Source organism: Oncorhynchus mykiss, chromosome 5, assembly GCF_057628025.1.
Source record: "Oncorhynchus mykiss isolate SJ-2025 chromosome 5, ASM5762802v1, whole genome shotgun sequence".
Lineage (NCBI taxonomy): Eukaryota > Metazoa > Chordata > Actinopteri > Salmoniformes > Salmonidae > Oncorhynchus > Oncorhynchus mykiss.
In genome coordinates, this window is record NC_143026.1 from 37,162,121 (window position 1) to 37,300,340 (window position 138,220).

Here is a 138,220-nt window from a genome sequence, read left to right on the forward strand (position 1 = left end):
TTCACAAAAAAATACAGTTTTCTATCTTTATGTTTGAAGCCTGAAATGTGGCAAAAGGTCGCAAAGTTCAAGGGGGCCGAATACTTTCGCAAGGCACTGTATATATATATAGATCTAACTTCATTGGAATATTTATATCTAAAACTTTCTCAAATTGCATTTTTTTAATCAACTTAACACAAAATAATGTTGTTGAAATATCTCAAAAAGTTGTGATGACACAAAGCACATTTTTTGTTCAGCAAGAACAGTGACAGTCAGGGAAAGTTTTGGGTTGACAGTGATTGGTCAGTGGCAGAACACTGACCAATCACTGTGCAAGTATTTTGGTCAGTTATTGATTATTGGCAACCTAAGTGGGACTGCATCTCTTGGACAAATACATAAGGCCTATTCATGTCAAACGGAAATATACTGAACAAAAATATGAACACAACATATAAAGTGTTGGTCCAGTGCTTCATGAGCTGAAAAAAAAAATCCCAGACATTTTCCATATGCACAAAAAGCTTATTTCTCTCAAATTTTGTGCACACATTTGTGCACATCCCATTTAGTGAGCATTTCTCCTTTGTCAAGATATTCCATCCACCTGACAGGTGTGGCATATCAAAAAGTTGATTAAACAGCATGATCATTACACAGGTGCACCTTGTACGGGGGACAATAAAAGACCACTCTAAAATGTGCAGTTTTATCACACAACACAGTTTTGAGGGGGGTGCAGTTGGCATGCCGACTGCAGGAATGTCCACCAGAGCTGTTGCTAGAGAATGTAATGTTCATTCCTCTACCATAAGCTGCCTTCAATGTCGTTTTAGAGAATTTGGCAGCACATCCAACTGGGGTCACAACCGCAGACCCCGTGTAACCAGTATTTCTGTCTGTAATAAAGCTCTTTCGTGGAGAAAAACTAATTCTGATTGTCTGGGCCTGGCTCCCTAGTGGGTGGCCTGGCTTCCAAGTGGGTGGGCGTATACCCTCCCAGGCCCACCCATGGCTGCACCCCTGTCCAGTCATATGAAATCCATAGATTAAGGCCTAATTTATAAAAACAAAAATTGAATGATTTCCTTATGTGAACTGTAACTCAGTAAAATCTTTGAAATTGTTGCATATTGCGTTTATATTTTGGTTTGTATACATTAATATCATCACATTTCATAATGAGTCATACTGCAGGGAAGGAATTGTCTCTTCTCTCCTCTACATCTTTTGTCTAGTATCTTTCCGAGGACCATTGGGAATAGGCCATTGTAGCCTACCACAGTAGAAAGTTGACAGCCTGCATGGAATTCCGAGCCAAACTCCCCCTCCCCAGTCCTATCTAATGTCCCAGCTTTCCATACATCTTGTATAACCTAGCCTACATTAAACATTTTCAAATGATCGAGCTGATGAAACCCTAGAGGCTCAATGGCCTCAAAAGAAATCTCTATATATTAATTTTCATCCACAATGTCTAAATAGGATATTACCACTCCTGTTGGCAGATTGCTCTTTTTCCAGTGACCTCAGTCATTCTCTGGCCTCTCCCCCTGTGTGAGCCCCCTTTCTCTCTAGGGTAAACAGATGCTCTCAAGCTGAAAGTCTTATGTAACATTGTACATTCACCTTTCAACCCAATTACCACACTGTAAAAACATATTTGTTGACTCAATTTACAAAAGTTTGTTACAAGTCCAATCAGGATTTCATGTTGAGTTAGCTTAATCTAAAGTTACTTCAACCTAGTAGAGTAAGTGGAACTGACACATTTGGATTTAATAGCTTGTTGAGTGACCATGATACTTGTAGTCAAATCAATGTGCTTCAACTGTTTGTTATAGTTGTGCTAACAAATTTATTTAAAACCTCTCTGGGATTATGTGGGGCGGTAGCGTCCCACCTCGCCAACAGCCAGTGAAAGTGCAGGGCGCCAAATTCAAAATAACAAACATCTCATAATTAAAATTCCTCAAACATACAATTATTTTACACCATTTTAAAGATACAATTCTCGTTAATCCAGCCACAGTGTCTGATTTCAAAAATGCTTTACAGCGAAAGCACCACAAACGATTATGTTAGGTCACCACTAACTCACAGAAAAATGCAGCCATTTTTCCAGCCAGAGAAAGGAGTCACAAAAAGCATAAATAGAGGTAAAATTAATCACTAACCTTTGATGATCTTCATCAGATGACATTCATAGGACTTCATGTTACACAATACATGTATGTTTTGTTCGATAAAGTGCATATTTATATAAAAATCTCATTTTACATTGGCGCGTTACATTCAGTAGTTCTAAAACATTTGGTGATTGTGCAGAGAGCCACATCTATTTACAGAAATACTCATTATAAATGTTGATGAAAATACAACTGTTATACATGTGTAACGGATGTGAAACGGCTAGCTTAGTTAGCAGTGGTGCGCGCTAAATATCGGTGACGTCAATCGGTGACGTCACTTGCTCTGAGACCTTGAAGTAGTAGTTCCCCTTGCTCTGCAAGGGCCGCGGCTTTTGTGGAGCGATGGGTAACGATGCTTTGTGGGTGACTGTTGTTGATGTGTGCAGGGGGTTCCTGGTTCGTGCCCGGGTATGGGCGAGGGTACGGTCTAAAGTTATAATGTTACACATGGAATTAGAGATATACTTCTCCTTAATGCAACCACTGTGTCAAATTTCAAAAACACTTTACGGATAAAGCAAACCATGCAATAATCTGAGTCTAGCGTTCAGACAACAAAGCAGCCAAAAAGATATCCGCCATATTGGGTGGTCGACATTAGTCAGAAATAGCATTATACATTTTCACTTACCTTTGATGATCTTCATCAGAATGCACTTCCAGGAATTGCAGTTCCACAATAAATGTTTGTTTTGTTCAATAATGTCCATCATTTATGTCCAAATACCTTCTTTTGTTAGGGCGTTTGAAAAACAAATCCAAAAGCGCGTTCAGGTCCAGCCGAACGTCGGAAGAAAAGTTCAAAAAGTTCCGTTACAGTCCTTAGAAACTTGTCAAACTAAGTATAGAATCAATCTTTTGGATGTTTTTATCATAGATCTTCAATATTGTTCCAACCGGAGAATTCCTATGTCTGTAGAAAAGCAATGGAACGAGAGCTAACTCTCTTGTGAACGCACCTCAGAGCCTGTGGCAATCTGCCAGACACCTGACTCATTCCTCTCTCATTCGGTCCCACTTCACAGTAGAATCCTCAAACAAAGTTCTAAAAACTGTTGACATCTAGTGGAAGACACAACATAACCAATATCCCACTGTATCTACAATAGGGGCTGAGTTAAAAAACTACAAGCCTCAGATTTCCCACTTCCTGGTTGGATTTTTCTCAGGTTTTCACCTGCCATATGAGTTATGTTATACTCACAGACATCATTCAAACAGTTTTAGAAACTTCAGAGTGTTTTCTATCCATTACTACTAATAATATGCATATATCAGCATGTGGGACAGAGTAGCAGGCCGTTTACTCAGGGCACCTCATTCATCCAACCTACTCAATACTGCCCCCCTGTCACCAAGAAGTTAAGTTGTTTTGGCAAATTACTTGGTGGAAAGGACAAGTATTTGCTAGTCAGAAAAACAAAACTATTAGTTGTTTCAACATACCAAAGTTTGTCACAATTATGCCTTACAATTTTAAGTTGTGTCAACTTCCAATTAAATTACACATTTCTGAACTGGGCTGAAATCTTTAAAATAATATAATAATGATTTCAGAAGGGAACATTATGCTCCCATCTGTCTCTTGCTCATGTGTGAGCATTTTCACCAGTTTCAAAACTGGCAGTGCACTCAGTAATGTCGACTAACCAACACCACTTTAACTACAACAAGCTAAGTAACCGTTACAGAAATGTTTTACTCGCTTGAATGTTGACATTGCTCTGGATTAAAGTGCCTGCTAAATTACCAAAATGTACATTTTGGTCATCTGAATTTAAAATTTGTTATGTTGCTTCAGTTGATTTGACTTCTTACTTTTCAATTTATATGTTGCGTAAACATATCGTTTTTTGCTAACTCAACTTGAGTTCATAAGTTAAGACTATTTGATGTGTTGTAGTTATCTTAAAACTTGACATTTTTTGTCAGCACAACTGTTATGTTTCTTCAGTTGATTTGACTTCATGGTTATGAATTTCTAAGTGGAATAAACACACAGTTCACTTTGCTATCTCAACTTGATTGAATATCTTTTGACATTTTGAGTGAGTTGAAGTCAACTCAATTTTTGAAAAAAAGGTAAACTCAACTAATTTAGTTGACTTGGCTAGTTTAAACGAGTCATTTTGACTGAATCCTTATATCCTTTTTTACAGTGCATACATTTTTTTAATGGTAAAATAAAATGTGACATGACTAAGACAAACCCTTCATAAAAGATGAAGTGCTATCAGTGGTTGAAATTGTGTGATCATTTGTGCTTGCTGAAAATAATGGTGTTATATGTAGCTGTTATAATTCAATCAATACAATATAAACTAACTGTCTTTGCAACTTTTGCAAAGCCTTTATAAAGATACAACAGGTGAGGGACAGTAGATCTGAAGCTCTTTATCAATAGCAGTTCTTCAGATAAGAAACTTATAACCTATTTCTGTTCATGATTGCATCATTACATAATGAAAGAAAAACTATGTTGTGTAGCCAGATAGTTGCAGTAAAACCTGACAGTCTTGCAAACCCATCTGCATGCCCATGGTCTTGAATCAGAGCAGATGCCCAGGGATTCAGGGCAGAAGTCCATATGTGAAGAAGTCCAATTAGACATACAACCTCTCCCTCCCAACTGTGTTTGAGTGTGCAGTCCTAATCCAGGCTCTAGTCATCTCCTTTCTAGACTACTGCAACTCTATGTTAGCTTGTGCCATCAAACCCTTGTAACTTATCCAGAATGCTGCAGCTCGCCTGGTGTTCAAACTTCCCAAGTTCTCCCATGTCACCCGCGCCTCCGCACACTCCACTGGCTTCCAGTCGAAGCTTGCATCTACGACAAGCCCATGGTTCTTGCCAATGGAGCAGCAAGGGGAACTGCCCCTCCCTACCTAGGCTATGTTCAAACCCTAAACCCGAGCACTCCGTTTTGCCACCTCTGGTCTCTCGGCTGTCCATCCCCTACGGATCAGTTCCAGTCCAGTCAAAGCTCTTCTCTGTCCTGGCACCCTAATGGTGGAACCAGCTTCCCCCTGAAGCTAGCACAGCAGAGTACCTGCCCATGTTTGGAAAATCCCCCCCCCACACACACACACACAAAAATATATATATTTTCCTACTGGCACTGACTTTGCTGACTATTTTGTTGACTGGAAATGTACTTGCTATGACTGTAGTATGTGGTTGTCTCACCTAGCTATTTTAAGAGGAATAAAATCTGGATAAGAGTATCTGCTAAATGACTAAAATGTAAATGTAAACTGTAAGTGGACTCTGTCTCCCCCATCTTCCCTCCCTCTGCCCCCTGTCTCTCTGACATCTGTTTCTCTGTCTCCCCTGCTCCAGGGATAGGCAGCAGAATATCTCGCTTATCTTTTCGTCTCTTTCCCATTCCCTGTTTTCCTCGCCTTCTTTTCTTGTTCTTGTTCATGCTATTTCTAGTTCTGTCATCCTCTCACCCTCCCTGTCTTTCCTGTTTCTATGTGTCCTTCTTTCTTTGTAGAAAGTCTACAACCCCCTTGGAGTTCTTCATACTTTATTGTGTTGCAAAGTGGGATTAAAATTGATTTAATTGTCTTTTTTTTCAATGATCTACATAAAATGCTCTGTAATGTCAAAGTGCCAGAAGAATTCTAACATTTTGTAAAAAAAAATATGAAATACAAAACACTAATATAACTTGATTAGATAAGTATTCACCCCCATGAGTCAATATGTTAGAAACACCTTTGGCAGTGATTACAGATGTGTCTTCTTGGGTAAGTTTCATATATTGTGCAATATTTTCCCAAGTTCTGTAAAGGTGTTGAGGATCATGGCTAGACAGCAATTTTCAAGTCTTGCCATAGATTTTCAAGCAGCTTTAAGTGAAAACTGTAACTTTACCACTCAGGAACATTCACTGTCTTCTTGGTAAGCATCTCCAGTGTAGATTTGGCTTTGTTTTGATTCCAGGCTGTATCACAACCAGCCGTGATTGGCAGTCCCATAGGGCGGCGCACAATTCGCCCAGCATCGTCTGGGTTAGGTTTTGGCCAGTGTAGGCCGTCATTGTAAATAAGAATTTGTTCTTACAGTTTTTCTCAATTGCTAAAACACTAAAACCCATTGGCTGAACAAAGTTCTCAGTTGCCTGGACTCATTTAGCTAATTATGTAGTCTGTTGTCAATACCTTAAACCATTTCACATGGTAAAACACAATTTGCAGATCTCACTTAGACTTTTCAGCAAAACTCTAAACACATTCTCTTTCTCAAAACACATTCTGCACTCTAATGCACATGTCGTCCATACTGGTAAACACAAGTGGCCACAATCAAATACAAATAGAGAACATATGTCATTGATTGAACACAACCAATAAAAATTGATTTAACCTGTTTCAAATGATGAAACACAACCAATATAAGCCAGTTCAGAGAGCAAACAGGTTGTTGAAGGTGGGAAGGAGAAAGTCTGAGAATGGATACTGTAGTACAGTGCATTGTAGGCTGTATACTGTACAATGGATGAATTGTATGGCCCTGAACATTGTGCTTTCCATTTATTACAGTTTTTTCCAACTGCTTACACACAAAATCTTTTCATGTCACACGATTTTTGAAACCTCTCACTCAAAGTGCAAAACTACACACCAAATATCCAAAACCATAAGCTATTTCTCAGCCTTTGACTCAGTTGTCAATTGCATAAAACACTTTTTTCAAAACACTACACACAATTCTCTACCTAAAACACAAAAATCTAACAGGAAGTGACTTGCTTTCCTTTTCCAAACACAACCAATCAAAATGCTACACTTATTCACCAGGTCACACACACACTCCTCACATGTGCAAACACTAATAGCTTAACTGATCACTAACCAATCACTGCTTTACTGTAGTATATGCCTATAAATAGGTCAAAGGTCAGATTACCTGTTTTGAACAATGGTTGCCAACAATGGACAGAGAGCAAGAGGAGTAGGAGGGAGAGGAAGAGGACGAGGGCAAAGAAGAGAAGGAAGGAGAGGCATCTCTAATGAGATTAGGGCAAAATTTGTTGATCATGTGATCATCCACGGTTTGACCATGAGAGAGGCTGGACTGAGAGTCCAGCCCAATTTGAGTCGATTTACAGTGGCGTCCATAATTCGAACCTTCAGAAATGAGAACAGGTATGCAACTATCTAATGACTATTTTAGCATTACAGTAATGTACTGTAAAATACGTATGACTTCATAGTATTGCATAAACATTTGTAACTCTAAGCCATCCATTTACTGCACTGCATTGAATGAATAAGGTTGGTTATCATGCTGTACTACATTTTTTTGTACATTGTTTACAGTTCCTATGCTGAACACATACTGTGTTTGAATTCTGTACAGAGTGGAAAGGCAAAGACATCATGGAGGACGAGGACGCTTGTTTACAGATGTACAAGAGACTGCAATTACAAATATGGTCTATGTGGGGACATAGAAGTTGCCTCTGTCCAAGGTTGGATACGCCATGCTAGGAGATTCTTCCCTCGATGTTTGGCAAGAGAAAACCTATCTTGTGATGTGGACAAAGTATCGTGGCCAGACTCAGGCCGGAGAAGAGATGAAGCGTAGCTTAGCACTGGTGACTGCCCCCCCTACCAATTCCTGTACTGCCCCCTTGGGACGCCACACACACAATTGTGTTCTTTACTGTATTCTAAAGAATATACTTTTGGTTTACATATGTTTATGGTTTTGTTGTATGCTACTGTATACAACAGTAATGTTTGGCCTAATAAATATTTTCTGTTTCTACATTGCATTGGTGTTTACAGTGTACTTGTTACCCATCTCAGCAGATTACTTTCACTGTAGAACATTGCATTGGTGTTTACAGTGTACTTGTTACCCATCTCAGCAGATTACTTTCACTGTAGAACATTGTATTGAAATATAGATATAAGCCTATGAAAGACCATTGAGCTTTAGATTTAGAACAACTGTGTTTATATGGTATATCCAAAAATTTACTATTATGAAAGCAGTGTTTGCCATTTGATGCAAATGCTTCATTCTGACATGTGTTTATGGCATTTTGAATGCAGTGTTACATTTTGAAGGAGATGTGAGGCCTTTTGCATTTTGTGTGTGCAGTTTTGGGAATTGTGTGTAGAGTTTTGAAAAAAAGGAGATAGTTTTGAAAACTTGTGTAAGCAGTTGGAAAAAACTGTAACAGTACTGACTGCTCAATAGACTGCTGTCTGTCTCTTATCTCTGACCACATTTTGCACCCCCATTAACCCAGTCCCCTGGCACAGTTTGGTACCCCTGAAACATTTATCCGTTGTTTTATTAATTAACCACACACAAGCTTATGGCACATACAATGAGGACAGAATGTGAATGAACGCTCTTATCTGATACTTTGCTTCTCAGGTAGAAGCAAATCTCTATGGGTTGAAAAGACACTGTCACTGAAAGTGGCGTTATTACTAAGTGCCTGCATGTGCTCACAAATAATGATTACTGCAATATAATTTACTGATTAGTTTAGAGGGTTTTAGTTTATATTGTACTATATCATGATTTATAATTGAATGAACCATTCACTTTTACTTCTACTTAAAATCATTTTTTAGTTCAGTCCTCCAATAGCTTGTTATTTCTTTCACACTGTTTTGTGTATTCTGTTTCTCCACTGCCACAGGTTCTAATCTTTCCATCTCTCTCTCTCTCTCTCTCTCTCTCTCTCTCTCTCTCTCTCTCCAGGAGTGACTCAATTGGACAAATATTATTTCGGAACTATATTTCCGCCTCAATGGACGGAAAGCTGATTTTTGCTCACTCATCTGTTTGGCTGTTTATCTGTTTCCAAGTACACTCTAAAGTAATGCTTGTTGGCATCTCATTAAAAAATATCCCAAATTCCCAGAAAAACAAAAGAGCAAACAACATTTTTAAGTGTTGAAGAGAGGAGAACGTGGTATATTATTTACGATTAACGGAAGAAGTGAAAGGGGATTGAAAACTGTCAACTAAAGGAGAGGTGGGTAAGAAAGGGGGGTTGGTGGAGATTTAGAATGACGCAAAGAGAGCAGAATAATAACTAGTGCTATTTATAGAATCACAGAGACCTTTGTCTCTCTGCTAAAACACATACTCCTACCCCGTCTCTGGGTGTTCTTTTGAATGGTAATTAATGCATGGGGCTTGCAGATACCCTCGTTTTAATGATACTAGGTTAACACAGGGGCAATTAACTTTGTAATTATACTATTATAGGGGCTTAATTACAATATTTACTTCAATTGAAAGATTTTTGTTGAGCTAAATCCTACAATCACTCTGTAAAAATGTCAGCCTTAAATTGTAAGGTGCAGATCACCATCTTGTGCATGTTCCCAATTAAAAAGCTACACACCATCTCCCCCTGGTGTCAAGATCCCATTTAAGAGTAGTCCAACAGAAAAATACAGTACAGGTAACTGACAAAATAATGGAAACACTTGCAGAAATGAGGGCTACGAAGTATACTGAATGCAGGTGCTTCGACACATGTGTGATTCCTGAGGTAATTAAGCAATTAACATCCCATCATGCTTAGGGTCATGTATAAAAATGCTGGGCAGGCCAATACTTTGGCTACCATGGCTGTGCCCCCATAGGATGACAACGAACCCATCCACAGGGCACGAGTGGGCACTGAATGGTTTGATGAGCACGAAAATATCATATCCCAAGGCCGACTCAGTCAGCAGTTCTCAATCCGATTGAACCCTTGTGGGAAGTTCTGGAGCTGCGCCAGACATATCGTTTTCTACCACCATCAACAAAACACCAAATGATAGAATTTCTCATGGAAGAATGGTGTCGCATCCCTCCAATAGAGTTCCAGACAATTGTAGAATCTATGCCAAGGTGCACTGAAGTTGTTTCCGCGCTTATAAACCCAGGGTCGTTACACTACTCCCTCCTTCCAAAGAGCGCGTCCTCGCGCTAGCTTGCGACTTTACGTCTTACAGGAACGCGCTCGCCGGCCAAACACACGCACTGTCGTGGATGCAAGGTCCGATCACTTCTGACACTTCTGTCTCGAATCCTCGACCTTCTAGCCCGAGGTCCGGCGCGCTATCGACTGTGCCGCAAAAGCATGCTCGTGCGGCAGAGTCGATTTCCGCGCTTATAAACCCAGGGTCGTTACACTAATATATGTATTTATTTCTTTTTTCGTGGACCCCCTGCAGTGCTTCCGTCTGCGGACCCCCGGTTGAACACCCTGGTTTAAAACATGAATGAAGATAAGCCTATGAAATGTATAATATGCCACATAGGATGTCATCTAATATCTGACGTCTCAAGAGAATACCATATTTACTAACTTCTTGAGGACTGATTTCTTTTCTTTTTTTTTTACGCGTGGGGGAGGGGGATTTGGTGCATAAATTGGAGGGCTCATTGGCTACTGTACCACGCGCTCCTGTGACGGGACTATACAATACCATTCTCCGCTGGGCAGAAAGTGCTCTTGGAAAAGTTTTACTCCTGAAAGTATGGCCAGATATAAGCCCTGGCAGTTTGGTTGCTGTCTCTGTATTGGTTTATTGGGTGCTATAATATCCATTTGTCTCTGCATAGCCTTCGATGTATTTATCCACCGAGGATGCTCGGAGGACACCTTCAAGAACGCGGCGGTTTCTGCGGACTCTCAACTTTGCTCAGAGATTGGCAGGTAAAGTAGAGTACGGTTGCTTTGCATAGTTAGATACACTCTTAGAAAAAAAGGGTTCCAAAACGGTTCTTCAGCTGTCCCCATTGGAGAATCATTTTTGGTTTCAAGTAGAACCCATTTTGGTTCCAGGTAAAACTCTTTTGGGTTCCATGTAGAACCCTTTCCACAGAGTACTACATGGAACCGAAAAGGGTTCTTCCTGGAACCAAAAATAGTCATTCAAAAGGTTATCCTATGGGGACAGCTGAAAGCACCTTTTTTTTCTAAGAAGTTACAGCTTGTGAGGTACATCTTATTTGAAGTTTTCACTGTTATCAATAGGTGTTTGGTCTGAACAGGTGTTTGATGGTTCTGTAAAATGGCTCAACTGGTCTCTTTAGGCTACAGGTTCAAGCCATGTGCCTTATCCTGTACTGTACAACATACATTGAAATGTCAATATTGCAGGGATACTCAATCTTTACTGCAGGCATTAGAATCTTTGTAGACTATTTATTTTCAACCGAGCCAAGGTGCAGTGAGATATAAGATGTAGACTAGTGAACTGTAAACGGATTAAGAGATTTGATAGTCTGTCATGGAGATTATGGGCTGAAGAACATTTCATTGAATTGCATTGAACCCAAGTGACTTGATTCAACTGTGACTGATCAGATCTATAGCTTTACTTGTATTACAAAAAAACAAATCAAGTGTGCCAGTCAACGACAATGTCTGTAAATTCAGAAAATGTCCTACAATAAACATTTGTTATGTTTTTTTTATCTGTGACTTTTCCCATGTATTTTAAGCACACAGACATGTTTTGTGTATTCAATGGCTTGAGCTTTACATTCCTTCGATATAATCCCTAACTTGGCATTACCATTTTGTTAATGTGAGGGCTACCATGACCTTAAATAAGTAGCATCAAATCAAGCTTGAAGTCAGCTCCCCAAGCAACAGAAAATATTCAGCTTTGTTAGCTGAACAGGTAGTGGTAGAGCACACACCATGCTTTTCTGTGTTGAAGGTCATAATATGTCCCCTATTGGCAAGATGCATCCAGCGAGCAAATAATTACAGGAAAGAAAATTAGGAAAGGAAAAATTAAGTGAGGAAAGTGCGCTAGGAAAGGTGGAAAGGAGCTAGGACAGGAAAGTAGATAAGGAAAGGGAGGAAAAGGAAGCTTGAAAAGAAAGGAGATAAGGAAAGAGAGTTGGGGAACGAGGAGAGGAAAGGGAGGCTGGGAAGTTGAAAAAGTTAGATTCCATGCTTTAAAACGCTCTGGATAAATTATGTAAATGAGTTCTCATGTATGTGATAGGGATTAACCACAGCCAGTAAATGGCGATATTATAGGTTATAGTGACAGGCTAGTTTTAGTGACAGGTTGCTGCGGGGCTGCAGCTAGATACTATTACGATCAGCTGCAAAAGTTGTCGCTCTTCAGCAATCCATTTCCTTCTTCAGTTGTGTGAAACTATCTTTATCCTTCGCAAACAATGAGACATGAAGACACTCTAGGGGTACAGATTACCCAACATGCACCACCTGACTGGAGGAGAGAGGATGTAAGGACTGTTATAGTTGGACATACTTCTGTTTGGTGGGACATTTGCACTGAATGTACATGTATAAACCAAACAAGCTGTGTGATGACACCATGGCCTCAGATCCTCATTACTGTCCCCTTTATTGTTGTTTAACAAAGAGAGGAAATGAGAAAGGACACAAGGCTTTTAATACCTGAGTCATAATATTTTTATGACCCTATTTTAATGACCCGGAAAAGTCCCGCCAGACATCAATAAGGGGTCCTGGCTTTCATCTGGATTCACTTGGTCAGTCTTTATCATGGAAAGAACCAGTGTTCTTATTGTTCTGTATGTTCACTGTAGATGTAGGATCTTTTTCACCAGTGAGCCCATGCCAAAAATGATGTTCCATTAACAGGAAATGGCGAGACAACAGTAGAAACAGATAGAATTGCAGTGAATGCTTCACTTGACCCTGTGTTCTTAGACTGAGGAGAAAAGTCTTCAAAAGTTTTGAATTCTACTACCATAGAGAGAGGTTATATAGGCATATTCAATTATTTTACTGGGTCCTCTTTGCTTTCTATCTGAAATATATTTTTTTTCTTCATTCAATGACCCCCAGGCAAATTCATCAGTTGGCAAATGTTTGTCATCCTCGGTGATTATGACCATCTTTAATGTAACCCTGATCAAACCTCTGATTTAAAATATCCATATGTAAAAATAAAAAAAACTCCTCAAACGACCAAAGTGAAAACAAGGACCCATATAAAAGTAACGTGTTAGATATGATGAGTGGTATTCAGAAATAGTCGGTTTCCTCTGTTAGCTGTGCTCTGGGGGTTGAGACATGGTGCATGGCCCAAACTTGCCTCTTGGCATGGGATTTGTCATTCTGACTTTCTCTTGAACATAACATAACTTAAGTTTCAGTGAAATTACTCAACTACAGGAAGCTGTGAAGTGCGTGTGTGTGCGTGTAGCCTATGTTCACACAGTCAGTGTTACCCTGTCAAGTATTGTTTATAGTGGAGCATTGAAGTTATACTGTAATGCAGGGTATCCCAAACTCTGTCCTCTTGACCCCAAGCGGTGCATGTTTTGGTTTTTGCCCTAACACTACACAGCTAATCAACTAATCATCAAGCTTTGATCATTTAAATCAACTGTGCAGTGCATCGTGGAAATTCTAACCAATAAGGAGAGACTTTGTTATTTCTTCAAACAATCATACTTACAACATTGATTAATTATAGCAATAATGGAGCTGGTCAACGAACCACCCCGTAGGTGATTAGTTGAGAGCCCGATGATACAGGAAATGCTGATGTGTTATATACTAGACCTAAAAATGCTAAGTCATGGCTCGTTCCACCCCTCCCCAGCAGACCAGGGCATCGTAAGCTACCTTGTTTTCTTCTTGTGGCTGTGTGTATCGGGTGTGTGAGGTCATAGCGCACAAACAAGTGATAACGTTAGTTCTGTTGCTCCTCTCTGTTCAAGCCAGCATCTGTTCACCTCATCTCTCCACACAGAGTCAAAGTGGAAAAATGCCTGCTCCTTCTTACAAGACAGTGGACATTTACAGCGCATGTGCATAACAAAGTTAACCATTAAGAAATATTAAATTCATTACATTGTCTCTGCTAAACAAGCTTAAAGAGGTTATACAGGATTTTTCCCCTTACAAGTGTTAGGGCAAAAACCAAAACATGCACCCCTTGGGGTCCTGAGGACCGAGTTTGGGAAAAGCTGCTGTAATATGTGCTGTGTTTCCAGAGACATACTGCTAGAAGGAGGGTCGGCAGTAGATGGGGCCATTGCAGCTCTGTTGTGCACCTCACTGGTCAACCCTCAGAGCATGGGCCTGGGAGGAGGCTCTATATTTACTGTTAGGGATACATTTGGTGAGTCTGTTCTTTACTGTTCTTTGCTTCTGTGTTACTGTACCGTGTAGGGTTTAGACAATAATGTTTGTGGTGGAATTGTGTGACCTCTACATCTCTTTATCAATCTATTCTCAGGTAAGGTGAAAACCTTCAGTTCGAGAGAGACTGTCCCACAGTTATTCAAAGCTGACCTGCTGAAGGGCTGTCCCACATCTGTCACATTTATCACAGGTAGGTAGACTTGCCAATCGGTGGAGGAATGAATGAATGGCTTGATGGAAGGATCAGTATTCAGAATGAATATGTAAACATTGCATGACAACAACTGATTCAAATTACTCCAAGACCACTAAAGTAGAAATGTCTTTTAGTCTTTCTTACATCAAATGTGAACAAACCACAAGCCCATTTCTGTAACCCTTTAATATTGCTCTCTGTCCTGGAGTGTGGCATCACATGTCTCTTCTCGCTTGTGCTTTACGCCTCTTCTGACTTTGTGGCCCCTGGTAGGTAGTCAATGGATTGGCGTTCCTGGAGAGTTGCGTGGGTATGAGGTGGTTCACAGACAGTATGGGAAGCTGCCCTGGGCCAGGCTGTTTGAGCCCACCATTAGACTGGCCAGAGAGGGATTCCCTCTGCCGCCCTTCCTGGGACGCCTCCTTAACTTCCCAATCATAGAAAACCTGGTGAAAGCAACATCACTCTGGTAGTACAACATATCACACTGACACACAGGAACTCAAATGTGTTCCATTTGTTTTCATTCTAACTGTACTCCTTCCTAAAACAGGCATTCTCCCAAATTAAAAGTCAACCAAGTTGTTTCAAAGTGCATGTATCTCAGTCAGAGAAGTCCAGATATCCTGCCAGATATCCTGTCCTATTACCCTAGCAATGAAGCTAATAATAAACTTGCTCTGCTGTAGTCTTTATCTGTTGGCTCAGACCAAGTTCTCATCCGTATGGTTGTGCGGTACTATACACAGACAGACTGCAGAGGCTTTCCTAAAGCCCAGCCCTGGGATTAACATCAAAGGGGGTTGTATCCCCTCAGCTCCCCGCTCTCCTCCCCTCTCTCCTCCTCTTACAGAACAGAAGTCTAAGCAGTAGCACAAGATCTGCATAGAGAAAGTGCCCTTGGCACCCCAGCAGACGGACAGGGGGATTCACATATACTCAGGGATAATTTGAGATGCTAATGAGTTTCCACAAGCTGCTTAGGAAGGGAGATATTTATGAAATTAGGTGGTAAACAGAGATGTAATGTTTGTTGGCGGTAGCTACTTCTCTGTTCTATCTCTGTAATCCAGTGAAGTCGCTTAACATCCAAGTAATAGGCTATGGCATTGGCTACATGTGCATGTTTATGTTTGTTATATTGTCTTTTCCCAGTTTATGGTTGCTATGGTATAATGAATGCATTCCCCTCTCCCAGTGAGGTGTTCTGCAACAAGAACAAAACGGTGCTGGGCATGGGGGACATATTGAAGTTCCCTAAGCTGGCGGAAACCATGGAAACCATTGCAGAACAAGGAGCAGATGCCTTTTATACTGGCCAAATTGGACTTGACTTGATCCAAGATGTAAAAGCAGCAGGTGGGTGAGGTTTGTATGTGTAAATGAGAGAGAGCGAGAGGGAGAAAGAAGGAAGGAACAAATTATATCCCCCAAAAATGTATATGAAAACTCCAGCTTGTTATGTTTTCTTGTCTGGATTGCTCACATGGATAGACATACTTTGTTCCCCATTATATTTTAGGTGGGACCCTAACCATGGAGGATCTGAAGTCATTCCAAGTCAGAGTGGAAGATGCCTGGACTGTTCCTCTGGGAGATTACCAGATGCACATCCCTCCACCTCCAGCAGGGGGAGCCATGCTTGCCTTTATTCTCAACATCATTAAAGGTGCATGATCAAATACTTTCTCAAGTCTTTCAACTCAAATCATCGTGGTAGCTCATCATTGAACAGTTCCAAAATGTCCCTTCATCGAGTAGTAGAGATTTGAATGGCTGTTTGTGACCTTTCCCAGGGTTTCATTTCACCCCCAGGTCCATGGAGGGGGACCAGAAGGTCCTAACCTATCACTGCTACATTGAGGCAGCTAAATTTGCTAACGGACAGAGGAGACGCGTCCGCGATCCTGTCTTCAACCCTAAAAAAGTAAGGATCTGAGAAGAACGGCCTCTCTTTAAGTGTATTCTGTACTTTTCACCCACTAATTTGTGAAATCTTTTTTTTTAATGTAGGATGCATCGTATATGGTGGACTCAGATTTTGCTGATCGGATCAGGTTATTGATCAGTAAAAACCGTACCTATAACAACTCCTACTACAACATCACACCTTCCCCTGACCGCTTTGGGACCACACACGTGTCAGTCCTGGCTGAAGATGGATCTGCAGTCTCTGTCACAAGCACCATCAACCAAATGTGAACCTCTACCCTCGCTGAGATAGAGAACATTACAGAACAGTAGCTACATCCCTCTAAATAGAACACTGTCTACTGTATTAGAACACAATCTCCTTCTAAATATGAATAGGAGGACAGTCCTGACGGCAAACCAACCAGCTAACACTGCAGCTTTTGGAGTTGTGTACTCTTCACTTGGCTAACAAAACAGTCTTTCTTTCTCTCCTCGCAGTTTTGGTGCAGCGATTTACTCTCCTAGAACAGGCATCATCCTTAACAATGAGCTGGCGGACTTCTGTTTTAGAGCAGAGAGAGTCAGTGCAGGTAGATTAAATGTTTTTAAATGAATGTATCACGTAGGCCTACCTGTCTAACCTCTAACTGGTATTCATGGGGTGATATCTTATTATATAAGTCTATGGGTGATATCTGTGCATATGATTATATCTAATTTCTCACAGGTGAACAACCTCCCTCTTCAATGGCTCCAGCTATACTGAGCTCCAGCTCTGGAAAGAATACCCTTGTAATTGGGGGATCTGGGGGCAGCATGATCACCACCGCCATGGCCCTGGTGAGTCTAGATTACATTTCTACCAGTTTTACAAGTCTGACTGTTCCTTCTCCACCCATTGCCTTCTGAAAAACTGAGAAAGGGATCCATAGGGCCTCATCAAATCCATCCATCTCGCTCTCTCTCACGCTCTCTCTCGCTCTCTTTCTTTTTTCTCTCCTTTCAGTCAATCATGAACCACCTTTGGTTGGGGATGAGTTTGAAAGAGGCCATTGCTGCTCCTGTAGTGTTTGTTGACGGCAACAACAACGTGAACTTTGAGCCTGCCTTTGATAAGGTAATTCCCATGTTCGTATCCTCTCAGTAAACCAATGAAAATGACAGCCAAGGTCACTGCAATTGATTGCCTGAGAGCAGTGACCATTTGAGAAAAGTAAGGAACTTGTATGTCAGCCCTGCATTAAAGAACATAAATGGTTAAAGAAAAGTTTGATAAATAAAAACAGATACCAAGTTCAAGAAACATTCTCTCCGCAATATTAAGCTGATCCACCTCTAAAAAATGTATATTTTTATTTTTTAAATGTACACTGTGTAAGTGTTGCTTCATTGCAATCAAACCATAACGTGGAATAGGTAAGGATTGCGAGTGGTGCTTGTTTTACCCTAACTAACTGTCTGTCTGTGCTTTCAGTCTGTGATAGAGGCCCTAAAGTTAATTGGACACAGAGTGACAGACTACCCATACTTCTTCAACGTGGTCAATGCTGTGGCCAAGGAGGACAAATGCATCACAGCTGTGTCAGACGGCAGAAAGCAGGGCAAAGCTGCTGGCTACTGACCAATAGAAAACCAGGACATTAAGAGGTTCCCGGGACCAGGTGTTCCCTTACTCAGGTCTACAGCCAAATAGTGGGCCTCAGGACACTGCAGTAGATCCAAGGGGATCATCATTTTAGTGAGATGTATTTTTATAGTTCATTTATCTTTATATATTTAACCAACAGTCCAAGAGCCTTATTCTAAACCAACAGTCCAAGAGCCTTAAGAAGAATCAAATGTGCCTCTTGACAAAATAGTTTGGGCTTTTTTGGGGGGCCTCTCACTTTGGCACTCAAATGGATGGAGTTTCACATTTTACAAAGTACATACAGTACATATTTGTTCTTGAGGACTTACTGCACAGTACACATAGAGTATAGTGAGGTCCTGAAGGAACTGACATGGGAACAGAAGGTCAGTACTGCCTGTCAGCCTGTGGTATCATGGGGCTCTTGCTGTGACCACAAGGACCTGTCAGATTCAGGCAGAACATGTAACAACACAATCCTCCAAGTGAATTTATTAGTCCTTCTCTGGAGTGTAGTAGCAATACTCTGAGACTCACACTTTCATTAAGATAAAACAGGCTTTCTGCAGCCCCCTTTCACAGTACATTGTAATAGAATCAACATCTGAAATAGCAAGTAAATCGGTTAGAGGGGCTGAATGAATTCTGGTGCGATAGTGATAGTGTGCAATCTTGCAAAAGCTTTAATGGCACGTATTACCAAAATGTGAAAAGTAATGAGCACTGATGTTGATACTGTGAGAGTACTGTGCTAGCTTTTTATGTATTTAATTGACCTCACCAAGGCCTGTTGTCACAAATGTACAGATTTATATAGGTCCCCTCCAGGTCTATTAAAACTTCAACTAGTGTTAACTTTCAGCATGTTGTGTCTGAGTTGAATACTAATTAGTTATATTTTTTCTGTTTGCCCTAAAAGAGGTGAGAACAGCCCCCCCCCCCCCCCCCCCCCCGACAGAGACAAAGGCAATAGTAATGAGATGTGTTTCAATAGTGGAGCTCATGAATGAGTAATGATCTCCAAAGTGGATCCTCCCAGGCGCTAGATGTGAATTATGAAAACATGCAAATCTGCTACCCAGTGTTAGGTGCTGGTGTCTGGTGTTCATGTGGGATAATTTGGAGTAAAGGAGCTCAGTCTTTGGTATGTGGCAGAGTGTTTCATCAGGTTTAGCTGAATGACAGTAAGGCTCTCGTGAATCAGACCATCTCGAACACTCGTGGAAATGCTTGACTAAAGCCTTAATCAACTCTCCAATACAGCATATTCTCTGTCCAGGGCATGCCAAAGCTGTAAAATAGTTGTTAAAAGCTTTGCCTCGTGGTTTTGTCTCTTTTGTATCCTGCTCTCCAAAGGTTTAAGTGCTTTATGGTCCTTTCCCTCCACTAATACAGTGAGAGATGTGGTATGACCCTGTCAGAAGAGACAGTATTGTTGAGGTCATGTCATGAGCGTTTACTGAACTCTTGTTGGTGGGAAATGATTGTTAAAGTCATAAACTGTAGCTCTGCAGCACTTTGCCCCGTTGTCCATAGTACGTCACATAGACTATGTCCAGAACATGACGCTAAAGACAATAGACACAGGTTCAATATTTTCTGACAGACCTTGTCCCTTTTTGTTTGCTATATTTGGTCATAGAGTATATGGTCTATGCTACACATTCACTATATCCCTGATATGGTGCCACTGAGAATAGTTTCCGGTTTGGTTTACATTAGTTTTCTTGTTATCCTCTATGCTATTATGGCATAATGGTTTCATGTTTACTGTCCAAATAACATGCATCAAGTAAACACATGCAATATATAGTTTTTTGAAAACGTGTGGGGAAAAAGTTATGTAACACTTAGCCTTACAAGATAAAAAATGATCATCAATAAATGTGTTGTCATGGTATAGGCAATGTGATGCAGAAACGTTGGTGGTTTAGCAAATAGATTTCTGGTAACTTATACAGTGCTTTTGGAAAGTATTCAGACCCCTTGACTTTTTCAACATTTCTTAACGTAACAGCCTTGTTTAAAATGTATTAAATTGTTTTTCCCCCCCATCAATCTACACACAATACCCCAATAATGACGAAGCAAAAACAGGCTTTTAGAAATGTTTGCAAATGTAAAAACTCAAATATCACATTAGCATAAGTATTCAGTCCCTTTACTCACTACTTTGTTGAAGCTCCTTTGGCAGCGATTACAGCCTTGAGTCTTCTTGGGTATGATGCTACAGTACAAGCTTGGCACACCTGTATTTGGGGAGTTTCTCCCATTCCTCTTTGCAGATCCTCTCAAGCTCTGTTAGGTTGGATGGGGAGTGTCACTGCGCAGCTATTGTCAGGTCTCTCCAGAGATGTTCGATCGGGTTCAAGTCCAGGCTCTGGCTGGGCCACTCAGGGACATTCAGAGACTTATTCCAAAACCGCATTGTCTTGGCTGTGTGCTTAGTGTCGTTGTCCAGTTGTAAGGTGAACATTCGCACCAGTCTGAACGCTCTGGAGCAGGTTTTCATCAAGGATCTCTCTGTACTCTGAAGCTCTGTCAGTGACCATTGGGTTCTTGGTAATCTCCCTGACCAACGCCTTTCTCCCCTGATTGCTTAGCTCTAGGAAGAGTCTTGGTGGTTCCAAACTTCTTCCATTTAAGAATTATTGAGGCCACTGTGTTCTTGGGGACCTTCAATGCTGCAGAAATGTTTTGGGTACCCTTCCCCAGATCTATGCCTCATCACAATCCTGTCTCGGAGCTCTACGGACAATTCCTTCAACCTCATGGCTTTGTTTTTGCTCTGACATGCACTGTCAGCTGTGGGACCTTTTATATAGACAGGTGTGTGAATTTACCACAGATGGACTTCAATCAAGTTGTAGAAACATCTCAAGGATGATCAATGGAAACAGGATGCACCTGAACTCAATTTCGAGTCTCATAGCAAAGGGTCTGAATACTTATGTAAATATGGTATTTCTATTGTTTAAAAAATATATATATATATATAATCAATTTTAGAATAAGGCTGTGGGCGAATCTATTTATTAGTATAGCCTACATGGTGTATTTTACCAACATAAATTAACAAATGGTAAACAAACATTGCACTTTGCAGTCGTATCATGAGAACAATTGAACCATGAAGTAAGCCCTCTGTTATTATTTTAAACTTTGTTTCTGTCTTCCTGTGTTTTCATTGTTGGTCAATGCTTATAAGATTGTTGCAGTCTTGTTAACATTACATCATAAAACTGTTATATGGGTATGGCTTGTGAATTATTAATCTTGAACCAATAACATGTCTTCTCAAAAGCAACACAAATAATATATATATATTTATTTTACAGAATATAACATTTGGTTTAAGGCAAACCGTGATTATAATCATCTATTATCTCAAAATGAAAATCCTGACTGAAAATCCATGAAAGATTGCAGTGAAAGAAAAACATTGATATAGTGTTGGCACAGTTACTAAGAAATATTGAGATGGTACAGATAGTACCGCAGAGTGGAGGAGGACTGTGGAGAATGAATAGCTCTATCTCAGGATCTGGATCTCAGACTGAGGCACTGGAGGGATAGGAGACGTTGGAGGGTAGCTTCTCTCCACTTTCTAATGACACCAATGAGGGGAGAAAGGTGACCCTGGCTTACCAGAGAGGACTAAGGTCATACTGTAGGTCGTAGGTCTTTGCTGAGATGACAGGAATCTGAACGTTTTTCTCTTGGTTTGTAATATAGTCTATAGAGTAGGGCCAGGACGATACCAATATCGCGAAGCGGATTAACTTCATCAGGAAAACAGCCCTAATGTTGGAAACAAATATCATTATGTTGTCATCCAGAGTCCGATGTATATGTTTTCTATCTACAGCACACAATATTTTACATACAGTACAGCAGGTTTTTAAAGGACCAAAGAGAGATCTGCTTCGTGTATTCATTTTTGCCATGGAAAAAATATTGCGATACTGGTATTGTCACAGCCTTATTGTAGATGTGGCTTTCATCTGAATCATAAGCCCAATCAGCCAGCCTGTCTGTGAGAGCAGAGGTGTGTGGTTTGCCTCAGTTCGTGGGAGCAGGGGTCTGTGGTTGGTCTCAGTACCCAGCAGCGTAGCCCCATTTCCTGGGGTCGGATTCAGCTTGGAGCTGGTCTCCCTGGCGCAGCACTGCCTGAACCACAGCCCCTGTGGCTGTCAGGAACTCTGTCTCATGGTTCTTCAAAGCCAGACCTGCCATCACCATCTGTAAAGAAAGCTTACTCATTGTGACACTCCTTTTTATGCACTGTGGAGTATGTGAATTCACTGTCGTCAATCTTCTAACCCACCTCGTCAAACCCGGGCTCTCCCAGTGTAGTGTTAGGACTCAGCTGGTTGTGGATTCTAGGATCTGCCACAGCTTTCTTCAGGTCGTAGTTAAAGAACAGCGTGTTGAGAATCACCTGCAGAATGAACAGCCAACAATTTAGTCACGGACGACAACTTGGTAGAATGCAAAGAAAGTATTAGAGTACTTTCACACAGCAATGACAGGGCATTGTAGCCTGATGTACCGTGGCAGTTGCCGTGGTGATCTTTGTTCCTCCTGAGCCCCCCACCACCATCTTGACATTGTTGTTCCTCTTGTCAAAGAGAATGGCTGGACACATAGAAGACAAGGGCCTCTTACCTGGGGAGAGATAACAAGGCAGTTAGGCCCATCCTTACCCACCACCAAGTACCAATTTCTGCTATTAGAGCCGGGTGGTGAACTGATAAGTGTGGCGTCTGTACAGATGTAGCCCTTACCTGGTCTGATGAAGTTGTTTGGTGAAGGAGGCACTCCAAAGCCATTGGTGATGAGAGGGGAGCTGAAGTCATCCATCTCATTGTTGAGGAGGATTCCTGTAGATTGTGACATGACTTTGGAGCCAAAACTAAGGAGGAAGTAGAAAATAATGATAATGAGGACTAGCTCCAGTTCATTTTTCTAATCAAATGTTTAACTGAGACATGATTCCTACAATTGATTGATGGTGCTGGTGGCTGCCACTGCACTCCCGTCCTCTGCCACCACAGACAGATGTGCTGTCCCGTGGTTCTCGGGGACAAAGTAGTCTGGCTCATAGTAGTTCATGTGATGGGTGGTATCATCTGTGATCTTCTGACGGAGGGCATCGGCAAAGTAATCTGAGGTCATGTTGCGGATGAGCTGAACAGGCGAGGGGACAAGAGAATGAGTCTCAAATGAATGCCCAATAACAAAACTAACCATTTAGAACAGTCTAGAATGATGAAGCTGTACTGGTTTGCATTTACAGAAATGCCAACATAACACCTGTACAAATAGTCTGTTGGTAGACAGAAGTTCATTTCAATCAATAATCCAATCAACTCTCTTATGTGAGCATATTTAATAAAAGGGCTTACCAAGAAAACAGGATTACAATGTTGTTTCATCTATGATCAGGCTATTAGCTGGCCAAATGTAGGCTACATTAAAAGTGCAATACTTTTAATATAACCATGTGTGGGTTTTTGGTGAATTTATGTAAATCACGAAGCTCATCTGTATTTCCTTTGGTGCAGGAATAGGGGTTAAACTATGATTTTTCATTGTCCTCGTTTCCATAATGTCGCCATGATTGTTTGTGTCTCTCTGCCGTTGTTTTCACAGACACCCAAATATCACCTTTGTTTATTTTGATATGGGCCTATTAATCAACGAGACACCTGATATTTGTTACTATTATTCTGTGTTATTATTAGCCATTGACACTGTTATTGTTTAATTTCACATGGTTGTGTCTCAATAGGCCACTCGGCTAAAAATAGCAGTTGAGTGCAATTGTTGGGTCAGTCACCTGTAACTGCTCATCCAATGGATTAAAGCTGAGAAAAATAAATCACTGCCTTTTTTGTTGAGTGCTCCAACTCCTTTCAACTTTGAATTAGTCCTTCTGTAAGTTTTTCTTGGCAAGCCCTTTTGTTGGATTTTTTGGCATTGTTACCAAGCATCCCTCTTACCTTTATTTATTTGCTGTAGCTCGGAGGCCTACCTGAAATCATATCCATATTAACTGTCTCCAATGAACATGAACTTATTGACCCATGACATTCCAACACATACAGTACTATGAGCCGTTGATTGAATATGATCAGTAAGTGATTGAGAGTACTATTGAATATAAACTCTGGGGAAGATGGGGGTGAGACTTACATCAGAGATGCTGAGGAAGTTTGGATCTCCCAGCATGCTTCGCTTGGCGTAAGCAAATCGGAAGGCCTCAACCATGCGGTGGTACGTGAGGATCTTCTTCTCAGTGCTGGAGACACTGTCTGAGGTGAAGTTGTATCCTGAAAACAGTAACCAGTTCAACCATAGGCACCATCTTTACATTTATTAAACAATAACAGAGTACGTTCAATTTGATCAGGTGAAGTTGACATTCAAAGGGTTTTACTCTCGATATAAAAGTTCTGTTCATTCTGTTTCCCTATTCCAGACTCTCAGTGTTAGAACTGTTTTAGCTCACAGCCATAGAGGAGGAGAGGATGGGAAAAAACAAAAGAGAACTGTAACCAAATGGAATTGTTTGATGAATTTCAGCTGACAGGCAGTAGCAGAAGTCATGGAGAACTGTCAGGATGAAGGGCTTGAGCGGGCCCTGGCATGCCAGTGTTATGTGATTCCCCCACCACTCGTCTGTGTCCAATTAGAGGTAAATTGGTCAGATTAGTGTTTGCGGTAGAGGCAGAGAGCCACTGTAAGTGGGGCGGCCAGGCAGAGGAGCCACAGGAAGAGACGGTTTAGTTTAATTAGGTAGTTTAAATACTCTGGAATAAAGTTTCCATCTAATCCCTTGACAGACACTGTCATATTATATAGCTACTGTACTGGGAACCAGCAGAGAGAGGGAGTCTGGAGGAAGTACTCTATTGACTAGATATCCAATAGACCCCGGGCATTAATGTGAAGCTGAAACAGAGCTGGGGATGAGAAGAGGAGATGTATTTTTACACACCAATTACTGGTCAGTCAGCAGCACCACCACCGAACAGAAGGTGGTTATCTATCTGAATATGCATGGTCAAGAGAGAGACATGGAGCATACAGTAACGGGATGAGATAGACCAGGGCTGCTATAATGGTAATGAACAGTTCAGCATCATTTTCCGCAGTTAACAGTGCTGACGGAGCACCAGGCCTGCAGAGCAGAGTGCCTCGGGTGTGATGGCTCAGAAAACAATTATCTTTGGTTCTTAATTACTCCTATCTGGAGCAGCTGCCACATCTCTAATACATTTGTACTGTAGCATGAGAGTGACAGGCTGTCCAAATGTGACTCAAATATTTTTCCAAACCTCCTTAAATAGAACAGCCACAGTTTGATGTTGAATTACAACTCTGTGTCATCAGGTTGAAGACTTGCCATCCAGGATGTTGAGCATGAGGGACAGGACAGGGCCACTGGCTGGGGCGTTGGGCACATACATGATGTACTCCCCCACATTAGAATTGAGAGGACGCTCATCCAAAAAAGGCTTGTAGTTCTTTAGGTCATCCAGTGTGATGATACCATCTGAAACACATACCGGTAAACAGACAATAAGACACTGTTTCTGTTAAGATGATCAGCCAGCAGACCCTGAATGAAATTCAATCAAAATTGCGGTTTGTTAATATTTGGTAGATATAAGGGAGAAGCCAACCTGCTGACTGAATGTCCCTCACAAGGTTCTCTGCCAGTGGGCCTTCGTAAAAAGCATTAGGCCCCTCATTTGCTATTGTTTCATAGGTGTCAGCAAGTTTAGTAAAGGTGATGGTGTCGTTTTCCTTCAGGATGACACCATTTTTGTCACAAAACACCTCACTTAAAGAGAGACCAAAAACAGAGATGTCAGAGACAACATATGAGACACTGAGCTCTCATGTTTGGGAATAAGGGCAAAAATCATCTTAAAAGGGGATTATCTCCTCATGTGAAAACTTGACCCTCTGTACAGTAACTCAGATCACCACTCCATATTATGTCTCCCTTCTAGGCATTCTTACCATAAAGCTGTGTCACTAGTGATGGTTTTTCTGTTCTTGGAGATAGCAGTGGCCAATGCCCTGCCCAAAGGAAAGCCCTTCCGTGCCAACTGGATTGCAGGCTGGAACAGCTCTCTCCATGGCAATTTTCCATGGCGATCGTGTGCCAGCTCGTACCCACGGATCTCCCCTGGTATGGCGATGGACAACCCTCCTGCCAAACGTTACTGCCAAACATTACTGCCAAACGTTCCTGTACAACTCTTATCTCTGTATCTTTTGACTCTTATCGCAAGGCCATCACTCATTGTAAAGATACGCCTTTCATCCATTTTCTGGTGTTAGGTAACTGGTAAAACATTACCTTTCTTGGCTAACTGAGTGCTATTCCCAAACATGTCCTCTGTCGCGGTGGCGGGAGCCGTCTCCCTGGAATCAATGGTCTCTACCTTTCCTTTGAAGGAAGTCAAAATCATCTTTTGAACATCACACCAAGGTTTTACATTTCCTGTTTTTAGTTCAGGCGTCATTGTTGGAATTGTTGACATCAATAAAGATAAATATGGTGTAGTTTTAAGTCAAGGATTAGGGCTCTGACTGTACCAGTTTTGGCATCATAGATAGTGAAGAAGAGTCCTCCACCAATGCCCATGCTGTGGGCGTTCATCAGCCCAACACACAGCAAGGCAGCAATAGATGCATCCACTGCAGAGCCACCTTTTTGCAATGTGTCTCTGAGATTTACAGACACACCCACGCAGAAAAAAAGTTTATATTCAGTGGCCCTAATTTGCATACAATGCACTAGTTCATAAAGAAACAGCAGGCAGTTTACACAGACAAAATGAATTATCATGACAAAATGGGAAGGATTTGAGATGACGGATGAACATAAATAGACTCAGAAGCAGGAGCCAATATATGTTCAGACCAAGAAAAACTTAGTAGGCCTGCTTGGAACAGCATGCTTTGAAACCGGTATCTTTGTGTCTGGATGTCTACAAAAACATTTCAATTAGTCATTTGTTGGTGTGGAAATGTATGAGACTGGTACTGTATATACTGTATGTGTTTGCGTGAGAGTTCTTACCTGCCGATTTCTGAGCATGGGCCAGCATCAGTTGCCACAGCAGCCCTGGAGTAGGAATGGTCATTTGAGGTCGACCTGCTCCCCAGCCCAAAGAACACACCCACGAAGGTGCTCACGGCAGCCACCAGCAGCACAACCAGACCCACCACTATGGACTTATGGACCATCTTTCTGTCAGGGAAACACAGGACATCATATTACAGTCAATCTCAAATGAAGGGAGTTATATAAACACATAGAAACACCCCCACACAAAAGTACTCTCAAAATTGCAAAACACATGAGCAAAGGCAAAAGACAGTGCATCACAATTGTACAGTGTGAGTTGTTGGTCAATTCTTACATTCTGTTCAGATATGAAACCATGCCATTACTACTCCTCTCACTCCTCACTGACACAAGTGACTGATGACTGGCTAAAATTCATTTATAATAATACGATTGTGGTAGCTTTTTTGTTGGACTTCAGTGCAGTTTTTGATATTATTCATAATAACCTATTGCTGAAAACACTTAAGTGTTATGGATTTAGCTCCTCTGCCTTATCATGGATTGAGAGTTAACTATCTAACAGAGCACATAGGGTTTTCGTTAATGGAAGCCTCTCTAATGCAATTACAGTTGAGTGTGGTGTACCGCATGGCAGCAGGCTTGGGCCATTATTGTTTTTCTGTTTTTACTAATGACTTTCCGCTGACCTTGAATAAAGCCAGTGTGTCTATGTACACTGACAATTTAACAGCATACATGTCGGCTACGACATTAAAATAAATAACTGACACCCTTAACATAGAGCTCCAGTCAGTTTAGAATGGGTAACTAGCAATAGGCTGGTGCTAAATATATTTTAAAAAGTAACGTTTTTGGAACAAATCACTCACTCAATCCTAAACCTCTAGATATATGTCTAGATATATTATTGAATAATGTGGTGATTGAGCAAGTTGAGGAGACTAAACTGCTGGGTGTAACCCTAGATAACACGCTGTCATATAGCCTCAATGGTTGCTAAAATGAGAAGAGGTCATAAGGCTTGCTTTGCTTTCTTCACATTGCTTTCTTCACATCTCAGTCAACCTATTTTTGTCTTACCTGGCCTACTGCCCAGTTGTATGGTCAGGTGTGGCAAAGAAGGACATAGGCAAACTGCAGTTGATCCAGAACAGAGCAGCAGGTATTGCACTTAGATATAGTAACATGAGAGCGAATGTCAGTAACATGCATGTCAATCTCTCCTGGCTCAAAGTTGAGGAGAGATTGACTGCATCACTTTTGCTCTTTGTGCGACGTATTGATATGTTGAAGGCACCGATCTGTCTGTTCAAGTAGTTGGCACACAGTTCGGACACTCATCTGTACCACACAAAACATGCAACCAGAGGTCTCTTCAAAGACCCCAGGTCCAGAACAGAGGCTGGAAAACGCACAGTATTAAATAAAGCCATGACTACATGAAACTCTCTGCCACCCGAGATAACCCAAGCAAGCATTAAAACCAGATTCAAAACCAGATAAAATAACTCCCCATCGGCACGATGGGGACTGTGAAGAGACACAGATACTTTTATGTATTTTGTATTCTATTATGTATTATAATGATATGTGATACTTGGTTGTCTCACCTGGCTATCTTGAGATGGGAGCATCTGCTAAATGACTAAATTGTGATGTAAATGTAGCGTAATGTACAGTCATCTATTTCATTTGTTTTGTTTTGAGTTCTGTTTGCCTCGGCAGCAGCTAATTGGAGATCCTAATAAATACTAATACTACTACTACTCAACAGTGTCCTAACCTTATCTAGAGAGTAAACACAATAGTACTCCTTTAAGTATATCAACCCAACAAGATACAGTTTTCCCCTAACTTCACTGAACAAAAATATAAACGCAGCTTGTAAAGTGTTGGTCCCATGTATCATGATCTGAAATAAAAGATGCTATAAATGTTCAATATGCACAAATTTATTTACATCCCTGTTAGTGAGCATTTCTCCTTTACCAACATAATCCATCTACCTGACAGGTGTGGTATATCAAGAAGCTTATTAAACAGCATGATCATTACACAGGTGCACCTTGTGCCAGGGACAATAAAAGGCCACTCTAAAATGTGCAGTTTTGTAACACAACACAATGCCACAGATGTCTCAAGTTTTGAGGGAGTGTGTAATTGGCATGCTGACTGCAGGAATGTCCACCAGATCTGTTGCCAGAGAATGTAATATTAATTTCTCTACCATAAGCCGCCTCTAACATAATTTAGAGCAGCACGTCCAACTGGCCTCAAAAACGCAGACCAATTGTAACCACGCCACCCCAGAACTTCCACATCTGGCTTCTTCAGCTGCAGGATCGTCTGACACCAGCCACCCGGACAGCTGATGAACCAGAGGAGTATTTCAGTCTGTAATAAAGCCCTTTTGTTGACTGGCCGAGCCTGGTTTCACAGTGAGTGAGCCTAGCCCCCAAGTGGGTGGGCTTATGCTCTCCCAGGCCCACACATGGATGTGCCTCTGTCCATTCATGAAAATCGCTAGATTAGGGCCTATTTAAACTATTTAAATTGACAGATTTCATTAACTGAACTGTAACAGTAAAATCGTTGAAATTGTTGCATGGTGCATTGTCACGTCCTGACCATAGAGAGCCTTTATTTTCTATGGTGGAGTAGGTCAGGGCGTGACTGGGGGGTTAGTCTAGTTTATATTTTCTATGCGGGGTTCTAGGTAGTTTTTTCTATGTTGGGGTTTTGGCTTGATTCCCAATTAGAGGCAGCTGGCTATCATTGTCTCTAATTGGGGATCATACTTAAGTAGCATTTTTTCCACCTTTGGGTTATGGGATATTGTTTATGTTTTGAGTTAGTGTTGTAGTCACGGTTCGTTGGTTGTTAGTTTATTGTTTATTGTTTTGTCTTTGCTAAAGTTTCACTTCTTTAATAAATTATGTGGAACTCATGTGTTTATATTTTGTTCAGCACAATTTATTTTGTTGAAATCTGATACTGGGTTTACACAGGCTTCCCAACTCTGATTTCTTTGCCTAAATATTTGCAAAAGATCTGATTTGATTGGTCAGAAGACCAATTATTGCAAAATATCTGAATTTGTCAGCCTGTGTAAACCAGGTCCACTTACTGAGGGCAAGGTTCACTTGACTAAAGAATGTAATAAAAAGAGGCATATTTATTTAAAAACAGGCATAAATATTTTATCAAATTTGATTCTGACCTTGGGGCAATGCTAATCACAAGCTTTGACATGTTGCGATAAGAAAGTTAAACATATTTATATCAAACAGTCACACAGATGTGCCATTGGTGAGAGGGTAGTCTCTACCTTTTGAAAAGGAAGGTTGTTTTTGGAGAAAAAAAAATGTAATCTAGCTGGTTGGAAATTTAAATTCAGATAAGAGCCTTTTGATGTACTTAATGAGAATTTTCCAAAGCTTTTTTAAATGTATTTTTATTTAACCTCTCTAGGGCAGGCGTTCTGCTAGCGGAGCCCCTCCACAACATTCTGCTGAAAAGGCAGCATGCGAAATTCAAAAATAATTTTAAAAAATATGTAACTTTCACACATTAACAAGTCCAGTACAGCAAATGAAAAATAAACATCTTGTTTATCTACCCATTGTGTCTGATTTAAAAAATGCTTTACAGCGAAAGCACAACATATGATTATGTTAGGTTATAGCCAAGTCAAAAAAACACACAGCCATTTTTCCAGCCAAAGAGAGGAGTCACAAAAAGCAGAAATATAGATCAAATTAGTCACTAACCTTTGATGATCTTCATCAGATGACACTCATAGGACATCATGTTACCCAATACATGTATGTTTTGTTCGATAATGTGCATATTTATATCCAAAACCTCAGTTTACATTGGCGCCTTACGTGCAGTAATGTTTTGATTCCAAAACATCCGGTGATTTTGCAGAAATACTCATAATAAACATTGTTAAAAGATACAACTGTTATTCACAGAATTAAAGATAGACTTCTTCTTAATGCAACCGCTGTGTCAGATTTCAAAAATACTTTACGGAAAAAGCATAATCTGAGAACGGCGCTCAGAACCCAAAACAACCAGAGGAATATCCGCCATTTTGGAGTCAACAGAAGTTAGAAACAACACCATAAATATTCACTTACCTTTGATGATCTTCATCAGAAGACACTCCCAGGAATCCCAGTTTGACAATAAATGACTGATTTGTTCCATAAAGTTCCATAAAGTCCATCATTTATGTCCAAATAGCCACTTGTTGTTAGCATGTTCAGCCCAGTAATCCGTCTTCATGATTCTTCGCAGGCACTTCGTCCAGACAAAAACTCGAAAAGTTCCGTTACAGTCCTTTAGAAACATATCAAACTATGTATGGAATCAATCTTTAGGATGTTTTTAACATAAAACATCAATAATGTTACAACCGGAGAATTCCTTTGTCTGAAGAAAAGCACTGGAAAGAGAGGTAACTCTGTCGGGAGTGCGCGTCATGAGACCAAGGCCAAGGCCAGACCACTGACTCAAAGAGGTCATGAGCCCCTCCTTTATAGTAGAATCCTCATTCAAGTTTCTAAAGACGGTTGACATCTAGTGGAAGCCGTAGGAAGTGCAATTTTGTCCATATCTCAATGTGTATTTGGTAGGCCAAGCTTTGAAAAACTACAAACCTCAGATGTCCCACCTCCTGGTTGGATTTTTCTCAGGTTTTTGCCTGCCATATGAGTTCTGTTATACTCACAGACATCATTCAAACAGTTTTAGAAACTTCAGAGTGTTTTCTATCCAATACTAATAATACTATGCATATATTAGCATCTGGGACAGAGTAGGAGGCAGTTCACTCTGGGCTCGCTATTCATCCAAAAGTGGAAATGCTGCCCCCTATCCCAAAAGAGTTGAACTAAGTAAGTCAGTTAAGAACAAATTCTTATTTACAACGGCGGCCTAGGAACAGTGGGTTAATTTCCTTGTTCCGGGGCAGAACAACTGATTTTTACCTTGTCAGCTCAGGGATTCGATCTAGCAACCTTTCAGTTACTGGCCCAACACTCTAGCCACTAGGCTACCTGCCACCACAGCTTGCACTGTACTGTATAGATATTGGAGAAATAGTGCATTCAGAAAGTATTCAGACCCTTCCCTTAATCCATATTTTGTTACGTTACAGCCTAATTCTAAAATGGATTAAATATTTTTTTCCCTCATCAATCTACACACAATACCCCATAATCACAAAGCAAAAATGTTATTATTTATTTTTTATACAGTAATTACACAAATATTCAGACACTGTGCTATGAGACTTGAAATTGAGCTCATGTGCATCCTGTTTCCATTGGTCATCCTTGAGATGTTTCTACAACTTAATTGGAGTCCACCTGTGGTAAATTCAATTGATTGGACATGATTTGGAAAGGCACACACCTGTCTTTAGAAGGTCCCACAGTTGACAGTGCACGCCAGAGCAAAAAAACAAGTTATGAGGTTGAAGGAATTGTCCGTAGAGCTCCGAGACAGGATTGTGTCGAGGCACAGATCTGGAGAAGGGTACCAAAAAATGTCTGAAGCATTGAAAGGTCCCCAAGAACACAGTGGCCTCAATCATTCTTAAATGGAAGAAGTTTGGAACCACCAAGACTCTTCCTATATCTGGCCGTCTGGCCAAACTGAGCAAACAGTTGAGAAGAGCCTTCGTCAGGGAGGTGACCAAGAACCCGATGGTTACTCTGACAGGGCTCCAGAGTTCCTCTGTGGATATGGGAGAACCTTCCAGGAGGACAACCATCACTGCAGCACTCCACCAATCAGGCCTTTATGGTACAGTGTCCAGACAGAAGCCACTCCTCAGTAAAAGGCACATGACAGCCTGCTTGGAGTTTGCCAAAAGGACTCTCAGACCATGAGAAACAAGATTCTCAAGTCTGATGACACCAAGATTGAAAACCTGGCACCATCCCTAAGGTGAAGCTTGGTGGTGGTAGAATTATGATGTGGTGATGTTTTTCAGAGGAAGGGACTAGGAGTCTAGTCAGGATCGAGGTAAAGATAAACGAAGCAAAGCAGAGAGATCCTTGACTAAAACCTGCTCTATAGCACTCAGGACCTCAGACTGGGGCAAAGGTTCACCTTCCAACAGGACAACAACACTAAGCACACAGACAAGACAATGCAGGAGTGGCTTCAGAACAAGTCTCTGAATGTCTTTGAGGGACCCAGCCAGAGCCCGGACTTGAACCCGAACGCTCCCGATGCAACCTGACAGACCTTGAGAGGATCTGCAAATAAGAATGGGAGAACCTCCCCAAATATAGGTGTGCCAATCTTGTAGCATCATACCCAAGAAGACTCTAGGCTGTAATCGCTGCCAAGGTGCTTCAACAAAGTACAGAGTAAAGGGTCTGAATACTAATGTAAATGTAATATTTCATTTTTTTTTATATATATTTTTTTACATTTGCCACCATTGCTTAAAACCTGTGTTTTCATTTGTCATTATGGGTTATTGTGTAGATTGAGGGGGGGATACGATTTAATCAATTTCAGAATAAGGCTGTAACGTAACAAAATGTGGAAAAAGTCAAGGGGTCTGAATAATTTTGGAATGCACTGTACAGTACTGCATAGAGCTGCAACAATTTCTTGACGGCAGCGACTTCTTGATTTTAGGAATCTTTACTTTAGTATCCGAAACCATCTCCAAATGAATTTCCTGGTGTTCCATAAGTCAAAATCTTATAGTCCCCCTTTGATGCTCTTTCCATGACGAAGACTGACCAGGTGAAAGCTATGATCCCTTATTGATGTCGCTTGTTAAATCCACTTCAAAACACTGCAGATGAAGGGGACGAGACAGATTAAATAAGTATTTTCAAGCCTTGAGACAGTTGAGACATGGATTGTGTATGTGTGTCATTCAGAGGGGGAAAAAGATGTAAGCACCTTTGAACAAGGTATGGTAGGTAGTAGGTGCCAGGCATACCGGTTTGATTGTGTCAAGAACTGCAACGCTTCTGGGGTTTTCAATCTCAACAGTTTCCCATGTGCATCTAGAATGGTCCACCGTCCAAAGGACATCCAGGCAACTTGACACAACTGTGGGAAGTATTGGAGTCAACATAGGCCAGCATCCCTGTGGAACGCTTTTGACACCTTGAGAGTTCATGCCCAGACAAATTGAGGAAGGTGTTTTGTACACTTTGTGTAAGTAATAACAGCAGAGCGAATAAGTAGGCCGAAGTAAAATGGGGAAAAAACAGGCACTCTTCAAGTGTGACTATTTCAAATCAACCAGTCATAACCCACACTATACAAGACTGACCAACAAGAGATTTTTTTTAAAATAAATATATAAGAAAAACTTTGTTCTGTGCCCATTCAGTAACACATCTATTTTTTGGGTGTGGTTTATTGTGTTTCTCTTTGTGTTTGAAGAAGCACTTTTGAATTTCAAATAAAAAATGTTTTATTGATTTCTATTATTTGAATTAGCAGCATATGATAAGCAACATGTGATAAGCATTTTTCTTTATTTTTACATTTTTAAGCAACATGTAATAAACAACATTTATGGGGAATGTCTGTGTCTGTGTTGAATACAGAGCAGATTTGATACTTTAACAACAACAGTCGATGAAAATGATATGCTCTTTATCGCTGTGTCACATTCATCGGTAGATACTAGCACCAGGTGTAGGTGAGTTACTGTTGAATGTAGGATGATAAATTCACATACAGACACATCTCAGCTTCAGTGGGCAACAGTGAACAGTCACCCACGCACCAAACTGCCCATTTAGTGTTGCCAAAAGATATGACCCGTTCTAGCTGACCATAACTCTCTCACCATTGCACATGATCACAACTGACATACACAACCCCCATCGTTACATACTGTCATCTGCAATGCTTTAAATAACATAGAAACACATTATGTTTTCAAACACTTTTTATTTGACAAATGTCATATCATAAGCTACCAATTACCCATCATTGTTAAGGAAGAATATTTCCACTGAGATGCAGACTTTTTCCAAGGACTGACTGACACTATTAGCTATTTAGTTAAGGACATTTGGTAAATATATAGACACTGAATCATTTATTGACTTGACTGTTTCCCAGTAACAGAGAGACCTGTTAATTGTTAGAAAAGCGCGGATGTGTTGCCTGCATCAAACCCTACCTCACTGCAGAACTGTAGCTACAATATATGTGAGCACACTGTAATGCAGCACATCCCTCTCTGTGAAGCTTGTGCTGCCTGCAGCCAACAAAATTAAACCAGCAACACAAAAGACTGGAATTTCTCAGCCAGATAATACCTCCCTTCAGTGCTATGTATTTACTGCCATGCAAATTCCTCAGCCTTCAAAGCAACAGCGTTCAACGCGTGTAACATCTCTGGACACTTCCTTTAGCTTATGTAGCACAGGTGCAGTTGATGAAAATACACAAACCAATCAGACTGAGTTATTCCCTGTCCTCACTCTTTATAGCATTTTTGTTGTTGTTGTTGCCACGATTGAGCCGTCCATCACCCAAATAGTAAAATATCAGATCCTTCTCTTACCTTGGTGTCTCTCAGGCCTCTGGAACAGACTGGTTGCCAGTGGGTTTCTCACAGTCCTCTGAGCAAGTTTGAGCAGTACATAGCACCATGTAGGCAATAGCTCTCAATGTGTAACTATTACAATGCCATTAAACATTAACCTACGCCTCCATAAAAGCACCTCATCTTTGGTACTGTGGCAAAAGCAGACAGGAACATTCAGAAAACATAAAAATAAGACCCACCTCTCTTATGAGGGAATTCATTTACAAATTAACATCAACATAAAACCATCTATGATGCCGTTTTGTTGCCACAGATACTGGATATCTGACCAATAGGACAAATTATCTCTTTAACAAATAGACTGCTCTTGTGCTTGGCTACACACATGAAAGATTAACCACATGAAGCAAAATGGTTGTTGGAGATGAATTCAAACAGGTTAACAGCCATGATTTGAATGTTTAATGTGCTTGTTGAAGCTCTATCTTTTAGCACATTACCAATGCAGCATTCTACCACATGAAAAGGTGGTACACTGCCTGTAGATCTCTTCTCTTGTAGTCTTTTCTGAGAACAACACAGCTGGATTGGTTTTAATGTTTAAGTTCAATGGGTGCAACAAAGGTTGAGATGGTATAAAAATATTTAATAACACTCCTATATTGCTGAGTTTTATAGATTCTTCATTTTTTAAATTCGAGAATGACATAACATCACCTCATTTCACAACAGAATTGTGGTTTATTTCTTCTTGACACGTAGAATATATTATACAGTAACTGCATAATTTATTTTCTCTTTAGGTTTAACTCGCCTATTAAATGTGAAAACCAATAGTTAGTTAAATTCTTTTACTTTTACATATTGACTGCATGGGAGTCTCATTACCAGCCTGATTCACGGCTCATAATAAACATGAATTTATATTATGTGAGTATGTAATACTCTGGAAATATCCATATAGCTAAATAAAAAGGTTGGTGAGAAAGAGAGTGTGATAGAGAGAGAGAAAGAATCTGAAAAAAGTCTGCATTGTAGGTCTGCAAGACAATATATAAAAAACGGAGAACGGAGAATGGAGTGGAAGACACTCCATTCTCCATTCTCCTTTATATTGTATGTTTTGTATGCATTGTTGTACTGTATAAACAAAACAAAAACATGTACATTGATTAGCCTATGTGATAATATGGATTATGATAATTAATATCACAATTTTTACCATCAGTTGGGTCGACCCAGCAGCTAGATCTTTTTTAATGTAATCAATCTGTTATTTCAGGGGGCGTGGCCTAGTAGGGGCGTGGATTTCACATTATTATTTTTGGCCACCCGTAAGAGTAAATGTCATTCCTGTTCATCATTTTAAAGGTGCTACACCTAGAATCTCTCTTAATTTCTCCCCTATGTGGAAGCTAGGTGAATTGCAACAGCACTAGGCTATTTTCAAAACAAATCTCCCCCTATTCCGCTTCCTATTACCCCGTAACATGGTGGAGACTTTTGCTTGAGGCTTTTACTTTCGGTTTTGTTCCACCAGCTTCAAAAAGCTGTTAAAACTATATTTGTTGTTATTGAAAATATATTCCACAGCGATTTAGATGATACAATGATTCCCTTTTTTCTGAAAATACAATGCAAAATTTAATATATCCTATATGCAGCACCTTTAAGTTTGTACACTGCAAATTTCAATTTTCCTTGAATATTTTTGCACGTTACATATTATAATATAACATTCATAACAATATTATTTACATATCCCAACACTGGGATATGCATAGGCTCCAGGGGCCCGATTCAGAACTGGAAACGTAGCGCATTTCCTATTTACGTCTTTCCTATGCACTTCTCAGTAGTTGAGTTACCTTAACTGATTTTCTTGTGCAGTTTTTATTCAATATGGTTTTCACTACATTTACAGTGCCTTGCGAAAGTATTCGGCCCCCTTGAACTTTGCGACCTTTTGCCACATTTCAGGCTTCAAACATGAAGATATAAAACTGTATTTTTTTGTGAAGAATCAACAACAAGTGGGACACAATCATGAAGTGGAACGACATTTATTGGATATTTCAAACTTTTTTAACAATTCAAAAACTGAAAAATTGGGCGTGCAAAATTATTCAGCCCCTTTAATTTCAGTGCAGCAAACTCTCTCCAGAAGTTCAGTGAGGATCTCTGAATGATCCAATGTTGACCTAAATGACTAATGATGATAAATACAATCCACCTGTGTGTAATCAAGTCTCCGTATAAATGCACCTGCACTGTGATAGTCTCAGAGGTCCGTTAAAAGCGCAGAGAGCATCATGAAGAACAAGGAACACACCAGGCAGGTCCGAGATACTGTTGTGAAGAAGTTTAAAGCCGGATTTGGATACAAAAGATTTCCCAAGCTTCAAACATCCCAAGGAGCAAATCTACCAAGACCTGGCCGTCCCTCTAAACTTTCAGCTCATACAAGGAGAAGACTGATCAGAGATGCAGCCAAGAGGCTCATGATCACTCTGGATGAACTGCAGAGATCTACAGCTGAGGTGGGAGACTCTGTCCATAGGACAACAATCAGTCGTATATTGCACAAATCTGGCCTTTATGGAAGAGTGGCAAGAAGAAAGCCATTTCTTAAAGATATCCATAAAAAGTGTTGTTTAAAGTTTGCCACAAGCCACCTGGGAGACACACCAAACATGTGGAAGAAGGTGCTCTGGTCAGATGAAACCAAAATTGAACTTTTTGGCAACAATGCAAAACGTTATGTTTGGCGTAAAAGCAACACAGCTGAACACACCATCCCCACTGTCAAACATGGTGGTGGCAGCATCATGGTTTGGGCCTGCTTTTCTTCAGCAGGGACAGGGAAGATGGTTAAAATTGATGGGAAGATGGATGGAGCCAAATACAGGACCATTCTGGAAGAAAACCTGATGGAGTCTGCAAAAGACCTGAGACTGGGACGGAGATTTGTCTTCCAGTGTAACAGTACAAATTTAGACCGTCCCCTCGCCCATACCCGGGCGCGAACCAGGGACCTTCTGCACACATCAACAGTCACCCTCGAAGCATCGTTACCCATCGCGCCACAAAAGCCGCGACCCTTGCAGAGCAAGGGGAACTACTACTTCAAGGTCTCAGAGCAAGTGACGTCACTGATTGAAACGCTATTTAGCGCCCACGCTAACTAAGCTAGCCGTTTCACATCCGTTACACTCACCCCCCTTTTGACCTTCCTCCTTTTTCCGCAGCAACCAGTAATCCGGGTCAACAGCATCAATGTAACAGTACAAATTTAGACCGTCCCCTTGCCCATACCCGGGCGCGAACCAGGGACCTTCTGCACACATCAACAGTCACCCTCGAAGCATCGTTACCCATCGCGCCACAAAAGCCACGGCCCTTGCAGAGCAAGGGGAACTACTACTTCAAGGTCTCAGAGCAAGTGACGTCACTGATTGAAACGCTATTTAGCGCCCACGCTAACTAAGCTAGCCGTTTCACATCCGTTACACCAGCAAGACAATGATCCAAAACATAAAGCAAAATCTACAATGGAATGGTTCAAAAATAAACATATCCAGGTGTTAGAATGGCCAAGTCAAAGTCCAGACCTGAATCCAATCGAGAATCTGTGGAAAGAACTGAAAACTGCTGTTCACAAATGCTCTCCATCCAACCTCACTGAGCTCGAGCTGTTTTGCAAGGAGGAATGGGAAAAAATGTCAGTCTCTCGATGTGCAAAACTGATAGCGACATACCCCAAGCGACTTACAGCTGTAATCGCAGCAAAAGGTGGCGCTACAAAGTATTAACTTAAGGGGGCTGAATCATTTTGCACGGCCAATTTTTCAGTTTTTGATTTGTTAAAAAAGTTTGAAATATCCAATAAATGTCGTTCCACTTCATGATTGTGTCCCACTTGTTGTTGATTCTTCACAAAAAAATACAGTTTTATATCTTTATGTTTGAAGCCTGAAATGTGGCAAAAGGTCGCAAAGTTCAAGGGGGCCGAATACTTTCGCAAGGCACTGTATCTAAAGCCATCCTTTTGAATTTGCTGTACCATTCATTAGAATTTTCTCACCAGACTCACTAGAATATAGGGAGAGAACGGTTCAGAATACAAGGTGAAAGAAAACAGTGAAAGAAAGCCATCTAAATATATGCATATTTGTCTCCGTTTCAGCATTTCAGATTTAAAATACTCTGATCTTGTAGATTATTTGGGCAAATTTCAGGGTTAGGAAAGTATGTATGAATCATAAAATAATTGTTTGGAGAGCCTTTGCGCATGACATATATTGATGAATCAAATATATTGATGAATCAAATATACAGTGGTTTGATTCATCTTGAAAGTTGCCATATTCAAGTTCAATCCATGAAATATTGTAAGGTGAAAAAAAGAGTACACTAGGGGTTTATAACCATAGTCCTATAAATCTGGTGTCCTGTGTGATCTTATGTATGCTCCCTCTAATTCTCCCATCTCTCTCTCCCGGAGGACCTGAGCCTCAGGACCATGCTTCAGGACTACCTGGCCTGACAACTCTTGGCTGTCCCCGTCCCAAGTCCACCTGGTCATGCTGCTTTCTGCTGTTCGAAACCTGCTGTTTCGACCCTCACTCTCTCTCTTCTCCCCCGCACCTGCTGTCTCGATCTCTGAATGCTCAGTTATGAAAAGCCAACTGACATTTATTCCTGAGGTGCTGCCCTGTCGCACCCTCTATAAGCGCTGTGATTAATTATTTGACCCTGCTGGTCATCTATGAACATTTGAACATCTAGAAGAACAATCTGGCCTTAATGGCCATGCACTCTTATACTCTCCACCCGGCACAGCCAGAAGAGGATTGACATGTATACTACCGGTCAAAAGTTTTAAAACACCTACACACCTATGCTTTTCCTTCACTTTGCGGTCAGAATCATTCTAAACCATCTCAATTTGGTTGAGGGGAGGGAATTGTGGAGGCCAGGTCATCTGAACTCCAGGTCATCTGCGCTCCATCACTCTCCTTCTTGGCAAAATAGCCCTTACACAGCCTGGAGGTGGGATATCACTGGATGGGATATCACTCCAGAATGCTGTGGTAGCCATGCTGGTTAAGTGTGCCTTGAATTCTAAATAAATCACAGACAGTGTCACCAGCAAAGCACCCCCAGTCCATAACACCTCCTCCTCCATGCGTCACTGTGGGAAATTCACACCAACCCAAAATCTCAAATTTGGACTCCAGACCAAAGGACACATTTCCTGCTCATGTTACTTGGCTCAAGCAAGTCTCTTCTTATTATTGGTGTACTTTAGTAGTGTTTTCTTTACAGAACTCGACCATGAAGGCCTGATTCACAAGGTCTCCTCTGAACAGTTGATGTTGAGATGTGTCTGTTACTTGAACTTATTTTTGGTTGCAATTTCTGAGGCTGGTAACTCTAATGAACTTTTCCTCTGCAGCAGAGGTAACTCTGGGTCTTCTATTCCTGTGGTGGTCCTCTTGAGAGACAGTTTCATCATAGTGCTTAATGGTTTTTGCGACCTTCCTGTCATAAAGTAATGATGGACTGTCATTTCTCTTTGCTTATTTAAGCTTTTCTTGCTATAATGAAGCTGATTGAGAGAATGCCAAGAGTGTGAAAAGCTGTCATCACGGCAAAGGGTAGATATTTGAAGAATCTCAAATATAGCATATATTTTGATATGTTTAACACTTTTTTGGTTACTACGTGATTCCATATGTTATTTCATAGTTTTGATGTCTTCACTGTTATTCTACAATGTAGAAAATAGTAAAATAAAGAAACCCTTGAAAGAGTAGGTGTTCTAAAAGTTTTGACCAGTAGCGTATCTAAAACCCCAGAGAGCAAGAGAGCAAGCAATGCAAATGTAGAAGCACGGTGGCAAGGAAAAACTCCCTAGAAAGGCAGGAACCTAGGAAGAAACGTAGAGAGGAATCAGGCTCTGAAGTCAACCCTCAGGGCCTGGTTCCACTCTATGTTACTTATTCCCTAGGTTCTGTCTTTTCCAGGGAGTTTTTCCTAGACACCATGCTTCTGCATTGCTTGCTCTCTGGGGTTTTAGGTTCGGTTTCTGTTTAAGCACTTTGTGACAGCTGCTGATTTAAAAACGGCTTTATAATACATTGGATTGATTGGTTGATTGAGGACCCCCTACTGGTGAAATAGTCATGATTCCACAAGCCTCTCGTTCACATGTCATTCCCCATAAAGGGCTTATTGGAGCTGTCATTTGTGATTGAGACTTGTAAAAGCATGCTTTAAACAATGTACATTTGTTGATTGCTAGGCCTACAAATATGATTATTTCTTGGTACATTTGACGAGATTGTGAACGACTCTTGGCGGAATGCATTGCTTGACTGCTGTGAGGGTGATAAGCACAAAATCATTGGTGAACCGCAGCACCCCAAACAATTTGTTCTCGAGTTTGCGTTTGATGAGCAAAGGCTGTGTAGGTTTAGGTTCTACAAAGCTGTGTCCATCATAATAACATTCAATAATCAATTAATTGCATTCATTCTTGCACAATGCGATCAATTATCAACCCAGAGCTTGAAGAAGTATCATGTGCAAATATTGAACAATCCAGGTAATGAATTTAGAGGTTTAACCAGAAAGACTCACAGTTGTAATTGATGCCAAAGGTGATTCTAACATGCATTATGAACTGGGTGGTTCGAGCCCTGAATGCTAATTAATATCAGACTGTATACCACGGGTATGACAATTTTGTTACTGCTCTAATTACATTGGTAAACAGTTTATAATAGCAATAAGGCACCTCTGTGGTTTATGGTATATGGCCAATATACCACGGCTAAGGGCTGTATCCAGGCACTCCACATTGGGTCGTGCGTAAGAACAGGCATTAGCCATGGTATACTGGCCTTATACCATTATTGCTTGATTGACTCAGGGGTGTGCATACCTATGCAAATTAGATATTTCTGTATTTCATTTTCAATACATTTGCAAAAATGTCTAAAAACATGTTTTCACTTTGTCATTATAGGGTATTGTGAGAAAAAAGATTGAATACATTTTTAATTCAGGTTGTAACACAACAGAATGTGGAATAAGTCAAGGGGTATGAATAATACTTTCTGAAGGATATGTCTAACAAGACAGTTGACCGTCAGAGCACGTCTCCACAGAGGAGCAAGTATAGACATGGACAAGTTACTTGACAACATCACGAAAATGATGAGTGTGCTGCAATGGGTGTTGTTGTGATTCTGGATGGCCAGATAGCTACTGTAGCAACAATGCCAAGAAACTGCCATACGGGGAATCGTAGGAGGCTCGTTTCAGCAAGTTTTTTAAATTTTTTATCTCGTCTTGATACCATGTCTTATTTTGAGGTGTTTTGTATGTGATAATATGGCAACAATTCGCTAGCTAGCTAACCAACAACTGTAAGGATGTATTTGAGACAAGTTCTCATTGTGCAAATTAATTTATGTTTTCAATAAACATTGGCGACGAAGTATAGTTTACATATTGTCAACAATCTAAGCCAATTATGTCTGTTTTGTACCCATAGTTGCGCACGCATCGGGTTTGTTGCTAAACAACCTGTCAATTAATCCTGCTGTAGAATTCATTGCAGACAAGTAGGTCAAACAAAGGACTGAACGAGTCCCTCGGAAAACCGAATCAAACCTCTCAGTCACTAAAATGAGTCGTTCAAAAATAAGAAATCGTTCACGACCGACACATCACTACATCACTAATCCAGCATCAATAACCTAGCGGTCTTTAAAGAAAACAGCCCAACTAAGTGACCCATAGCCTGCAACCCAGCAGTTGGGTCAACCAAACAACCAAGCATTTTTGTGTGTACAAAATGTAAAAGCATCGATCTCTCAAATCGAGTTAGTTCGTCGTGAGCTAAACAACAACATTAGCCTTGGACCTGTATGAAGAGAGAGTAATCGCGCGACCCTGATCTAGGCAGCGCGGGTTCTGATTGGACGCAAAGACCACGAGCTCGGTGTGATATTGTATTACTGCACGAGCTCTGCTGTGGCAGTGCGTGGTTATTACTGGAAGACGATGGAAACTATTTGAAGACGAATTACGAATAGAAAGCTATGCAATACTGACGGTGTGATGCTCTATATTTAATATAATAGAGCATATAGTCATTTATCAACCTCTGCTCATATCTTCTCCCTTTGTTTTCATACTGTAAAGATAAAAGTACATGCGTGCGTTACTCAATTTCCAAGTTTAGGCTACTGTGCAACTGTTATGGCTACATTCAGCCAAACGTTAATGATACATAGTGTCAAGGAGCCGTTGTTCAAGTGAAACATTATTCTGTGAAGTAATGGGTTCTAAGTTGACCAGGCAGAGTAGTCTGGACCAAATAGAAACCACATTTTCCAAGAGGAGACGCCAGCGGCATGACAGCTCCAGAGAAACCGAGAGGAGTGGAGGCAAGGGTGGCGGGGAGTTCTTGTTTACATCCCTGATGGTCAAGTCCGACAAGCTTCCAGGGATGCTACGAAAGACCAACCACAGCCCCTACGTGAGACGGGTGGCATGGATCCGGGAAATACAGAAGCTTATCCGAGAAGAGAAACAAGAACAAGCAGTCGAAGTGCTCAAATTGCTAAGAAAGGTAAGAGAGAATGTTTAACACTGAATATTAACTTCTCAACTTCATAAGACGTGCTTTCTGTAAGTCACCTGCTGCACCTGCAGAATATGATGCTGCTTGTTCAGCAGTATCCACAGGTTGTCACTCAAGTCAGTGCCTGATAAATTATTACAAATGTACTGGTAAAAATGCTGCGTCTATTATTAGTATTAGATTATTATACTGTAGGTTTGTTTTTACGTTAGGCTGGGTTCCTTCTTATTTTGGGGTTTCCCGTTTAAAATGATTTACTGTATGTCTTTAAATGTTTTGGTTCATTTCATTGTCAACCTTTATTAAGTGTCTTAGCTTTATAGTTTACTTTGCTCCAATTATTCAGTGGCTTGGCCCTTATATAATCTCAGAGCAAAGGTGTAACTGCTTTGTCAGATTGCTTGCCTCAGGCTCAGGTACAGTGCCTTCAGAAAGTATCAATTTGAAAAATGTTGTTATTTAGCAGATGCTCTCATTCACACCCGTTTACTTTTTCCACATGTTGTTGTGTTACAGCCTGAATTTAAAATGGATTCAATTCAGATTTTTGGTCACTGGCCTAAACACAAGACCCCATAATGTCAAAGTGGAATTATGTGTTTCGTAATTTTTACTAATTAAAAATGAAAAGCTGAAATGTCATGAGTCAATGAGTGTTCCACCCCTTTGTTATGGCAAGCCTAAATCAATTCAGGAGTAAAGATTAGCTGAACAAGTCACATAAATTGCATGAACTCACTGAAAAACAGCTTCTATCTCAAGGCCATCAGACTGTTAAATAGCCATTACTAGCCAGCTACCACCCTGTTACTCAACCCTTTCTGAATGACTACGTCATCTCTGTACCCCACGCATACACATCTTGAAGGTCCCTCACTTGAGCAGTGAATTTCAAACACAGATTCAACCACAAAGACCAAGGAGGTCGCAAAGAAGGGCACCTATTGGTAGATGGGTATAAAAAAGCAGACATTGAATATCCCTTTGAGCAGGGTGCAGTTATTAGTTACACTTTGGATGGTGTATCAATACACCCAGTCACTACAAAGATACAGGCGTCCTTCCTAACTCAGTTGTCAGAGTGGAAGGAAACTACTCAGCGATTTCACCATGAGGCCAATGGTGACTTTAAAAAAGTTACAGAATTTAATGGCTGTGATAGGAGAAAACTGAGGATGGAGCAAGAACATTGTAGTTACTAACCTAATAGACAGAGTGAAAAGAAGGATGCTTGCACAGAATAAAAATGTTCCAAAACATGCATCCTGTTTGCAACAAGGCGCTAAAGTAATACTGCAAAAAATGTGGCAAAGCAATTAACTTTTTGTCCTGAATACAAAGTGTTATGTTTGAGGCAAATCCAATACAACACATTACTGAGTATCACTCAGCATAGTGGTGGCTGCACCATGTTATCTGTATTATTGTAATCGTTAAGGACTGGCCAGCTTTTCAGGACAAAAAAAGAAATGTAATGGATCTAAGCACAGGCAAAATCCTTGAGGAAAACCTGGTTCAGTGTAATGTCGACGCAGGGAGTCAGGAAGCAGGTGTAGTTAGTGAGTTTAATATGAACGAACATAGAATGATACAAAACAAGAGACATCTGACAAGGAAACACAACCAATAACGCCTGATGGGAAATAAGACGGAGTGCTATTATATAGGGGGAGTAATCAGGGTAATGAAGGGTTGCCAGGACCGGTGGTTTGTAAACAGACGCACGGTTCCAGGAGGACGGCCCTGAGGGCGAGGAGTGGGCCGGATGATCTCGGATAATGTTGGGATCTATAATGTTGTCCACCGGGACCCAACACCGTTCCTCTGGACCTTACCCATCCCACACAATGTTTGGAGTCTAGGAGGGATCTGACGGCATAGGCGGGACCTCCCTCGATGTCCAGGATACATCGGCCTGAGGAGAGAAACATGAAAGGAAGGTGAGATCCCATACTCAGTGGTGAGTTGTAATCTGTATGTCACCTAATTGACCCTCTGGAGAACCTTGAACAGGCCCCACAAACCAGGGTCTCAGCTTCTTGCAGGCAAGGCGAAGTGGGAAGTTCCTGGTGGAGAGCCGGACGCATTCACCAGGATGGAACACGGGCGCCTCACTGCGGTGGAAATCCGCCTGGTACCTGGAGAGCGGTAGGGAGACTAGAGGAATGAGGATGCCTCTTGTCCGCAATAGGGACAGAGCCCCAGCTGTCTCTGGCAGTGTCGCTCAGCCGCGGGTAGGCACGTGGCCCCTACCTCCATGGGTTCAGGCTCTGACTCAGATTCGTCAACGAAGGAGGCAGAGCGGTGATGGTGGTTTCCGACGCTTCCGTAGAAGGTTATCCAGACGGATGGCCATCACGATAAGTGCGTCCAAGAGAGTGTGCCATCATCTTGGCACGCCAACTCCATCTGGATCTCCTCGTGCAATAATCTTTGGAATAGGGTGCGGAGCGCTGGCTCATTCCATCCGCTGGATGCTGCCACTGTCCTGAAGATGAGGGCGTACTCCGCAGCGGTCTGGTCTTCCTGCCATAGGTGGAGTAAGTGCTCACCTCCATCTCTGGCCTCTAGTGGATGGTCAAAGACCCTTCTGAACAGAGCCATGACCCCTTCATACGAATCCAGCTCTTCCTCTCCTTTCTCCCAGATGGCCGTAGCCCACTCCAACTCACGTCCAATCAGCAGGGAAATAACCATGGCAACCTTGGACCTCTCGGTGGTGGGGGCTCCAAGGTGAAGAGCAGAAATCGAGGGAGTACTGGATTAGGAAGCCACAGCATTTTGATGGAGTCCTATCGTATTTGTCCGGGAGGGACAAACTGACCTCGCTGACCTGGACGGACTGCTGGATGGGCTGGGATGCTGGGTCGACACATAAGAAAGAATCCTCCGCCTGAGGGAGGTGACGCCCTTTTGGCAACGTCGAAACATTGAAGAACACGGAGGATCTCATCCATAGCTGCCCCCATTTGAGCCAGCTGGTCGTGGTGTTGGCGAAGTACGTCTCCCTGTTCGTTGACCATCTGGAAGATGCCTTGATCAACTACTACTTCCATGTGGTGAGGCATTATTCTGTAACGTCGACGCAGGGAGTCAGGAAGCAGGTGCAGTTAGTGAGTTTAACATGAACGAACATAGAACGATACAAAACAAGACACACGCCTGACAAGGAAACATAAGCAATAACGCCTGATGGGAAATAACAACGAAATGATATATATATATATATATATATATATGGGGAGTAATCATGGTGATAAGGTCCATGTGTGCATGATGAGGCGCAGGTATGCGTAATGAAGGGTTGCCAGGACCGGTGGTTAGTAAACCAACGACGTCGAACGCCCGTGGGGAGGAGCAGGAGTAGACGTGACATTCAATCTGCTTTCCACCAGACGCTCTGAAATGAATTCACCTTTCAGCAGAACAATAACCTAAAACACAAAGCCAAATCTACACTGGAGTTGCTTACCAAGAAGACGGTGAATGTTTTGCTTAAAGTTAACCTTTTCACATGTGGGTTCCAAATATCTGTTAACAGTCACGGCAGCATGAGTTGTTTTATGCACGAGATGTCAGAATGCACTCACTGTTCCAAAATGTGATTGTTGCGCAACAGGAAAGTTAACACGCGCTGCCTGATAATTATCAATAGGCTATCTTTCAGTTTGTCAATTTCAAATGATTTTCTAACAAATGTTATTTTCAAACACAGTTTGAATTAAGGTGTGTTCCGCCTTTTTTGAAGGTTGTATTGATTATGATGAGCTAATACTAAGCTATTTACCAGCTATGTGCGGCACCATTTTTGTTGACATTTTACAATGCGTTCTGGGTGTCACGTAACATAACTTTGTAAGTACTGTGTTTGTGAAAAATGTTTCTTTGAAAAAACAGTGTGGCCAGCTCAAACGCTGACGGTTGCATCAATCGAAACTGGACGTTCTAAATAAGCTTTCTAATCACACCGGTTTGAGGGTACGCTGCAGGGAACACTGTAGAATGATCACACCCATTTGTTGGTACATGTGAAAAGGTTCATCTTGCATTTTACCAGAGAAATATAGGCTGGCTACACGAGAAACTTATTGGAGGCAAGTAGCTACACATCAGTCAGAGCGCTGTCTGCTGATAGAATTTTCAGTCATGAATTCTCATCCGAGTTTAGAAGTGCAAGGGAAGCACAACATTAGTCTGATGCTGAGCAGAAATTACAATAAGAAGCCTTTTAGATCTGTGTTTACAAAATGCAGCAAGCTATTTTCTATGCACTAAAAAAAAATCCTGTGTGGAAAACGCAGAATTATGTGTTAACACGACCCCGAGTTTAACTTGCTATCTAAGTAATTGGCTGAATCAATAAGGTGACGGAGCATCATATTTTGTTAGCTTTCTGCCGTGCTTGAGAAAGGCAAAGCCCTTTGGATGAGTTATTTGACCAGCTGCCACTTATATCTTGATTTTCATGCATTTTTTCTCCTCTTTGTTCTCGGCCCGTCTGCTCCTCCCCCTTCTTTTCCAAGCAGAGCAGGCCTGTGACTCAGACTCCACACAGACACAGCGTGTAGACATGCTGCTGGAGAGCCAGTACTGCATGCGTCAAAATTTTGTTTGTTTGAACAATATCTCTCGTTCACATTCACAGCCTCCATGTAAATGTGCTAATACTTGTGTAAATTTTGTTAGCATTCTGGAAATAGATGCCAAATTAGCTTTTTTATTGGGTTTCCTGGCGCCCCCTTGTGTATTAAACCGGTAATACCATATATCCCTGGGTGAGAGAAGGACGATATGAAAATGTGGATACCGCCCAACCTTAAATCCTTCCCTAACCTTTACCATTTAACCTAACTACTAAACTTAACCCTAACCCCTAGCCTAGCTAAAGTTAGCGAGCTAGCTATACATTATGCAAATTTGTAACATAATATACATTTGCAAATTCGTAATATATTGTACATTTTGTAAATTCGTAACATATACTGTAATACGAATTGTAATTTGTGAGATATACGAAATGGGTGATGAATATCCTCAAATTCATACATACCATACGAAACGTAACATATACTAAATGGAGTGGGCATATTTACGTACAGAATAATACAAAATGCTCTGAGACCAGGTTGGTCATACAAAAATCTTTGCCAGTGTGTGTGCATGTGTAGGCTACCTGCCCCTCTCTCCCCACCCGCAAAGTTTAAGTAGCATCTCGCGCCCTACACTTGTCTGACCATCACGTATGTAAACAACTAGCATGCATGTTCCATGGCAAACTGCTCTATCCACAATGATTGGTGAAGTAATTTAATGAGCTAAATGGAAAAAGCTGTAGATTTCACAGGTTTAAAAGGAACAGAAAGGAACAATATAAACCAGTCCTTTTTTGGGGTTCAAACCGGTTCAGAACTTTATTTTGCTGGTCGGAACAGTGGAACGGAACGGAAAAATTGTGGTTCTGTTCAGAACGCTACGATTGGAAAGTTTTGGTTCCAACCCCTGATTGTGTTGCCATGCAGAATGGGTCATGTCTATTGCACAAATTAATGAACTATATCTGAGCCACGTGCCACACATCAAACCTTAGCACCAGCAAAAAGCATAATCTTGTCTAAATGACGTCACACTGACACTTCAGGATGAATCATTTACACACACCCCCTGCGCTACATTCACCTCTCAAACTTACTCAACAGTGACCCCAGCGTTGAGCTGAGTGTAACTGTAAATCTGGATCACGGCACCACTGTAAAGGACGTCACACTTCTTGCTTAGCCAGTACCACATCCTGACATCTGATTCAGCTCACGCTGAGGCTCAAACCTTGGACCTCTGCCTTGCTAGCACACGAGACACACTCGAGACCCTCCTAAAGCGTCTTACCAGTCAGCGAGACACTTCAGGCTGAGTTTCACACGTCCACATGTGCTACACTTGCACTGATCTGCTTCCCTGTAGCACTGAAGTTACATTAATTAAAACATGCTCAGCTCCACCTTCTCTTGTCAAGTCCTTACTTTTCACAGATTCGTCACACAACTAACAGTGGGAATTTAAAATCAGTGTCTGTAATTAATGAATCTGGGCCTTGCTGTGGGTTTTATTGCGCTTGGGTAGCCACTTATATTGATCTTACAGGAAAGCCTCTTAAAGTTCAGAGATCAAGACAACTCCTGTTGAGAAGACTCCCTCCCATCATTAACATACCACAGAGGAGACAAAATAGTACTGTACTGCCATACAGTATATGTCCCCATCTGAAGAATATTATGCATCTATTAGGCAGGGCAAACATATTATCACGATTTCACATACACTGCATATCATGAAAATCAATACATTATAGCACGCTTTTTTTTGGCTCATTCAGTAGTTTATATCTAATTAAGTAGTTATTATCTTAAAATAATATTTTATATTTCTAAAACATAAGTTTAACTTGATACTGTGGCTGCTTCCTGTTTTCATGAATATTAGATGTAGAGCCCAGTGTCAAAACACCGGTTTTAGATGTCCAAATTCAAAATCAATATGTTGAAATAAACTGTGATATGTTGAAGACAAGGAAAATTACCCTACACACATCACACTTGTAAATTAGTACCTTGTAAACTGCTTTCGCACCAATTTTTACCAGGGGGCCACTCTAGACTGGAATTGATTAGCTTGTTCTACTGTAATCAATAGCGTGTGCATATTAATCACAAACATCAATATTTGTATTGAAATCAATGAAACTGGTAAAACAAAAACTGCGTAGATATGTACCGCTTGCGCTCTTCTTACAGGCAAAACTCAATGGACTTGGGTATACTACATATACCAGCAGATAAATGAGAGCCTGTTGCAGCCATTAATTAACTCATATCTCTGTGAGAAAATGTTTACGGCAGACAGCCAATACGAATAAGGTATCACAACACTCACTTTTTGACTAAACAATTTCAAGGAAATCAACACCTCACATTGGTTTCTAAATAGCGACAGGGGTTGGCTTTCATTTGAATGATAGCTTAACCCTCAAATCTGCAAATTCATGTGAGGCCAGAGATATTTATACATAATTTTTTCTTGCCACTATGGCCTTAAAGTCCCACTACAGACAGAAACACTGGTACTAAACCAAAGACATTGATTTGTTTTTGTAAGATTGTGATGATTAGAAACTTTTATACTAACACCACCAATCGGAGGTAAAAAATTGTGTTTTTCCTGTCATTTTTGTGTGGTGATTGTACTAAGACGTTCTGTCTACCATGGGGAATTTAGCCTAATACATTTTTTTAACGTATGTCAAAATTATTCAATATTTAGATTTAAGATTAATCACACTCACAGTTGTACATCTATTTCTTACTACTTTAACATGGAGAGAGTTTTAAAATGCTCCTAACCACAATTTAACAGGGCACTCTAGACTATGACTTCCGGCGCCGACAGAGATGGCGGCCTCGCTTCGCGTTCCTAGGAAACTATGCAGTGTTTTGTTTTTTTACGTGTTATTTCTTACATTAGTACCCCAGGTCATCTTAGGTTTCATTACATACAGTCGAGAAGAACTACTGAATATAAGATCAGCGTCAACTCACCATCAGTACGACCAAGAATATGCTTTTCGCGACGCGGATCCTGTGTTCTGCCTTTCACCCAGGACAACGGAATAGATCCCATGCAGCGACCCAAAAAAACGACTCAGAAAAAGAGGGAAACGAGGCGGTCTTCTGGTCAGACTCCGGAGACGGGCACATCGTGCACCACTCCCTAGCATTCTTCTCGCCAATGTCCAGTCTCTTGACAACAAGGTTGATGAAATCCGAGCAAGGGTAGCATTCCAGAGAGGACATCAGAGACTGTAACGTTCTTTGCTTCACGGAAACATGGCTCACTGGAGAGACGCTATCGGAGGCGGTGCAGCCAGCGGGTTTCTCCACGCATCGCGCCGACAGAAACAAACATCTTTCTGGTAAGAAGAGGGGCAGGGGCGTATGCCTTATGGCTAACGAGACATGGTGTGATGAAAGAAACATACAGGAACTCAAATCCTTCTGTTCACCTGATTTAGAATTCCTCACAATCAAATGTAGACCGCATTATCTACCAAGAGAATTATCTTCGATTATAATCACAGCCATATATATCCCCCCCCAAGCAGACACATCGATGGCTCTGAACAAACTTTATTTGACTCTTTGCAAACTGGAATCCATTTATCCGGAGGCTGCATTCATTGTAGCTGGGGATTTTAACAAGGCTAATCTGAAAACAAGACTCCCTAAATTTTATCAGCATATCGATTGCGCAACCAGGGGTGGAAAAACCTTGGATCATTGTTACTCTAACTTCCGCGACGCATATAAGGCCCTGCCCCGCCCTCCTTTCGGAAAAGCTGACCACGACTCCATTTTGTTGATCCCTGCCTACAGACAGAAACTAAAACAAGAGGCTCCCACGCTGAGGTCTGTCCAACGCTGGTCCGACCAAGCTGACTCCACACTCCAAGACTGCTTCCATCACGTGGACTGGGACATGTTTCGTATTGCGTCAGATAACAATATTGACGAATACGCTGATTCGGTGTGCGAGTTCATTAGAACGTGCGTTGAAGATGTCGTTCCCATAGCAACGATTAAAACATTCCCTAACCAGAAACCGTGGATTGATGGCAGCATTCGCGTGAAACTGAAAGCGCGAACCACTGCTTTTAATCAGGGCAAGGTGACTGGTAACATGACCGAATACAAACAGTGCAGCTATTCCCTCCGCAAGGCTATCAAACAAGCTAAGCGTCAGTACAGAGACAAAGTAGAATCTCAATTCAACGGCTCAGACACAAGAGGCATGTGGCAGGGTCTGCAGTCAATCACGGACTACAATAAGAAATCCAGCCCAGTCACGGACCAGGATGTCCTGCTCCCAGGCAGACTAAATAACTTTTTTGCCCGCTTTGAGGACAATACAGTGCCACTGACACGGCCTGCTACCAAAACCTGCGGACTCTCCTTCACTGCAGCCGAGGTGAGTAAGACATTTAAACGTGTTAACCCTCGCAAGGCTGCAGGCCCAGACGGCATCCCCAGCCGCGCCCTCAGAGCATGCGCAGACCAGCTGGCCGGTGTGTTTACGGACATATTCAATCAATCCCTAAACCAGTCTGCTGTTCCCACATGCTTCAAGAGGGCCACCATTGTTCCTGTTCCCAAGAAAGCTAAGGTAACTGAGCTAAACGACTACCGCCCCATAGCACTCACTTCCGTCATCATGAAGTGCTTTGAGAGACTAGTCAAGGACCATATCACCTCCACCCTACCCGACACCCTAGACCCACTCCAATTTGCTTACCGCCCAAATAGGTCCACAGACGATGCCATCTCAACCACACTGCACACTGCCCTAACCCATCTGGACAAGATGAATACCTATGTGAGAATGCTGTTCATCGACTACAGCTCGGCATTCAACACCATAGTACCCTCCAAGCTCGTCATCAAGCTCGAGACCCTGGGTCTCGACCCCGCCCTGTGCAACTGGGTACTGGACTTCCTGTCGGGCCGCCCCCAGGTGGTGAGGGTAGGCAACAACATCTCCACCCCGCTGATCCTCAACACTGGGGCCCCACAAGGGTGCGTTCTGAGCCCTCTCCTGTACTCCCTGTTCACCCACGACTGCGTGGCCACGCACGCCTCCAACTCAATCATCAAGTTTGCGGACGACACAACAGTGGTAGGCTTGATTACCAACAACGACGAGACGGCCTAAAGGGAGGAGGTGAGGGCCCTCGGAGTGTGGTGTCAGGAAAATAACCTCACACTCAACGTCAACAAAACTAAGGAGATGATTGTGGACTTCAGGAAACAGCAGAGGGAACACCCCCCTATCCACATCGATGGAACAGTAGTGGAGAGGGTAGCAAGTTTTAAGTTCCTCGGCATACACATCACAGACAAACTGAATTGGTCCACTCACACAGACAGCATCGTGAAGAAGGCGCAGCAGCCCCTCTTCAACCTCAGGAGGCTGAAGAAATTCGGTTTGTCACCAATAGCACTCACAAACTTCTACAGATGCACAATCGAGAGCATCCTGTCGGGCTGTATCACCGCCTGGTACGGCAACTGCTCCGCCCACAACCGTAAGGCTCTCCAGAGGGTAGTGAGGTCTGCACAACGCATCACCGGGGGCAAACTACCTGCCCTCCAGGACACCTACACCACCCGATGTCACAGGAAGGCCATAAAGATCATCAAGGACATCAACCACCCGAGCCACTGCCTGTTCACCCCGCTATCATCCAGAAGGCGAGGTCAGTACAGGTGCATCAAAGCTGGGACCGAGAGGCTGAAAAACAGCTTCTATCTCAAGGCCATCAGACTGTTAAACAGCCACCACTAACATTGAGGGGCTGCTGCCAACACACTGACACTGACACTGACTCAACTCCAGCCACTTTAATAAATGGGAATTGATGGGAAATGATGTAAATACATCACTAGCCACTTTAAACAATGCTACCTTATATAATGTTACTTACCCTACATTATTCATCTCATATGCATACGTATATACTGTACTCTATATCATCGACTGCATCCTTATGTAATACATGTATCACTAGCCACTTTAACTATGCCACTTTGTTTACATACTCACCTCATGTATATACTGTACTCGATACCATCTACTGTATCCTGCCTATGCTGCTCTGTACCATCACTCATTCATATATCCTTATGTACATATTCTTTATCCCCTTACACTGTGTATAAGACAGTAGTTTTGGAATTGTTAGTTAGATTACTTGTTGGTTATTACTGCATTGTCGGAACTAGAAGCACAAGCATTTCGCTACACTTGCATTAACATCTGCTAACCGTGTGTATGTGACAAATACAATTTGATTTGATTTGATTTGATTATAGCTTCCATAGTGATTGTGCAGCAGGCTGAACGTTTGACATCTCTATATAGCTATTCTGTACAACATAGATAGACAGTTAGTCTCTTCCCACTTGCTGTGTCGACCCATTACACTTTTGATCCGATGATAGATCATTTTAATGAACACATCAATGCAACTTGATAAGAAAACCGCCCACTAGATAAAAACACTGGTCCAGTCAGGTGGGAATGAAACCTATATCAACTCACACTGATCCACTTTAACAACACAGTAGTTCTTGTAGCTCTGCTGTTTTTCCTCAATGAGTGAAAAAGCTGTTTTTTCTTTCAGGGAAGGCTGGATTTGGAGTTAACGCTTTTGAGTCCCATGCCTGCGTGTTTTAGTGATTCAAACCCCTTTTAAACATTTAATGTTTGAGCTATAAACTGCTGCTTTTTTGCATTGGATTTGTCTGTTTCTTTTGCTTCCGCGGATACCAACCATTAGCGTGTGCGATTAATAACAGGGGTGTTATTTGTGAGACAAGGGAGGATGTCCAATGATCTTCTATGTAAAATAACCCTTACCTTCTAACGACTCGTGTGGCTTGTGAGCATCATAGAGCAAGACAGACGTGCGTGTTTTGTGAAAATGAAAAGCTGAGATCTCACAAAACACGCACATCTGTCTTACTCTATGACGCTCACAAGCCGCACAATGGTCGTTAGAAGGTAAGGGTTATTTTACATAGAAGATCATTGGACATCCCATGACATAGTGTCTGTCATACTGTCGTGCTTTATGTACAGTACCAGTGAAAAGTTGACACCTACTCATTCAAGGTGTTTTCTTTATTTTTATTATTTTCTACATTGTAGAATAATAGTGAAGACATCAAAACTATGAAATAACAGATATCAAATCAAATCAAATCAAATGTATTTATATAGCCCTTCGTACATCAGCTGATATCTCAAAGTGCTGTACAGAAACCCAGCCTAAAACCCCAAACAGCAAGCAATGCAGGTGTAGAAGCACGGATATGGAATCATGTAGTAACCAAAAAAAAAGTTAAACAAATCCAAATATAATTTATATTTGAGGTTCCTCGAAGTAGCAAGCCTTTGCCTTGATGATAGCTTTGCAAACTCTTGGCATTCTCTCAACCAGCTTCATGAGGTAGTCATCTTGAATAAACTTTGATTAACTCCCAACTTCTTTGGGATAGGGGGAGTATTTTCACGTACGGATGAAAAGGTTGCCCAGAGTAAACTGCCTGCTACTCAGGCCCAGAAGCTAGGATATGCATATTACACTCTGAATTTTCTAAAACTGTTTGAATGATGTCTGTGAGTGTAACAGAACTCATATGGCAGGCGAAAACCTGAGAAAAATCCAACCAGGAAGTGGGAAATCTGAGGTTTGTAGTTTTTCAAGTGATTGCCTTTCCAATATCCAGTGTAAATGGGGTCAGATTGCACTTCCTAAGGCTTCCAGTAGATGTCAACAGTCTTTAGAAAGTTGTATCATGCTTCTATTGTGAAAGGGGAGCAAATAAGAGCTGTTTCAACAATTGCTCAGCCTGAAAGCCATTAGTTGTGTCTCGCGCGTGGCCGTGAGCACGACGGTCATTCTCTTTCCTTTCTATTGACAAAGGAATTGTCCGGTTGGAATATTATTGAAGATTTATGATAAAACATCCTAAAGATTGATTATATACATCGTTTGACATGTTTCTACGAACTTTAATGTAACTTTTTAAAACTTTTCATCTGGACTTAGTGCCCGCGCTTTGTGCATTTGGATTAGTGAACTAAACACGCAAACAAAAAGGAGGTATTTGGGCATAAAGACTGACTTTATCGAACAAAACAAACATTTATTGTGGAACTGGGTTTTCTGTGAGTGCATTCCGATGAAGATCATCAAAGGTAAGAGAATATTTATAACGCTTTTTCTGACTTTTGTTGACTCCACAACTTGGCGGGTATCTGTATGGCTTGTTTTGGTGGCTGAGCGCTGTACTCAGATAATCGCATGGTGTGCTTTCGCCGTAAAGCTTTTTTGAAATCTTAATGCGGTTGCATTAAGGAGAAGTGTATCTTTAATCGTATGTATAACACTTGTATCTTTCATCAAAGTTTATGATGAGTATTTCTGTAATTTATGTGGCTCTCTGCAAATTCACCCGATGTTTTGGAGGCAAAACATTACTGAACATAACGTGCCAATGTAAACTGAGATTTTTGGATATAAATATGAACATTATCGAACAAAACACACATGTATTGTGTAACATGAAGTCCTATGAGTGCCATCTGATGAAGATCATCAAAGGTTAATGATACATTTTATTTCTGCGTTTTGTGGCTCCTCTCTTTGGCTGGAAAATAGCTGTATGTTTTTTTGTGACTAGGCGCTGACCTAACGTAATCGCATGGTATGCTTTCGCTGTAAAGCCTTTTTGAAATCGGACACTGTGGTTGGATTAACAAGAAGTTTCTTATAAATGGTGTTTAATACTTGTACGTTTGTGGAATTTAAATTATGAGATTTCTGTTTGAATTTGGCGCCCTCGCAATTTCACTGGCTGTTGTCAAATCGATACCGTTAACGGAGTTTGATCCCTAAGAAGTTTTAACAGGTGTGCCTTGTTAAAAGTACATTTATGGAATTTCTTTCCTACTTACTGTGTTTGAGCCAATCAGTTGTGTTGTGACAAGGTAGGGGTGGTATACAGAAGATAGTCGTATTTGGTAAAATACCATATTATGGCAAGAACCGCTCAAATAAGCAAAGAGAAATGACAGTCCCTCATTACTTTAAGACATGAAGGTCAGTCAATGTGGAAAATTTCAATAACTTTGCAAGTTTCTTCAAGTGCAGTTGCAAAAACCATCAAGCGCAATGATGAAACTGGCCCTCATGAGGACCGCCACAGGAAAGGAAGACCCAGAGTTACCTCTGCTGCAGGAGATAAGTTCATTAGAGTTACCTGCACCTCAGATTGCAGCCCAAATAAATGCTTCACAGAGTTCAAGTAACAGACACATCTCAACATCAACGGTTCAGAGTAGAGGTCGACCGATTATGATTTTTCAATGCCGATACCGATTATTGGAGGACCAAAAAAGGCCGATACCGATTAATCAGACAATTTTTATTTATTTGTAATAATGACAATTACAACAATACTGAATGAGCACACTTATTTTAACTTAATATAATACATCAATAAAATCAATTTAGCCTCAAATAAATAATGAAACATGTTCAAATTGGTTTAAATAATGCAAAAACAAAGTGTTGGAGAAGAAAGTAAAAGTGCAATATGTGCCATGTAAGAAAGCTAACGTTTCAGTTCCTTGCTCAGAACATGAGAACATATGAAAGCTGCTGGTTACTTTTAACATGAGTCTTCAATATTCCAAGGTAAGAGGTTTTAGGTTGTAGTTAATGTAGTATTTATAGGACTATTTCTCTCTATACCATTTGTATTTCATATACCTTTGACTATTGGAATACCTTATAGGCACTTTAGTATTGCCAGTGTAACAGTATAGCTTCCTTCCCTCTCCTCGCCCCTACCTGGGCTCGAACCAGGAACACATCGACAACAGCCACCCTCGAAGCATCGTTACCCATCGCTCCACAAAATCTGCGGCCCTTGCAGAGCAAGGGGAACAACTACTCCAAGTCTCAGAGCGAGGGACGTTTGAAACGCTATTAGCGCGCACCCCGCTAACTAGCTTGCCATTTCACATCGGTTACACCAGCCTAATCTCGGGAGTTGATAGGCTTGAAGTCACAAACAGCTCAGTGCTTGAAGCACAGTGAAGAGCTGCTGGCAAAACACATGAAAGTGCTGTTTGAATGAATGCTTACGAGCCTGCTGCTGCCTACCATCGCTCAGTCAGACTGCTCTATCCAATATCAAATCATAGACTTAATTATAACATAATAACACACAGAAATTAGGCCTTAGGTCATTCATATGGTCAAATCCAGAAACTATCATTTTGAAAACAAAACGTTTATCCTTTCCGTGAAATACGGAACTGTTCCGTATTTTATCTAACTGGTGGCATCCCTAAGTCTAAATATTGCTGTTACATTGTACAACCTTCAATGTTATGTCATAATTATGTAAAATTCTGCCAAATTAGTTCGCAACAAGCCAGTCGGCCCAAACTGTTGCATATACCTAGTCTCTGCGTGCAATGAACGCAAGAGAAGTGACACAATTTCACCTGGTTAATATTGCCTGTGAACCTGGATGTCTTTTAGCTAAATATGCAGGTTTAGAAATATATACTTCTGTGTATTGATTTTAAGAAAGGCATTGATGTTTATGGTTAGTTACAGTCGTTCAACGATTGGGCTTTTTTTGCATATGCACTTTTGTTAAGTCATCCCCTGTTTGGCAAAGTTGGCTGTCTTTGTTAGGAAGAAATAGCCTTCACACAGTTTGCAACGAGCCAGGCGGCCCAAACTGCTACATATACCCTGACTCTGTTGCCAGGGAAGTGACACAATTTACCTAGTTAAAATAAATTCATGTTGGCAGGCAATATTAACTAAATATGCAGGTTTAAAAATATATACTTGTGTATTGATTTTAAGAAAGGCATTGATGTTTATGGTTAGGTACACGTTGGAACAACGACAGTCCTTTTTCTGCGAATGTGCACTGCATCGATTATATGCAACGCAGGACACGCTAGATAAACTAGTAATATCATCAACCATGTGTAGTTAACTAGTGATTATGATTGATTGATTGTTTTTTTTATAAGATACGTTTAATGCTAGCTAGCAACTTACCTTGGCTTCTTACTGCATTCACGTAACAGGCAGGCTCCTCGTGGAGTGCAATGTGAGGCTGGTGGTTAGAGCATTGGACTAGTTAACTGGTTGCAAGATTGAATCCCGGAGCAGACAAGGTAAAAATCTGTTGTTCTGCCCCTGAACAAGGCAGTTAACCTACCGTTCCTAGGCCGTCATTGAAAATAAGAATGTGTTCTTAACTGACTTGCCTAGTTAAATAAAGGTGTAAAAAAATAACAATAATAAATCAAATTCGGCCAAATCGGTGTCCAAAAATACAGATTTCCGATTGTTATGAAAACTTGAAATCGGCCCTAATTAATCGGCCATTCCGATTAATCGGTCGACCTCTAGTTCAGAGGAGACTGCGTGAATCAGGCCTTCATGGTTGAATTGCTGCAAAGAAACCACTACTAAAGGACACCAATAATAAGAAGAGATTTGCTTGGGCCAAGAAACACGAACAATGGACATTAGACCGGTGGAAATTTGTCCTTTGGTCTGATGAGTCCAAATTTGAGATTTTTGGTTGCAAACGCCTTGTCTTTGTGAGATGCAGAGTAGGTGAACAGATGATCTCCGCATGTGTGTTTCCCAACGTGAAACATGGAGGAGGAGGTGTAATGGTGTGTGGATGCTTTGCTGGAGACACTGTCAGTGATTTATTTAGAATTCAAGGCACACTTAACCAGCTTGGCAACCACAGCAATACGCCCGCCATCCCATCTGGTTTGCGCTTAGTGGGACTATCATTTGTTTTTCAACAGGACAATGACCCAAACACACCTCCAGGCTGTATAAGGGCTATTTGACCAAGGAGAGTGATGGAGTGCTGCATCAGATGACCTGGCCTCCACAATCACCCGACCTCAATCCAATTGAGATGGTTTGTGATGAGTTGGACCGTAGAGTGAAGGAAAAGCATACAACAAGTGCTCAGCATATGTGGGAACTCCTTCAAGACTGTTGGAAAAGGATTTCTCATGAAACTGGTTGAGAGAAAGTGTGCAAAGCTGTCATCAAGGTAAAGCTTGATTGAAAAATGTGTTTAACACTTTTTTGGTTACTACCTGATTCAATATGTGTTCTTTCATCTTTTGATGTCTTCACTATTATTCTACCATGTAGAAAATAGTAGTCAAAATAAAGAAAAACCCTTGAATGAGTAGGTGTCTCCAAACTTTTGACTGGTACTGCAGATGTGTATATACAGTGCCTTGCGAAAGTATTCGGCCCCCTTGAACTTTGCGACCTTTTGCCTCATTTCAGGCTTCAAACATAAATATATATATATAAAACTGTCAAAAACTGAAAAATTGGGCGTGCAAATTTATTCAGCCCCTTTACTTTCAGTGCAGCAAACTCTCTCCAGAAGTTCAATGAGGATCTCTGAATGATCCAATGTTGACCTAAATGACTAATGATGATAAATACAATCCACCTGTGTGTAATCAAGTCTCCGTATAAATGCACCTGCACTGTGATAGTCTCAGAGGTCCGTTAAAAGCGCAGAGAGCATCATGAAGAACAAGGAACACACCAGGCAGGTCCGAGATACTGTTGTGAAGAAGTTTAAAGCCGGATTTGGATACAAAAAGATTTCCCAAGCTTTAAACATCCCAAGGAGCACTGTGCAAGCGATAATATTGAAATGGAAGGAGTATCAGACCACTGCAAATCTACCAAGACCTGGCCGTCCCTCTAAACTTTCAGCTCATACAAGGAGAAGACTGATCAGAGATGCAGCCAAGAGGCTCATGATCACTCTGGATGAACTGCAGAGATCTACAGCTGAGGTGGGAGACTCTGTCCATAGGACAACAATCAGTCGTATATTGCACAAATCTGGCCTTTATGGAAGAGTGGCAAGAAGAAAGCCATTTCTTAAAGATATCCATAAAAAGTGTTGTTTAAAGTTTGCCACAAGCCACCTGGGAGACACACCAAACATGTGGAAGAAGGTGCTCTGGTCAGATGAAACCAAAATTGAACTTTTTGGCAACAATGCAAAACGTTATGTTTGGCGTAAAAGCAACACAGCTGAACACACCATCCCCACTGTCAAACATGGTGGTGGCAGCATCATGGTTTGGTCCTGCTTTTCTTCAGCAGGGACAGGGAAGATGGTTAAAATTGATGGGAAGATGGATGGAGCCAAATACAGGACCATTCTGGAAGAAAACCTGATGGAGTCTGCAAAAGACCTGAGACTGGGACGGAGATTTGTCTTCCAACAAGACAATGATCCAAAACATAAAGCAAAATCTACAATAGAATGGTTCAAAAATAAACATATCCAGGTGTTAGAATGGCCAAGTCAAAGTCCAGACCTGAATCCAATCGAGAATCTGTGGAAAGAACTGAAAACTGCTGTTCACAAATGCTCTCCATCCAACCTCACTGAGCTCGAGCTGTTTTGCAAGGAGGAATGGGAAAACATTTCAGTCTCTCGATGTGCAAAACTGATAGAGACATACCCCAAGCGACTTACAGCTGTAATCGCAGCAAAAAGGTGGCGCTACAAAGTATTAACTTAAGGGGGCTGAATAATTTTGCACGCCCAATTTTTCAGTTTTTGATTTGTTAAAAAAGTTTGAAATATCCAATAAATGTCGTTCCACTTCATGATTGTGTCCCACTTGTTGTTGATTCTTCACAAAAAAATACAGTTTTATATCTTTATGTTTGAAGCCTGAAATGTGGCAAAAGGTCGCAAAGTTCAAGGGGGCCGAATACTTTCGCAAGGCACTGTATATATATATATATATATATATACAAAAACAATTTTTAGGGGCACTGTAGATGTTATTTATCTCTCTATACTGCTCCTATGGAATGCTAGCCTAGCCATAGCAAGCTAGCTAGGCGGCTAGTGGTGTCCTGTTAGAGAAGGTAGTGAGAAATACTCAGGACAGGAGGTGTAGAGTGACACAACAACAGATATAAGGTTCTCGAATAATGTTGGTTTACTGACAGATGCGTTGGTGCAGAACGTCTTGCACTAGTATCACGTGTTATCACAGATCGACCGTGATCAGAGCTAATGCGAGCACACACCATTATTGTTTCATCAACCAGATAGGGGGGCCAACATCACACCTGGAAGGTGAGTAATCAAACACACATGTAGTCCCACTGTAACAATACTGTAATATCACAAACTCCACACAGTTGTCACTGAGTAGTTGGAAATAAATATCCAACTTATCCAACAATTTCTGTACTTACAGCATTCTTATACATTTATTTTCTATCAGGTTTTTGCTTGGCAGACCTTATTTTTAGATTTACATTTGTTAATAAAACTCATGAATGCAACTGTCTATGTCAAATTGGTTTGTGTTCTACTTTTAGCCCTGGTTGTCTAGAAAATAAAATGGTAAAACACTTCAATGTGAGGCTAAATGAGGGCAGAGCAAGCAGATAAATGAAAGTAATGAATTTCAGGTTTTTCACTTCGGGATTGCCTGGGTCTAATAAGGTTTTAATCTACTTGAGATGGTGGATGATATTGGAGCATGCCTGATGTCTCCTTCAGAGCACAGCACTGCACACAGGAAGTCATTACACAGAGGAGATGCACAGAGGAATCAATGAGACCGGACTCCTATCTCCATCTCCAATCTCTCTTCTGGGCTATTATTGTTAATTACTTTGGACTTTTCTCTATGTTCGCCAGTAAACAAGGAATCAGCAAGCAGGCATTAAGATTAAAAGCATTAACACAGAATATGTTTAGTGATACAGGAAGCCTATACTAAAGTGCCCCTGAGGTTATAAAAGGCTAGGTAAAATGACCATTGGAATGAGACTTAATAGTCAATTTACTACCTCAGTTGTGTTTGAGAGCATTAGTGAGTCAACGTTGTTTGAAACATAATGTGAGGTGCCACTTCTCCTGATAGTTCGATGTTAAGGAATAGGCTACCTACCAATAATGTATTATACATATGTACAGGTAATTCGGAAATTTTCCACATTTTGTCATCTTACAGCCCTATTCTAAAATTTAATGAATTACGTTTTCTCATCATCAATCTACACACAATACCCCATAATGACAAAGTGAAAAGTTTTTTTTTTTTATGTTTGCACATTTATTACAAATAAAAATACAGAAATACCTTATTTACATACTGTATATCATACACTACAGTTGAGGAACCTTGGGAAAGTAATTCTGCTTTGAAAGTTGACACATTTGTAACCTCTCTTTTCAGAACATGGGTCTTTTGGTACCTACTGGAGAGCTCTTCTTTGTCTACACCCATTCAGCATCGTTCACACCCTCTTAAGCTTTAGCCCCACCCATCTCTTTAAGGATTCACATGTGAGGCTATGTACTAAACAACCAAAGATTTCAAGACTAAAGGCTGGTTTATACTACGTATATACACACCGTTTGTAAATTTGACCTGGAGTGCCAGAGTGTGCTCTGGCCATTCGTAAACTCAGAGCGATGTCAGATTGTCTGTTCCTAAATTCAGTGTGTTTTTCTCTCAGAGCGTTCAGAGCGCACACTGGACACTCTGGCCTAGGAATAAAGGTTGATCCGAGCATTCTGATCTAACAGCAGTCAAGCTAACGTTGGCTAGTTTGCTACCTATTTCTAGACACAAATGAGAAAACAGCTCACCATTTTACTCGCACTAGCAGAGCTGCTTTGGCTGTTTTTATGTTATTCAGAGCGTTGGTGATTGCAACTGTGCTGCTGGCAACAATTTAATTACGCTTTTTTCCAATGTTTACTGACACCGGCCATATTCAACGGGTGTTGAGTGTTCGTAAATGTGTCAGTTATTCTGCGCTCTGGCACAATCAGATGAGAGTGCTCTGAAATCGGAGTAGATAGCAAGAATTGACCAGCTACAGCAATCGACAGTTGTCGCAGTGACATCATAAACATTCTATTGAAATAGTTACTAGCATAGCAGAGTCTTTTGTTTAGACATGTAGCTAGCTAGCTAAACAGTGAACCATAATCCCAACTCATAATGTTACTACCCTGCATGAATCTGCAGGTAGCTAACCAACCGGGTTCAATGTTAGCTAGCTAACATTAGGCTATAACTAACAATGCAAGTGGCTCTGAGATACAAATACTATTACTACACAGATCTTACACGTAACATTAGATAGCTAGCCAGCCAGCTAACATTAGCTAGCTAACTAACAGTACACTTTAACTTGAAATTAAAACAACTTTCTGACGAAATTAGAAATGTGTAATATCTGAAACTGTAGCTAGCTACACTATCTTACCCGTATGCATGAATGGAATGGACACTTCTCACTCTGTCACGGATGTCATGGTAGCCCTTAGTTTGAAGATGTAATCTGGAGACAGGTGTTTTATACAACAGCCTTCGGTGTGTTCTCTTTTCAACTCTGTCTGCATATTTGCAATCAAACGCCATCATTTTATCTATCTCCTTAGCTATCATACTCTAATCACTGATTTCAAAACTCAGTCCTCCAGAAAGTGAAGAGCAACACTTATGCAGTTGTACTACGTGAAATCGTTCAAAAAAGCAGCGTTAAAAAGGATCACTTACACATATTGGCCAGCTGTGTTGTAGAAAGGAGCGTGCTACATGGCAGACCAATCCAAACTCATCTCTCGCATCTCCAGCCCACTCATTATCTCAGCCAATCATGGCTAGCGGGAAGGCTGCTGTCTTTTTCTGTAGCTAACCCATCTAGGCTCGTTTTTCTGTGGCTAACCCATCTAGGTTCTTAATTTAACCTTTTTTTTCTCGTATTTACAAGTTTGTTATTAAGGAACATGATAGTTCATATGTTCCAGAAGGCATTTCCGCCAAAAAACTCATTTTACATTTAAAAAAAAGTTTACGTTGAAATGGTGCTTCTGTGAAGACATGTCACGTTCGTTGTAACGATGAGACCAAGGCGCAGTGTGATAAGAATACATTCTTCTTTAATTAACGAAGAACACTTAAACAAACTAACAAAACAACAAAACTATGATAAACCAAGTGCTGACATGCTACACATATACAATAACTACACATATACAATAACTACACATAGACAATAACTACACATAGACAATAACCCACAAAACCAAAATGGAAAATGGCAACCTAAATAGGATCCTCAATCAGAGACAACGATAAACAGCTGTCTCTGATTGGGAACCAATTCAGACCACCATAGACCTACAAATACCTAGACATTCCAAAACCCAATAGAATTACAAAAACCCTAGAAAAGGGAAAAACACACAAACCACCCTCGTCACACCCTGACCTAACCAAAATAATAAAGAAAACAAAGATAACTAAGGTCAGGGCGTGACAAGTCGTGACTCTGCCTAGTTTCCTGAAATGAGTCACAAATTAGATATTTCAGTTGTTGTTTTTTTATTATTTTGATAACATTTCTTAAAACCTGTTTTAGCTTTGCCATTATGGGGTATTGTGTGTAGATTGATGAGGTAGAAAATATAATTGAATACATTTAAAAATAAGGCTGTAAGTAACAAAATGTGGAAAAAGTCAAGGCTTCTGACTACTTTCCGAACCCACTGGATATTAAACGTCTATATTATACATCTCTCATATAGAGGCCAAATTGGACTGGTGTGGAGATTACGCCTCTTGCCCTCTTCTATGTTGCACCACAATCAGTTACATTAAATTCCTTGCTCTAATGATTTGGTAGCCTTCTGCCATTCATCCACAATTAAAGACTTGGGTGTATGAAAATGTACTCTTTCAGAACACAGAAAGTGTCACAGTGTTTTATGTTTTTATTCCCTTTTATTCATAGTTTTTGAAAGGCAAGTGTTAGATGTGAGCAATTTTAGAGGATTATTATGTCTAATAATCCCACTTGTCAAATTGTCAAAGAAAACTCAAAGCAGGCAACAGACTCCGGGACTGGTTGTGGGGCTCTATGCAATACCTTTTAATAGGTTCCTAATGAGCTGTGGATGTGGGATGGGTGTTCTCAAATTCCAAACTCTCAGCACTCAATTCTTGGTTGAAAAGACAGCAATCATATTAGATATGCAGGCAGCCTACGGAACAGGCTTTGTGGAGTGATCTGAAGACAACTTTCATGCAGAGACGGCGACGCAGACACACTGTCAGTGACAAAATGAAACACCCTTCACACAGAGATGGTGGAACATGAGAGACGCAGTGGCATGTCAGTTATTCTGTCAGATTAACCCATGCAGTGTTGAGCCGCCACACCAATGCAGACACCACACAATGTTGTTTACTGTGTACCCAGAGAAAAAAAACATACCTACCGTAATAGATTTAGAACCATGGCATTTTCTTCAAGGCTGATGACTGCTAGGTTTCTTCCAATATTACACAAAATTGGTCATAGTTGACCTACTTGATGATTGAACACATTTTCAACATACTAATTTGAAAATGATCTACTATATAGGCCTATCTCTATGCTGTTGTTGTTTGGGACTTGTTTACTGTATTTTGTTGGGGTATGTTTCCCTGTCATAAAGGGAGCACCGGAGAATGGCCCGGAGTCAGGGAATCCCAGAGAGCTCAAGTGTAATAAATCAGCCAGAAAGCTGGAGGAGGAGGAGAAAGTGCTGGTGGGAATTTGCCTCAGAGCTTTCACTGTAGCCTTCAGTGCTTGGCCTGTCAGACTGTAGGTTCTGCTTAACATAGCATAGAGTCCCCAGCCTCCTCCTATACAGCCTCTTTACAGCAGCTTACATGTATAGCACTAAGCCCTCGCCTGATACTATCTTCACGTTGCATGTCCAGCAAGTAAACAGATTTACAGCAGCTTTGCACGTACTGTAGAACAGAGGAGGAGAAAATAATATTTAGTATAATTTTTCTTGATATTATATAGCCCCCATATTTGACGCTGAACACATTAGCAAACCAAGTTATAAGCAAGAGGAGGAGAAATATTTTCCAAATTTCATTTTTGTCCTCTGCTCTACTCCGCCTTAACCTTTCATTGTGGTGGGTTTTTGTTTTTGAGCCTCTCCTTCACATATTGCCTGCGGTTTCAGCTAATTTGTTTCAGGACTTGCTGTGTCTGTTTGGTTGATGTCATCCTCCTCGGTAGGGCAGGTGGGTGAGGGCTACGTCGAAGACTCTTTGATGTGTCTCAAAGCGTTTACCTCTCAAACTCGGCCTCCGAGATGACATCCCTCACCAGCAGCAGCCCTCAGAGCATTACCGGAAGTATGCAGATTCCTTTGCCTCAATATATTTACACTGTCACTGCAAATAGCAGCCACCCTGCAGATTATACTAGTAAGAACAACCTCTGGGGATGTTTTCTCATTCCTCATTGTTATTAAACCAGTCTGCACATCACACCCGCCTGCCATTTGAATTCCAGAGAAGACGGTGAGGAACTAGATTTCTGTAGACTTGAACCGTTTCTCTCTAAGTGCCTGCATGGTGTTTTTAGAGGTTGTTCTTAGATAACTGGAGTGTGTTCAGTGTTGTATGTGTAAAGACCCAGGGCTTTAGGGGTGAATGACGGTACAGCACATCACTTTAGTTGTTATGTATCTGTTGGAATGTTATTTTGGGAGAAATTGTCCTGCTTTAACCCCACATACCCCTCATGCCACATCCCAGCCCTCCCTGTGCCTTGTCCCATGTGACACTCTTACTGTAAAATCCTCTCGGCTTGAAAAGTGAACATCATGAGGCAAGTGGATGATTAAATGATTATGTAAATACATTCTGTTAACCATTAAGCAGTCCACGTCATGTCAGTTTAATGCCTAACGATTCATGACTTTCACTTTAAAAAATATTGAAATTCACGCTCTGTTGGACTTTGGAATGATTGAAAGGAAACACAGATGATTGATTTTTCTCTCCTTCTCTGTGTTCCCACAGGACTTGGGACTCCAGGGAACATCCCTTAATGATATCCTCTATAAGAATGCAGCCTTTCTCAACCTGGTGGATCCAATCTCCCATGAGCTCCTGCTCAGCCTGGCCAAAGACATGCAGTGCCCAAAGAGGGTAAGCCCATCGTACCGTCTGGCTGTTGATCTCGACCTCCTCAGCCGTGCTGTTGTCAGGGAACATCAAATGAGATCAGGCACAGAAAATAGAACGTTTAGGAATCCACAGCTGCAAGGGTCAATTCAAGAGCATGTACATGACGGGCAGTCTTTTTGAAATGTGACTGCTAGGCTACTTGGTTTGGTTCCAGCCTTCCAACTGATGCCAGTATCCATACAGTCGTTATGATTAGTCTCTAAACGATGCCTGTGTGTGTGCACGTGTTCACTCTTGGGGTGCCCGAGACATCGGCACCTATTTATAACTAATGGCCAGAAGTAGGTCAGTCACAGTGTTGTGTCATTTCAACAACGTACACAACTTACAACACAGTATCTTCTTTTGCTTGTTACTTTTTCTTCAGTATTCACTTGCATGAAAATAGGTAATAGTGTACAATTGATCTAAAATAATGAATTTACTGCCAAGAAAAAATTAAGCAGACAATAGCTCATATAGAGTTTTCATATAGAGTTTTCGGCCAAAAGTGTTTTCTCCTTCCTAAAAGACTTTGTTTTCATCATCTTCTAGTCTAAATGAATTTACTGGGATCTTGAATCTCTCAGATTGATGTGGTTGACCTTTCCCTTGCTTTAAAGATGTACCAAGCATCTTTTGATAAGCTCTTTTCCCAATAAATGGCTTCCCAGAGGAATATGCAGGGAAGGGGCACACTTTCCAATAATAACAAAGACAGACAGCTGTGCCCAGCTAACAGGCTCATCTTGTTTAAACTGGTGCCCAGAGAGATCTAGCAACACATTGTGAAATACAGTAGATAGAAAAGTTGAACTATTAAGCACTTCTTCTCTTTAACAGATTATGAAAAATACTTTTGAAAAAAGGCTACTTTGAAATCAGATCTTTTAATAAGGGCAGCATACCTAGGGTGGTGTGTATTGGATTTTAGTTTTTTTGGTAGGGGTGAGTGGGTCATGAGGGGTTGGCAGGGGTGTTCTCCGCTGTGACCGCCTGGCTTCCTACTGGGAACAAATTGGTTGAATCAACGTTGATGCAACGTAATTTGTCAACGTATAATGACATAGAATCTATGTGTCATCGTGGTAACCAAATTTTAACATAGACAAATAAAATATGTTACATTTGTACCTTTAAAACAACGTGAGATGTTCAACATTAAATCCACAATCAGAATAAAAAAAGAATAAGCTCAGCAGCACCTCCTACTGGAGAATTGATCTATCTACAGCTACCCTTTGGCCTCCCATCCAGGGTTTTACCCAGGTCAAGTGAAATGTGATCATACTGCGTTTTCACATATGACATTTGATACCCTGGTTTGGTTTCCTGAAGCGTTTTGTGAGAATTCTACAGTATACTTTTCACATCAAAGAGAAGAACATGTTATTTCCAGATTAGAGTCAATAGCTTGTCTACGACTACTTCCATTCAGTTAACCCCTTTCCCACCAAGATTTAACATAACAAATACTGTAATGGTGTTCTCACTGTCATTTCATTGCCTGAAACGAAACGCTGGAAGGTTTGAAGTGTATGAGGCATGTTTTGTGCCACACAGAGTGGGAGGAGTGGGAATGTCGCAATACCTGGTACTTTTGTCCTGGATCTTGGACCCACTCCTCACGCAGGTCCAGGATTCGTTTGCGTTTCACACATGCTCTATAGCGTGAATCAGGGTACCAAACGGTCCAGGAAACGGATCATAAGGGGATGTGTGAAAGCGCCCTTTATCACTCATAAAACATCAATGATGCTATTTAGGCCTATATGGCATTTGCAAAGTCATCAACAGCTATTGTTTCAATTCAACCCAGAATTCAACAACAAAAAAACAATACAATAAACCTAGGGTTTAAACCCCTGATTTCAAATGTTATGATTTTCAGTGATATTGAATTGTGTTTGGTTGTCAACGCAACCAAATATCAACATTTGAAGGAGATGTATCTTCTGCTTGGATAGTTCCATCTGTTCCACTGACTTAGTCTGGCTTTAATTCCAGTTTGTCTACAAAATTAATAATTGATATGTTGGATTCATGTCTCCATCTCAACCAATATCTAAGTTAAATAATAGGAGTAATTCAAATCCAACTTGATTTAAAGTGCATTTAAAGTTTGATTTCGTTAGATTTATTCCTATTCTGTAACTTGGATTTTTGGTTGAGATGGAGACATGATGTTGAAATGTTGCGTTGTCAACCAAACACAATTCAATATTACTTTTGCTAATACAGTAAATGGCCTAAAGTTAAGACAAACTACAAACTAATGTAACATTCAACCTTAAAATAAGTAACACATCCATGGTCCCATTTGGAGATTACTATACATTTCTTCTTATGTAATCATCTAAGGCGTGCATGTTCAAGACAGCATGCATAGGTCATCGCAGGTCAGTGGAGATCTTCACAATTGCTTTAATAACCTGCACAGAATTTCGAACGGCATTGATCACATGTAATCTCAACTGCAATCCAGGTCATTTGGTTCTGCTATTAGAAGCACAGTGATAACACATTAAACTGTTGTATAAATAAACAAATATCTGATTTGAACTTTGCTGTGCTTTTAAATGGTTGAAAGTGCAGTGATAGATATGTGGGTGACCACTAAACCAGAAATCTGACATTGTTTATTCATTGGAATTTGGTTGTGCTTTTAGATGGTTGACTGCAATAGTGACAACACACTGGAAATTCAACAAACTTTTGTCTGTCTTTTTGAGTGGGAGTATATATGTTGTAGTCTCATTGATGAACGTCTCGACCAAAAAATGACATAATTATCTTGAAATTACGTGGTATGCCTAGGGGGTGGTGAAATGTGACAGGGATTTAGTGAGTTGGTCTGCTGTGCCTCAGGGCCTCAGCTGCAGGTCCAGTCACGGTTCTTCCTCCTTCACCTCTATGCTTCAAGGGATTGACAATCAAATGCAAACAACAACTCATCAAAACGTTTCACTGCTTCATTACTATTAATGTGCATTCAGCTATAGAACTGTATATCTAACTCAAGAGCCTTGTGGTCGTCTAAGTCTTTGAATATTCAGAATCGTGTTTGAATTTGAGTGAAAAACATGTTTTGAACAATGTTAAACAGATGCCATGTTGACAATGCCCGAATTCACATCAAAGAGAAGAACATGTTATTTCCAGATTAGAGTCAATAGCTTGTCTACGACTACTTCCATTCAGTTAACCCCTTTCCCACCAAGATTTAACATAACAAATACTGTAATGGTGTTCTCACTGTCATTTCATTGCCTGAAACGAAACGCTGGAAGTGTATGAGGCATGTTTTGTGCCACACAGAGTGGGAGGAGTGGGAATGGTTAATCGCCTGAAGTAAATTGCCCCTGTCTTTTTTCTCTTTTGCTGCATTGCCTCTTTCTTGTTGTTGTGTTGTACCATTAATTAGATTTACCCTGCTCTGCTCAACCCAATCCGTTTAAAGTCTTTGACAGAGGAAGGGAGAGCGAGAGAGATAGAGAGGGGGGGGGGAGAAAAAGCAAGGGAGAAAGAGCTGGAGCGAGACCAAGGAGGAGAAGAGAGGGAGACTGACAGAGATGCTAAAGCATATTTTTATGTATAAAATGCTCGAGGCAACCATGTTGGATGGACAAATGAGAAGAGCCTTGAGCTCATTTGGTGAAAGCAGTCAAAAGGTTGGATTGTTTGTAGAGTGATAAGTGAAGGGGATCAGACAATTATAAATAACTACCTTTTAAACCAACATTCTAGGAACAAAGTAAACAGCCTCCTCTCCACAGCTCAATGTGTCATAATAGGGGTTACAAGGCCGTAAGTGATACAATGGTCCATTGAAATATGTGTATCCAAGAGGTTCTGCCTTTGGCTTCTAAATGTATAAATTCATTCTATGGAGTCACAAGTTTACCTGTTGTGCTAAATGTGGTTAAGACTACCTTGAAATCAGAACAACAGGTGCATTTGTTGTAAACACATTCCTAAGAGTTTTCAATCTCTTGCAAGATATTCAGCACTGTATATTATGGACACGGTCATTCGATTGGATATGATTTAGTAAAGATATGTACTTTTACATGTACAATGTACATCACCTGGGATATTCAACCAATTCTCAACAAAGGGGTCAAATTCAGTTGTTCATGATGTCGGAAAGGAACATTAATTCACTTCAGAAAGTCAAATAGAGCAGTCATTTGATTATTCCTCTATTTGAATGCCAGACACTTTTTAAGCCCTTTGAAACCTTTTGAGGCCTTTTTTCAGCTGTAGCCGCCAGCAGAAGATATTAAAGTGTGTGGGTTTGTGTGTTTTTGTATATGTGTGTATTACAGGAGAAGGACACCCTGAAGTCGTCCGACAAGATCTGCAGACAGCTGATATTCCACCTGACCCCTCACTCCAAGTGGATGAGACAGAGCGTGCCCAGGAGGAAGTCGCAGGCCTGGTGAGTCCGTCCGTCTGCCCGTTTGCACATCCACACACCGGGACAGCTACTGCCATAACACCAACGCAAACGAATAAACAGCTAACAGCAAACTGACATCAGGCATGGCCAAGAACCTTCAAAACTCATCTCTAAAACAAGACAGTCTCGTGTTCAGTGTGTGTCAGAGATAAGTCACTCCTGACATTGGGCTAAGGCGCTTTACTGTACAATACCTGCTAGGATTTAATGTGCTAGATCAGGGCTCTCCAACCCTGTCCCTGGAGAGCTACCCTTCTGTACATTTTCATTCCAACCCCACTTGTAATGAACCTGACTCAGCTTATCAACCAGCTAATTTGTAGAAGCAAGTGCCCTAAATTAGGGTTGGGAGTGAAAACCTGGAGGATGGTAGGAACACGTTTGGAGAGCCTGGTGTTAGATAATTATACAGCAGGACTAGCTGCCACAAATTCTAATAAGTTATTGTATTGGGGTCCTGTAATATAGACCTGTGTAGTAGCCTATTTTTGGGGGCAGGATATCATGTTCACTTGGTCAGTTTCAGTTTCTTGGGGAGTGTACTGTCGCCTCACTGCACAGCTTGACAACTGCCATGGTGCTGTAGACTTATCTCACCGAGAAATAAATGAACAAATCAATCATAATGAATAACAGAAAGGTTTTAATGAAATAAAACATCAGACAGATTCAGCTCGAGAAACGCTGTGTAAAGAATAGACAGAACTGCAAATGCTCTCCAGCTCTAATTGCCAAGCAGGTGTATTTGAGGGGAAGAAGGAAGGAAACTATCTAATGATCTTCATGTGTTTCTATCTCCCTGAGCAATTAAACTAGTTTGTGAGATGTTTGACAGCCCCAGTCGAACCTCCTAGCCCGTCTCCTTGTTGCAACGTTTCAAAAGATGTGTCAACAATAACGAGGCTGGCTCTCCCACTGTGTTAATTAGCAGACTCTGCTCTGGCAGCAGGCTCCTCGCTGTAAACCGTTCTTCTTCTCATTGCCTCAACCCTCTTACCAGATAGCCTCTCTTCTCACTGCCTCAACCCTAACTAACTATCCAGCCAGGCAGCCTCTCTCCTCACTGCCTCAACCCTAACTAACTACCCAGCCAGGCAGCCTCTCTCCTCACTGCCTCAACCCTAACTAACTACCCAGCCAGACAGCCTCTCTTCTCACTGCCTCAACCCTAACTAACTATCCAGTCAGGCAGCCTCTCTCCTCACTGCCTCAACCCTAACTAACTACCCAGCCAGGCAGCCTCTCTCCTCACTGCCTCAACCCTAACTAACTACTCAGCCAGACAGCCTCAGCCATACTGCGATGGAACCCGTCAACCAGGGTTCCGTTAGCTGGTAGTAGCCGCATTTTGACCGATAAAAAAATAGAAAAGCCGATAAATAAAATTGGTGCCGACCAATTGTCTGGGAGAAAGAAAAAAAATTTGAATTGCGAAATGATGCTTTTTAGTCTATTCATTGATGGAAATACCAGTCAATGTACTTTAAATACATTTGACTGGTCATGCTTATTGGTGTATAGGTTCATTTGCATAATTTAGTGGAATTAAATTGGCACGTGTACAGTATATTCGTTACGTATCTTATTTATCACATGCGTACAGCATACAAATACAGAGCCTTTGAATGGAAAATATCAAACAGCAAATGCATAGGCAACAGAAGGCATGCTTCATCAGCGCTTTACACACCACTTTGCAATGAACTGGAGGCAGTATGCATTTTGAAAACATATACTGAATCGTTTGAAACCTTATCGTTTTAATACATAATCTCAGCAAAAAAAGAAATGTCCCGTTGTCAGGACCCTGTCTTTCAAAGACAATTCTTTGAAAATACAAATAACTTCACAGATCTTCATTGTAAAGGGTTTGAACACTTTTTCCCATGCTTGTTCAATGAACCATAAACAATTCATGAACATGCACCTGTGGAACAGTCGTTAGACACTAACAGCTTACAGACGGTAGGCAATTAAGGTCACAGTTATGAAAACTTAGGACACTAAAAGAGGCATTTCTACTGACTCTGAAAAACACCAAAAGAAAGATGCACAATCCCTCCATCAGTGCCCAGACTGTCCGCAATAGGCTGAGAGAGGCTGGACTGAGGGCTTGTAGGCCTGTTGTAAGGAAGGTCCTCAGACATCACCGGCAACAACGTTGCCTATGGGCGACGGATCTCAATCCCATTAAGTACATCTGGGACCTGTTGGATCGGAGGGTGAGGGCTAGGGCCATTCCCTCCAGAAATGTCCGGGAACTTGCAGGTGCCTTGGTGGAAGAGTGGGGTAACATCTCACAGCAAGAACTGGCAAATCTGGTGCAGTCCATGAGGAGGAGTACTTAATGCAGCTGGTGGCCACACCAGATTCTGACTGTTACTTTTGATTTTGACCCCCCCTTTGTTCAGTGACACATTATTGAATTTCTATTAGTCACATGTCTGTGGAACTTGTTCAGTTTATGTCTCAGTTGTTGAATCTTGTTATGTTCATACAAATATTTACACGTGAAGTTTCCTGAAAATAAATGCAGTTGACAGTGAGAGGACGTTTCTTTTTTTGCTGAGTTTATTATGAGGCATGTCTTACCTTGCTTTCAAGTAACCTAGCCAAAGTCATACCATATCTGTGGACAATGATTTAATATCAACTTTTCTTTCATTGTCTTGTAGCCAAAGGCAGAATACTAGTCCTATTAGCAGCAAGATGCTAGTTGTTGCATATTAGATCTCCCCTCTTTCTAAATTATATCTCTGTCACATGAAACCACTCACATGCACGGTGTTTTCCCGCTAATTGCATTATGGAACAAACATTGCAGTGTGCATCGCTGTGCTTAGCTATAATGTGAAGAAAGTATAGTTTATCAACATTTTAAGCTAAACGTTCTGATCTGTTGCATCAGATTTGTTGCTTTTTAATATTTTATATGTAAACTAGGCCTTCTGGTTGTATGAATTTGGGCACTATCGTCCCACAACTGTTCCAGAGTCTGTTTGGAATAGGCTATTTCTTTCTCAACAAACTGACCAATAGAATAGGTCGATTTTGTTCTATGGGGGATAGTAGATTGACATAGGCTAGTGATTTTGCTGTTCATTACTCATCTTCTTGGCTGGGGAAAAGTACATGTGGAAAGGAATTCTAACATCTTCAAAGTGTACATCAGAATTCGGTAGAAGTATCGCACATCGTTGCATCCTCGACTTGTATGTCCTGTTCATATGAATTACCATAATCAAAATGTGATTTTTGTTATTCTGAGCACCCTGGATGAACGCCCTAATCAGGTTACGCACCAAATGCATATGGGTCTGGTAGATTTCTCAAATTTGCGGTAAATGAAAATGCTGCTGGGCAAATATCCAGCGCCACATTTTTCTAACGGAAACCCTGCCGTCAACCCATTTCTATTCAAGTACATTTCCAGGCTTAATGAAACATCTCAGAAGACTTTAGCAGACTTTAGCATTTAGAATTCATAATGGTTTCACTGTTTCAATGATAATAGGTATTTAACGATGTTTGATAATGGGTATACTTTACTTAAAGTGATGCTTTTCCTCAATTGATGTCTTTATGATTTTGAGTAATCCTTCCTCTGTTATCCTCTTTATCTCTCACTCTCTCTTGCTCACTCTCTCTCTCTCACTCTCTCTCTCTCTCTGTTTCTCTCACGCTCCCTCTCTCTCGCTCCCTCAGGTTGGTCCTATTTTAAAATCCTTTTTCTCACATTGATTTTTTTTCTATTTTTTCTTTCTTTTAAGAGTCCATTTTGTTCAACAGTTGCCTCACAGAGAGAACAGAGCAAGTATGCGGTCTGAGCTGGGGCTCTAGAGAAAACCTTCTGTCATAGAGAGATGAGGGAGGGAGAGAGCGAAGAGAGAGGAAGAGAAAGAAAGAGAGAGGGTGGGTGGGTGGGTGGGAGAGGGGGGGGCACTACAAGGTTACCCATTAGAACCCCTGTGTTTCTTTCATTCCTCCCACCTCGTCTTACAGTAAATAGGTTACAGCTATAGATCTGTTCTCTCATGTAAAGGAAATAAAATACTTATTACATGTGCAGTAGCATGCTTTCCAGCCACAGAAAATGTCATTATTTTCACAGAAGAGAAGGAATAGAATCCATTGTATTCGTTTCAGAGCTCATGCATAAAATGTATTTTTTCAGTCAGCTCAGTCCTAGAACACTGTGTAAGGTGCAGAGCCAGTTTTGTCCTTTATTGTTTGGAATCATGTCCCAGGAGAGTTGAAAGTCTATTTGAATAGTGTCCGCAATAGCATGTTATTGTGTCCTCCTTATAATAAATGACTGAGTCCCCCTGAACATGTTTATAATCTTTTTTACATCTGCATTGGATTTCAAATTAATCAACTCCATATTCTTTAATACCCTGAAATTGCTCTTCCAGCACAATCGGAGGAGAATTCGCTCATATAGCAGATGTTATTTAATTACTTATCTTTACTTCCAGGCAATCACTGACGCCGTCATCTGAGGTCTTAATAACGACATCCAATGATGAATCTAGCTCAGTAAAAATAGGAAGAAGCCCTGCCTGCAGCCAATTTAGTAGATACCGTTAGTCAACCTTCCCCATGTAGTAATAAATGCATTGCTCAGTACTAGCTGATGAGGGTTTGAAGTTATAAAGGACGTCAGTGGATATGAGTTAAATGCTCTATGCTGTGTGTGCATGCTCAGTAAATAAATACTACTTCTACTTCTAACCCAATTGATACTTCTTTTTTATCACTTTATATGGTACTACACTCACACTAAACTCATCATTCAGAAGCATTATCAGCTGCATGGGCCAACGGTTATCCAAGCAGCTCAATAGAAAGCATTATTAGCTTTAGGTGAATGGTTAAAAGAGTAAGATACTGGCGTTGAGTGCTTTTATGGCTGTCGTGCTGTTAGCAAATCAAATCAAATTGTATTGGTCACATACAGGTGGTTTGCAAATGTTAATGTGAGTGTAGCGAAATGCTTGTGATTCTAGTTCCGACAGTGCAGTAATGTCTAACAAGTAATCAAACAATTCCCCAACAACTACCAAATACACATAAATCTAAAGGGATGGAATAAGAATATGTACATACAGTTGAAGTCGGAAGTTTACATACACTTAGGTTGGAGTCATTAAAACTCGTTTTTCAACCACTCCACAAATTTCTTGTTAACAAACTATATTTCTGGCAAGTCGGTTAGGACTTCTACTGTGTGCATGACACAAGTAATTTTTCCAACAATTGTTTACGGACAGATCATTTCACTTATAATTCACTGTGTCACAATTCCAGTGGGTCAGAAGTTTACATACACTAAGTTGACTGTACCTTTAAACAGCATGGAAAATTCCAGAAAATTATGTCATGGCTTTAGAAGCTTCTGATAGGCTAATTGACATAATTTGAGTCAATTGGAGGTGTACCTGTGGATGTACCTCCAAAGATTACTTAAGGACAACAAAGTCAAGGTATTGGAGTGGTCATCACAAAACCCTGACCTCAATCCTATAGAAAATTTGAAAAGGCGTGTGCGAGCAAGGAAGCCTACCAACCTGACTCAGTTACACCAGCTCTGTCAGGAGGAATGGGCCACAATTCACCCAACTTATTGTGGGAAGCTTGTGGAAGGCTACTTGAAACGTTTGACCCAAGTTAACCTCTCTAGGGTAGGTGAGACGCTAACGTCCCACCAGGCCAACATCCGGTTAAACTGCAGAGCGCTAACATTCTAAATACACCATTCGTTATATTAAACATTCTTGGAAATACATGTATCTTACATCATTTAAAAGATGAACATCTTATTATTCCAGCCGCTGTGTCAGATTTCAAAAAGGCTTTACTGCGAAAGCAAACCATGCGATTTTCTGAGGACAGCACCCCGCACCCCAAGTATTACTAGCATTTTCCAACCAAGCATTAGCGTCACGGAAGCGGGAATAACAATAAAATAAATTGCTTACCTTTGAAGATCTTCCTCTGGTGGCAATGCCAAGTGTCCTAACTACACAGTGAATGTTCATTTTGTTTGATAACATCCATTTTTATAGCCTAACATGAAACATTTGTAAACCGCTTGCGTCGTGATTTCCGTCTCATTCAACTTTGGACGAAGCGTTCGTGGTAATTACACACACTAAACAAACGTTTATCCAGTCATGGTTGATTTCATTGCAATCCACTGGTTGTTATTAACACATCCATACTTGATGGTTCTTTCCCCGGGACGTATTGACCGAAACAAACCGATTTGAAGACACCAATCAATGACCTCATTGCGCACCAATGGTAGGACCGGTCTATCGTTGATTGACTGTATTTTGGCCCAATGACCACTGATCATCTTGAAATCTAGCTTGGAAGATAGCCAATGAGCTGGGGTAAACGGCAATATGTAATGGTTATACGTTCGAAGACCAGCCTTTGTTGTAAACTCTGGCGTAAAAGAAGTTCATTCGCCATTGCAAATCCAACTTGACGGAGCCACGAGTGTTACGCATAGCAGTACAGAGTCAATAGCATTTTCGGCAAGTTTATATATTTAAATTATGGTGAATAAATCAGGAAATGCTAAAACAAAGTCTAGGTATACAGATTTAACCCAAATTATAGAGGACATTTATAGAGAAAGCGAGACGGAGTTGCTTCAGGAAGATAAATCTTTCAGTTTTGCTACCGGTAATGGACGGAGTTCTGATTCCGTTATGGAGTTATTGGATTTTCAACTGCTGGGGAAAGGCTACAAACTGTTTGTGGACAACTTCTACACAAGCCCTATTCTGTTTACAGAGCAGAGGAAGCGCGATGTGTGGGCTTGTGGCACCATTCGGACCAACAGAGTGGGCTTTCCAAAAACAAAGGTGAACGACATGCCTAAGCGGGCTGAGCGGGGTACCATGCGATGGATTCGTGAAAATGGCCTGCTCTTTGTAAAGTGGATGGATACCAGAGAGGTGGTCATGTGCACAACTATCCACAAGTCCTTCAGTGGCGATCAAGTCGTCAGGCGTGTGAAGGACGGTAGCAGGGCATGGACCACAAAAAATGTCCCCATTCCAGCTGCTGTGAAGGACTACAACAAGGGCATGGGAGGTGTGGACCTGTCAGATGCACTGATAGGATACTACAATGTTGTCCACAAGACCATGAAATGGTACAAGACATTTTTCTATAATTTCATTGATATTGCTGTGGTGAATGCCTTCATCCTCCAGAAGGAAATGGCCAAGAGCTGTGGACAGCCCCCCATCTCACAGCTAGCCTTCAGGGAGCTGCTCATCCAGGAGCTTGCTAGCTACAGCAAGTCCACTGCAGCACCTTCTGTCCCCTCTACCTCTGTCCCTTCTGCTCCAACCAGTGGTGTTCACCTGCCCAGATTCATCTCTGCAGGCATGAATGTGCCTTAGGGCAAAAAAAGGGCACAGTAGGGAGACGTCGTTGTGCCCTTTGTCACAGGAAATTCCCCATCACCAGCACCACCTGTTCAGTAAGCCTCTGCTTTACAGCAGAAAGAGACTGCTATGGGCCATGGCACCAGCAGCACAATATTGTGTAGAGGACTGAGGGTCTTGACAATATTGTAAATAGAAAATGTGTAAATAGTTACCCTTGATATTTGTTTATGTTTAATTATTATTATTTATTTATTTTTAATATATATTTTTTGGGGGTGTGTTAGAATAGCATTTATGTATTTTTATATAGTTCTTTCCTTCCAAATGTATCACTGTACCAATTTGGCCACTTGGGTACATTTGGGTACATTTGTGTGGGTGGGACACCTGGGTGACTTCATGCTCAATGTCATGTAGCTCGCTCATTTTTGAAGTTACCTGTCTAAAACTTTGCCAAACTAATGTTGCCATCTTATGTTCTTCATTCAAATCATCCTCAGCATCCTATCTGTATGTTTGGCTGTTCTTGTTCCTTTGAAAGAGGATGCAGCAACAATAAAAAACAGAAAATGTATGTTTATTTCCTTGTATTTTCTTCAACAAGATCTACTGTGTTATATTCTCCTACATTCAATTCACATTTCCACAAAATTCAGAGTGTTTCCTTTCAAATGATACCAAGAATATGCATATCCTTGCTTCTGGGCCTGAGCTACATACAGGCAGTTAGATTAGGGAAAGTCTTTAGGCGGAAATTGAGAAGAAGGGGGGGTACCCCAAAGAAGTTAAACCATTTAAAGGCACTGCTACCAAATACTAATTGAGTGTATGTAAACTTCTGACCCACTGGGAATGTGATGAAAGAAATAAAAGCTAAAATGCATCATTCTCTCTACTATTATTTTGACATTTCACATAAAGTGGTGATCCTAAAACAGGGAATTTTTACTAGGATTAAATGTCAGGAATTGTGAAAAACTGAAAACTTTAAATATATTTGGCTAAGGGTTATGTAAACTCCCGACTTCAACTGTATGAATATCTGGATGACCGATGGCCTAGCGGCATAGGGTAAGTGCAATAGATGGTATAATGTACAATATATACATTTGCGATGAGTCATGTTAGATATGTTAACATTATTAAAGTGGCACTGTTTAAAGTGACTAGTGATATATTTATTAAAGTGGCCAGTGATTTGAGTCTCTATCTAGGCAGCAGCCTCTCTTAGTTAGTGATTGCTGTTTAGCAGTCTGATGGCCTTGAGATAGAAGCTCTTTTTCAGTCTCTCGGTCCCAGCTTGAATGCACCTGTACTGACCTCGCACAGGTCTTAACAGCTGTGCATGTGGGTGAATATATCCACTCTGACTCCATCTGTCTGCTACACGTGAGGCTGTCCACCAGGGGCTCTGATATCTGACCCAGACACAGGCTACAGAATCAGACGACACGGCTACATATAGTACCAACCATTTGACAGCCTGTTCCTCACTGCTATCCCTAGCACACTGCTGGCACTCTTACCTTTGCACACACAAACCTTTGCACCCACACACCCACACATCTAGACACTTCCACATACACTCTGGCTGTGACATGAGGTAACAGGTTTATCCAAGGCAGGTGGAGTAGGTAGGATTTCAGTCAACTCAGCACGTGTCAAGCCCCGTTTGATTGACTGTCAATTTCACACTGATCCAAAGGTGTGAAACGACTTGATACAGTGCGAAGAAAAAGATACTGCCAAGGTTACTTTTGCACATCCCATGCAATGTAACTTAATCGGTCTTTCTTGCCTATTTTTGTCCCTTGAATTCACTCATACACTCACAAGGACATTGTAGTATGCTTTTCATTGGCTTGCTTGTTCAGCTAAGCATGCAGTATTGTATACAAGTTGACGTTGGTTTACTCAGGCAGTTCAGGTTAATTAGCTACCCTGCTCAGGAGCACAACAGCGTTCTGTCATTCTATTGCTACCACTACCTGTTGTGTCGTTACCATTGTTCAGTGACTCCAGTAGACTTGTGAGTCTAGGACAAAGTTGTTCATGATACTGAAGCACTTCTACTTCATTTATTTATTTACATCCCTCATCTGCCTGTTTCCCCAGTGTCGGCTGTTTCATTGTGTTTAACCTATTTCCAGGGTGTCTCGGCAGGCATCCCCTGAGGTCTCTCTACAAAAAGATCATGACAACTCTGACTCATCCCTCCTGACCCTTTAATAACCTGAGAGACATGCTCAAGGTGAGAAAAGGAGGTGAAATGAGTAAACAACATGTGGGAGGAAAATATACATCTAAATATAGACTTCCTTTTAGAGTCGAGTGAAATGCTTACTTAGAATGAAATAGAGGATGAAAAAGGGAAATGTCTTAGCAGGTAACAGAGTGGTATGTCATTGTAAGTACCTTATCTGTGAACATTGCCTCATGTTGTCCCTCCCCTACCCATTTGATTGGGTATAAAAGTCTCCTCCTCTCATAGATTAAGTAGTCGGTCTAGTTTCTTGTATACGCTAGGTGATCCAATCAATCTCTCATTGTTCTTTGCCAGCAACATACCGCCCTGCATCCCACTGCTGGCTTGCTTCTGAAGTTAAGCAGTTTTGGTCCCTGGATGAGAGACCAGATGCTACTGGAAGTGGTGTTGGAGGGCCAGTAGGAAGCACTCTTTCCTCTGGTCTAAAAAATATATCCCATTGCCCTGTGTAGGTTGCTGTCTTTTGGATGGGACGTTAAACAGGTGTTCTGACTCACTATGGTCACTAAAAAGCCCATGGCACTTGTAGTAAGAGTAGGGGTGTTAACCCTGGTGTCCTGGCTAAATTCCCAATCTGGCCTTCATACCATCATGGTCACCTAATCATCCCCAGTTTGTAGTTTCCCCTGTAACTATTCCACCAGGTGATTGCTGTAAATGAGAATATTTTCTCAATCAACTTACCTGGTAAAATAATTGTTAAAAAAATGTGTAGCCTCCACCTTGTAGAGAAACTTAAGGAGTCATCCATGGTCCTTATCCATAATGAATGGCACATTTCCCAATGAGCCCAGCATCGTAGGGCCTCTTTACACTACACTTCTTTGACGACACAAACTAAGGAGAGATACTTGTGTGGTCTAAAGAGACGGATCTAGATTCAAATCTCTCTTGAAGAGATGTCGCCCACACTACCTCTGGAGATAGTGTGGGAGACATCTACACCACATACTCCCCTCTGAGTGGTAGGGCTCTCCCACACCACATGTACCTGCAAGAATGACCTTGATTACCTACAGCATTTTTGCTCTGTTAGCCAAATTCTAAATTAGGATATCCACATTCCCTGTGGTTGTGATCCATTGATTATATCTGTGAAAACATATTGATCTGATATTAGAGCTTTTGATTTGGGCCTTGCATAGAAAAAAACATTGGGGATTACAGGAAAATATGGAAGGAGAGAAAACCTGAAGAATGAATCAAAGAGTATTTTTGTTGCTGCCTGGTCTGACGTTTACACAGAGCAAATCCCCATTGCCTCCCAACTACCATCAAGCACCACTGTGTCCCTTTGCAACGCTGCACATTAATGTTGGTTTCATAACCGGGCCTTGACATTGCAGACAGGCGCGCAGTCTTCCATGATTTAGTATTCAGTATTTTATCAGGATAAAGCAGCAGCGACTCTTCCTGGTGTCCAGTTACAGTTATGTAACGCAAACTCTTTTCCATGGAAACTGAAAACATGGCAAATAATAAACTTCTGGAATAGTTTTTGTTTTTTCATACACTCTTAGAAAAAAGGGTTCCAAGCTCTTTGGCTGTCCCCATAGGATAACTCTTTTTGGTTCCAGGTTGAACTCTTGGGTTCCATGTAGAACACTCTGTGGAAAGGGTTCTACATGGAACCAAAATGGGTTCTACCTGGAACCAGAAAATGGTTCTTCAAAGGGTTCTCCTATGAGGACAGCCAAACAACCCTTTTATGTTATAGATAGCACAAGATTTTTCTACGAGTGTAGAATACATACTCACAGAAATATGTCTTAATACCTGTAAATCAAATCAAATCAAATGTTATTTGTCACATACACATGGTTAGTAGATGTTAATGCGAGTGTAGCGAAATGCTTCTGCTTCTAGTTCTGACAATGCAGTAATAACCAACGAGTAATCTAACCTAACAATTACACAACTACTACCTTATACACACAAGTGTAAAGGGATAAAGAATATGTACATAAAGATATATGAATGAGTGATGGTACAGAACAGCATAGGCAAGATGCAGTAGATGGTATAGAGTACAGTATATACATATGAGATGAGTAATGTAGGGTATATAAACATAAAGTGGCATGGTTTAAAGTGGCTAGTGATACATGTATTACATAAAGATGGCAAGATGCAGTAGATGATATAGAGTACAGTATATACATATACATATGAGATGAGTAATGTAGGGTATGTAAACATTATATTAAGTGGCATTGTTTAAAGTGGCTAGTGATACATTTTTACATCAATTTCCATCAATTTCTATTATTAAAGTGGCTGGAGTTGAGTCAGTATGTTGGCAGCAGCCACTCAATGTTAGTGGTGGCTGTTTAACAGTCTGATGGCCTTGCGATAGAAGCTGTTTTTCAGTCTCTCTGTCCCTGCTTTGATGCACCTGTACTGACCTCGCCTTCTGGATGATAGCGGGGCAGTGGCTTGGGTGGTTGTTGTCCTTGATGATCTTTATGGCCTTCCTGTGACATCGGGTGGTGTAGGTGTCCTGGAGGGCAGGTAGTTTGCCCCCGGTGATGCGTTGTGCAGATCTAACTACCCTCTGGAAAGCCTTACGGTTGTGGGCGGAGCAGTTGCCGTACCAGGCAGTGAGTGCTTTTGGTGACAAGCCGAATTTCTTGAGGCGCTGCTGCGCCTTCTTCACAACGCTGTCTGTGTGGGTGGACCAATCCAGTTTGTCCGTGTATGCCGGGGAACTTCACTTACTACCCTCTCCACTACTGTCCCGTCGATGTGGATAGGGGGGTGCTCCTTCTGCTGTTTCCTGAAGTCCACAATCATCTCCTTTGTTTTGTTGACGTTGAGTGTGAGGTTATTTTCCTGACACCACACTCCGAGGGGTTATTTTCCTGACACACCTCCTCCCTGTTGGCCGTCTCATCGTTGTTGGTAGTCAAGCCTACCACTGTAGTGTCGTCCGCAAACTTGATGATTGAGTTGGAGGGTACTATGGTGTTAAATGCTGAGCTGTAGTCGATGAACAGCATTCTCACATAGGTATTCCTCTTGTCCAGATGGGTTAGGGCAGTGTGCAGTGTGGTTGCGATTGCGTCGTCTGTGGACCTATTTGGGCGGTAAGCAAATTCGGAGTGGGTCTAGGGTGTCAGGTAGGGTGGAGGTGATATGGTCCTTGACTAGTCTCTCAAAGCACTTAATGATGACGGAAGTGAGTGCTACGGGGCGGTAGTCGTTTAGCTCAGTTACCTTAGCTTTCTTGGGAACAGGAACAATGGTGGCCCTCTTGAAGCATGTGGGAACAGCAGACTGGGATAAGGATTGATTGAATATGTCCGTAAACACACCAGCAAGCTGGTCTACGCATGCTCTAAGGACACGGCTGGGGATGCCGTCTGGGCCTGCAGCCTTGCGAGGGTTAACACGTTTAAATGTTTTACTCACGTCGGCTGCAGTGAAGGAGAGGCCGCAGGTTTTGGTAGCGGGCCGTGTCAGTGGCACTGTATTGTCCTCAAAGCGAGCAAAAAAGTTATATAGTCTGTCTGGGAGCAAGACATCCTAGTCCGCGACGGGGCTGGTTTTCTTTTTGTAATCCGTGATTAACTGTAGACCCTGCCACATACCTCTTGTGTCTGAGCCGTTGAATTGTGACTGTACTTTGTCTCTATACTGACACTTAGCTTGTTTGATTGCAGTGAGGAGGGAATAGCTACACTGTTTGTATTTTGGTCATGTTTCCGGTCACCTTGCCCTGATTAAAAGCAGTGGTTTGTGCTTTCAGTTTCGCGCGAATGCTGCCATCAATCCACAGTTTCTGGTTTGGGAATGTTTTAAACGTTGCTGTGGGTGTAGCATCGCCGATGCACTTTCTAATGAACTCGCTCACTGCATCAGCGTATTCGTCAATGTTGTTGTTGGATGCAATGCGGAACATATCCCAATCCACGTGATCGAAGCAGTCTTGAAGCGTGGAATCAGATTGGTCGGACCAGCATTGAACAGACCTGAGCGCGGGAGCTTCTTGTTTTAGTTTCTGTCTGTAGGCTGGAAGCAACAAAATTGAGTCGTGGTCAGCTTTTCCGAAAATCCCCCCGGGGGAGGGCCTTATATGCGTCGCGGAAGTTAGAATAACAATGATCCAGGGTTTTGTAGCTCCAGATACTGAGTAAGCAACTGTCAATTATTCACTTTGTTAATGATTCACTTTATACATTCAATGAAAATAACGACCTTTGTGAACTTAGTACAGATACAGTAGATCCTATTAGGTAGGAGAGCAAGGGAAACAGCGAGTGTGGGAGAAAGGTTATTACGGTTTATAGTTCATGGCTTTGCTTTACCTGGAATTGTGTTATTGTACGTGTGTTCCTTCATGTTGTGTTCTGATCCCTCAAGTTGTTGTGTTGTGATGCGTGTTGTTCCACACTGAGCTGAGCTGCCACTCCAGCCTGTGTTAGGGGAACCCGGTGGCGTGCTGGTGTCAGGAGGGCCCATGAGAAGTGGCTGATTGGCGTATTAGTGGAGGGAAGGAGGCGTTGGTTGGCACTGATACAGTCTGCTCCTCCCCTCCCTCTGAGACCTCAGTGCCCTTCTCTGGGCTAATTAAAGCAACCCTGGCATACACCTGTGGAGAAGCCTGGGGGGTCTCATAGAGCTGGATCATGAAGGGTTGGTGGGAGGATAGGACTCCTTCAGAGGCTGTTGGAAGAGACGTACTTAGCGGTGGGTTTAAGGGTGAAAGCCTGTGTGTGTATGTTCATATGCGTGCCCAATCGGAATGATAGCTTGGCTCAAACCAAACATGTTGCTGAATGTTAGCTTCCAAGGCCCTGTGGCGAAGATCTAAATCACTGCATGCACATCCATTTGTGCAACGGGCCCAGCAGCAGTACTAAAATGTAGTCAAATATTTTCACTCTGAAAAGCTTCTCTGTGGTGTCCCCTTTTAAAACCACCCAGGCCTGGGAATCTGTGCCCTATCTCGCCAATAGACATGACACAGACTGAAAGAAAGAACAACATACAGAACAACGAGAGAATTCCATACCTGGTTTGGTGTTGAAAGAATAGATTAGTTAGCAGAAAGCCCTGGTTCTCACAAGGCTCAGCCAACCTAGACCATCCATCATGTTTAATACAGATATCCAGACCATCCATCATGTTTAATACAGATATCCAGACCATCCATCATGTGTAATACAGATACCCAGACCATTCATCATGTTTAATACAGATACCCAGACCATCCATCATGTTTAATACAGATACCCAGACCATCCATCATGTTTAATACAGATACCCAGACAATCCATCATGTATAATACAGATACCCAGACCATCCATCATGTTTAATACAGACACCCAGACCATCCATCATGTATAATACAGATACCCAGACCATCCATCATGTATAATGGGGCGGCAGGGTAGCCTAGTGGTTAGAGTGTTGGACTAGTAACTGGAAGGTTGCAAGTTCAAACCCCTGAGCTGACAAGGTCTGTCGTTCTGCCCCTGATGACCCACTGTTTCTAGGCCATCATTGAAAATAAGAATTTGTTCCTAGTTAAATAAATAATATCCATGTATAATACAGATACCCAGACCATAATACAGATACCCATATCCTGAATAAACAACTCAGGACCAAAGTGTTGATGAAGCAGACATTGATCCAGCTGGATCCACCGGGCCTCTGGGATAGCATCCACATCCAATATTTCTCAAGTGCCTTTAATTAATTCGGCTGACATGAGTCACGTGTGTCTTTGCATTGCTCAGCTGAAGTGTAACCGCCTGGAGGATTCTAATTAGTATTACCTAGTTAGACCCAGTTCCCTGAGAGACTCACATAGTGCATATTATTTATGCCTGAGCACCTTTTCGAGCATATTGCTGGAGTGACCTGCTACGTTGGCAGGTAGCCTAACAGTTAAGAGTGTTGGGCCAGTAACCAAAAGGTCACAGGTTTGAATCCCTGAGCCGACTAGGTGAAAAATCTGTCTGTGCCCTTGAACAATGCACTTAACCCAAATTTTTCCTGTAAGTCGCTCTGGATAAGAGTGTCTGGTAAATGACTAAGTGTGAGTTTCTGTAAGTCCACATCCATCACGGCAACTCCTTACATTTACCATATGAGACTGAGTCATCCCACCATTTAGAGTAGATTTGGATATTGAAGTGCACAAAAACTGGTCAGTAGGAATTAGTCTATATCCACTGAAACACTATAACTTTACTCCCAGGCTCTCTATGCTGATTTATGGGGGTAGATGAAGGGGAATGTGTATTCTATGTGGTTGGACAGATTTCAAGATTCCTTCGACATTTGCATTTATAACTCACCTCCCACCCCCAGCCGCTTTAGGTATTGTGCGAAAAGTGTCTGGTAAAAGTTCACCACATTTCTTTCCAAATCAAGTTTTTAATGGTGACAGAAATGTTCATCCCCCACTTTCCCATTTCAAGATAGGTTGCGTACCTTGAGAGAGTTAAGTGGTGCCAGGGTTTTCCCAGGGAGAAATAATTGGGAGGGACAAAGAAGGCCAACGTTTATGACCACTTACCTTCTGTCCACCAGGAGAGCAGCTACACTGAACATAGCCATTAGCCTCAATGGGTCTAAAATGACCCTGACAGACAGTAGTAGAGTGGTAGAGATTAAAGGAGAGGATGAGAAACGGTGAAGGTAAAGAAATACATCAATGGGTCCGCTAAGGTCTTTACAGGAGTTGCTATCACCACAGCCAGGAAGAGTTTTAAGTGACCAGAATGAACTCAACTACCAGAGTTTAAAAGCAACACTTACACAGTACACAAATACACATGCTAACCAACATCCTGAATACAAATTCACATGAATGCTGATGTGCGCTGAAATAGGGAATAGGGGTTGCATGAAGAGAGCTCCTCTGGCTGAGACATGAGTTGACGTCATGCTATCTGTGCTGTCGCGGCCCGCTCTGTAAATCTCTGGATTTGTGGCGGCAGGTCTTGAAATGGATGTTGCCATAACTTAGCCTGTATGATCTCAACCCAGAGCTGTTTAAACTGACACTAAATCACAGGTGATGGCCTCGCCCTATTTCACTGAATGGATTGTTTGTTCAGAGCTTTTGAAGCTGATAAAGATCTGTCTTTAGTTCTGGCCTACCATCTCAGCTTTATACACCAGTGTTTGAGGATATTTTACCGTAGACTCAGCCCTATTCCTCAATAGATAACATAGATTGTCATATAATGAGAATGAGTGCCCATAGACATCCATATTAAAAAGAGGATTATTTCCTATAGGAAAGAACAGCTATGAAAGGCAATCAGCCAGAGCAGCTGTTAAATGTTAACCTGTTAAATGTAATTTCAAAATGTATATTTCCACATAAATAGACATAACCAATCCTTTTGTTATCATGAGAGGGCCGTAAACAATACCAAGTAATGCTTATACTGCCAGAAAGATTGAATTGCTGAGGTGGAGTCACTTTTGAGGACAGAAGCTCAAGAACACAGTGAAAATGTGAAAATCGTATGATTTTTTTTCTTCCTATTCAACAAAATAGGGCTTGAAATTATTGAAGTGCTTTCTAGTTATATTTGTTTATACTAATTGCTCAGAGAAAGACATTTGTTTCAGATGTAATAAAAACACGGTGGGGTTCCAAATTATTGACACAAAATGTTAGTATTTGGTCCCATATTCCTAGCACGCAATGATTACATTATTGGTACTGTTATTGGTAATGGTGAGATGTTAGCATAAATACTTCTAAATAACAAACTGGCTTTATTTACCAACTAGTAACAATGTCTCACCGCATGGCCTGTTTCTCACTCATTTTCCGTTATTTGAAAACAAAATCATCTCCAAAATAATGTTATTTTTTAAACAAAGCGATTATTATTATTATTCATTTAGAATTATATAAAAGCCCATTGGATATTTTCACAGATTTATGATTAACCCTGTTGTAACGGCATTCAGAGGTGAAAGAAGGATTGGACCGAAGCGCAACGTGGTAAGTGTTCATCTTTCTTTTAATGAAACTGAACACTTCAAAAACAAAACAACAAATTGAAAACTGAAACAGTTCTATCTGGTGACACACAAAGACTGAAAATAACCACCCACAAAACACAAAGGAAAACAGGCTACCTAAATGTCACACCCTGACCATAGTTTACTTTGTATATTTCTATGTTGTGGTTGGTCAGGGTGTGATCTGAGTGGGCATTCTATGTTTCATGTCTAGTTTGTCTAGTTCTATGTTCGGCCTGATATGGTTCTCAATCAGAGGCAGGTGTTCGTCATTGTCTCTGATTGGGAACCATATTTAGGTAGACTGGGTTTCACTGTGTGTTTGTGGGTGATTGTTCCTGTTTTTGTGTTTGCACCAGACAGGGCTGTTTTGAGTTCTCACGTTTCTTGTTTTTTTGTTAGTTTGTTCATGTATAGTGTCGTCAATAAATTACAATGAACAACCACCACGCTGCGCTTTGGTCCGCCTCTACTTCACAAGAAGAGAATCGTTACAGAATCACCCACCACAACAGGACCAAGCGGTGTGGTAATGGGCAAAGGAAAAAGCAGCAGCAGGAGCAGCGCGAGGAGGTATGGACATGGGAGGATGAATTAGACGGTAAAGGACCTTGGGCTCAGCCAGGAGAGTATCGCCGCCCCAAGGAAGAACGGGAGGCGGAGAGGCGCTGGTATGAGGAGGCAGCGCGGCGTCGTGGATGGAAGCCCGGGAGTCAGCCCCAAAAATTTCTTGGGGGGGGGGCTAACAGGGAGTATGGCTAGTACGACCTGAGCCAACTTCCTGTGGTTACCGGTGGGCTAGAGAGACCGGGCAGGCACCGTGTTATGCTGTGGAGCGCACGGTGTCCCCAGTGCGGGTGCACAGCCCGGTGCGGTACATTCCAGCTCCGCGTATCGGCCGGGCTAGAGTGGGCATCGAGCCAAGTGCCATGAAGCCGGCTCTACGCATCTGGTCTCCAGTGCGTCTCCTTGGGCCGGCTTACATGGCACCAGCCTTGCGCACGGTGTCCCCGGTTCGCCTGCATAGCCCAGTGCGGGCTATTCCACCTCGCCGCACTGGCAGGGCGACCGGGACCATTCAACCGGGTAAGGTTGGGCAGGCTCGGTGCTCAAGAGCTCCAGTGCGCCTGCACGGCCCGGTCTATCCGTCACCACCTCCACACCCCAGCCCTCCGGTGGCAGCTCCCCGTACCAGGCTGTCTCTCCGGCCCATCCGTCCAGAGCCTTCCTCCTCTCCAGCGCTGCCGGAGTCTCCCGCCTCTCCGGCGCTACCAGAGCCTTCCTCCTCTCCAGCGCTGCCGGAGTCTCCCGTCTGTCCGGCGCCTCTGCCGGAGCCTCCCGCCTTTCCGGCGCCTCTGCCGGAGCCTCCCGCCTGTCCGGCGCCGCTGCCGGAGCCTCCCGCCTGTCCGGCGCCTCTGCCGGAGCCTCCCGCCTGTCCGGCGCCTCTGCCGGAGCCTCCCGCCTGTCCGGCGCCTCTGCCGGAGCCTCCCGCCTGTCCGGCGCCTCTGCCGGAGCTTCTCGTCTGCCCGGCGCCATCGGAGCCTCCCGTCTGCCCAGCGCCGCCAGCGCCGCCCGTCTGCCCAGCGCCGCCAGCGCCGCCCGTCTGCCCAGCGCCGCCAGCGCCGCCCGTCTGCCCGGCGCCGCCAGCGCCGCCCGTCTGCCCGGCGCCGCCAGCGCCGCCCGTCTGCCCGGCGCCGCCAGCGCCGCCCGTCTGCCCGGCGCCGCCAATGCCGCCCGTCTGCCAGGGGCCGCCAGTGCCGCCCGTCAGCCAGGGGCCGCCAGTGCCGCCAGTCAGCCAGGGGCCGCCAGTGCCGCCAGTCAGCCAGGGGCCGCCAGTCAGCCCAGCGCCAGCGCCGCCAGTCAGCCAGGGGCCGCCAGTCAGCCAGGGGCCGCCAGTGCCGCCAGTCAGCCAGGGGCCGCTAGAGCCCCTCCGCCCGGAGCAGCTGTCCCTCTGTCCCGAGCAGCTGTCCCTCTGTCCCGAGCAGCTGTCCCTCTGTCCCGAGCAGCTGTCCCTCTGTCCCGAGCTGTCTCTTAGGAGGGTCACCTATCTAGGGACGCTAAGGAGGTGGACAAAGACTATTATGGAGTGGGGTCCACGTCCAGCGCCAGAGCCGCCTCCGCGGACAGATGCCCACCCAGACCCTCCCCTATAGGTTCAGGTTTTGCGGCCGGAGGCCGCACCTTGGGGGGGGGGGTACTGTCACACCCTGACCATAGTTTACTTTGTATATTTCTATGTTGTGGTTGGTCAGGGTGTGATCTGAGTGGGCATTCTATGTTTCATGTCTAGTTTGTCTAGTTCTATGTTCGGCCTGATATGGTTCTCAATCAGAGGCAGGTGTTCGTCATTGTCTCTGATTGGGAACCATATTTAGGTAGACTGGGTTTCACTGTGTGTTTGTGGGTGATTGTTCCTGTTTTTGTGTTTGCACCAGACAGGGCTGTTTTGAGTTCTCACGTTTCTTGTTTTTTCGTTAGTTTGTTCATGTATAGTGTCGTCAATAAATTACAATGAACAACCACCACGCTGCGCTTTGGTCCGCCTCTACTTCACAAGAAGAGAATCGTTACACTAAATATGGTTCTCAATCAGGGACAACGATAGACTGCCTCTGATTGAGAACCATATCAGGCCAAACACAGAAATAGAAAAACTAACATAGACTGCCCACCCCAACACATGCCCTGACCATGCTAAATAAAGACAAAACAAAGGAATAAAGGTCAAAACGTGACACCTGTTATTAGCAGGACAATATATCATGGCTCCCGAGTGGCGCACAATGGTTTTGCCTTGCAGTTCTCCAGCTGTATCCACTGAAAGCACGCGAGGTTCAAGGCAGAAGGGCAGGGGGCACGGGATGGGCCACAGAGCCGCGCACAGAAGACAGACCTAGCCCATGGGGAAGGGGGGGGGAGGGAGGGTGGACCCCCACCCCGCCACACTGCTAGCACAGAGCAACACTTTAAGGGGCATTGTACTATTAGTGGCCCTGACTAGGGAAACATTTCCGCTGTGCTTAGTGCCAGTCCGCACATTCAAACTAAAACAATGTAACTAATAATGGCATCTTTATGCTTTTGTTAATGAAATAATGATAAAAATACTCTTTCAAAATAAACAATATTTAGTTATGGACCCCATGTATGTATTATAATAGCCCATTATGGGCTATTAGCAGGACAATATACCTTTACCAGCACCTCTCTGTATTTTGATACTTTGCTCCGGAGTGGAGCCCCCGTCACCACATCGCAATGCAAAATGTGTTGCTACAGATAACCGTGCCTTCAACTATTTTAGCACTTTTTTGCACTGCTGGTCTTGATAAATCAATGACATTTTTATTTTCACTGAATCTCTGTTTGAATATTGGTTATACTACAATTATAAAATTAGGGTGTATAAATGTTATGCTCTTAGTGCAACCTTTACTTAACTAGGCAAGTCAGTTAAGAACAAATGTTTATTTACAAGGATAGCCTAGTCCTTCCTCCGCATCACGGAATTCAACCCCGGCCTCCCACATGCCCGCACAACAATTCTTTAGCTAAATAGCCAAGTACTGTAGCCTACTCCCGACTGTCACGTTATACAGTGCCATATTTTCCGATCTATCCTAATGGAAACCCAGAGGGTTAGAAACAAAATAATTTGAATCAAATTAATTAAGCAAAACTTATTTAAATCAGTCCCATATACTACAGTGCCTTGCGAAAGTATTCGGCCCCCTTGAACTTTGCGACCTTTTGCCACATTTCAGGCTTCAAACATAAAGATATAAAACTGTATTTTTTTGTGAAGAATCAACAACAAGTGGGACACAATCATGAAGTGGAACGACATTTATTGGATATTTCAAACTTTTTTAACAAATCAAAAACTGAAAAATTGGGCGTGCAAAATTATTCAGCGCCTTTACCGTCAGTGCAGCAAACTCTCTCCAGAAGTTCAGTGAGGATCTCTGAATGATCCAATGTTGACCTAAATGACTAATGATGATAAATACAATCCACCTATGTGTAATCAAGTCTCTGTATAAATGCACCTGCACTGTGATAGTCTCAGAGGTCCGTTAAAAGCGCAGAGAGCATCATGAAGAACAAGGAACACACCAGGCAGGTCCGAGATACTGTTGTGAAGAAGTTTAAAGCCGGATTTGGATACAAAAAGATTTCCCAGGCTTTAAACATCCCAAGGAGCACTGTGCAAGCGATAATATTGAAATGGAAGGAGTATCAGACCACTGCAAAACCACCAAGACCTGGCCGTCCCTCTAAACTTTCAGCTCATACAAGGAGAAGACTGATCAGAGATGCAGCCAAGAGGCCCATGATCACTCTGGATGAACTGCAGAGATCTACAGCTGAGGTGGGAGACTCTGTCCATAGGACAACAATCAGTCGTATATTGCACAAATCTGGCCTTTATGGAAGAGTGGCAAGAAGAAAGCCATTTCTTAAAGATATCCATAAAAAGTGTTGTTTAAAGTTTGCCACAAGCCACCTGGGAGACACACCAAACATGTGGAAGAAGGTGCTCTGGTCAGATGAAACCAAAATTGAACTTTTTGGCAACAATGCAAAACGTTATGTTTGGCGTAAAAGCAACCCAGCTCATCACTCTGAACACACCATCCCCACTGTCAAACATGGTGGTGGCAGCATCATGGTTTGGGCCTGCTTTTCTTCAGCAGGGACAGGGAAGATGGTTAAAATTGATGGGAAGATGGATGGAGCCAAATACAGGACCATTCTGGAAGAATCTCACCATCTCTCGCCATTCAAATGGCTGATGACTCTATATAATTTTAGCTTTAAGCACAAAGGGATTTCATCCCTCGGTGACCAAGAGAAAGTGGTCTTGTTTCAATTTGACAAAATTATTTGGTAGTTCTTCATGTTGTGAGCTCTAAATCCATCTGAGAACATTACAGCGAGATGAGACCACTTTATCTGTAATCGCTAGGCTCCTTTTCATATGCAGTATTGCAAGCGGAGCTGCAAGGTTCACAGCCAGAGGAAATCGATCATTTGTCTGGCTATGCCAGAAAATGTGACGTGTCGCTCCCTATGTAAATGAGGTGTCAGATTTCACATACTGCATCTCAGCTGAAAGCGGAGAGCGGCATGAGATGAGGGACAACCAGAGCTTTCACGGAGTTCACAGCAATTGATGTTGCGCCGTTCACAGAGAGCTCTGTACACAAAAATGTTGTCCGGAACCAGTTCAGAACTGCTCAAAGTCCCCTAAATAAGGGACTTAACCAGCTAATATCTTTACAAAGGGGACTCCATTCTCATTTAGGTTCCTGTGCTGCATAATCAAATCCCTCTTGCTGGAGTGGATAGATGGATATCCCTCGCTCATTTGCTGTTAAATGAGACCTAATACAGGAAAAGCTCAGTGTTCTTGAGATGCATCTTGCTTATTATGCAGACAGAATCTGGCTGCCTTTGAAGTCCTTTGTTTATGTTGTAGAAACTGCAGGTCCAAGTAAAATGATACTGCTGGCCACAGGCAAAGTGGGTGCATTAAATTAGAACAAGAGAGAAGACATTTGTAGTTATTTTATCTTTTCATGGTAACGGGCAGTGAGAAAGGTTGGTTGTGCCCATAAGTCTGAACCAAGCGGAGGCCTGTGGGTGGCATTCTGCCCACCTTGCTAGGAGGCAGTGGATTTGGATGGCGGTCTGAGACCGTCTCTGCTTCTCAGCCTCATTAAAACAATAGTACAGAGAATATTGCCCTACACCACCCACACGCCCCGTCGCAGTCGAACTGGAACAGGCTCTTTCTTTCCTTCTTTATTTATCTCTCTCTCTCACTCTTTCGCTCTCTCGCTCTTTCTTTGTACTCTCTTTTTCTCTCTTCCTATCCCCCCTTCGCTCTACTCCCCCTTCTCTCTTTCCTATCTCTTTCCGCCCACACAATGAGGAGAGAAAGCAGGCTGCTCCAGCAGGAACTGGGAAATACCCACATCCTCTGAGCCCTCAAGCTGCCAAAATACAGAACAACACAAAACGAAAGTTGATGCATGGCTCTGTTGGCTCAGAAAGTGTAGCCTACATCTTGCAGATCTTGCACAAAGCAAAAGCCCCAGAGCCACTCTGCTGAGGAGAGCTAGGGAGAGACAGATGGGGCTCCCTGGCATTTAGAGGGGAGAGTGAAGGAGCAACCAGTCAATGCCAATGACGTTAATTACCATATAGAGGTGGTGCAGAGTACACCTTATATTTCTGTGGGGAAATCAGCTTGCCATTCTAATCCTTAGGGGTTGTTAGAGCAAAAAGGGTAGCAAGATAAAAATAGATCTTACAACATACAGAGCAAAATAACCTGAAACAGCCCAGACTGGGATTGCAGAGGAAGGGAGTGCGGGATGGATGGTGATCGGGGGAACGAGGGAAAGCGAGAGTAGGAAGTAGAGAGAGGGAGTTGAATTATAGCCCACTCGAGGAATCAATAACTTCACAAATCTGAGCTCCAGTTAGCTGCTGCAGGCCTTTCCCTGGCTGCTCCAGAGCAGAGTGGCTGACAGATGTGAGGACCACAGGCAGCCCATTTATGAAGCTCCTGCTCCCACACAACCTAGGAGCAGGAGGGGAGAGGAGAGGAGGTTCAAATCCCAGGCAAGCAGGACTGACTAAGAGGAGGTTCAAACCCCAGGCAAACAGGACTGACTAAGAGGAGATGGGGTTCAAACCCCAGGCAAACAGGACTGACTAAGAGGAGAGGGGGTTCAAACCCCAGGCAAACAGGACTGACTAAGAGGAGAGGGGGTTCAAACCCCCAAGCAAACAGGACTGACTAAGAGGAGATGGGGTTCAAACCCCAGGCAAACAGGACTGACTAAGAGGAGAGGGGGTTCAAACCCCAGGCAAACAGGACGGACTAAGAGGAGAGGGGGTTCAAACCCCAGGCAAACAGGACTGACTAAGAGGAGATGGGGTTCAAACCCCAGGCAAACAGGACGGACTAAGAGGAGAGGGGGTTCAAACCCCAGGCAAACAGGACTGACTAAGAAGAGATGGGGTTCAAACCCTAGGCAAACAGGACTGACTAAGAGGAGATGGGGTTCAAACCCCAGGCAAACAGGACTGACTAAGAGGAGATGGGGTTCAAACCCCAGGCAAACAGGACTGACTAAGAGGAGAGGGGGTTCAAACCCCCAAGCAAGCAGGACTGACTAAGAGGAGAGGGGGTTCAAACCCCAGGCAAACAGGACTGACTAAGAGGAGAGGGGGTTCAAACCCCATGCAAACAGGACTGACTAAGAGGAGATGGGGTTCAAACCCCAGGCAAACAGGACTGACTAAGAGGAGAGGGGGTTCAAACCCCAGGCAAACAGGACTGACTAAGAGGAGATGGGGTTCAAACCCCAGGCAAACAGGACTGACTAAGAGGAGAGTGGGTTCAAACCCCAGACAAACAGGACTGACTAAGAGGAGATGGGGTTCAAACCCCAGGCAAACAGGACTGACTAAGAGGAGAGGGGGTTCAAACCCCAGGCAAACAGGACTGACTAAGAGGAGATGGGGTTCAAACCCCAGGCAAACAGGACTGACTAAGAGGAGATGGGGTTCAAACCCCAGGCAAACAGGACTGACTAAGAGGAGAGGGGGTTCAAACCCCCAAGCAAACAGGACTGACTAAGAGGAGATGGGGTTCAAACCCCAGGCAAGCAGGACTGACTAAAAAGAGAGAAGGGCTAATGTATACACGTCTGGAGTGTAACCTAGTACATCCTCCCAGCGGACTACAGAAATGCTGTGTGTGTATGTAAATCTCTCTCCATTCCCACATTGTCATTGTCAATTGTTTTAAAGACTTCCTCCACCTGACTTCCTCCTACTGTAATGTCCTACTGGAGGCTAGAGAAAGGAGCTCAACCCTCTCCCCAAATCCATAACATATTCTTCCATTGCAAATCTAGAGTCCTGCACTCCAGTGCCACCTCCGCACGGTACAGCTGCCTCGGAGCTTTTAAATGAATTTTTAATCAGACAATGGCAGGGAGCAGGTTTTTGTTTAGTGCTTCTATTCTGCCTAGTCTCAGAGCTAGTGAGGGATGTGATTATTCACCATGACAGTGTCAAAGGTCCAGTAGCACCACACTTGGAACTCTCCATACACTTGGAACTCTCCATACACTTGGAACTCTCCATACACTTTTATTTTTTATTTCACTAGTCCAGTCATTTGAAGATTGGTATGATCATTAAATGCCATATTCTTAATTTGCCATCAGCACAGATCCCATCCTCTTTTAAAACAGATTGCTCTTCTACTATATGCAGAGATAGAGTTGAGTAAATCATGTTCTCGGTAGTGCCAGTTTGATGCCTCTTTGCCCACTGACAGCTCTGTGGAAAAGGGACAGTATAGCCAATGTCAGCCGTGCCCTGTGGAAAGTGACATTTGGCATTTTTTGGGCTGTTCTGAAGGAAGAAGGGAGGGAGAGAGAGAGAAACACACACGAATATATGACATTCACCAAAAACACTTCTCAAAACAATTCTCCCAGTTCCCTTATAATCTGTTTTTACTGCCTGGTTGCAGTGGGACCTCTGATCCCATGTCAAGTTAAACAACATCCATAGTCCCCCATAACAGGGCTCTCTGTACATCGATAAAGACAGGATCATTAAGTTAAGATAATTTGTTTTTGCACGCTAGAGGATACCTAACTGCCAATATAGGATGCTTGGTCTCAGCTTTGTTATCATGTATACTAAATGGCTATTCTGTGCTCTAGAGTCTGAGATCCAAAACAACTTGCAAACAATATTGGCTTTTCAATTATATTCTCTGTGTAGTTTCTAACAGTCTCTGGTCTTTCCTTTCACAGTCTTAAAACCACACTGAAGAAGAAACTGACCAACGATGTGGTCAACCTGTCTGGCATCCCTCTGTCTGGCCGAGACATCCACCGGGTGGCCTTCTACCTCCGAAGTAACGGCGACTCTGTGTCGGCCGTGGACCTCAGCTTCACCGAGCTGCAGGATGAGAGCCTGCGCCTGCTGCTACCCCACCTGGGCTCCATGCCCAAACTCACCACCCTGGCCATCAACGGCAACCGTCTGACAGTGGGCGTGCTGAAGGACCTGACAGAGATGGTGAAGAACCCCCTGCAGTTCCCCAGCCTGGCCTGGGTGGACCTGGGCAACAACGTGGACATCTTCACCGTGCCACAGCCTCTCCTAGTGGCCCTGCGCAGACGCTTCGGCCTCCGGAGTAGCCTGCCCACAATCTATGAGTACAGTGAGGTGCAGGCCTATAGTAGTTATACCCTGGAGACCTCTATTGAAGAACCCAGCCTGTATGAAGAGGAGGTGGGGGGAAAGAGGGAGGAGGAGGAAGGAGAAGAGGATGAGGATAAGCTGGAGCTGGAGGCGTGGGGTGTTGGGGAGAAGCTTGGGGGGAAGGTTGTATCCACGAATGTGGCTCTGCACTACTGTGAGAGGTGAATGGTCAGAGCCAGCATTGTTTATTGACAAATCTTTGTACCCTACTGTACCCTCACCTTGCCCTGAGTGCTGCCTCCTGTGTCAGCATGCGTCATCATGACAGGAGAAGCTTGGGGTCACCAATTTCATAAAACACCCACTAGGAGAAAACACTGTGTTGTGTTGTCCCTTTGTATGTTCCGATTGCAGAGAGCTAAAGACAGTTTCAGGAAAATGTACAGTTATTTTGTTGGTACAGACATTGTTATCCTAGGAACTGCAGTGACGTTGTTACTGTGTCGTCCTCCGAATGTCATTATTTATGAGCAAAGGAATCTTAAACAACAGGAACAAGACAGATTAGATTTCACCTGACTGTTTTGGCTTTCTAATGTCAAGTACTTTTTTTCTTGTGTATTTGAGGTACTTTCATGTAGCACATGCAGACTGGATCACACAGTGGGAGGGTTTGTTTGCATAAATATGCTGCTGTGTTTTATTGCACAACACACAACATTGACTAAATGCTATAATTTCAGAACAGATGGTTTTAATTCACCAGAATCCCATTCATCAAAGAAGAGTTTTTATTTTCCAAGTGGAGCAGCCCCGATGAGGCTGTGAACCTCTGAGTGAGCCTCAGCCGGCGAGTTCTGGGTCGAGCTGCCCTGGGCTGGGAGCTGGGGAGAGGACACACAGTCTGTCTGTCGGGGAGGGTTTGGGCAGCTGATGAACTGATTGCCTCCTCTGTCAGGTCGTGTTAGAGGTGACCAGAGACAGATGCTGAGGAGATTAACCATTTTTCTCAAAGCAAAACGGAATGATCTCTCGAGTGCATCGTCCACCGTTGGTTATATGGAAGATTATATTTATGAATCGTACCATAAATAAATAAGATGTGCCCTACATGTTCAAATGAAAGGCAAAAATATTGAGATGATGAATGAATTAGTTTTTTCTTTCCTCTGTACTGCTGTTTGCACACATAAATGGACAGAATTGTGAATATGAGGATCAGAAGAAGCATGTTACAGGTGTCCATCACCTGTTCTCTTTAGATGTTCTGTTCAGTGTTTATTTTGAGCATTATTTTGTATATTTTTTTTAACTGACATGACTGTTTACTGCAGCTCAACAATAGTCTGCAGAGATAAAGTTTTAAATAAATGATTTATAGTGTGTGTGTACTTGTTTGTGCACTCGTGTGGTTGTCTATGTCTGTCTGTGTGCACAGTTGTGTGGGTGTGGATGTATGTGTTTGTGAGTGCTCTGGACATACCTGGTGTCCTCTAGAAACTGTTGTTTACTCGTTCGCACTTTAAATACAAGTACAAGTCAATGCCTGTTTAGACTGGCTCTATCCAGTCACAACTCTCTAAATGAATGTCCACTAGAATGGATTGATCTTCATCCAAACCGCTATAGTCACTATGGCTTCCAACATACTGCATTTGTCTCTGCTTCCCACCTCAGTCTACTCTACAGTAACATATTATAGAATACATGTTATGACTGTCCTTGCTTACTGTAACAAAATAAATACATGTCACAGTTCCGTGCATGTGGTCATTGTTGTTGTTGAACTGTATAAACTGACGTCATCTCCCACCAGGCAAGAACATAGACCCAGAAGTTGAACACTCATATTCTGTGCATAGGGCAGTGGCGACGTCACCTTTTTTTAAATTCGGGGGGCTTGCCTGTTTTGCATGTTATTTTGGCATTAATGCGTGTCACATATCAGTTTGCAAAAAATTACATTTTTGGGGAGGATCATTGAGTTAATAAAGCCACATGCAAACAGGCAGCTCCAAATGCAGGTGTTTCAGCCTAGCTCAGTGCTTTCTGTTGTGGTGGGGCTGGCCAGCAGAAAATAAGAGCATTGCATGATTGGCTCAGCATTGAACCGTGATTAGCTCAGTGTTCTGTCACTCATGGGGACACTACATTACCCCCCCCCCCCCCCCCCCCCCCCTCCCCTTTAGTAAGGGTAGACATAAAGAATGTTAGCCCTTTGGGGGGTGTCATAGAGTTACATTAGAAGTGCCCTTCCGAGAAGGCTCAAGGTCATAGGCCACAAATAAAATCACGTTTTATTTGTGGCCAATGACCTTGAGCCTTCTTGGAAGGGCACTTCCAAATCATCTACAGTAGCTTTGATTGGGCTGAACATCATACTTTCAAAATCTTAGCTAGCCATCATCATCATAAACCAAGTAGACAATCTACTGGCAAATCCTTTTAAATCCTTGTCATGTGAAGATAAATAATGAAGATAAATTATAGATAATACATATCAGCCATTGGACATAAACAACAAGTTGGATATCGCAAATTCAACAATGAGTTGTTTGGAAGGAATCGGTGATAGTGGCTAACCGCAAGCATTGCAACTAGGAGGCCAGACTGGAAAAATCCGTTTTGAACGGTCATCCAACTCGCAATTGTAAACTTTTTTTTGATGACTAAATTTGCTGACAAAGGACCGCCGCACACAAGGTGAGTCCAAAAATGTCTTATATGCTGCTGCATAAATTATGTTATATGCCAGGGAGATATGGTTAGCCATGTCAGCTATGTTTTTTAAAAAGGCAGTAAATGAGGCTGAATGAATTGTTTCGCTGCCAGACAAGGCTCCACTGATAGCCAGGTGTAGCGGTGGTAAAGATTCACTGTATTGTGCTGGAAAGAAAGCTCTGCTGTTGAGACAGCTTTATTTAGGCCCTAACAGTTTGTGGGCACCATTTGTGGCCTTTAAAGTGCAATTAATGTATTGTTTAATGTTGTGTTGTGTAGTGGCTTTGCTGGCATGCATCTTCTTGAGTTTGCTCCACCAAGATTTACATACTAAAATTGTTACTGGTATAGAGTGACCACATTTAAAATACCCAAATGCGGGACAAAGGGATGATTTTGCGGGACAGTGTCACCTTTCATTCATAGTTTTTGGAGCAGCAAAAAATCCCCTTTCCGCTGCACCGAAAATAATTGACAGGGGCCTATAGGCTAATCCTTTGCCTCGTGCAAAATTTGGTCGTACAGAAACGAGAGACCAAATGTTGGCTGTTATATGAACATCTGGGAATACTTGGCCATGGTACCGTTTTTGGTTGGTTTCAGCAAGTGAAAAACAGTTAGGAAGGGAGACTTTGAAAACCAGATTGAGTGAGCAGAAAATATATTGACGCAACTAATGAGCATGGAGTGTGGCAATATATATATTGGTGTGGCAAACTCAACATAAAAAAAAAATGTAAATGCATGCCAGCAAAGCCACTATACAACACTAAACAATACATTAATTGCACTGTAACAATGACAAAACGTGTACCACACTGTTAGGTCCTACATAAAGCTGTCCCAACAGCAGAGCTTTCTTTTCAGTACCATGGACTGAATCCTTACCGCTGCTATACCTGCCTATCAGTGGAGCCTTGTCTGGCAACGAAACAGTTCATTCAGCCTTGGCTGACTTTCTTAAACAAATGTGGTTTCTACTGACAATTGAAATGTACAAATTATGGCATAAGGGGATGACGAGCGGCAGAATTCAGAACATGGGCCGTTCTTACAGTATTTTTCCTGTACACCAAGTCAGAACTGTAGGATAAATAAAGGGGGCATATAAGCAGATAGTGATAAATGCTCTTACAATATTCAATAATATTAGCCTAACAAACCATTATAACTCTGTTATTGTCGTTAGACGCTTGCGCCAACATTAGCTTAGCTTATATTATTGAGAATTTGACACTATAGAAAACTCGCTACAATGTAAAATCCAAACTCACCTCTTTTACCAAATGAATTTGATCCAAATCAACCACACCGCAGTGCTGACCTCCTCTGTCCTGCGTTTTACCCGGTGTAGATTATTCCCTGTACTCCAGCTGACAGCGGCACTCACGGGAAGTGCGACAAAAGAGTTTCCCCTTTTAAACAAAGAGCCCGTCAACACGGATAAAAAACTGTTTTATTGTAAATTAACAAAGATGTAAAGAACTCATTCACTCGTGCTGTATTCAACCTTTTCTGGCCCGTGGTGTTGCATGTAAATGTTTATCCTTTTAAGCTTGGAAGAGAGACCCTTAAGACTTCAGCAGTCTTAGGCACCACAATCACAAGATGTCCTGTGTAGCTCATTTGTTAGAACATGGTGCTTGCATTGCCAGGGTTGTGGGTTTGATTCCCATGGGGGACTAGAGATAAAATGTCTACACTTGCTACTTTAAGTTGCACTTGATAAGAGTGTATGCTAAATGACTAAAATGTAAATGTCATTACAGACCTGGGTTCAATCCCAGGCTGTGTTACAGCTGACCGGGAGACCCATGAGGCAATGCATAGTTGTCCCATTGTGCAAAGAAACCACTACTAAAGGACTTGCTTGGACCAATAGCAATGGGCATTAGACCAGTGGAAATCTGTCCTTTGGTCTGATGAGTCCAAATTAGAGATTTTTGGTTCCAACGCCATGTCTTTGTGAGACGCAGAGTAGGTGAACGGATGATCTCCGCCTTTGTGGTTCCCACCGTGAAGCATGGAGGAGGAGGTGTGATGGTGTGGGGGTGTTTTGCTAGTGACACTGTCTGTGATTTATTTTAAATTCAAGGCACACTTAACCAGCATGGCTACCACAGCATTCTGCAGCAACATGCCATCCGATCTGGTTTGTGCTTAGTGGGACTATCATTTGTTTTTCGACAGGACAATGACCCAAAACACACCTCCAGGCTGTGTAAGGGCTATTTGACCAAGAAGGAGAGTGAGGAAGTGCTGCGTCAGATGACCAGGTCTCCACAATCACCCGACCACAACCCAATTGAGATGGTTTGGGATGAGTTGGACTGCAGAGTGAAAGAAAAGCAGCCAACAAGTGCTCAGCATATGTGGGAACTCCTTCAAGACTGTTGGAAAAGCATTCCTCATGAAGATAGTTGAGAGAATGCCAAGAGTGTGCAAAGCTGTCATCAAGGCAATGGGTGGCTACTTTGAAGAATCTGAAATATAAAATATATTTTGATTTGTTTAACACTTTTTTGGTTACTACATGATTTCATTTGTGTTATTTCATAGTTGTGATGTCTTCACTATTATTCTACAATGTAGAAAATAGTCAAAATAAAGAAAAACGCTTGAATGAGTAGGTGTGTCCAAACTTTTGACTGGTACTGTATATCTTGTCAAAAGCGGAGCGTGAAGGCAAATAGAGATATGTATATAATGACGAGAAGCTCACGGATGTCACCTGCGGGAAGGCAGGTGACAAGTTTAGTTCCAAAATAAGCCCACGGAAACGCATTGGGCTTATTTTGGACAGATTTTGGCGAGTGAAACCTCTCGCTTCACCTCTTCCTCTCTGCTGCAAAATAGACAGGTTGGAATGTCTGACTGAAATACAGGACTAATCAACCTTTTTCGTAAATTAATGGTGTTTGAATGTGTTGGGACATAATTGTTTGGTCGTGGGACAAAAGGCCAAAATGCAGGACTTTCCCTCACAATGTGGTCACCCTATCTGTCCATCGAGAGAGGATATCCCTCTGTATAGTTCTATGGCTTTCCAATACATCAGCTGGATTCTCAGCCACGGTTTGTGTTCTGTGTGAATGAGCAGATTGCAATGAGATGGAGGCGAGGCCCAGTCCTATATGGACCTGTCAGTGGTAGAGTAATATCACTATAGTGCTGACTGTGACTCACTGCTCTGCTGGGTATGCAGCTTTCCCGGTTCATAGGGATAGTACCGGTATGCAGGGCCATCCATCTTCTGCTCTTATTAGGCCTGTAGAAATTCACGTTGGAGCTCAGTGTCAAATAACAGGAGACTCTGGGCCAATTTGCAGCTGACATACAGCTCGCCAGCTTGTCCTAAAACCTGGAAATTAGTTACCTCTGGTTCGTTTGGCCGTCCCTATGGCGGAAATTAATGGGGAAAGAATAGGGTTTTGGGATAAACGATGAAAATAAGTTCTGAGGTTAACACAGGTTTAGGAGATCTTATACGTTTTGTTCTGTGAGATATTATCAGTCAGTTAACAACCTTTATGAATGATGAAGTCTTTATGTGGTTTATGTGCTTTTTTAAATTACATCAATTCTTAAAAATTCACAAAAAGTGACTTTAGCTGATGAAGATTGTCTCATAGTATAAAACATATAGGATCTCCTAAACCTTTGTTAATCACAGACCATATTTTTTGAGTTTATGCAAAAACCCTACAACAACTCCATTCATTTCCCCATAGGCTTTAACCAATGAACCATGGCGGAGGTAGTGCCCACAAAAAGATGGTATTTTTAAAAATGTAACCTTTATTTGCAAGTCAGTTAAGAACAAATTCTTATTTACAATTACAGCCTACCCCAGATGACACTGGGCGTCGCTCTATGGAACTCCTAATCACGGCCTAATGTGATTCAGCCTGGAGTCAAACCAGGGACTGTAGTGACACCCCTTGCACTGAGACACAGTGCCTTAGACTGCTGCGCCACTCGGGAGCGCAGGCATTAGCAATCAATCAGTCAATCAATCAAATGTATTTATAAAGCCCTTCTTACATCAGCTGATGTCACAAAGTGCTGTACAGAAACCCAGCCTAAAACCCCAATCAGCAAGCAACGCAGATGTAGAAGCATGGTGGCTAGGAAAAACTCCCTAGAAAGGCCAAAACCTAGGAAGAAAGAGAGGAAGCAGGCTCTGAGGGGTGGCCAGTCCTCTTCTGGCTGTGCCAGGTGGAGATTATAACAGAACATGGCCAAGATGTTCAAATGTTCATAGATGACCAGCAGGGTCAAATAACAATAATCACAGTGGTTGTAGAGGGTGTGACAGAGGGTGCAACAGGTCAGTACCTCAGGAGAAAATGTCAGTTGGCTTTCCATAGCCGATCATTCAGAGTATCTCTACCGCTCCTGCTGTCTCTAGAGAGTTGAAAACAGCAGGTCTGGGACAGGTAGCACATCCGGTGAACAGGTCAGGGTTCCATAGCCGCAGGCAGAACAGTTGAAACTGGAGCAGCAGCACGACCAGGTGGACTGGGGACAGCAAGGAGTCATCAGGCCAGGTAGTCCTGAGGCATGGTCTTAGGGCTCAGGTCCGCCGAGAGAGAAAGAGAGAAAGAGAGAAAGAGAGAAAGAGAGAAAGAAAGAAAGAAAGAAATAAAGAAAAGGAGAGAGAGAAGTTGAGAGAGCATACTTAAATTCACACAGGACACCGGATAAGACAGGAAAAATACTCCAAATATAACAGACTGACCCTAGCCCCCCGACACAAACTATTGCAGCATAAATACTTACTATTGACCCAGGCAGACTTAGATGGATGACCAGCAGGGTCAAGAAAACCACATTCCTTCTAATAGCATCTCCAAGGCAAAGAGCTCATTCCAACAAGGTATTTTGACAAAAGCTCTGCTGCAAGTACAGTAGCTTAACACATATCCACATTGGTGTACTGACACAACACACTAAGGGCTCCATTTTTGTATTTAATTTTTTTAACCCCCTTTTTCTCCCCAATTTCGTGATATCCAATTGTTAGTAGCTACTATCTTGTCTCATCGCTACAACTCCCGTACGGACTCGGGAGAGACGAAGGTCGAAAGTCATGCGTCCTCCGATACACAACCCAACCAAGCCGCACTGCTTCTTAACACAGCGCGCATCCAACTCGGAAGCCAGCCACACCAATGTGTCGGAGGAAACACTGTGTACCTGGCAACCTTGGTTAGCGTGCACTGTGCCCGGCCCGCCACAGGGGTTGCGGGTGTGCGATGAGACAAGGATATCCGTACCGGCCAAGCCCTCCCTAACCCGGACGACACTAGGCCAATTGTGCGTCGCCCCACGGACCTCCCGGTCACGGCCTGTTACGACAGAGCCTGGGCGCAAACCCAGAGTCTCTGGTGGCACAGCTGGCGCTGCCGTACAGCGCCCTTAACCACTGCGCCACCCGGGAGGCCCTTAAGGGCTCTATTTTAACAAACCTAACACAACGGTAAATCTTAGCACTGTGAGTGTGTGTCGGAATTTTTACAAATAATTTCACAACCAGAATTATGGGCACAGTAGCTGATTAATAAAGAAGTTGTAGTTGTGGTGAGACTTGACCTCTCACTGGCCAATCAGAACGTGGTTCAAAGCTAAATATGTAGTTGCTTGACGTTGTGTATTTACAGTCTTTTATATTGCATTGTCATCAACTCCAATTTGAATGTTAGCCGGTTACAGCCTAGTTTGTTAAATTACCTACAGAAAGAAAATAACAAACTGTATGTAGGCACATCCCATCTTTGCTAAACATGTTTAACATGTTTGAGGTCAAAATTATAAGAAACCTAATTGCATGACTTCAATATGGAATTATTTTGTTAAACATAGCATTCCAACTGTTATAAAGGCTAGGCCTACTTTAAATTGCATTATGTCTGCCATGTCTATGCAATGGGCATGCCTAAGGTTGTCAATAAGCAGGATTAAAAGTACTATTGATAAGGCTTAAAAAGACCCACTGGTTGAGTCAACATTATTTCCACATAATTTCAATCAAATTACATTGAACCGAAGTGGAATGGAAGTTGAATTGATGTCTGTGCCCAGTGGGGAGAGTGAATAATCACAGGGGCACAAGTTTGGTTTTAGAAGTGGGGGGGGGGGACATAATTATTATTATTTATTTATTTTATTTATTTTATCCTATCAGATAGACACTCCAAACTTTCAATATTCATTGAAAGTTGCGCCCCTGGTCAAACACCATAATTGCTCTCTGTGTGCATATAATATGAAGGTAGACTATGGAGGTGTTTACACACATCCAAAATAATAAGGGGAGCTGGCTAGAATACTGATGAAAAGAGGATGTCAGCTCACTGTGTTGCTGCTCCCAAACTTGATCTTTTAATAAGCTATGGTCATTCATATTAATTTCAAAGCAGTCTCACAAGCAAACCCCTTTATTGAGAGACTGCTATTTGGCAATTACATTGGGAAGGACAAAAATAAACTGCCTTTATTGAGGGGAGGGGAGGGGAGGCTATGCTTGGTTATTATTCTAAACAACAATATTTCTAAATAGGATGGGGTCAGAAGCTTGATATCATAAATTGCATTTCTCGTTCCATGACACTCAGTGCACACATAGGCCTACATTTCTTTACGCATAACATATATGCGTTAATACAAAATACTGGGCTCCTGTCAACTGTATCGTTGCTTATGTGCCTTTGACACTTGTACCTCCTTGGCGCCATACAGACTACTAAGAAAATAAGAACATTTCTATGCACATTGATTAGAAAACTTTCAAACAATTTGAGTTCGTTGAAAATTACATCTGTCTCTGTCTTTGTTGTCTCTCTCTGAGAGGAATAGGACTGTTCTTTCCCCATGTCTCTCTCTGAGGCTGAGAGGAATAGGACTGTTCTTTCCCCATGTCTCTCTCTGAGGCTGAGAGGAATAGGACTGTTCTTTCTCCATGTCTCTTTCTGAGGCTGAGAGGAATAGGACTGTTCTTTCTCCATGTCTCTCTCTGAGGCTGAGAGGAATAGGACTGTTCTTTCCCCATGTCTCTCTCTGAGGCTGAGAGGAATAGGACTGTTCTTTCTCCATGTCTCTCTCTGAGAGGAATAGGACTGTTCTTTCCCCATGTCTCTCTCTGAGGCTGAGAGGAATAGGACTGTTCTTTCTCCATGTCTCTCTCTGAGAGGAATAGGACTGTTCTTTCCCCATGTCTCTTTCTGAGGCTGAGAGGAATAGGACTGTTCTTTCTCCTTGTCTCTCTCTGAGGCTGAGAGGAATAGGACTGTTCTTTCTCCTTGTCTCTCTCTGAGAGGAATAGGACTGTTCTTTCTCCATGTCTCTCTCTGAGAGGAATAGGACTGTTCTTTCTCCATGTCTCTCTCTGAGAGGAATAGGACTGTTCTTTCTCCATGTCTCTCTCTGAGAGGAATAGGACTGTTCTTTCTCCTTGTCTCTCTCTGAGAGGAATAGGACTGTTCTTACTCCATGTCTCTCTCTGAGGCTGAGAGGAATAGGACTGTTCTTTCTCCATGTCTCTTTCTGAGGCTGAGAGGAATAGGACTGTTCTTTCTCCTTGTCTCTCTCTGAGAGGAATAGGACTGTTCTTTCTCCTTGTCTCTCTCTGAGAGGAATAGGACTGTTCTTTCCCCATGTCTCTCTCTGAGGCTGAGAGGAATAGGACTGTTCTTTCTCCTTGTCTCTCTCTGAGAGGAATAGGACTGTTCTTTCTCCTTGTCTCTCTCTGAGAGGAATAGGACTGTTCTTTCTCCATGTCTCTCTCTGAGAGGAATAGGACTGTTCTTTCCCCATGTCTCTCTCTGAGGCTGAGAGGAATAGGACTGTTCTTTCTCCATGTCTGTCTCTGAGAGGAATAGGACTGTTCTTTCCCCATGTCTCTCTCTGAGGCTGAGAGGAATGGGACTGTTCTTTCTCCATGTCTCTCTCTGAGAGGAATAGGACTGTTCTTTCTCCTTGTCTCTCTCCTCTCTCTGAGGCTGAAAGGAATAGGACTGTTCTTTCTTCATGTCTCTCTCTCTGAGGCTGAGAGGAATAGGACTGTTCTTTCTCCATGTCTCTCTCTGAGGCTGAGAGGAACAGGACTGTTCTTTCCCCATGTCTCTCTCTGAGGCTGAGAGGAATAGGACTGTTCTTTCCCCATGTCTCTCTCTGAGGCTGAAAGGAATAGGACTGTTCTTTCTCCTTGTGTCTCTCTGAGAGGAATAGGACTGTTCTTTCCCCATGTCTCTTTCTGAGAGGAATGGGACTGTTCTTTCCCCATGTCTCTTTCTGAGGCTGAGAGGAATAGGACTGTTCTTTCCCCATGTCTCTTTCTGAGAGGAATGGGACTGTTCTTTCCCCATGTTTCTCTCTGAGGCTGAGAGGAATAGGACTGTTCTTTCCCCATGTCTCTCTCTGAGGCTGAGAGGAACAGGACTGTTCTTTCCCCATGTCTCTCTCTGAGGCTGAGAGGAACAGGACTGTTCTTTCCCCATGTCTCTCTCTGAGAGGATTCCTGAGTTTTGGCTTCAATCACCATGATGTGTAGTGAGATGGAATGAGACCGTATCAAAACAACAACCAGTGTCTGACCTTCGTGTGAGTGGATATCAGATAGGTTGGGTGACTGAATGCATGTTTCTGTTTCTCCATATGGAGTTGCTCAATCACTGTCTCTCTATCTGTAGCTGGTTGATCCTGGAACAGCTTGTCATAATTGTGTTCAACCAGCAGAGTGGCTGAGGAGTCCAGTGAATAAGGGGAGGAAGCGAGAGAATGTGTGTGTATAGCTGTTAGCCCAACAGCCTCTCTCAGTGTGTTTCTCTGATGTGAGACTGAGTGGCTCCACTATGCCCAGGGTCTGTGGCCCTCACTGTTGACCTGCTGTAGTGACAGAATATTATTTTTGGGAAAGCAGGCTCCAGACACACACACACACACACACACACACACACACACACACACACACACACACACACACATACAGGGCACACTTTTATGTAGTTAAAAGCATCGACATGGAGGAAACAGGTGGTTAAACAAATATTGGAGTGAGTGTGTGTGTGTGTGTGTGTGTGTGTGTGTGTGTGTGTGTGTGTGTGTGTGTGTGTGTGTGTGTGTGTGTGTGTGTGTGTGTGTGTGTGTGTGTGTGTGTGTGTGTGTGTGTGTGTGTGTGTGTGTGTGTTCCCCAGGATATGTTTTAGCAACAGCTTGTCCAACTTTTCAAGAACAGGAATCAAGGACCTTTAGTTGTTCAGCTTCCACAGTTTCAACATGTGTTTTTAGTAGTTGACTATTGTTCCTGATTAATAAATTATTCATTTTTATAACATTATTATAACAACCTAATCATAATACTATCATCTATCGATTTAAAGTAACACAGCTGAGGCTTAAACTTCTGTAATCAATAACCAGAAGTAATTGTTTCTCTGACATCACATCTTCAGTAAACTTTTGATTGAAATTTGTACAACACATTAAGAACACCTTCCTACTACTGAGTTGCACACCCCCTTTTCCCCTCAGAACAGCCTTAATTCGTCGGGGCATGGAGTCTACAAGGTGCTGAAAGCATTACAAACCGGTGCGCCTGGAACCTACCACCATATCTCGTTCAATGGCACTTCAAACTTTTGTCTTGCCCCTTCACCCTCAGAATGGTACACAGAGACAATCCATGTCTCAATTGTCTCAAGACTTAAAAATCCTTCTTTAACCTGTCTCCTGCCCTTCATCGTCAGCAGTCTTTGTTTAATGTTTCAGGCTTGTTTCTTCCAAAACAAGTAAGAAATATCAGTTTTACTACAGGGACACAGACTTGGAAATTCGTGTATGCGTGCGTGATGAAGAGGACGCGCACCTGCTAATATCACCTTCATATTGAACATACTTCTTTCCGTATTAAATATTATAGTTAAATTACATTCTAGGGTATGTGACGGTTAAATAGAAACGTATTTTGACTTGTTGAAACAAAGTTTAAGGGTAGATTTTCGGATTCCTGTCTTGGCATGTTGAACGAGTGGATTACTCAAATTGATGGCACCAACTAAACAGACCTTTTGAGATATAAAGAATGATTGTATCAAACAAAACGACACTGCATGTTATAGCTGGGACCCTTTGGATGACAAATCAGAGGAAGATTTTCAAAGTAAGTGACTTTTTCATCGCTATTTGTGAATTTATGAAACCTGTGCTGGTGGAAAAATATTTGGATGTGGGGCGCCGTCCTCAAAGAATCGCATGGCATGCTTTCGCTGTAAAGCCTACTGTACATCGGACAGTACAGTTAGATTAAAAATAATTTACGCTTTCAACTGATATAAGACACTTGTATGTACATAAATGTTTAACATCCATCATTTTTATGATTATTTATTTGAATTGCGCGCCCTCCAGTTTCATCGGAAGTTGTCCCACTAGCGGGACCCCTAGCCTTGTGTTGGGGGAGTGTCTGTTTGAGGTTATGATAGAGGGATCTGTGTGTAGGTAGACGTAAGGGTAAGGTGAGGAGGTTAGGGCTGAGAGTTAAGGATAGGGTGAGGAGGATAGGGGTGAGGGTTACGGATGGGGTGAGGAGGATAGGGGTGAGGGTTACGGATGGGGTGAGGAGGATAGGGGTGAGGGTTAACAATGGGGTGAGGTGAGGATAAGGTGAGACTAGGGGTCAGGACTGGTCAGAGTAAATAGGTAATAGAGAGAGATGGAGAAGAGTGGTTAATGACCTCTGCTTCCTGAGGAGTGACTAAGTAGAGAAGTAAAATGGTGAGTGAATTTGAGATTTCTGAAGCTTTCAGATGTCCATGGTCTAGTGAATCTGGTGTCTCTGGTTTCCACAGCTGTCTCTAGAGACGACTGTTACATCAGAGTGGGAAGCGTTCATTTCCCATCTCTACTATCATAGATGCTACTGGTACTAACATCTACGATACCCATCCAGTCCAGCCATCTCAGACCCACTGTGTTCTATACTGAAGGCCCTTTGTAGGATCCATGGTGGTTAACCTGCAGAGGAACGAATAATACATCACCTGGAAATAAATACCGAAGTTCCCTAACCCAGGAATAAATATAGAAATACGTCACCTAGGAATAAATATAGAAATACGTCACATAGGAATAAATATAGAAATACGTCATCTAGGAATAAATATAGAAATACGTCATCTAGGAATGAATACAGAAATAAATCACACAGGAATAAATACAGAAATACAATTAATCTCTCTCTCTCTCTCTCTCTCTCTCTCTCTCTCTCTCTCTCTCTCTCTCTCTCTCTCTCTCTCTCTCTCTCTCTCTCTCTCCCACACACACACACACACACACACACACACACACACACAGAATGTTTCAACCCCCCAGCCAGACGAGGCACTACTCTCATGTAAGTTCAGGAGGACGTTGGGATCAATAATTACAGTAATCAACTGAATCAGCACATGATTAGAGAAAACAATGTCAACCATATGTCATACATTCTCACACTCTTTCCTTCAGCAACTTCAAACTGGGAGGAGTTGATTACTGCAGGTAACAAGTCACAAATAGCCCCTTGTAGAATGTCTAATATTATAACTCTGTACTATATTAATAGGTCTAATATTACTACTCTATATTAATAGGTCTAATATTACTACTCTATATTAATAGGTCTAATATTACTACTCTATATTAACAGGTCTAATATTACTACTCTATATTAACAGATCTAATATTACTACTCTATATTAACAGGTCTAATATTACTACTCTATATTAACAGATCTAATATTACTACTCTATATTAACAGGTCTAATATTACTACTCTATATTAACAGGTCTAATATTACTACTCTATATTAACAGGTCTAATGTTACTACTCTATATTAATAGGTCTAATATTACTACTCTATATTAACAGGTCTAATATTACTACTCTATATTAACAGGTCTAATATTAGGATATGCATATGCATGGTAAACCTTATTTGAAGTGCTACTCATACAGTTACGACTAAAACAGTCATTTATTGTAATAAGATAAATATGTCATGACTGTGTTTTGACACAAAAGTTTAAGTTTGTGATATTCAGATGTACTGCTATGTCTAAATTAGTGATCTGTTTTAGTGGGTCCACTTCCTCCTTCTCCTACTTCTTTATGTCTCCGTGTCTGTCTATTGTTCTGTGATTCTGTTCACCCTGTTCACTGAGCCTCTGGGTCTGAAGGGGGGTCAGGTGCAGGACTCCCAGCTGACCTCATCCTCTGTGTACTGGACCCTGTGTATGATGGGCCTGCTGGCCTGGACCCCTAACAGAGCCAGACTGGAACACCAGGCCAAGGTCAACGCATGGACCGCAACCACCAACGACCACAACCTGTGGATTCAGGTATGGGGATGAAGGGGAGAGGTAGGGGGTGAAGGAGGTAGGAGAGATTGTATTTGAATGAATTAAATATCTCTCCTCCTCTCTCTCTCTCTCTCTCTCTCTCTCTCTCTCTCTCTCTCTCTCTCTCCCCTTACTCTCTCTCTCTCTCTCTCTCTCATGGTATAAACACATGATCATATGGATTGGTTGGTTGATTGATTAAGACATATCAACAGAAAAGAGATCTCAGACATGAGAGACAGAAACCAATTTATACCTGGTTCTAACATGTGTCCTTTGTCCTGATATAATATTAGCCTTTTTTTCTGAATGACTTACAGTCATACTTATGGATGGCCCCAGCAGGAATCACACCCACAACCCTTTGTAGATCAAGCACTATGCTCTACTGACTGAGCCACACACATTTTAACTATATCATCCTCCTGTGTCATACCATTTCCAACTGTTGTAAAGTAGTGTAGTGCCAAACAATACAGGGTTAACTTTTCCATAGCCAATCTTTGACTGTTCCCTCCCTGACTGCTAAGGGCCACAGTTCCTGATGGAAAAACAGCCCTCTCAAAGCACAAAGCTCCACTAAATAACCATAACATTTGAAAGGGGACATCCTAGATACATTGTAAAAGAAAAGTTACAACATTATTCATGCATTATTGGGAGAATCAAGGTATTTTTTTCAGACAGAAAAAGTCATCCGAAGTGTGCGTACAACATAACCAGTGACATGGAATTTATTGATACTGATTTAATAAAATATTGACTGAAGTAACATATATATACTTTCTATATAGTAAATCAAGCAACATAATACTTGTATTTCTCTCTGTCTGTTTGGTTACCAAATCAAAAAGGGTTGGAATCAGGTTGGTCTACTGCTACTCTTATGCTCCTCATGGTTCCTCCTGCCCCTCTGGTGTTGTAACAGAGACATCTTCTGGTCAGAGAAGGTTACTGCATGTCTCTTTTAATCCTCACCTGTCAGTCATTTGGACATCTCCATTCAGATTGAGGCTCCATCACTTCCTCTGGTCTTCTTAAACTGCTGTCCTAGATTATTAGTAGGTGTGCGTGAGTGCTTGCATGTCAGGTAAAGAGAGAGACCAGCTCACTGTTCAAATCAAATCAAATTATATTGGTCACATACACGTGTTTAGCAGATGTTATTGCGGGTTTAGCGAAATGGTTGTGTTTATAGCTCAGACAGTGCAGTAATATCTAGCAGGTAACATCTAACAATTTCACAACATATACACAATACACATAAATCTAAGTAAAGGAATGGAATTAAGAATATATAAATATATGGATGAGCAATGTCAGAGCGGCATAGACAAACATACAGTAGAATATTATAGAATACAGTATATACAGTGGGGCAAAAAAGTATTTAGTCAGCCACCAATTGTGCAAGTTCTACCACTTTAAAAGATGCGAGAGGCCTGTGATTTTCATCATAAGTACTCTTCAACTATGACAGACAAAATGAGAAAAAAAAATCCAGAAAATCACATTGTAGGATTTGTAATGAATTTATTTGCAAATTATGGTGGAAAATAAGTATTTGGTCAATAACAAAAGTTTATCTCAATACTTTGTTATATACCCTTTGTTGGCAATGACAGAGGTCAAACGTTTTCTGTAAGTCTTCACAAGGTTTTCACACACTGTTGCTGGTATTTTGGCCCATTCCTCCATGCAGATCTCCTCTAGAGCAGTGATGTTTTGGGGCTGTTGCTGGGCAACACAGACTTTTAACTCCCTCCAAAGATTTTCTATGGGGTTGAGATCTGGAGACTGGCTAGGCCACTCCAGGACCTTGAAATGCTTCTTACGAAGCCACTCCTTCGTTGCCCGGGCGGTGTGTTTGGGATCATTGTCATGCTGAAAGACCCAGACACGTTTCATCTTCAATGCCCTTGCTGATGGAAGGAGGTTTTCACTCAAAATCTCATGATACATGGCCCCAATCATTCTTTCCTTTACACGGATCAGTCGTCCTGGTCCCTTTGCAAAAAAACAGCCCCATTGCATGATGTTTCCACCCCCATGCTTCACAGTAGGTATGGTGTTCTTTGGATGCAACTCAGCATTCTTTGTCCTCCAAACACGACGAGTTGAGTTTTTACCAAAAAGTTATATTTTGGTTTCATCTGACCATATGATATTCTCTCAATCTTCTTCTGGATCATCCAAATGCTCTCTAGCAAACTTCTGGATATGTACTGGCTTAAGCAGGGGGACACGTCTGGCACTGCAGGATTTGAGTCCCTTGCGGCGTAGTGTGTTACTGATGGTAGGCTTTGTTACTTTGGTCCCAGCTCTCTGCAGGTCATTCACTAGGTCCCCCCGTGTGGTTCTGGGATTTTTGCTCACCGTTCTTGTGATCATTTTGACCCCACGGGGTGAGATCTTGCGTGGAGCCCCAGATCGAGGGAGATTATCAGTGGTCTTGTATGTCTTCCATTTCCTAATAATTGCTCCCATAGTTGATTTCTTCAAACCAAGTTGCTTATCTATTGCAGATTCAGTCTTCCCAGCCTGGTGCAAGTCTACAATTTTGTTTCTGGTGTCCTTTGACAGCTCTTTGGTCTTGGCCATAGTGGAGTTTGGAGGGTGACTGTTTGAGGTTGTGGACAGGTGTCTTTTATACTGATAACAAATTCAAACAGGTGCCATTAATACATGTAACGAGTGGAGGACAGAGGAGCTTCTTAAAGAAGAAGTTACAGGTCTGTGAGAGCCAGAAATCTTGCTTGTTTGTAGGTGACCAAATACTTATTTTCCACCATAATTTGCAAATAAATTCATAAAAAATCCTACAATGTGATTTTCTGGATTTTTTTTCTAATTTTGTCTGTCATAGTTGAAGTGTACCTATGATGAGAATTACAGGCCTCTCTCATCTTTTTAAGTGGGAGAACTTGCACAATTGATGGCTGACTAACTACTTTTTTTGCCCCACTGTATACTGAGATCATGTGACACTTAAATTGCACACAGGTGGACTTTATTTAACTAATTATGTGACTTCTGAAGGTAATTTGTTGCACCAGATCTTATTTAGGGGATTCATAGCAAAGGGTGAAAATATATGGTAAAATGTTTTGTTTATTTTTCGAAACACGTTTTTTTTTTTTTCTACTTCACAAATGTTGACTATTTTGACATGAAAATGAAATCCAAATGAAAATCAATTTAAATTACAGGTTGTAATGCAACAAAATAGGAAAAACGCCAAGGGGGACGAATATTTTTGCAAGGCACTGAATATCCAAAACACTGATTACTATCCACTGGGTAATGGGATCAACTAACAGACCATAATAACATATGTATTACTCATCAGTCATGCATTGTGATCTCTGAATCTTGAACTGTCTGTCCATGAGCGAGTACTGTACCCATGGGTACATAAAAATCTTCACATTTTCAAACGTACATTTATATTTTCCATTTGGGTGAGGTTTTTGTCTCGCCTGAATAGACTTGATTCACTGCCAAAAATAAAATTAAACAATCAAGTGTTCAGCGAAATAACAACACAATGTCAAATATAGGTAGTCTAGTTAAATAATTAACATCCAATCACATTAACCGTTACTCTCTAAAGGGAACCCTTCACTCATGGGTAGACATTAAGAAACTAACCATGACAATTTTAAAAACAAGCCATGGAAGTTTTTTGAGCTTGAATAAACACAACTTTTGAGTAGTAAGACATGAATAAAAGCAACAGATACCATTAATAAGAAGGGACTAGAAGCTCTTATATGGTGAGCTACCGAGTGGCTGGGACAGGCAAGCCTCATACTATTTTGGAGGACTTAATTCTTCCTGCTGCCATGGATATGGCTGGGACAATGCTGGGGGAAAAGGCCCAAAAACACATACAGACAATATCTTCATCAAACAACACTGTTTCAGGATGTATCAGTGACATGGCAGGAGATGTTTTGAAACAATTACTGCTGTCACACCCTGACCTTAGAGCCTTTTATTCTCTACTTTGGTTAGGTCGGGGTGTGACTAGGGTGGGTACTCTAGTTTTTGTATTTCTATGTTGGCCTGGTATGGTTCCTAATCAGAGGCAGCTGTCTATCGTTGTCTCTGATTGGGGATCATATTTAGGCAGCCTTTTCCCACTTTGTTTTTGTGGGATCTTGTTTTTGTGTTGATGCCTGTGAGCTCTACAGAACGTCACGTATTGTTTATTCTTTATTATTTTGTTGTTCGGTTCTCCTTAAAATAAAAACATATTGAACCGATTCCATGCTGTGCTTTGGTCTGCGTTACAGCTGGATTATATGCGTTACAGCTGGATGAGTCAACAGATGTGGCAGGCCTGAGACATTGGGCCCAATTTGGACGTATTGACTAAAATAAACTGATTTGAAGACAACAAGTAATGACATCACTGTGCACCAGTGATATGACCTCTGTTTCGTTGATTGACTGTATTTTAACCCAATGACCACTGATAGTCTTGAAATCTAGCTGGGTGGATAGCCAATGAGCTGAGGTAAACGGCAATATGTAATGGTTATGTGTTGGAAGACCAACCCATGTAGTATACTCCGGCGTAAAGAGGGTCACTTGCACAATTGGTGGCTGACTAAATACTTTTTTGCCCCACTGTATATCTGTTTATTATACCTGTTGATACAGTGCTCATATGTGAAACTATTTTAACTGAACATTTTCTTTCACAGTGACACTGACTCCGAATGGGAGCCCCCAGTGCCAAGGTGTCCATCCCCCACTGCCAAAAGTGGTGTTCATCTGCCCAAATGTATTTCTGCAAGCATGGATGTGCCTCACGGCCAAAAGGGCACAGCATAGAGGCGTCGCTGTGTTCTTTGCAAAATGAAGTCCCCCATCACCTGCACCACATGCTTGGTGACCCTCTGCTTTACAGCAGAAAGAGACTGCTATGGCACCTGGCATCAGCAGCACAATATTGTGTAGAGGACTGAGGGTCTTCCAAATATTGAAAGTGTTATTTTGTAAATGTATCTACATGTTTTTCATGTTTTTCTCTCCATTTTTTTTTTGTGGGGGGGGGGGGGGGGGGGGGGGGGGGGGGGGGTGTGTTAGAATACCATTTTGGTATTTTGTATATAGTTATTCCATTCAAAATGTATAACTTCACCAATTTGGCCACTTGGGTACATTTGGGCTACTTGTGTGGGACACCTGGGTGACTTCATGATAAATGTCATGTAGCACACTCATTTTGGAAGTTATGTTGCCCTCTTATGTTTTTCACTGAAATTGTCCCCATCATCCTATCTGAATGTTTGTTTTGTCTTGTTCATTTTAAAGATAATGATACAACAATAAAAATGAAGACACGTATGGTTTTTTCATTGTATTATCTAAACCAGATCTATTGTGTTATATTCTCCTACATTCAATTCACATTCAAATGAAACCAAGAATATGCAGAATATTAGATTTGGGTATGTCTTCAGGCGGAAATTGAAAAAAGTCGGGGGGGTAGCTGTAAGAGGTTAATGGCTGTGTGTTGAGTTATTTTGAGGGGACAGCAAATTTACACTGTTATACAAGCTGTACACTCACTACTTTACATTGTAGCAAAGTGTAAATTCTTCAGTGTTGTCACATGTAAAGATATACTAAAATATTTACAAAAATGTGAGGTGTGTACTCACCTTTGTGATATACTGTACATACACAGTAACTTTTGGATTCTCTCTTTTTCTCCCACCACAGTTTATTACCACTCAGCTGACAGTTTCAATCCCCCCCCCCCCCCCCCCCCCCCCCCCTAGCTCTCCCTGTCCTATCTCCCAGAGTTATAGCTGGGTCGGTTCAAACATGGGTTAACGTTCCTCTTCGTTCTCTTTCGACACACACACACATTCCTTTCTTATGAACAAACATTATTTATCATTATAGAAAGACACGGTAGAATTCTGTTAGTTCTAGTTCTACATTAAATGTATAAATCATTTAGTCATTATTCATACAAATCATAACACACATTCAATAATCTACATTGGTTATGGATTCTGGCATAAGTCTCATCAAGATCTTCTCTTGACACAGTAGACAGGACCAGACATTATTTTGACCTGTCTTCCCCCATGGTCACCATGACACTCTCATCAGAGACACATTAAAAAACATAGGACAGAACAGCTACAAATACATTACACATCATAGTAAAATATAAATTATTGGAGAATATCGTGAAAATCAAGATTGATGTTAATTTGAGACAACATTGATAACTCACTAAGTGAAGGATAGTCCACTATAGACTGGAAACAGTAGGAGAAAGCAGGACAATATTGATAACTCTCTGAGTGGAGGACAATCCATGCTCTGTCTCTTCCTGATTGGGAGTATGGAACCTGTATCTGAGGTGTCTCTCTCTGAGGTGTTCTAAAAAATCTAATAACAACCATTTAGAATGGGAAAATTTACCTCAGTGACACATGAAGGCACATATACCTACAGTACTTAAGGGTAGGTCTGCGTTTCTTGTGAAATGTTAATGCTAAGTATCACATATATCATATCAAGTTCCAAGATCGCATAGCAGTTCAGACGTCTTTTGTCCTCGTCTTGTCGTGTCCTGTATATATATATATTTACAACTTTTTTCACATACATTTTATTTTTATTTTCCATCAACTCATCTTCTAAACACTCTCCTGCAACCAGCCTCACCAATTTATATTTATAAAAAAGTATTATTTACCTCAGATCTGCAATCCTTCAGGAAGCTAGCCAGAAACTCCAGGAGGCTGGCCAGAAACTAGCCAGAAGCTAGCCAGGAGCTAGCCCAGAAGCTAATCAGAAGCTAACCACGGTTTGTGGTCATCGGCTGTCCTTTAGCTCGAAAATCTATCGAAAATCTATCGCCAGTTTTGTACGGCGCAGCGCGGCTCGGAACGGAACATACCGGACCAATTTTTCTCTCCATGTCCCTGGATTTCAACTGCTCTCTGGACATTCATACCCGGATCTCACAGCTAGCTAGCTGCTATCCGTGTGACAGTCGGCTTTCGTCGATTCCGGAGCAAACATCGATTGTTCCGGTGCTAGCCAGCTCCGTCAATCACGCCTGAGTTCCATCATTCACTCCTGGGCTGCAGTCACCTATCCGGACCCGTTTCACTGCCTACGCGGAGCCCCACCGGGCCTTCACAACCGGACTGCCGATGTTATCTACCTGAAGGAGATCCGGCTGGCTCCTCTGTCGCGACGTTACCGGAACGCCCATCTGCGGCCCGCTAACCGTTAGCTGTCTTTCCGGCTGCTATCTGAATAGACAATCGGACAATTTATTTATTTGAATTATTATGTTTTCTTCTCGGGCCTCTATAACTATATCTATTGTTCTTATTTTTGTTGTTGTGTGATTTGGATTAATCCCCTCTACCACACGGAACCCCACTAATCTACTGACCGAACGCAAGAGGTGGCTAACAACAGACTCCATCCTATGCTAGCTTGCTACCGGTTGGCTTGGCTAGCTGTCTAAATCGCCGTGACCCTAAACCAACCTCTCCACTCACTGGACCCTTTTGATCACTCGACTAAGCATGCCTCTCCTTAATGTCAATATGTCTTGTCCATTGCTGTTCTGGTTAGTGTTTATTGGCTTATTTCACTGTAGAGCCTCTAGTCCTGCTCACTATACCTTATCCAACCTATTAGTTCCACCACCCACACATGCAATGACATCTCCTGGTTTCAATTATGTTTCTAGAGACAATATCTCTCTCTTCATCACTCAATACCTAGGTTTACCTCCACTGTATTCACATCCTACCTTACCTTTGTCTGTACATTATACCTTGATGCTATTTTATCGCCCCCAGAAACGTCCTTTTACTCTCTGTTCCAGACGTTCTAGACGACCAATTCTTATTGCTTTTAGTCGCACCCTTATTCTACTCCTCCTATGTTCCTCTGGCGATGTAGAGGTGAATCCAGGCCCTGCAGTGCCTAGCTCCACTCCTATTCCCCAGGCGCTCTCTTTTGACGACTTCTGTAACCGTAATAGCCTTGGTTTCATGCATGTTAACATTAGAAGCCTCCTCCCTAAGTTTGTTCTATTCACTGCTTTAGCACACTCTGCCAACCCGGATGTTCTAGCTGTGTCTGAATCCTGGCTTAGGAAGACCACCAAAAATTCAGACATTTTAATTCCAAACTACAACATTTTCAGACAAGATAGAACTGCCAAAGGGGGCGGTGTTGCAATCTACTGCAAAGATAGCCTGCAGAGTTCTGTCCTACTATCCAGGTCTGTACCCAAACAATTTGAACTTCTACTTTTAAAAATCCACCTTTCTAAAAACAAGTCTCTCACCGTTGCCGCCTGCTATAGACCACCCTCTGCCCCCAGCTGTGCTCTGGACACCATATGTGAACTGATTGCCCCCCATCTATCTTCAGAGCTCGTGCTGCTAGGCGACCTAAACTGGAATATGCTTAACACCCCAGCCATCCTACAATCTAAACTTGATGCCCTCAATCTCAAACAAATTATCAATGAACCTACCAGGTACCTCCCCAAAGCCTTAAACACGGGCACCCTCATAGATATCATCCTAACCAACTTCCCCTCTAAATACACCTCTGCTGTCTTCAACCAAGATCTCAGCGATCACTGCCTCATTGCCTGCATCCGTAATGGGTCAGCGGTCAAACAACCTCCTCTCATCACTGTAAAACGCTCCCTGAAACACTTCAGCGAGCAGGCCTTTCTAATCGACCTGGCCGGGGTATCCTGGAAGGATATTGACCTCATCCCGTCAGTAGAGGATGCCTGGATATTTTTTTAAAATGCCTTCCTAACCATCTTAAATAAACATGCCCCATTCAAGAAATTTAGAACCAGGAACAGATATAGCCCTTGGTTCTCCCCAGACCTGACTGCCCTTAATCAACACAAAAACGTCCTATGGCGTTCTGCATTAGCATCGAACAGCCCCCGTGATATGCAGCTGTTCAGGGAAGCTAGAAACCATTATACACAGGCAGTTAGAAAAGCCAAGGCTAGCTTTTTCAAGCAGAAATTTGCTTCTTGCAACACTAACTCAAAAAAGTTCTGGGACACTGTAAAGTCCATGGAGAATAAGAACACCTCCTCCCAGCTGCCCACTGCACTGAAGATAGGAAACACTGTCACCACTGATAAATCCACCATAATTGAAAATTTCAATAAGCATTTTTCTACTGCTGGCCATGCTTTCCACCTGGCTACTCCTACCCCTGTCAACAGCACTGCACCCCCAACAGCAACTCGCCCAAGCCTTCCCCATTTCTCCTTCTCCCAAATCCATTCAGCTGATGTTCTGAAAGAGCTGCAAAATCTGGACCCCTACAAATCAGCCGGGCTAGACAATCTGGACCCTTTCTTTCTAAAATTATCTGCCGAAATTGTTGCCACCCCTATTACTAGCCTGTTCAACCTCTCTTTCGTGTCGTCTGAGATTCCCAAAGATTGGAAAGCAGCTGCGGTCATCCCCCTCTTCAAAGGGGGGGACACTCTTGACCCAAACTGCTACAGACCTATATCTATCCTACCATGCCTTTCTAAGGTCTTCGAAAGCCAAGTCAACAAACAGATTACCGACCATTTTGAATCTCACCATACCTTCTCTGCTATGCAATCTGGTTTCAGAGCTGGTCATGGGTGCACCTCAGCCACGCTCAAGGTCCTAAACGATATCTTAACCGCCATCGATAAGAAACATTACTGTGCAGCCGTATTCATTGATCTGGCCAAGGCTTTCGACTCTGTCAATCACCACATCCTCATCGGCAGACTCAACAGCCTTGGTTTCTCAAATGATTGCCTCGCCTGGTTCACCAACTACTTCTCTGATAGAGTTCAGTGTGTCAAATCTGAGGGTCTGTTGTCCGGACCTCTGGCAGTCTCTATGGGGGTGCCACAGGGTTCAATTCTTGGACCGACTCTCTTCTCTGTATACATCAATGAGGTCGCTCTTGCTGCTGGTGAGTCTCTGATCCACCTCTACGCAGACGACACCATTCTGTATACTTCCGGCCCTTCTTTGGACACTGTGTTAACAACCCTCCAGGCAAGCTTCAATGCCATACAACTCTCCTTCCGTGGCCTCCAACTGCTCTTAAATACAAGTAAAACTAAATGCATGCTCTTCAACCGATCACTACCTGCACCTACCCGCCTGTCCAACATCACTACTCTGGACGGCTCTGACTTAGAATACGTGGACAACTACAAATACTTAGGTGTCTGGTTAGACTGTAAACTCTCCTTCCAGACCCATATCAAACATCTCCAATCCAAAGTTAAATCTAGAATTGGCTTCCTATTTCGCAACAAAGCATCCTTCACTCATGCTGCCAAACATACCCTTGTAAAACTGACCATCCTACCAATCCTCGACTTTGGCGATGTAATTTACAAAATAGCCTCCAATACCCTACTCAACAAACTGGATGCAGTCTATCACAGTGCAATCCGTTTTGTCACCAAAGCCCCATATACTACCCACCATTGCGACCTGTACGCTCTCGTTGGCTGGCCCTCGCTTCATACTCGTCGCCAAACCCACTGGCTCCATGTCATCTACAAGACCCTGCTAGGTAAAGTCCCCCCTTATCTCAGCTCGCTGGTCACCATAGCATCTCCCACCTGTAGCACACGCTCCAGCAGGTATATCTCTCTAGTCACCCCCAAAACCAATTCTTTCTTTGGCCGTCTCTCTTTCCAGTTCTCTGCTGCCAATGACTGGAACGAACTACAAAAATCTCTGAAACTGGAAACACTTATCTCCCTCACTAGCTTTAAGCACCAACTGTCAGAGCAGCTCACAGATTACTGCAACTGTACATAGCCCACATATAATTTAGCCCTATCAACTACCTCTTTCCCAACTGTATTTAATTTATTTATTTATTTTGCTCCTTTGCACCCCATTATTTTTATTTCTACTTTGCACATTCTTCCATTGCAAAACTACCATTCCAGTGTTTTACTTGCTATATTGTATTTACCTTGCCACCAAGGCCTTTTTTTGCCTTTACCTCCCTTCTCACCTCATTTGCTCACATTGTATATAGACTTGTTTATACTTTATTATTGACTGTATGTTTGTTTTACTCCATGTGTAACTCTGTGTTGTTGTATCTGTCGAACTGCTTTGCTTTATCTTGGCCAGGTCGCAATTGTAAATGAGAACTTGTTCTCAACTTGCCTACCTGGTTAAATAAAGGTAAAATAAAATAAATAAATAAATAAATATTGTGCATCTCACTCACCAGTCATCTGGGCCGAGGTCTGTCTTCTCAGTCTCTCTACCTCAGTCTTCACATCACATATCTGTTGAGCTGAAATAACAAAGGAGGACTAAGATCTGAATTCTATGTTAAAGACTTTAGACAGCGGAGTGTCTACAATAACCTGAGAATTGAGGAAATTACAGTCGGCTAAATGTATTAATGGTTGGAATAATCATACCCAGTTCAGTATTTTCATTGTTGACATTCTCCACCTGTTTGTCTCTTTCCTTTAACTGCTTTTGTCTCTCCTGTAGTAGTTTGTCTCTCCTGTAGTCGTTTGTCTCTCCTGTAGTAGTTTGTCCTTCTCTCCCAGTCTGTGGTTCCTGCCCTCTAGGTGAAGGTATTTTTCCTGCAATAGAACTCTAAATTCCTCTACTTGGCTGTTCTTGTTCTGCAGGTTCTTTCTAACTGCCTCTAGTTGAATCTCTCTATCATGTAGTTGCGTCTCTCTTCTAATAGTTTCCCCCTCTGTCCCATTATCTGGTTCTTCCCCTCCAGGAGTCTCTCCGTCTCTCTCACTTCCTGGATCCTATCATCCAGGTGTGTGTCTTTCTCCTCTAGTGGTTTCCTCATCTCCTGTCTTAATATCTCTTTTCATTATTTTTCCATCTTCAACTCTGAGAGAGCAATTAACATATTGGATTGGTTGTTTGATTCATGAATTCATTCATTCAATAGTATGCCTATAAAGACACATTGTCATTTGATGGAGGTGGTACAATTATTTTGTTCTACAGTCAACAGTTATCTCAGTTGAACCAATCATCGGCTGATCTATTGACTATTTGATACATTTCCAAATTAATACGTCTGAAAATCGAAATGGAATCCCTCATGTTCCCTGAACCAATCCTCCCTCTTCCAGACTCTCTCAGACTTACCAAGTTCGCCAGCTGATCCCTCACTTTTCAACTTGTCCTCCTGGGTCTCACGTTGTAAATACACTGTACCTGAGTCGATTGTGTAAAACAGAGAGGTGAGTTCTGTGTGGTAGACTACATCACTATATGCAGAGAGGTGAGTTCTGTGTGGTAGACTACATCACTATATGCAGAGAGGTGAGTTCTGTGTGGTAGACTACATCACTATATGCAGAGAGGTGAGTTCTGTGTGGTAGACTACATCACTATATACAGAACAAACAGGACCAATCAGATTTCTCCTGTCACTCAACCCTCCCTCATGAAGGGACTGTGGGCACCAATGAGGTCTGGTTAATTTCATTAATAATGTTATTCTTTTTATTGGCCTATTTCTGTTCAAATTAATTATTTCCATTTTTTGTGAAGACCAGCATTGGGCTCGATGGCAGATACTGTTTATTGTGGCAGGAGGCAGGGTTCTATGGTATGTACTGTACATTCAGTATAATTTGAAGAATGTCTTTGCATCATCATAATTCAACCTACCTTGAGAACATTTGGGGAGAGTATTAATAAATGTAAAGAAACTGATTTCATTTGTAGCCTTGAGGAAGACACACTGCTGTTCACAAGGCCTGTGCTTCTTTCAAGCATCAGATTAACACTCTGGTCTTGTTCTTTGTCTTGTGTTATTTGTTGTCAATAAACAAAACAGACAAATAAGTAATTACTCACCTGCTCTCCGTGCTGATCATCCATTATCCAAGATGGGGAGTCATGAATAATGGTCATGAAAAACAAAATGTATTCGTTTATTATAGTTACATTCAATCCAATTTCTGTCTTATTACATAATTTAATCAAATACCATACAACATATTGGAATGGCTGTTTGTCACATTCCTTACTGATGTACATCAATGGAAAGGGGTGTCAGCAGTGCTGTGAGCAGTCTGAGAATGACTGTCACATTCCTTACTGATGTACATCAATGGAAAGGGGTGCCAGCAGTGCTGTGAGCAGTCTGAGAATGACTGTCACATTCCTTACTGATGTACATCAATGGAAAGGGGTGTCAGCAGTGCTGTGAGCAGTCTGAGAATGACTGAGTGATGTACATCAATGGAAAGGGGTGTCAGCAGTGCTGTGAGCAGTCTGAGAATGACTGAGTGATGTACATCAATGGAAAGGGGTGTCAGCAGTGCTGTGAGCAGTCTGAGAATGACTGAGTGCTTCATAATAGAACATCAAACTTAATTCAAGCTGATTCCATTTTAATGTTGGACTGTGAAATGTTGAGCTCTATGGCAGACATATTGTGGGAAGGCTGCAGTATGTCAATTCAGGATAATTTTTTCTAGATATTCATCATAATAAAAGCTACCATTGAAACAATTGGGACAAGTGCCGAAACATGTAAACAACCATATTTACTTAGAAATCTTGAAGAAGACACACTGCTGTTCTTTAGAGTATCAGATTAACACGCTGGTCTGTTCCTTGTCTTGTGTTATTGGTTGTCAATCAACAAAAAAGACAAATATGTTATTACTAACCTAGTGCTGATTATCCAAGATGGAGAGTCATGAATAATGATCATGTGAAACATAATGTGTTAGTTATTCTCATTACCTTCAAATCCCCATCTGTCACATTATCCAATTAAATACCACAGTGATGTGATATACATCAGAGGGGTGTGAGTGTTCATCACATTCATTACTAATGACAATCAAGGGATGTGACCAGTAATGTTAAACTGGTTCAAATGCTTTTAGGACAAAGCTCAAATGATTGTAATATGCATTCTAACTAGTTGATATTCAGAATTCATCTAGTCTATTCATCTGTAACTCCGACTTTGAACTCCTACCTACATGATAAAGTAGGAAGGAGTGTTCTGTACAGGGAAAGACGCTGGTTGCTATTGTTGTTGTTTAGGTGTTTATAAACATTACAGGAGTTACAGAACACTTACCTCCTCTGACCCTTAAACCCACTGCAGCCTCTTCCTCCTGTTCTCCATGGATGACCTGACAGATGTAGACTCCTCTGTCTGACCACCTGATGTCTCTCAGCCTCAGAGACACGTCGCCTCTCTCCAGATTCTGGGTGTTCAGACTCACTCTGCCCTTTGTCAGGAACACAAATCCTCTCAGTACATTTATAAACACAGCTGAATAAAAACTACAATATACATACAACAGCCAGGACCATGTCAATTCTGAAATGCAGCACACACAATTCCAGACAGACATATTCATTTGGAGAAAAGTATATATACATGAATATGTCTTAGAAGAATGGGAATGCTACTATCTAGAGTGATATTATCCCATTTGTTCCCAAATCTTTCCCAGGCATGCCACTATGCAAATCTTATGTCACCAGTAACCCTAACATGTAATCCATTTTGTTTCTTTCTTTTTTTTATTGAAAAGTAGGTAAAAAAGTATGTTTTATTCTCGGTCACAATTGTGACATACAATGCTCTGCTTATAATAAGATGAAAATACATTCACCCCTATTCTTCAGCCGCAATATCTATATACAGTACCTCAGCCCACTTACCCACACACCTGCAGTACACCCAATTACCCACACACCCCAGCCCTGTTACCCCCATGACCTAACCCTAACACCCACATGTGTACAATTCAGTACCGTTACACCCATATCTTAGCCCTAAATGCCCTATTTGCTACTTAAGACCCCAGTTCCTTTGTCAATTCACCTCAGCCCTGTTAGCCACTTTCCTTAAGCCTGTATTATCCAATTGACCAACAGTAACCTATTTCCATCTATTCGATGTACACCCCAACACTGTTATTTGCATTTCTTAGTCTTGTGACCTCTGACCTGTATGCACTAATCATTTCATAGATGAGCTCATAGTTCAGTGGTATAAGACATGTGCCCCAGCCCCATTCACTTTTTCCCCCCTACCACTAAAGTTGTTGCCTAAAAGGATTTGAATGGGCAATAGACGTCCATCCAGCACCATTACCTGTATGAGCTTTGTGTATCCCTACACCCAATTACTAATTTAAACCAGGTAAATCCATGGGCATACTCATATAAAACAGGTCAACCCCAGTACCCAAGCCTCAACATTTATACAAACCAGGTCCACACTTGTACTTCAGCCCCAATATTCATACAGACCAGGTGTACACCTGCACGTCTAACCCAATATAGAGATCTACTGCTGCATTTCATCCCCAATATTCATACAAACCAGGCCTACACCTATACTTCAGATCCTATTTGTGTGCTTGAACCCAATTAATCAACAAAGCCAAGTCTAAATATGTTGTCACCTGATTACTCAGAAACTGTAAACCAGGTCTACCCCTGCACCTCAGTTCCAGTACAAACCAGGTCTACACCTTTGACTAAGTCCCAATACTAATTTAAACCAGATCTACACCTCCATATCTCAGCCCAAATACCCATAAAAACCAGGTGTACACCTGTGGCTATGTCCCAGTACTCTGATAAACCAGGTCTATCCTTGTGAAATAGATACTAAACACACCTATTGACATTAAATATTTGTTCAATTATACTAATTCAGTTTATCGGTCTACACATGGCCAATTCCCTCTGATGTTCTACAGTAAAAATCATTGATTTAAACATGTGTAAAGGCTAATGGATAATGGTAAAATATTCTGTAAGATCATCTTGATCAAGTATATCCATTACCCAACTCAACTTAAATCTTCTGAAAAAATAAATAATCTGCTATAATTAAATATATATAATAAATTAGGGCCCCTGTATTTTCCCATTGGTCACAAATGTGTGGCAGGTAGCCTAGTGGTTAAGAACATTGGGCCAGTAACCAAAAGGCTGCTGGTTTGAATCACTGAGCCAACTAAGTAAAACACCTGTTGATGTGCCATTGAGCAAGGCACTTAACCCTAATTGCTCCTGTACGGTAAGTCACTCTGGATAAATCATGTAACTTATTTGTGGATAAGTACAACTTTCATTTCTCTGGAAGCCTGTGAAGTAAAAAAGTGTTTTTTCTTCTGCATTGTGATGATTAGGTTAAATGGGTTATATAATGAAAGGCGATATTTAGAGGGAGAGGTCACTGTGGAGCAGTAGAGCTTTTTCTCACAGACACAAACTCAGCTACAACTCCTCATGTTCCTAACACATTTATTCCAATGACACACATTTACACATAAAGAAAAATAAAACCACAAACACATTTCATTTTCTATAGTTGCCTGTACTGTACACAATTATAGCATGGTGATTTACTATGAACTTTGAATCATTTTCCATGCAAAAAAAAGAAAACGTTTATATTTACATAATTATACCATCTATTCATAAAAATCTCTCTTTTTCTCAATCACACAGATACAAACATCACTTCCTCTTTCTCCAGTCCTCATTGTTTTAAAACAGGAGTTTTGTGTCTAGTTTGGAAAGTGAAATATACTGAGATCTCCTATTACCTTTACTGGTCTTGTTGTTTTAAATCCATAACCATGCTCTAAAATTCACCAAACATATTGTACACAAGAATGTCCTATACACATATCTACACATTTTTTACAGAACAATCTGCCCCTCGAGCCTGTACTGAAGAGAGAAAGCTTTCACTTTCACCTTTGTACAGATAAGCTAAGCACAACAACTTGGTAGGAAACTCCTCCACCATCACCTCTCTGCTTTTGAAAATTTTATTTTACCTTTATTTAACTAGGCAAGTTGCCCGACCCTAACTGGGCTCATGGGCAGTCCTCTGATTTAGTTAAACTCAAAAGGGAATAGGAGTTTCCTTCATTAAACAGTCCAAAATTACATTACACAATTTTACAAACAGTATCATCCTGACTCATTCATCTTATACAACAATTAGATGTAAACCTCATATCTGAGGCTATTATATAAACAGTGTTATGGTAATGTGGCCGCACCGTCTCTCATGAGTTTTACAAACTTGTACCAAACGGATTCTTCACCAATCTTTTATACCTTCTCCGGAACATAAATGTTGTTCGGACCTCAAGTTCTGTGAGGTGGAAGAAATTCCTTTGTTCTCTATGAAACTTCACTCTGTCTCTATACTGTGGCCATGAGGAGATCATCTCCTCAGGAATTTACGACCTCTCTCTGACCACAGCAGCCTGTGTGTAGGAGGCAGGGATAGGGGGATGGGTCTTGCTGTACCCAAAGAGGGCAACGTCATGACAATAGTCAATGGTAGACTTCGAGGGGACTCATATGGTAGGTACACCCATAGCTCATCTCTTGGCAGTAGTACCGTAGACTACTTTATCACTGACCTCAACCCAGAGTCTCTCAGAGCGTTCACAGTCAGCCCACTGACACCCCTATCAGACCACAGCAAAATCACAGTCTACTTGAACAGAGCAATACTCAATCATGAGGCATCAAAGCCAAAGGAACTGAATAATATAAAAAAATGCTGTAGCTGGAAGGAATGTAGTGTGGAAACCTACCAAAAAAGGCAACAACAAATTAAATCCCTTTTAGATAACTTCCTGGACAAAACGTTCCACTTTGAAATGGATAGCTGGTTAGCGGTGGTGCGCGCTAATAGCGTTTTGATCGGTGACGTCACTCGCTCTGAGACCTTGAAGTAGTGGTTCCCCTTGCTCTGCAAGGGCTGTGGCTTTTGTGGAGCGATGGGTAACGATGCTTCGTGGGAGGCAGTTGTTGATGTGTGCAGAGGGTCCCTGGTTCGAGCCCGGCAAGGGGACGGACTAAAGTTAAACTGTTACAGATACACACACTCTCATTCAAATAAACACATACAAGAACACACACATACATGTACTAGTGCCATACATGCACACAAACATATACAGTTGGCATTGCTGTTATGATTTCAGTTGTCCTTTGTTTTACATGTACAGTGCCTTGCGAAAGTATTGGCCCCCTTGAACTTTGCGACCTTTTGCCACATTTCAGGCTTCAAACATAAAGATATAAAACTGTATGTTTTTGTGAAGAATCAACAACAAGTGGGACACAATCATGAAGTGGAACGACATTTATTGAATATTTCAAACTTTTTTAACAAATCAAAAACTGAAAAATTGGGCGTGCAAAATTATTCAGCCCCTTTACTTTCAGTGCAGCAAACTCTCTCCAGAAGTTCAGTGAGGATCTCTGAATGATCCAATGTTGACCTAAATGACTAATGATGATAAATACAATCCACCTGTGTGTAATCAAGTCTCCGTATAAATGCACCTGCACTGTGATAGTCTCAGAGGTCCGTTAAAAGCGCAGAGAGCATCATGAAGAACAAGGAACACACCAGGCAGGTCCGAGATACTGTTGTGATGAAGTTTAAAGCCGGATTTGGATACAAAACGATTTCCCAAGCTTTAAACATCCCAAGGAGCACTGTGCAAGCGATAATATTGAAATGGAAGGAGTATCAGACCACTGCAAATCTACCAAGACCTGGCCGTCCCTCTAAACTTTCAGCTCATACAAGGAGAAGACTGATCAGAGATGCAGCCAAGAGGCCCATGATCACTCTGGATGAACTGCAGAGATCTACAGCTGAGGTGGGAGACTCTGTCCATAGGACAACAATCAGTCGTATATTGCACAAATCTGGCCTTTATGGAAGAGTGGCAAGAAGAAAGCCATTTCTTAAAGATATCCATAAAAAGTGTAATTTAAAGTTTGCCACAAGCCACCTGGGAGACACACCAAACATGTGGAAGAAGGTGCTCTGGTCAGATGAAACCAAAATTGAACTTTTTGGCAACAATGCAAGACGTTATGTTTGGCGTAAAAGCAACACAGCTCATCACCCTGAACACTCCATCCCCACTGTCAAACATGGTGGTGGCAGCATCATGGTTTGGGCCTGCTTTTCTTCAGCAGGGACAGGGAAGATGGTTAAAATTGATGGGAAGATGGATGGAGCCAAATACAGGACCATTCTGGAAGAAAACCTGATGGAGTCTGCAAAACACCTGAGACTGGGACGGAGATTTGTCTTCCAACAAGACAATGATCCAAAACATAAAGCAAAATCTACAATGGAATGGTTCAAAAATAAACATATCCAGGTGTTAGAATGGCCAAGTCAAAGTCCAGACCTGAATCCAATCGAGAATCTGTGGAAAGAACTGAAAACTGCTGTTCACAAATGCTCTCCATCCAACCTCACTGAGCTCGAGTTGTTTTGCAAGGAGGAATGGGAAAACATTTCAGTCTCTCGATGTGCAAAACTGATAGAGACATACCCCAAGCGACTTACAGCTGTAATCGCAGCAAAAGGTGGCGCTACAAAGTATTAACTTAAGGGGGCTGAATAATTTTGCACGCCCAATTTTTCAGTTTTTGATTTGTTAAAAAAGTTTGAAATATCCAATAAATGTCGTTCCACTTCATGATTGTGTCCCACTTGTTGTTGATTCTTCACAAAAAAATACAGTTTTATATCTTTATGTTTGAAGCCTGAAATGTGGCAAAATGTCGCAAAGTTCAAGGGGGCCGAATACTTTCGCAAGGCAATGTATTATTATTGTTTATTGTTTTGCATTGTTGTTTGCTGTTTTCTTCTGTCTTTTCTTTTTTCTCTTGGTTGTGGTGCATTGGGGGGGTTCTTGGGGGTGTGGAATGGAATTATTATTATATTTTTTTCTTCGAGGGGGGGGACGGGGACTGTGGGAGGGGTCTCGAATGGTTGAGGGACAGCAATTGGGGAACTGTGGGGGGATCTTGGGTTCAGGTTTCACAAGATTGTGATCATGTAAAAGGAAACTATGACATATATTTTCTATCACTTTCATGCACACGCACTCTCACACATAAGGATGGCTGTTGTGGAAAGACTGATGCATGTTTGATAGTGTATTGATGCTGTATTGTTTGTCCTTCATGTTCTAATACTTTAATGTTACCCCTTCCTTGTGTTTTTTGTAATAAATAATATTTTTTTTAAGATATTAAAAAAAGAAAGAATTTGAAAACAAACCCGATTTTGTAAACTCCCATATCTACTGGGTGAAATACCACAGTGTGCCATCACAGCAGCAATATTTGTGACCTGTTGCCACAAGAAAAGTGCAACCAGTGAAGAACAAACACCATTTTAAATACAACCCATATTTATGTTTATTTTCCCCTTTGTACTTTAACCCTTTGCACATTGTTACAAAACTGTATATATACAGTGGGGCAAAAAAAGTATTTAGTCAGCCACCAATTGTGCAAGTTCTCCCACTTAAAAAATATGAGAGAGGCCTGTAATTTTCATCATAGGTACACTGCAACCATGACAGACAAAATGAGGGGGAAAAAATCCAGAAAATCACATTGTAGGATTTTTAATTAATTAATTTGCAAATTATGGTGGAAAATAAGTATGGCCCCATGGCCCCATTCAAATCCCCAAATCCCCATATTCTCTGACTATCTTCACCAAGGGGAATCGTCGACACAGCTGGCTGTCTTCCAAAGTGAACAATAGTAGAAGAGATACGTCCTGAACCTTACAACGTGCTGTTGAAAGGCCAAACTTCCTCCTTCCTTCCTAAGAAGGCTTGGTTCCGACAGAGATAGACGGCAAACAAGGGCAGTCAAAGGTAAATACATTCATGATTTCTCATTCCAAACGGGTGGAGGTTTGTTTACAAACTATATGATCGTAAGAATAGTAATAGAATGTATCCACGATAAATGTACTTTTTTTTCTCTCTCTCTCTCTCTCTCTCTCTCTCTCTCTCTCTCTCTCTCCATGTCGTTGGGTAAAATGCCATATTGTGTCAGTCCGCTAGGGCCTTTGTCTCATGTACTAAGTGTGTGTGCGTATTCTGAGATATTATTTAATTAGCTAGTCAATAAATAATTAAACCAATTTGTGTAGTACTGAATAATGAGTAAGGCTGGGGTTATAGAGTTTAAGAGCTTAATTATAGAGTTTAATTCAGGAGATGGTAACTCTTTAACCTCTTAGTGCGGAAATCCCGTTAACGGGATCAAATTCAACAACAAATCGGAGCCCGGGAAATTATCTGAGGGCAGCTCCCCGTGTACAAAAGCATTACAAACATTTTCCAAACAAGCAGAGGCGTCACGGAAGTCAGAAATAGCGCTAAAATAAATCACTTACCTTTGAAGATCTTCCTCTGTTTGCAATCCCAAGGTTCCCAGCTACACATCAAATGGTTGTTCTGTTCGATAAAGTTCTTCTTGATATCCCAAAAAAGTAAGTTTAGTTGGCGTGCTTGATTCAGTAATCCACCTGTTTCCCTCGTTCAAAATGCATACAAATGAATCCCAAAAGTTACCAATAAACTTCGTCCAAACAAGTCAAACAACATTTCTAATCAATCCTCACGTACCCTAACTTCTTATGGTCAGGTGGGATGATAGCGTCCCACCTGACCAACATTCGGTGAAATTGCAGAGCGTGAAATTCAAACTACAGTATTATAAATATTTAACTTTCATAAAATCACAAGTGTAATACATCAAAATAAAGCTTAACTTTTTCTTAGTCCAGCCGCGGTGTCAGATTTCAAAAAGGCTTCACAGGGAAAGCAAACCATGCGATTATCTGAGGACAGCGCCCTGCATACAAACACATGAAAAACATATTTCAACCAGGCAGGTGAGACACGAAAGTCAGAAATAGCGACATAAAAAATGCCTTTCCTTTGATGATCTTCTTCTGTTGGCACTCCAAACGGTCCCAGCTACATCACAAATGGTCCTTTTGTTCGATAATGTCCTTCTTTATATCCATAAAAACTCAGTTTAGCTGGTGCGCTTCAGTCAATAATCCATACAGTTTCCCTCAATCAAAATGCATACAAAATGAATCCCAAATGTTACTAACAAACTTTTCAAAACAAGTCAAAGTACGTTTATAATCAAACCTTCGGTACCCTAATACGCAAATAAATGATACAATTTAAGACCGAGAATCGTTATTGTCTTTACCGGAGAAAAATACCAAAGAACGCACTCTCTTCCACAGGCTTGGAAACACTACAGTCAAAAAGGGAGCCACCTAGAAAAACAAACATTTTTGGCTCATTTAAAAAGAAAAACAGCCTGAGACTCTTTCTCTAAAGACTGTTGACATCTAGTGGAAGGAACTGCCCTAGGAACTGCAATCTGGGAGGACCTTATAATTAAAGTGATAGCCATTGAAAATAGAGGTAGGCTGAATTTAGCTTTTTTGGGGATGGTTTGTCCTCGGCGTTTCGCCTGCCATATCAGTTCTGTTATACTCACAGACATAATTTTAAGAGTTTTAGAAACTGTGGAATGTTTTCTATCCAAATCTATTATATGCATATCCTAGCTTCTGGGCCTGAGTAACAGGCTGAGTACTTTGGGCACGCTTTTCATCCGGACGTGAAAATACTGCCCCCTGCCCAAGAGAGGTTAAACGTGGTCTGATATGTTAATTCTTAACCCATCATTTT

At 41.9% G+C, this 138,220-nt stretch overlaps 3 protein-coding genes across 4 annotated transcripts; 2 read left to right on the forward strand and 1 right to left on the reverse strand.

Moving 5' to 3' along the window:
* The first annotated feature begins 10,158 nt into the window (after nt 1-10,158).
* On the forward strand, nt 10,159-21,313 carry ggt5b (gamma-glutamyltransferase 5b). Of its 2 annotated transcripts, XM_021602658.3 has the most exons (12): nt 10,159-10,869; nt 14,169-14,296; nt 14,414-14,509; nt 14,789-14,984; nt 15,714-15,874; nt 16,038-16,184; nt 16,312-16,442; nt 16,529-16,713; nt 16,928-17,019; nt 17,157-17,269; nt 17,436-17,546; nt 17,904-21,313. In XM_021602658.3, the coding sequence occupies exons 1-12, from the start codon at nt 10,691-10,693 to the stop codon at nt 18,048-18,050; spliced, it is 1,686 nt and encodes a 561-aa protein (XP_021458333.2). In that variant the 5' UTR covers nt 10,159-10,690; the 3' UTR covers nt 18,051-21,313. The 2 variants fall into 2 exon arrangements, with proteins under 2 accessions (XP_021458333.2, XP_036833293.1); XM_036977398.2 differs by lacking the exon at nt 14,169-14,296 and having other exon boundaries at nt 10,610-10,869.
* ggt1b (gamma-glutamyltransferase 1b) lies at nt 21,077-35,981 on the reverse strand. The gene is made up of 13 exons (XM_021602660.3): nt 35,744-35,981; nt 27,163-27,333; nt 26,676-26,806; nt 26,437-26,526; nt 26,094-26,286; nt 25,751-25,911; nt 25,471-25,620; nt 24,258-24,394; nt 23,062-23,249; nt 22,847-22,974; nt 22,612-22,727; nt 22,387-22,500; nt 21,077-22,301 (listed from the first exon to the last, which is right to left on the reverse strand). Exons 2-13 carry the CDS (start codon nt 27,327-27,329, stop codon nt 22,155-22,157), a joined length of 1,722 nt encoding a protein of 573 aa, XP_021458335.2. The 5' UTR covers nt 27,330-27,333; nt 35,744-35,981; the 3' UTR covers nt 21,077-22,154.
* A 6,956-nt stretch (nt 35,982-42,937) lies between these two features.
* Nucleotides 42,938-102,251, forward strand: lrrc75bb (leucine rich repeat containing 75Bb). Its single transcript, XM_021602661.3, has 4 exons — nt 42,938-44,375; nt 68,961-69,089; nt 73,436-73,548; nt 100,099-102,251. Exons 1-4 carry the CDS (start codon nt 44,082-44,084, stop codon nt 100,715-100,717), a joined length of 1,155 nt encoding a protein of 384 aa, XP_021458336.1. The 5' UTR covers nt 42,938-44,081; the 3' UTR covers nt 100,718-102,251.
* The last annotated feature ends 35,969 nt before the right edge of the window (nt 102,252-138,220 follow it).

Bases quoted from the DNA above. Each gene is read 5' to 3' on its own strand.
- ggt5b (XM_021602658.3), top strand. From the start codon at position 10,691: ATGGCCAGATATAAGCCCTGGCAGTTTGGTTGCTGTCTCTGTATTGGT. The intron at 14,297-14,413 runs GTGAGTCTGTTC...ATCTATTCTCAG, and splicing joins TACTGTTAGGGATACATTTG to GTAAGGTGAAAACCTTCAGT. The intron at 17,547-17,903 runs GTAATTCCCATG...CTGTGCTTTCAG, and splicing joins TTGAGCCTGCCTTTGATAAG to TCTGTGATAGAGGCCCTAAA.
- ggt1b (XM_021602660.3), bottom strand. From the start codon at position 27,329: ATGGTCCATAAGTCCATAGTGGTGGGTCTGGTTGTGCTGCTGGTGGCT. The intron at 26,527-26,675 runs GTACAGTCAGAG...CTTCCTTCAAAG, and splicing joins TATCTATGATGCCAAAACTG to GAAAGGTAGAGACCATTGAT. The intron at 22,728-22,846 runs GTAAGGGCTACA...ATCTCTCCCCAG, and splicing joins AAACAACTTCATCAGACCAG to GTAAGAGGCCCTTGTCTTCT.
- lrrc75bb (XM_021602661.3), top strand. From the start codon at position 44,082: ATGGGTTCTAAGTTGACCAGGCAGAGTAGTCTGGACCAAATAGAAACC. The intron at 44,376-68,960 runs GTAAGAGAGAAT...GTGTTCCCACAG, and splicing joins TGCTCAAATTGCTAAGAAAG to GACTTGGGACTCCAGGGAAC. The intron at 73,549-100,098 runs GTGAGTCCGTCC...TTCCTTTCACAG, and splicing joins AGGAGGAAGTCGCAGGCCTG to TCTTAAAACCACACTGAAGA.